Genomic DNA, 144,179 nt, shown 5'->3' on the forward strand with positions numbered 1-144,179 from the left:
TTTCATCATTTTGGCTGGACCTATGTGTTTCTAGGTCTAGAGCCAGACTGAGATGAAATGTTTTAAAAGACAGCAGGATGTACTCTTCACCTGAATACGCAATGGTTAATCCGCATCAATTTACTGCACATTTTAGGCAAAGGCGCAACGGAATCTGCAACGTAGATTATGTGCAGCATTGATGCGGACAGTGTCGGCATAAATATGCCACGTCTGGCCATGCCCTAAGGGCTTATTCACACGACAGAGCCTGTACGACAGTGCATTGAGGATGTGCAGCTCCTTAGTCTACTCCTCAAGTGCCATATGTAAAGAACTATACTCCCCTAGAAGTAATATGATGGAGCATGTCTACGAATGATATCAGAGTTATACAGAGGTACAGCAGCGGGCTACGAAAACAGAACTGTAATACGCACGTGAGCATGAACCCTAACACAAATTTTGTTTTACATTTACAACTTCTGTTCTTCTGGGAAGGCTTTCCACAAGATTTTGGACTGTGTCTGTGGGAATGTGTGCCCATTTAGCTAAAAGAGCATTTGTGAGGTCAGGCACTGATGTTGGAGGAGAGGGCCGGGCTCTCAAACGGCTTTATAATTCATCCAAAGACATTGGAAGAGGTTGAGGTCAGGACTCTGTGCGGGTCAGTCAAGTTTTTCCACACCAAACTCACCCAACCATGTCTTTATGGACCTCGCTTTGTGCACTGGGGCACAGTCATGCTGGAACAAGAAAGGGTTGAACCCAAAACTATTTCCACAAAGTTGGTATCATACAATTGTCTTAAACATCTTTACATTCTGTAGCATTAACATTACCCTTCACTGGATATAAGGGGGTTATCCCAAATCTTGCAAGACCGCCCCAGATCATTATCTCTTCTCTACCAAATTGTACAGTAGGTACTACACATTCCGGCAGGTAACGTTCTCCTGGGATCCCCCTACTCCAGATTCCTTCATCACTCCAGAGAACACGTTTCACTAGTCCAGAGTCCAGTGGTGACGTTCTTTACACCACTCCAACCAAAACTTGGCATTACATGTAGTGAACCTTATAGGTGGATCCCCATAGCTCCATTTAGGGCGGCCGCCCAAAGTCCGAGGCTCCCGTGGGGTCCATGGCCGCCCAAAGAATAAAACCCCATTGACGTTTTGTCATGTTTGTGCTGCGAATCGTGGCAAAAACCGCAATAAAACTACTTTGTGTAGGCCCTGAACCTGATCTAGTATATCAGAAATGTCACAATCTGACTTGTGGCAAAAGTGGCATCCTATGCTAGTGCCACGTTTGTCTATGAAGATTTTATGGTTGTGTACTTGATTTTATGCACCTGTTTGAAATGGGTGTGGCTGAAACACCTGAACTCCATATTTCGGAGAGGTGTCCATATACTTTTGGCCTGATAGTGGATATCTATATATAATCATTTATTTTTTTACATTTCTTAACTTATCTGAGTTTTACTATATGCAGTGAAGAAATATCCTCTTACTACTTTGAAGTCATAAACAAGCTGCTGTTGATGGATCTGACTATGTATTATTAGTCTCTATTTGGGGATGTTCACACATGGCAGATTTGTTGTAGACATTTCTGTAACTGTTCCATACATCTGAATGGGGTTTGCAGAAATTCAGTTGTATGGAACAGATTTTCAGGCTCAGAATTGTTTTTTAACAAGTCTGCCACTAGTGAATATACAATTTTTGTACTTTGAATACTTATTGGTGTTGTTGTGTGAAAGACTCTGGTTCTGATTGAGTTATTAACATCTTCTTATCATGTAGTCCTCCTTATTACCGCATTAATAGGTAATGCAAATATTAGGGATTCATGTGTTGATCAGACAGTTTGGATGTTTATGTGCTAATTCGCTGTGCTGTGAAGTACAGGGGGGGCTGGGCCCCTGGGCAATAATGGTCTGGGATCTCTTACCAACCGCCATGAGGTATAATGCACTTGAGCTGGATTTGCACAATGGCTTGTTGTTGGTTTTTTGCAGACCCTGCGCTTAAAACTTAAAGCATCTGACTAAGGGGCATCAGATCCCTTCTACCCATGGGCCATAATGCCCAAGTGGTGAGTTTGCCCAAGATGGAGTGTGTTAAGATATACTAAAATAATTAGTGTAAAATCAAGTCATAACAAGATCTGTTAACAGCAGCTAGCCTGCTTGGTGACAGTTTCCAGAAATCAAAAAGAATTGAAACCAGCAGACACTTTGATGCTAATTTATACATTTGCTGACTCAAAATTGTAAAATGTGTGGAGCTTTTGTATATGAAATATTATTGAATTACATTATTACATCATTTCCTTCATACATTTATATCAGATTTGTATACAATTGGACTTCAACGTGAAGAGTTTTTAGTGAAATGTTACAGTCCTAATAGAAATTAAAAATGTGAAAAGTTATATAACCATTACACAAAGTAGTCATAAATTAAGACATAATGTTGGTGTCACAGCATAAATCCAGCTCCATTTGTAATTCCTCCCAGCTGCTTCTATGACTTACTGACCTCAATCGGATGGGATACAAAACGGCAGACCACTTCTGCTAAATGTTAACTCAGACATTATGTATTCAAGTTAGAACAAGTAAGACAGATCCACTCAGCGGATGGAACGGGAGTGAGACCCTCGATCACTCCTAGAGAAGCAGTCTCCTCGGAGAATCAGGCTTAGTGCAGTTGCTTCAAATTAGAAATCTTGGCAAGTGCTGCTTTAGAGGAGTGGAGTTTAGTGTAGCGGGGAGAACTGGATCGTCTACAACTTGCAGGCTAGTTCTTCACAAGAGAACAGATTTGCTGCTGAAGCGACACTTTGTGCTGGAACGTTTCATAGGAATTACAGAATTAAAACTCTTTACTTCGCAAATTTATGGGAAAGTTAGGCTGCAAGATTTTTTCTGGGATGGTGGAAGACAATATTCCAAGATAAGGTAAGAGAAACACATGCATATTGTGACAACTCTACCAGGATGTTTAGATGTAGCAGGGTCAAAATTGTCAATGTAGCAGGTAAAATTATTGCAGTAACTTAGAAAGTTAAGACAATGCAATTGATTCCGTTCTGAGAGTTAAATGGTAAATTCGACTCTGCTACATCTCTACGGTGCATTTGTCACCCAATATATTTTCGTAAAACCTTGCTGTTACCTTATTAACTGTGCATATGATGGACTCTCAGTATATTAGGTCATTATATTTGTGATTGTTAAAATATGTTCTGTAAATTCCAGACCTCCTTTGTTTTTGTTAGCAGCGTCATTACTTTTGTCCTCTTATTGGTTACTATGAGAAACTGCTCCATTTTCCCTTACATCCGTTTTAATAAACCTCCCCAGTGCACTGAATCTATAATTGAAATCTGACGTACAATTTTAGCAGTGTCCAGGTGTCACTTCTATAGTCGGAAAGCATCCTTCTTTTCCGCAACTGGCGTGTTTTTTTTTCTTATTCTGGATCAACAAATTATTCAGGAAGTTTTTGCTTATATATCCTCAGCAGGATGGTATTTTGTACCAATTTAGGAGTGACCATACAGTAATGTGTAGAAATGATTGGATTGGATTGAATTTATGGTTAAGGTTAAACTCTGGTTGAGGTGCCACAATGTACAGATCTGATAGGTTGTTGCTGGGTTGTTTCTACTGTATCAAGAAATTGCATTGTCCTAAGCATCTTGTCATCTGTAAAAATACTCCCACGAGATCCAATTGAGGGTCTATTTATTTTAAGGCTGGCACAAGTATGTCCTGATTTGTAGGTAGCAGGCTAGGAATGTCCATAGGATCTACATATTAGAAGACTCCAGGTTACAAAGATTTTGGGTGGTAGCTGATAGACCCTAACCATAACAAGTAATTATTGGACCACATAATAAAACCTGGGATGGGACTCCATTTTGCAATGACCACCATCAATAAATCAGTTTGGGAAATGGAAAGATTATGGTTATTATAGTCCCTTGTGTCCTTTCCCTCCCTTCCTTGGCATTTCAGTGATTAGACAGGGGCAAATTGGCAACTTGGTCAATGCCCAATGCCCAAAGGCACATGTCCAACATGTTACAGTTTTGTAGGTCCTGTAAAAAATTAAAGAGATAAATGTTGCTCGAATGCATTACATTAACGCTACTTAAGTGTATCAAGCCCACTGAGGAGATTGTTTAGGGGTTCACAACTATTTTTGGCCCAGGAGCCAGACCATTGTTTGACCCTGCATGATCAATTCTTTCACTCCATCCCCAATGATCAGTACCCCTCACCTCTGAGGCTCCTTAAAGTGGATCAGTCAGATATTAATTTTGCCATGTTTTATGGCAGCATAAAGAAGTGACGGACACGCTGATTTCAGCGTGCTGTCACTTATTAGTTAAAGGGGTTTTCCAGGGCCACAAAATTTTTAGAGTAATAATGTATCTACAAATCGTAGAAAGTTTGTAATATATAGTCTGTGTTAAATACGTAAGCTTATCTTTCACTAGCTATGCCCGGCCAGAAGTTCTGCTTTGCTTGCTATTGTTTTTTTTCCCCGACACAGGCTCGTGCATGAGCAGCAGTATCGACACAGTCCTGTGTCAATACCTCTGTTCGTAACGTTACGCTAGAGTAATGTGCTCCACTAATTATTCCTCCCCCTTTGTGTCTGTTCTCTGTCCTCCTTCCCCTCGTACGCCCAACTGATGTCTCTGCGTGCGATCACTAAAATCAGTGTAATCGCTGTTCAGTATAATGTTAATTTGCATAAGTAAATAAAAGGACCGAACACGGAGTCTGAAGCCCCATGCACATGACAATAAAAAATCTCAGTTTTTGCGGACTGTAATACGGTCCGCAATTACGGACCCGCCCGGTTTTATTGTTCGCCGACACCTTTCCGTATCGCTATGGATAGGTGTCCGTGCAATAGAACCATGCCGAGAGTTATGAAGCATGACCTACTTTTAATTTCTTACGGGCCGTGCTCCCATACTTTGCCGTGTGCATGAGGCCTGAGATGGAGAGCTATAGACAGCGCTGCTGGGAGGGTAGAAAGACGTAACATTGGGCGTAGATATGTAAATGAGGTAGGTGGGAGAGAGAGGTCAAGTGATACAGAGAAGATGACGTCGGTAAGAATTTTTTTTCGTTTCACTGTCGCGCGCATCGGGATGAAAGACCGCCCAGATACAGGAAGAAGAAAAGGAGTGCAGGTAGGGAACGGTTTATAAGAGTAGATGCGAAGAAAAGAGTGAAATTGAAAAAAAAAGAATAGGATAATTCAGTGTAAGAAAAGAATGCATTTAAGTTAGAAACTAAAAAAAAACAAAAGTAGTCGGAAAACCCCTTTATTGTCAAGGGGTTTTCCCACAATCATAAATGATCACCTCTCTACAAGATATGTCATAATTTTTTGATCGCTGGGGTCCCCTCTGCTGGAAACTCCACCCATTGTGTTAACCGCAGTGAGGAGGATATTGAATGAAGCGGTAGTCGTGCATGTGCGCTGCCACTCAATTCAAAAGTCTATGAGTATGAAGGAAGCAGCCGAGTGCTGAAACTCAGCTGTTCCGTCATTCCCATAGACTTTGAATGAAGTGGCAGTGCACATACTCGACCACCACATCATTCAATATCCCCATTCTCATGATTAGTGGGGGTCCCAGTGATCAGAAAATTATCACCTATCCTGTGGATAAGTGATAATTTACGATTGTGGGGAAAACCCTTTAAAGGTTATGTAAACCTTTGAAAGAGAATTTTTATTTTTTTTGTTAATAGAATGTTCATTCAGTGTGTTTGGTGCCACTTTATAATTCATTTTTATTAAAAACTTTTATTACTTTTTGAGATACAGCTGCTCTGTATTCTGTATACAGAGCAGCTGTATTGTTCACTGAATCCTGTACCCGTCAGATCCGCGGGACTGACGGGTTCAGTCAAAGCGGGTCCTCCGTGTCTCTGACACGCAGGATCCACCTGTTATCCATCACATCTAAGTTCATAACACGCAGGACCCACTGACACTGAACCCATCAGTCCCGCGGGAGTGACGGATTCAGATCTTAGTGAACGATACAGCTGCTCTTTATACAGAATACAAAGCAGCTGTATCTCAAAAAGTAATAATAATTTTTAATAAAAAGTAGTTTGAAAGTTGCACAAAACACACTGATTGTCCCTTTTTATTAAAAAAAAATCCCTTTCAAAGGTTTACCTAGCCTATAAGTACTGACGGGTTCAGTGTCAGCGGGTCCTGCATGTCTCAGACTCGCAGGACCCACCAGTAATCTATCACATCTAAGTTATGAATCCATCAGGTCAGCGGCACTGATGAGCTCAATGTCAGCGGGTCGTGCGTGTCTATGACATGTCTATCACATCTAAGTTACGTGCTTAGGGCCTGTTCACATCAGCATTGGCTTTCCGTTGAGGGGTTCCTTCTGAGGATTCCGTCGGGAGAACCCCTCAACGGAAAGGCAAACGGAAACCTTAGGCTTCCGTTTGCATCACCATTGATATTAATGCTCTATTGATTCCGTCAAAAAAATGGAAACCAGATGGAATTAGTAATGTTTTCGTCACCATTAATATCAAAGGTGATGAAAACAGAAGCTAAGGTTTCCGTTTGCCATTCCGTTGAGGGATGCTCCCGACAGAAACCTCAGACGGAACCTCTCAATGGAAAGCCAACGCTGATGTGAACAGGTCCTTAGATTTGTTAGGTAACAGCTCGATCCTGCATGTCAGAGACGCACAGGACTTGCTGACACTGAACCCGTCAGTGCCGCTGACCTGACGGATTCAGGTCTCAGCGCAAGATACAGCTGCTCCGTATACAGAATACAAAGCAGCTGTATCTCAAAAAGTTAAAATAACTTTTAATAAAAAGTATTTAGAAAGTTGCACAAAACGCACTGATAGACATTTTTATTAAAAAAAAAAACTATTTCAAAAGGTTTAGGCTATGTTCACACAGGGTATTTTGCCGAGTTTTTTGACGCGGAAACCGCGTCGCAAAACTCGGCAGAAACGGCCCGAGAACGCCTCCCATTGATTTCAATGGGAGGCGTCGGCGTCTTTTTCCCGCGAGCAGTAAAACTGCCTCGCGGGAAAAAGAAGCGACATGCCCTATCTTCGGGCGCTTCCGCCTCCGACCTCCCATTGACTTCAATGGGAGGCAGAAGAAAGCGTATATCTCGCTGTTTTATGCCCGCGGCGCTCAATGGCCGCGGGCGAAAAACGGCGCGATAATTGCCACGAAAATCGGCGTGCAGGGAGAGGAATATCTGCCTCAAAGTTCCAAACGGAATTTTGAGGCAGATATTCCTCCCCCAAAATACTCCGTGTGAACATAGCCTTACATAGCCTTTATCAGCTAAGGAAAAAACTTTCGTAGCTGCTGGTTTTACTTGAAATCTCTATTTTTGTACTACTGGTAGCATGTTGTATTAATGGTCTTTAGCAAATGCTCTTATCTCATACAGAATCAGAGTTTACAAACTTTACAGTAGAAAAAAATAGACTGCGGCAAATAACTTGTTTCATTTATATTACACAACACATATAGCATGCACATACAGAACGCACAATCTAATAACATATACATGCCATATAGGAGGATAGTTAAGCATAGGTAACATTGTCTTAGCTTTTCCCTGTGAATTCGCCCGTTTTTAGATAAAGTACATTTGCTGTGGATTTCAAGGAGGATTACTCATTGTTATCATATTTTCAATCCTTTATGTTTCCAACAAATTAATGGGAAATGATTTTTTTTGTGGAAGTTCAAGGTTTCCATGTAACATGAGGAATAAACACAGTACAACATCAATGGCAGATTATCTTTTAAAGGGAAAGTCCAGTAAAAACAAGTTTCTTATTTATAGTATTCATGAGAGAATATTTCATACTACCTAATGAATTACCATTGCTGAGCCGCATGCAAAGTTTACGTCGTGGTTTCGTAGAGATGATGGATCCTCTTTGATCTATTTTATGAGAGATCTCAATGGATCACAATGACCTAGACTAAAAGTATTGGGACACCTACACATGACTCAAATAAGTCGAGTCGCTTCTCCCCTTATGTAAATCTACCCTCCCAAAGCAGACACTGAAACAGAGTTGGATTTTAATGGCCACAGCAGCCGTTTATTATTTAAATAACAATAACTTTAAATACCATAATTTTTGAATCCCCAAAAAAGGGGATACATCATAACAACAAATAACCCACTGCGACCCTATCAGGGTCATAACATTATAAACCAACCAGAATGACAGGGGCAAGTCCTTGAAGCCACCGATACTTAATTTTGGCCATCTGCCCACAAATACCTTACCCCCAGCCGTAACCCGGCCCAGGAGCACCAAATTACCTTTTTGCAGATGACCACCATATATATATAAATATATATAACCCAGCTTTCAAAAGGGGTAACACCCTAAGAAGCCGACAAATTGGGGGTGCATCCCGTGATGCATTCCCCCCCACCACTTTTTACGACCTACTTCAAGGACTCCCCCCTGCAGCTGCAATGACAAAATTTAACCTCCCCCAAAGACAAATGTCAATAAGCAAATAAACTTTGACGAGAAGAACCACCATCCGCAGCAACCTTTTGCCGCGGTCAACCGATCCACATCAGGGCGGGCGGGCGGGAACATGTTCCTGCTTCTGTGTCCTGGCGAAGAGAGGGAGAGCACAAACAGGAAACAGGTACATCCCCTTCAATCCCCACCCCTTCTCACTCAAGCCCTCCTGCTGTCCCCCCCCCCCTTTCCTCTCATAGGCCAGCCAACTCTGTGTCCCTCCCATCTATTTTAGTCATGGAGGCCTTCCCTTATTCCTTTTTTTCTTCTTTCAGTACGGCCTCTTCTTGACTCAAATAAGTCGAGTCGCTTCTCCCCTTATGTAAATCTACCCTCCCAAAGCAGACACTGAAACAGAGTTGGATTTTAATGGCCACAGCAGCCGTTTATTATTTAAATAACAATAACTTTAAATACCATAATTTTTGAATCCCCAAAAAAAGGGGATACATCATAACAACAAATAACCCACTGCGACCCTATCAGGGTCATAACATTATAAACCAACCAGAATGACAGGGGCAAGTCCTTGAAGCCACCGATACTTAATTTTGGCCATCTGCCCACAAATACCTTACCCCCAGCCGTAACCCGGCCCAGGAGCACCAAATTACCTTTTTGCAGATGACCACCATATATATATAAATATATATAACCCAGCTTTCAAAAGGGGTAACACCCTAAGAAGCCGACAAATTGGGGGTGCATCCCGTGATGCATTCCCCCCCACCACTTTTTACGACCTACTTCAAGGACTCCCCCCCGCCAAAGCGAAACAGGCCTTGACCACCTCACGCCTGCGAGCTCCTCCACACTCCCACCGCTCGCTCAATTCCATCGGTCAAAGCCAGACTCCACATATCCATCCCCACCTCATTGAGGTGCACACCGTCCTCTCTCCAGTAGCTGCCTGTCCCAGCCTCCAGATCCCAGTGGCGCACCGCAACCCCACCATTACGCGTCACGAAGCTCGATATGGCCCTATTAGCCTTAATGCGAGCCTTGTTAATTTTTCCCACAGAACGGGCCATCCGCCAGTTCTTCCTAGGGACCATCTCAGACCACACCGTCACCAATTTAGGATAAGTTGCCCATAAGCAGTGCAAATCATGCTTGACGTCCCGTACCAACTCCCGGAAAGGGCGTATACCCAAATCGTTGCCTCCCACATGCAACACCAGTACCTCCGGCGCCCTGTCAAGCAGTACAAAATTGTGAAACTCGGGCAATACCCTGTTCCATGTCATTCCCCGTATACCCATCCACCTCACAACCGCCGCGTCCCGCGGAATCCTGAGCTGTCGACCGTCCGGCCGTACATCCGCGCGAAGGGCACCCCAGTACACAAAAGAATGTCCCATAATCCACACCATGCATGAGTCACGGCCTGCAAAACAAATGAAGAACATACACGCACCACCTCTTGCTGCCGCTTACCATTAATACTCAGGCGGAAACGCACGCACCCGGAACATGCTATACATCAATATATCACAACATGTTCAAGCGCACATAAGAACGGAAACGCGCCGACTCCCAACGCCCTATCCGCTGCACGCCTGCATCATCTAAACCCCATCTCACCGCCTCCGTCGCTGCCCCTATACGGAAAGAATGAGACGAGTATTGCTCTGCCTGCACCCCGCTAGCCACCAGACACTTTCTGAAAACCGAAATAAACTGATACCGCGACAGAAACGAGCCATCCTCGTGCCGCAGCAACGGCCCGTCTGAGAGATCTAAACCCGCCAAGTACTCCTTGACACACAACACTGGACAAACCGGATTCTTTGGGACCGCCAGCAAAACCACTCGACGTCCTGCCCCTCCTTGGTCCGTTTTGGACCTTCGCAACACTATCTCCACCCTGTCTTCATACAAATCGACATTATCCTGCAACAAGCCCCCCGCTCTCACCGAACTGGGGGAAACCAATTCCCCTACCCGAAAAGCTCCAAAAAAGGCTAACGCAAAAGCCAACCGGAAAAGCTTGCTCTCATACTCTGAACGACACACCTGCCGCACCACCACCTCCAGGGAACACAACAATTGAAATGACACGGGACGCCTCTTATCCCTCACGACTACACCCCGTCTCAGCCCTTTCAATGCCTGGCCCACCAAAAACCGCTTCGTGATATCTGCCAACCCCCGTAACTTACAACCGAAAGCAATGGCCGCCACGAAGCGATTAACCTTAGCGACCGTGCAACCCCGGGCGAACGCATCCCCCAACCAAAACAGCAAGGCCACCATCCTATCATCATCCGAGCACACATCTCCCAAAGATCTCACCCACTCCTCCCATTGCCTCCATCCAGCCGCATACGACGACCACGTCGCACTGGCCAGTGAACGTTTAATCAATGCACCTGCCGCCTGGATACCAGCTCCCACAGATGACTGGGACAGTCCACCCCTGTTAACTCCGCGTCCGGGACCAGCTGCCGGAAACGATCCCACTGCGAGCGAGAAAGCACGTCAGCAATACAATTCTCTACCCCGGGAACATGCACCGCCACCACCCATGCATTTAAACTCAAACAGGAAAGCACCAACTGACGCAACAAGCGAACCACTGGAGGGGACGACGCCGAAGTATTATTTATAGCCATCACCACCCCCAAATTGTCGCAATGAAAACGCACTTTTTTGTCCCGGAACCTGACTCCCCAAATGGTGACCGCCACCACGATGGGAAACAGTTCGAGTAGGGCCAAGTTACGCGTCAGTCCCGCCTCCACCCATGCAACCGGCCATTTTCCCACGCACCATTGACCTTTAAAGAACGCCCCGAACCCCACCGCCCCAGACGCGTCAGTGAACAATTCCAAATCGAAGCTATCTAACGCCCGGGACATCCAAAGAGAGCGCCCATTATACTGTGCCAGAAAATGGAGCCAGACCTGTAAATCTTCCCTGTGCTCTGCAGCCAGACGAATGAAATGATGGGGTTCCCGAACCCCCGCCGTCGCCGCTGCCAACCGCCGACAAAAAACCCTGCCCATCGGCATGATGCGGCAGGCAAAATTCAACTTCCCCAATAAGGACTGCAATTCACGTAGCGTAATTTTCCTAATCCGACACGCTCGCTCCACTACCAACCGCAAATCCCCCAACTTATCCTCCGGCAATCTGCACTCCATTGCTACGGAGTCGATAGTAATTCCCAAAAAACAAATGGTCGTCACCGGACCCTGAGTTTTTTCCACAGCCAAGGGTACACCGAGCTCCCTTGACACCCAATTGACCGTCTCCAACAAATTTGCGCAAACCCCCGAACACGACGGGCCAACGCACAAGAAATCGTCGAGATAGTGAATAACTGATTCCACCCCCGTGACCTCCCTGACTACCCATTCCAAAAAAGAACTAAACACCTCAAAGTACGCGCACGACAACGAACAACCCATGGGAAGGCATCGATCAATGTAATAATCCCCTTCCCAATAACATCCCAACAACCTCTGGCTGTCCGGATGAACCGGCAACAAACGAAACGCCGCTTGAATATCAGTTTTTGCCATCAGAGCCCCTCTTCCGTAACCACGTACCAACGCTACCGCCGCATCAAACGACGTGTAGACCACAGAACAGAGATCCTGGTCAATGCCATCGTTAACCGACGCCCCCTTCGGGAAGGACAAATGCTGAATAAGCCGGAATTTGTTACCTTCTCGTTTTGGAACCACCCCTAACGGTGACACCACCAAACCTGGAACTGGGATCGTGCTAAAGGGGCCCGCCATTCTGCCCAGATCAATCTCCTTCCGGATTTTTTCTGAGACTACCCCCGCATGCTGATATGCCGACTTAAGGTTGCGCTGCGTGAAAGGGACCTCATGCACAGGGGGCGGAATAACGAAACCGTAACCAAAACCTAAACTAATCAACCGCGCCCCCTCCTTATTGGGGTACCTACTTAGAAAGGGGGCCATCTTTATGAGTTTCACCGGAGTCTCCCCCATAACCAGACGCACCGCTGGCTCCCCCTTGTCGTTTACCCTTCTTAAAACATTTAGACGCTCCATGTGACTGCCCGCTGCAATGTGAACACGCATGCTTGAATTTACACGTCGCTCCAAATTTGCACTGCCCCTCATTGAACTGCCAACACGTCCCAAATTTTGAACCTGAGGCCTGACTACCCCCGCCGGAAGTTCCTGCTGCATTCCCGCTCCCGGGAAAGGACTGCCCCTGCTTATAAAGTGCCGTCACTTTCAACCATAAGGCTATGTCCTTATGGTCCCACCGTATATTCGGCCGCACCGCTTTCCTCTGCCGAAACTGCTCATCGTAACGAAGCCAGGCCTGGCCCCCATAAACCCGATGCGCCTCCCCCACCGCATCCAAATAACAAAACAAGCCGGAACAATTATCTGGCGCCTTTTCCCCAATAACGCTCGCCAAAATTGCAAAAGCCTGCATCCAATTGACGAACGTTTTTGGAATCAACCTGTACCGTCTCTTTTCTTCCTCATCCTTTTTTGTTTCATCCCGCTTCACCTTATCTAAATTAAACTTCTCCAGCGGAAGCAAGGAAAAAATCTCCACATACTCGTCCTTCCAAATCCTTTCCTTTACCTCCTGCTTTAAATGCGCCCCTAACGGGCCCTCATAACAAACATAAACCTCCCCGCGCGCACGATCATCAAGACGCACCCTATCAACCTCCTTTGGCGAGTCTGTTTGAACCGCCGCCGCCACTGCCACCGCTGCCCCGGCATTCAACCCCCCACCGTTTTGACGAACCGGAGCGCTTCCAACACTGCCCCCCCACACCGCGGCCGGCGCCACACCTGACGATTCTTGGGAAGGGGAACCACCTAGCCGCCCCACTAACACTTTTAAACATCCTACTAACTCCGCCAAACTATCCCCCGCACCCGCCTGTAGCGACGGGACCCCCGACTCCGCCGCGACGCCCACCGCCTCGACACCCTCTACACCGATACCCGACATCAATAAAGCTGGAAATGGTAACGTAGGTGTCAACTCACCAGGCTGCCCAGGGGCTGTGAACCCGTCAGCCGGACCCCCATGTCCACGTGGAGAGGCCCGCCGCTCACCGTCCTCCAATGCTCCGGACTCCCTCTGGCGCTGTCCGCATTGGCAATGTGTGCACGGGGAATTCCGATTTTCGTCTGAGTAAAGGGGGGGTGACATCGCATCATCCAATTGGCCGAGGTCCAGTTCATGCCTCATCCGTCCCGCTGAACCAGCTCCAAGCTGTTCCGTCCCTGGCACTCCAACCACCGACCTCATCCTGCGACCTCTGGTCGTTTCCACCTCGACGACACCATGAGCCGACCCTCTGGCTGGCACATCACCATGCAGGGTCGCCGTTGCCCTTCCGCCACGTGCTGAAGAAGGAGAGGATGTGACCGGAAGTGAAGGCCGCGTCCTCCTCGCCGCTGCCGCCGGGCGCTGCCGCGTTTTGGGATTCCTCCCAGGACCAGACGAAAGAGCAGCGGCCGGCCGCCCTGGTGTCTGGCCTGCAGGGTCCACTGATGGGCTCCTCTTGCGCCGCCGCGCCCGCGGGATGTCTTCAGGACTCAGCCTTGCGGGCGGGCGCGAGCGCCTCGTGCTGCGCGTCACGCCGGGAGTGCCAGCCCTGGCCTGAGTCATGGGGGAAACGGGCTCTCCTCTTCTCCTGCCCGACCCCCTGGTACGCCGGTCCTGTACCTCGGCCTGCTCCAGCAGCCCCGCGACCACCGGCATGACAGAGCGCTCCCCGCTTGCTCCAGCCGACTCTGCTCGCTCCTGGACCGGAGCGCCCGATTGTCCCTGCAGCAGCGTCGCTACTCGTGCTCCGAGCCATCCAGGACCCTGAGAGGCTGCCGCGGCCCGCAACAGCTCCATAGCCTCCTCATCAGACGCAGCAGGGGTAACAAACATGTTCCTGCTTCTGTGTCCTGGCGAAGAGAGGGAGAGCACAAACAGGAAACAGGTACATCCCCTTCAATCCCCACCCCTTCTCACTCAAGCCCTCCTGCTGTCCCCCCCCCCTTTCCTCTCATAGGCCAGCCAACTCTGTGTCCCTCCCATCTATTTTAGTCATGGAGGCCTTCCCTTATTCCTTTTTTTCTTCTTTCAGTACGGCCTCTTCTTTACACCTACATCAGCTTTTATGACATCCCATTCTAAATTCATAAACATTAATATGGAGTGTGTCCCTCCTTTGCAGCTGCAACAGCTTCCACTCTTCTGGGAAGACTTTCTACAAGATTTTGGAATGTGTCTGTGGGAATTTTTGCCCATTTATCCAGAAGAGCATTTATGAGGTCAGACACTGATGTTGGACGAGAGGGCCTGGCTCACAATCTCCGATCCAGTTCATCCCAAAGGTGTTGGATGGGGTTGATGTCTGGGCTCTATGCACACCAGTCAAGTTCTTCCACACCAAACTCCCCCAACCATGTCTTTATGGACCTTGCTTTGTGCACTGGGGCACCGTCATGCTGGAACAGAAAAGGGTCTTCAGCAAACTTTTCCCAAAAAGTTGGAAGCATACAACGGTCCATAATGTCTTGGTATGCTGAAGCATTAAGTTTTCTCTTCACTAGAACTAAGGAGCCTAGACCGACCCCTGAAAAACAACCCCATCGCATTATCCTTCCTCCAGTAAACTTTGCAGTTGGCACATTGCAGTCAGGCAGGTAACGTTCTCCTGGCATTTACCAAACCCAGACTCATCCATCAGACTCCCAGATAGAGAAGCGTGATTCATCACTCCACATAACACGTTTCCCCTGCTCCAGAGTCCAGTGGCGGCGGCTTTACACCACTCCATCCTACGCTTGGCATTGTACTTGGTGATGTAAGGCTGGCATGTAGCTGCTCGGCCATGGAAGCCCATTATATGAAGCTCCTGGAGCACAGTTTTTGTGCGGATGTTAATGTCAGAGGAGGTTTGGAGCTCTGCAGTTATTGAGTCAGCAGAGTGTTGGCGACCTTTATACACTATGCGCCTCAGCACTCGGCAACCCCGCTCTGTAACTTTAAATGGTCTCCACTTCATGGCTGAGTTTCTGCAGTTCCAAAACGCTTCCACTTTACAATAATATCACTCACAGTTGATGGTGGAATATCTAGGAGGGAAATTTCAGGAAATAACTTGTTACAACAGTGGTTTCCTATTACAGGACCACGCTGGAATTCAGTGGGCTCTTTAGAACAACCCATTCTTTCACAAATGTTTACTGCATGGCGAGGTGCTGGATTTTATACACCTGTGGCAATGGAACTGAATGAAACACCTGAATTCAATGATTAAAAGGTGTGTCCCAATACTTTTGTCCACATAGTGTATCATTGGTGTCTGTTTTTTTCTTCACCGGGAAGAATTTTGCAGCAGTTTATATAATCTGTCAGAGGCAATGGAAATTTAATGAATGCAAGAATGGAACCAAGCCGAACATTGAGCAGCTGGGTGACAACGCCCGTATTCCACATCTGAAGAAATCCAGCTGGTGTATAATCGATACATGCCACCAGCATATCCAGCCCATGACTGCATTTTGCATAGTGAATATGCCAGCAACTTATCAGTACTGGAACATGGATTTATTTGGACTGAGCTGCAGAACCAAACACAGCCCATGGGCAGGAATAGCGCTGTTGCAGCAAAACATCAAATAATTTTTGCTTAATCTGATAGAACCCTTTAAAGTCTATGGGAGATACAGGAAAAGCTTACTGAGCTTACGCAGGTATACCCACCATTTATGGGATCAGTGAGCGTCCCAGCTGGATATATCACAAAAGTGACTTGCCCAAAAAACCCTGTAAATATTTTGAAGCATCCATCATTTGACAGTTCTGTTTCGTTTTGTTGAACCTTGTCAGCACAGGTAGGGTGGCACTTGAGAGACCGTTACTGTATCGCCTTCATTTAGACCCCATGCACACGCCCGTGCCCGTAATCACAGCCCGCAATTGCGGGCACAACCGGCCCCCGACGGCCGTCCGCATTTTTCATGCCGTGCTCCCATACAAAGTATGGGAGCACGGCCCGTAAAATGCAAAGGAACGGACATGTTCCATAGTTTTCCGAACATTTCTACGGCACGGTCACCCATCCATAGCACTACGGAAAGGTGTCCGCAGCCAATAGAACTGAATGGGTCCGTAATTACCGTGAGTTTTTATGGTCGTGTGCATGGGCCATAATCAGTAACTTTTTTTAACTTTTTTGCTGTAAAGATTGATGTCATTTTTAATTGTTTCCAAGTATTGCCTGAAGGGAAGAAATAAAAAGTTTCAGGCTAAATGTTGGTTGATCTCTTCAACACTGTTTTAATTCCCTTCGCTCTGATATTATGTGCCACTTACTGATGTGAACGAGCACTAAGGGATCACTGTTAGGGTCATTCTTACACATATTAATGTCACACTTGCCGACACCAATACTCAAGCACGAATTGACAGCCACAGTGATACATGCACTAAAGGGATTTTCTCATAACCAATATTTATCACCTATCCACAGGATAGGTGATAAATAACTGATCGTGGGGGTCCGACCACTGGTTCCCCCCCCCCCCAATCCCGAGAACGGGCTTACCTGGCCATCTCTGTGCGCCCCCTATGAATGAATCGGTACTGCGCATGCTTGGCCACAGTTCCATCAATTTTCTATGGGGCTGCCGGAGAGCACTTTCTCCGGTGGCCTCATAGAAAGTGAATGGAGTGATAACTTTATGTATAGAGCTGTTATTGGTCACTGTATGCTGGTAATTATTTAGGCATTTTGTGGCACTGCTACTTAGGAACTGTACTGTATAATATTTTTGCAGTGTATGGTGGTATTGACACTGTATAGCATTATTATTATAGAAATATTATATGACCAATGACCAATGTTATTAGGACACCAAATTGTAAGGTACTTATAATTTTGCATTGTATGGTATGGTAATTTGCACACTGTGTGACAGTATATTATATGGGGGAGGGTGCCAATAGAAGGTACTGAGGATCATCCAACGTAAGGCCAGCCGTGATAGTCATACAAAAAAGAATGTATAGAATGAGCAGCTTTATGGCATAATTAGAGCATTTCCCTCAGTGTCGAGTTCATAACATACAAAAACATTGGAGTACCAATTTCTTTCATCCATAAAAAAAAAATTACAGTCAATAAAAAAACAAAAATAAAAAAATCTACCCATGATGACCATGTGGCACTGCAGACTTTTTACTGAAATTACCCTCAGACGGTAATAATATTCTTTTATCACATTGTATATACACAATACAGGATATTATCATCATTTTCAGTTAGTATAACTAACATGGCAGCCTACCCTTTTCATGGGCATTACAGTCCTTTGAACGCAAGTTCACCTAACCCACAACAAATGGGCCCAGTAAACTATATATAGGTAGCAAGTTGTCCTTGCAGCACTGGGGTCCTGGCTTCAATTCTGACCAAGGACTGAGAACTGATTTCAATGTTGACAATCTCTGCACAACACAATGAAATATGTTGGCACTATGTAAGAAATGTGAAAAAAAAAAAAAATAATAATAATAATAATAATAACATACTTTGATATCGATGACTATAGATCCCCAGCACATGTCAGACGCTCCCAAGACAACTGCTGGCCTGCAGAACTTGATACACACTAAAAATAATTACAGCTGAAATATTAAAAATATGCTGATGTTCCTCGATGAGTACACAAGGAAGAAAATCTTATTACACAATAAATTATTCAGTATGCCGGCCCAATACAAATAAATGGCGTCATTATAACACTTTACTAAGTCAACAACATTATACTGTTCATACTATAGCAGGGAGAGAAGTGCCTGGAACGTAACCCAAGAAAATAAAACTCTAGCCTCTGATAGTCAGCAGAAGTAGTTATAATCCCATATGCAGATCGGTGACCATGGAGGTCCGAGGCACAATTCAATTCACACTGGAGCTCATTGCAGCCATCCAAAGCAAGAAGCATGCTTTTTATATGTTCTTCCAATGCTCTCCTACTTTTCTCATGCATTTGGGTTCCCACCCTACACAAAATCCAAAAACATAAAAATATATTATCTCTACAGCAATGAGGTACAGTAAGTCAGTGGAGAAGTCAACATTTTAAAGAGGACGTTCACGACAGGAATGCAGCTATATAAATAAAAACTATTGCTTCCATAGCTGAAATTTGCTCTCTGAGATTAGATTCAGAGGTCTTAATATAGGGAAAACTTTTCACAGGAACTTCCATTTTATTAATACTGTATTATTCAGTATCTTGTGGCAAAAATCTCTTAATAAATGTGTTGCATCTTTCAATCGGGCTGTGCGCCACATTTGTGGCGCTACGACAGTGGCTGTGCCCCATACCCCCGCCAATCGCTCCCCCCAAGAAAAGTTACATACTTACCTTCTCTCCTCCGGCTCCTCCATCCTACTAGGGCCATTCCGACAAGGAGTCAGGTGGGGGATAGTCTGGTTGGGTGATGGCAGCGTTTGCCCCTACCTTGCTACGCCCCATAGAGTGAAATCTATGCCAGCTAGGAGCTGATGTAGCTCTCCACTATAATTTATGCCAGTTTTCTGGTCTAAATTATATAAATATCTCGGGCTACAGGGATCACACCCATTTTCCCCAAGGCCACGCCCCCTTTCCACAAAAGCGCCAAGGGTGGCTCAAAAAGGCCAAAAGACAACTGGCATAGAACGGTTGATAAATTACCCACATAGAGTTTTAGTAAATTATACAATTCTGGATACCAACAGCCACCAATTGGGGGAGCCTAGGAGCAGACAACATACTATTTTATTAAATTCAATATATTAACAGTATATAGCAAGCTCCTAGGCTCTGTCTAGTTTAGACTGTAGGCAGCGGGAACTTTAAGAGCATTTAACTCTACTGTACTATATTAAAGTGTACCTATACTTTCATAAAACTCTTGACATGTCATAGTGACATAGGGACATGTCAGAAGTTTTGATCGGTGGGGGTCCGATCACTGAGGTCGCTAAAACGCAGAGGCAGAAGCGCTCAGGGGAGTGCTGACCCGCTTCATTTCTGATTGGCTGTGCTCAGCTTTCCTCGGAAAGCCAAGCGAGCGGTGTATGGGTTCAATAGAAAGTCATGAGTCCATACACCGCTAACTCGGCTTTCTGAGGAAAGATGAGCTGAGCCAATCAGAAACGAAGCGACTTAGCACTCACCTTAGCGCTTCTGATGCTTCGTTTGTCACTATGACATGTCAAAAGTTTTATGAAAGTACACGTACGCTTAATAAAAAAGCAGAGCTCTGTCTCCAAAAAGATGTCTTATGAAATTAATCAGGACAGAGTTGTAGACCTATGTAGGTTTAAAAAAAAAATATGGTGCTCAAGGGTGGACATTCCCTTTATGTTAGAGGATCAATCAATAAAAACTACAAGTTGTACCAAAAGTGCATCAGTGCTGTGGTGATGGGACATGTCAAGGCCAAAGATCTCCCTGTGTGAAGGCCAAATAGGATAATTTGAATGTAAAGGCAATATGGTATAGTATTATCCTTACGTACCTTTTCTCTTATACGAGCACGCGAGCTACGCTGTTTCCGTAACTACTATTCAGTTCTATGGGAGTTACGGAAACAGTGTAGCTCAGCGAGTTACGATGTTTCAGTAACTTGACATGTAACCAAGTGGCCGGGAGAGCACAAAAAGCTAGAACGGTGGTTTAGGGAGCCCCATTCTAGAGAGAGGTGCGGGTCCCAGAGGTGTGACCTGCATCTATCTGACATTTATGACATATCCTGTGGATATGTCATAAATGTCCTTAATGGGAAAACCCCTATAAATGCCGCGGTCGCTATTGACCGTGGCATTTAACTAGTTAAAGGGGTTTGCCATAAAACATTGTATCCCCTATCCACAGGATAGGGGATACATGTGTGATCCCTTTGGGTCCGACCGTTGGAACCCCAGCGATAAGGAGAAAGTCCCCCGAAGTGCTCCATGAGAAGCTTGGATTTGCGGGTTCTGTGTCTGGCTTATTTGTTCGGCAGCTCCATAGAAATTAATGGAGAGCCGCTCGCGCATGCGCAGAAGAATCCCATTCATCTCTATGGAGTTGCCGGACACAGAACCCGGAAGCCAAGCTTCTCATGTAGCGCTCTTGGTAACTTTCGGTCCCCGTTCTCCTTATCGCTGGGGGTCCCAGAGGTCGGACCCCCCAGCGATCACACATGTATTTTATGGCACAACCCTTTAAACGACAAGGAACAGTGCAATCGCTGTTCCTGGCAGTTAGAGCAGCGTGCAAACTGTAAAACACAGCTTAGCCAGCATATGTATGAAAAAAGATGAACATTACTATGGAATTTGTAATTTATTTGTAATATTAGGAAAATTTATTTTTTAAGAATATGCCCTCCCTTGAAAAAATGTTAAGCCCCTAACACATCATTTCACAATCACACCTTTTAATTTAGAAGTAGATTCAAGTTTTTTGCACAGATTCATAAAGTATAGGGTAGCATCAAAAGCATAGTTATAGTTGGCACTGCCCTAGGCACTACGTGTAAATACACATTAAGGTATTGTATAATCATTATCCTTATGTTCGGTTAACCAACACATTATCCTATTACTTTTACGCGACAAATAATATGGTTGGTAAAACAAAGAACCAAAAAGTTGGTAAAGTAAAAACCTTAACATACTTCCATTTTTGTGTAACATTACGTTACGGCAATAAAACAAAGTTATAAATGCGAACTAAAAAAAAAATATTGTTGTCCCAGGTAATTTTAGCTATAATTTTTGAACCGTGAAGGTATGTTCACACGGCTTATTTTGGGCCGTTTTTCAGGCTGAAAAATCGGAAGCAGAACTCCTCCAAACATCCTCCCATTGATTTCAATAGGAAAAACGGCGTTCTGCTCCGACGGGCTGTTTTTTTACGTAAATAAACGCCTGTGAAAAAGAACTGCATGTCGTTGAGCCATTTTTGGAGCCGTTTTCCATTGACTCTATAGAAAAACAACTCCAAAAACCACTGTAAAAAATGGCGCAAAAAATGTGTGTTGCTAAAAAACGGTTGAAAATCAGGAGCTGTTTTCCCTTGAAAACAGCTCCGTATTTTTCAGACGTTTTTGATTTTGTATGTGCACATACCCTTAACCCCTTAATCACCGGGCCAGTTTGGACCTTAATGACCAAGCCAGATTTGTCAAATCTGGTATGTCTGACTTTATCAGAGAATAACTCTGTGAAAGTTTTGAATATACAAGTAATTCTGACATTGTTTTTTCGTCACATGTTGTACTTTATTTTAGTGGTAAAAGTAGACCCATACAATTTGCCGAAATTAATAAAAAAATAGAAAAATGGAAGAAATTTTGTAAAAATTACCATTTTCCCCTATCTTTAACTGCAATATACCACATATGTACACACATACTATACATTTTTTTAATTAAATATATATTTCCATCTCTTTACTCTAATTTAGAGGACTTACAAATTGAATAATAATTTTATAAATTTTGAAGTACATTTTGTTTTCCTGCACCAAGCCAGGCTTTCAGAGGCTCATAGGTCTCAGAGTGATGGAAACCCCCACAAATGACCCCATTTGGAAAACTAGACCCCTTAAGGTATTTATCTAGGGGTATAGTAAGTATTTTGACCACACAGTTTTTTGCTAAATTGAATGCATAACAGGTGAAAAAAAACATTTCACTTTTTTCATAAAAGTATCAGTTTGAAGACCGATTTCTTTGTAAAGCGAACATGAGACTGAAGAAACACACCACAAAATCTATCACCCTGTTTCTCCTGTTTTCAAAAATACCCACATTGTGGCCCCTAATGCGTTGCCTGGACACACGGCAGGGCCCAAAAGGAAGGGAGCACCCGGAGGCTTTCAGGACTCATATTTTGCTTGAAAATGTTTTAGGCCCCACTGTACATTTGGAGAGGCTTTGAGCTGCCAGAACGATAGAAACTCCCCATAAATGACCCCATTTAGAAAACTAGACCCCCCATAATGTAGTTATTTAGGGGTATAGTAAGTATTTTGACCCCACAGTTTTTTGCTAAATTTAATTAATAACAGGTGAAAAAAAATTAATTTCACTTTTTTCATAAAAGTATCAGTTTGAAGACCGATTTCTTTGTAAAGCGAACATGAAAATGAAGAAACACACCACAAAATCTATCACCCTCTTTCTCCTGTTTTCAAAAATACCCATATTGTGGCCCTAATGCGTTGTTTGGACACACGGCAGGGCCCCAAAGGAAGGGAGCACCCAGAGGCTTTCAGGACTCATATTTTGCTTGAAAAAGTTTTAGGCCCCACTGTACATTTGGAGAAGCTTTGAGCTGCCAGAACGATAGAAACTCCCCATAAATGACCCCATTTCGAAAACTAGACCCCTTAAGGTATTTATCTAGGGGTATAGTTAGCATTTTTCGCTAAATATAATGGAATTAGTCTGTAAAAATTAAAATGTACCTTTTTTCTGAAACAACATAGACATTTTTAATATTTACAAGGAATAACGAAGAAAATGCACCCCAATATTTGTAAAGCAATGTCTCCCGATTACGACAATACCCCATATGTGGTAATAAACTGCTGTTTGGACCCACAGTAGGGCTCAGAAGGGAAGGTTCGCCATTTGGATTTCTGATTTTGCTGGAATGGTTTTCGGTGCCATTATTTTAATGTATTGCAGTATATTGTTATTCTTACAGGCTTCTGTAACAGAGCGATCGCTGTACCTGTCCGTTAGTCCCGGGTGTCAGCTGTAATACACAGCTGACACCCGCAGCGTATGGAGCGGGCTCAGCACGTGAGCCGGCTCCATACATCAACCGCCGCACCATGACGGGCAATTAAGTCATAGTGCGCAAAGGGGTTAGTGCACAGCGGATGGTTCAAAGTGAAAATTGCAATTTTCCATTTTAGTGCATAATATGTTGTGCCCAGTTTGTGCCACAGAAGACAAATACCTCCTAAAACGTTAAGCGGGTATTTCGATGCCATATGTGTGGGCGCAAACTGCTGCTTGGGCACGCGGCAGGGCTCAGAAGGGAGGGAGCGCCATTTTGCTTTTGGAGCGCAGATTTTGCTTGGTAGTAGTTTTGTTTGGGGTATTGCTGGTATATCAGTTTATAATGAGAGGGCATATGTAAGCTGGGCAGAGTACATCAGGGCATAATAAGAGGGTATAATAATGCGGTAAATAAATAATAATTCATAGATGTGTGGCCGGTGTCGCACTGATAAATGGCGCCCGATCTTATCCGCTTTTGGAACACTCTGCACATTTTGCATCGCCATATTCTGAAAGCCAGAACTTTTTTATTTTTTCACCACCGGAGAGGTGTGAGGGCTTATTTGTTGCGGGACAATCTGTAGTTTTCATTGGTACCATTTTGGGGTACATGCGATTTTTTTAATCACTTTTTATTACATTTTTTTGCAATCCTGACCAAGAAACAGGAATTCTGACACCGTTTATTAGGTTTTCTTTTTGCGGCGTTCATCATACGCTATAAATTAAATTTTTACTTTATTCTGCGGGTTGGTACGATTACGGCGCTACCATATGTATATAGGTTTTTTTTCCTTTTTTTTAGCACTTGCACAATAAAATCACTTTTGCACGCACAAAAAACACAGCATTTTGCACGCGCAAAAGGCACTTGACAGCTCCGTGTGTCAGCCCCGTATGATGCGCGATTGTGTGCTTTTCGCGCAGCCGGCATCATTATGACACTCCGTTTGGATGTTTGTGAACAGAAAAGCACGTGGTACTTTTCTGTTTTCATCCTTTTCACAGCTGTTGGGCGAATCACGCTTGTCCCACGGAAGTGCTTCCGTGTGGTGCACGTAATTTTCACGCACCCATTGACTTCAATGGGTGCGTGATGCGCAAAATACGCCCAAAGAACGGACATGTCGTGACTTTTCCACAGTGGACTCACGCTGCGAAAAAATCACGCAACTGTCTGCACTGCCCCATAGACTAATATAGGTCCGTGCGACGCGCGTGAAAATCACGCGCGTTGCACGGACGTATATCCCGTTCGTCTCAATAAGCCCTATCTGTCATTGTGACGTGACAGTCACACTGACAGGAAGCCTCGGAGGACCGGCCGAAGACTGTTCCTCCGAGGCTTCCGTATATGGCAACCCGGAAGCTATTGTCTAGCCTCCGATTGCCATAACAAGCATCGGCAGCCCTCACAATCCTTTCGTGGGGGCTGCCGATGTGCTTCAAGCCACTTAAATGCGGCGACGGCAATCTGTCGCTGCTCTTAAGGGGTTAATTGCCGAAGGCAGCGGCGATGGTCCGCTGTCCGGCGAGACTGATGTGTCAGCTGTCTAGGACAGCTGTCAGCGCGGGCTTGTCACTCTGTGTTTACACAGAGTGACAGTTTGAAATACTGACGAAAATGAACGTCATGGTGCGCGATCTAGCAGCCGACCATGACGTTCATTTTCGTCATCGGTCGTTAAAGGGTTAAACGTAAAAACTTTCCTTGTTGACACCTTATATTTTAGTGTTGACATTGACTCAATAATATTTAAAACAAATATAAAAACCTATCAAACAAGCAAAGTCATAGAGTCTATATAACCGAAAGAGGGATATAGTAGTGATCCCCCACCAATTGTAGATAATTTATATATCAGACCTACATAGTATTATAAGGGGGGCGGATCAGAAAACACTAAATATTTTGCCTGCATCAAAAGTAGATATCTAGACCAAAAAAGAACAAGGATGCAATGACGCATGAGAGTTTATCAAGATATAAAAAATATATTTTATTGTTGAACATATTAAAATAGAACATATAAAAAGGTCCACAAACACACTAACAGAAAGACGGACATCACATAAACTCCTGCTAGAGAGTGGTACATATCAAGTATAAAGGGGTCAGACAATTGGGTGTAGCATGTATAAGCAGACTAAATTGTAAAACAAAGCCCAAAGTGCAAAGTAATATCGAATACATGTACAGCATAAGGGCTCATTTACACGAGCGTGTTATACGTCCGGACCTATGTACGGACCTATGTTAGTCTATGGGGCCGTGCAGACAGTCCGTGATTTTTGCGCAACGTGAGACCGTTGTGTAAAACTCACGACATGTCCTATATTTGTGCGTTGTTTCTTACATCACGCACCCATTGAAGTCAATGGGTGCGTGAAAATCACCCATGCCACACGGAAGCACTTCCGTGGGACGAGCGTGATTCGTGCAACAGCTGTCAAACTATGAATGTAAACAGAAAAGCACCACGTGCTTTTCTGTTTACAAACATCCAAACGGAGTGTCATAATGATGATAATAATCACGCAGCAGCGCATCATATGGGGCTGACACACGGAGCTATTAAGTCCCTTTTGCGCACGCAAAACGCCGTGTTTTTTGCGTGCGCAAAACGCACACGCTCGTGTAAACCCGGCCTAAGTCTGTATAACAAAATAGGGAATAGAATATCACCATACTGACCCATAAGCTACTAGGAGAAATGTGATGGACGTTTCGGCGCACTTGCCTTCGTCTAAAAACGGCCGTAAAAAACGCAGCAAGAAACGCAGGTTGCTAAAAAAAACGGCTGAAAATCAGGAGCTGTTTTCCCTGGAAAACAGCTCCGTATTTTCAGACGTTTTTGATTTTGTGTGTGCACATACCCTTAAACGTAAAAACTTTCCTTGTCGACACCATGTTATATCTTAGTGTTGACATTGATTCAATAATATTTAAAATAAATATAAAAACAAGCAAAGTCATAAAATGTGATTATTAACATTTACTAATCACAAAGGAGCACAAGAGACATGAACCAATAATTAAACTCAGAATTTCTCTGCTTGAAAGTGTTGTCCGGACACGGGGCGGTTTTTCATACTGATGACCTATCCATAGGATAGTACATCAGTATATGGTCGGGCAGGGGGCCACACCTGGACCCCGCACCGATCAGCTGTTCCGGCTGCCTTTGGGCACCGGATGTGCGTGCCGGACGTAGATGGCTCCGGTCACAGTATAGCGGCCGTGCTGCAGTACTGCAGCTCTGCTGAGGTGGATAGGTCATCAGTATGAAATACCGCCCCATTCCTGGATAACCCCTTTAAGCAAGCCATATATATGAAATTAGCGAGATTGGCCAACAATCTCATGTGTATAAAGGCTTGTAAACTGCCCCCTGACAACAGATGTTGGGTGAGAGAAAGATTGGGCATATTGGATTTAAAAGATAAATACATTTAAAATACACAATTCTCGTGGGACTTAAAGAGAACCTTTCTCCTCCCCATATATGTGCAGCTGAGTGCAGCATGTAATGGGGAGGGCTGCACAAACCCTGGGGCACTTTACATTTTTTTTCTACCTCCCTCCGTTATTTAGATATCGGTGCCGTTATATTTGGGACTCTGCATATTATCTACAACACATTACATGTCTCCTGGGTTTATATATTTTATACACTATGTAGAGCACTGAATGTGCTTTCATGGTTGCAGTTACTCCAAGTCTTACTCATGATACTTCAAAAACATATATATGCTTATTTATTATCCGACTATTGACAACTGTCTGGCCTCATCTGCTCCTCACTGTGGTAATCATCTTTGATTTTAATGTGTGTGTTTTTTATATTTTGTACCAATAAAATTATATATTTTATCAGTAGAAGTATTGTTTTGACTCTATTTTTAGGTTTTTATTCTGATTATGTTATGAGTCACCGCTGACGTTACCCGTAGTCATGGGCGTTTTCTAATATATGCCCTCCCCCCATATAATATATTATATATGACCTACTGATATCGATTTAGTTTTCTTTATAGAGGGGTATTTAGGTTTTCTTCCATATTGGTTAAGTATACTGTTATATTTGGCCCGATATTTAAATAACCCCCTGAACAGTCAACGGAGTGTGTACTGTCAAGGGAGCGTGTTACTATAGCTGTGACACTGTCCAATCAGATATGGATAGTGTTACATCAAAAGCGAGGAGAGAGAGAGTGTGCGCGACACGCGCACGCTCTCTCACTCTTCAGCTTTGAAGATCAGTCTTCTGCCGAATTGGCAAGGGGGCGTGTCACTGCTACGGACAGTGTAAAGAGCTGTGGAGAGGAGAGCGCGCATGCGCGCTCTCATCTCTTCAGCTCTTGTGAGAGATCAGTCTTGTACTTTGTCTGCCGAACTGGCAAGGGGGCGTGTCACTGCTATGGACAGTGTTAAAAGAGCTGGGGAGCGCTTACACTGTCCGTAGCAGAGACATGCCCCCTTGCCAGTTCGGCAGAAGACTGATCTTCAAAGCTGAAGAGTGCGAGAGGGTGCACGTGTCGTGCACACTCTCTCTCTCCTCGCTTTTGATGTAACACTATCCATATCTGATTGGACAGTGTCTCAGCCATAGTAACACGCCCCCTTGACAGTACACGCCCCGTTGACTGTTCAGGGGGTTATTTAAATATCGAGCGCCAAATATAAAGGCCCCGATATCTAAATAACGGAGGGAAGTAGAAAAAAGTAAAGTGCCCTAGAGTTTGTGCAGCCCTCCCCATTACATGCTGCACTCAGCTGCACATGTATGGGGAGGTGAAAGGTTCTCTTTAAGTCCTTGCCAACACCAAGTGCATGAATCTAGCTAGAGGAATCAGTACTGGGTACACATGAGGGGTCAATGTAAATACCATGAATACTGTTGATATAAAGTGTCATATTATTCTTAGTTTATGATTGTTATACATTTTTTTGTCAGGCATTCATGATATTTTGAACATGTAAGAAGTTGGATATACCTGCTCTGGTATTGTGTATCACTCTGACATGAAGGTACGGTATCTGCTCTACCAACAGGAAAATAAATCCTGTGTATGGTGGTTTGTTCCTTGGACCCACCAGTGGAAATTATTCTAAGAGCCCAATCCCCATCAATACAATACATGTGCGCGTCTACTTTTCTTTGCATCGTAATCTTTGTTGTTTTCATCGTACACACAGGATATATCAAGAAGGTCTAATAGGTTATTTGTGAACCAACCCATAAGAAATAGACCCTATTGGCAAGTGATTGGCTCTAAAATCAACTCTAAATGGGATTATCTTCTGCTGAACCTTTAAGACCCATTATTGTGTCATAGTCTGGGCCAACCGGAGGATCCTTTGATACTCTGATGGGCCTGTTTGACCTTGAGATCACTAGACCCTGTGATAGTATATAATGCCATTTAATTATTTCCAGAAGTGTGTCGCTCGGCTTTAAAATCTACCTTTAATATGTTATATTTTCTGTTACGGTATTTTAATGGTACTATTATTTATTATGCTGGCTTTCTATGTACAACATGTTTCATCACGGAAATAATTTATAAAATCTGCTAATAATATAGGCCATAGACTTTATTATGGTCTTAATTAACATTAAAAAAGACTAACAAAAATATTATTATATGGCTAATTTCCCTTATGTGGGGACATGCTATATCAATTTTAAAGCAATTATTTATTCCAGATGTCGTTATTCCTCTGAAGCGCACAGTCCATCTAATCTTTATTTCTTTCTGAAAAGTCAATAGTCCTTCCAAAGTAAAATTCAAACCAAATTTCTTTCCTTGGGAGAACTGCAGCACATGTTGTTCTGATTTAGCAGGTAGGTAATCCTAGATTGGGACATGTGCTCAGCATGTGAACGTGTTCACACAAACTTTTGTTTTTAGAGAAAATACTTACACTTCTTATACATACACAGCTATTAACTTCCAGAACTGTTATGGTATCTTAAGGATTTGTTTCTGGATTTTTTTTTTTTTTCCCATATTACAAATAAGTCTCTATAGACACCCTATAAAGATGTACAATTACCAAGGTCAATCTACAAACTTGGCAATGTAACATTCTTATAAGACAAAGTACATTCAATGGACAATGGCACATCAACTGTATACAAAGCTGTGGAGGATGTCATGGCAACATCAATAATGGAATTTAAATAGGATCGGTCAAAAATAATTTATATATATATAGCAATCAAAAAAATTAGCAGCAACTCCAAGAATCAAGAGAAAAAAGATGGGTACTTTATTGCCTGTGCAATGTTTCAGCTCTGTCCACTAGAGCCTTTCTCAAGCAAATGACAGCGTAGTTTCACAGAATATAAAATGGTATCAATCAAGGGTGATTTAAAAAAAAACAATTGTCAAAATAATGGATGTGTGTATGTGAAGTTCAATATACAGTATAAGATATAGGTACATATAAGTCAGGGTAACCTAAGTAATCCATCAAAAGTCGTATAAATACATACAGAACAGTATAAAAGTAATAAATATATTAACAAGGTAGTGATCACAAGTGTGGTAGTGTATTAAAATCAATACATCACCTCTCTGTATTCCACATGTGTAGAGCCGAAAGCGGCGTCCGTGCAACGCAATTGTGCATGTCCGCAAGTGAAGTCTAATCAGGGGTAACAGGACATAGGCGGCGCATGAGCCGTACGGAGAAGGGAGGCCGTAGCGGCCATGATGGAAATTGGAATTATACATTGGAGTTAAGCGCATGCGCAAACAGTACCTCTCGGTCATCCCGATATAGAGATTAAATAATGTGAAAAGAGCAAAGGACTTAAAAAAACTTTATAAATAACAAACAGAAACCATATGCACTGATATGTCCATTTTGTTGTCACAGAGGTAATCGTAAAGAACGCAACCAGAGTGTGTCTGTACACTCCCCTAAAAGATGGCCACTTCTGTAGGACTCAATAGTGGATAACCTCATACATAGTGCACGTGGGAGAGGGGAAAGGGCATAATGGCCATCATATAGGCCGACACACTCATCAGCCATAGGGACATCCACATCACTTGATCACCATTCCCAATCCTGGTGCCATATGAAAGAAAAGAATATCATATTTCATATGCCATCAGAACCACTGTTCTAGGTTGTCCACAGCCAGAGATATGCCTATTTGAAGTGATTCCCCTTCCCTCCAGTCTCCCTCTCTCACACTGTGTGAAGCAGCTTCATGCTGATAGGACTGCGTCAGAGGCTGTGAGGAAGCTCAAGTTGACACCCACTTGTCTAGTATAGCCTCATTTGCATATTTAGAAAAAAGCTCATAACTTTTAAAATAATAATCGTTTTGGGACACAATTTTCACTATCATTATCAGTGTGACAACGCCTATTAGATTAGGTAGGATATTGGGCATTACTAAACTAGTGACAGATCCTCTTTAAAGTCAAAATAAAGCAAGTGCTTATATCTGAACAAGGTGCTGATGAGGATCAGTAAACAAGGATGTGTGAAATCATTCACACCTTTATAATCTGAAAATAGATTACAAAACAAGAATCGGCAATTATAACTAGAAAACTAAATCTGGCCAGAGATGCATGTACTTTTCTTAAAACAGATATTTTTGATACCCAACCATTGGGGGTTTTGTTTAAACGGCGCTATAATGAATGATTGGCGCTCATTTAAAGGCCCTTTTTTACGGGCCGATGCATACTGCATGGTGACGAACGGTCATCAATGCAATTGCTTGGTCTGCATACATTGTGTATATTGTCGACAGAATATACCCTGTTTACATAGAGAGATGTGCTGCCGACAGCGATCATTTTTATGCCCGCATTTAAGATGCGATCAATCGACAAACGAGCATTTGCTCGTTTGCTGGCTGATCGATTACACGGGCCAATGATTGGGAGCAAATGTTTTTATAAACACTTGTTCAGCCATCAAAAATATCTGTTTTAAGAACACGAGGGCGTCCGTAACGGCTGAAATTACGGGGATGTTTAAGCCTGAAAACATCCCCGTAATTTCAGCCGTAACGGCATGTGCAGGCGCTTGAACGCCGCGTCCATTACGGATGTAATTGGCGCTGCTATTCATTGGAGTCAATGAATAACGGCTCCAATTACGGCCAAAGAAGTGACAGGTCACTTCTTTGACGCGGGCGTCTATTTACGCGCCGTCATTTGACAGCGGCGCATAAATTACGCCTCGTGTAAACAGACAAACGTCTGCCCATTGCTTTCAATGGGCAGATGTTTGTCAGCGCTATTGAGGTGCTATTTTCGGACGTAATTCGGGGCAAAAACGCCCGAATTCCGTCCGTAATTAGTGCGTGTGAACATACCCTAAGAGCATCTCTGGCCAGCTTAGTTGTATAGTTATAATTATTTCCGATTCATTTTTCCAATATATTTTCGCATTATTTTTATGGGGGCATTAGATGCTCTGAGCAACTTATTGTCACCTTGTAGTTGAAGCTAAATGGGTTATCTGGTTAAGAAAATCCATTTTCAAATGCCTCATACTTAGACAATTGTATGGGGAGGTTCTCTATTCAGGACCCTCATCTGTTAGCTAGGGAGGGGTTGACTAAAAAGAGATCCTTTCTCTCTGGATGACCCAGCTTTATAAAGACATCCCACTGATTTCAATTGGCATCATGTAATGCTTCATTTCCCCTGTGGTGGCGCTGCAGGTTAATTGAACACTCAATGCTGGGTTCTCCTTCAGATTACAGCTGTCCACAGGGAGGGGTGGGGGGGGGGGGGGTTCCCTAGCAGTGTGATAGTCTGAAACATGCTTATTTTCAAGGCCATTTCTAACTTTAAAGAAATTGTTCAAAACGGACAACCCCTTTTATCTGACATTCCAAAAAGTTGTGTTGTCAGACAGGCCCCATTGTGGTGATGACTTTATGCAAACAGGAGTCCTTCTCACACTTTCGTTTAGACATGACTGGCTTCCCAATGTGAATAATGCTATGAAGGAATCCTTCACAGCCAATGATAAATTATATATTATTTATTATACAAGGTGGGCCATTTATATGGATTCACCTAAATAAAATGGGAATGGTTGTTGATATTAACTTCCTGTTTGTGGCACATTAGTATATGGGAGGGGGGAAACTTTTCAAGCTGGATGTTGACCATGGCGGCCATGTTGAAGTCGGCCATTTTGTATCCAACTTTAGTTTTTTCAATGGGAAGAGGGTCATGTGACACATCAAACTTATCGAGAATTTCACAAGAAAAACAATGGTGTGCTTGGTTTTAACGTTACTTTATTCTTTCATGAGTTATTTACAAGTTTCTGACCACTTATAAAATGTGTTCAAAGTGCTGCCCATTGTGTTGGATTGTCAATGCAACCCTCTTCTCCCACTCTTCACACACTGATAGCAACACCGCAGAAGAAATGCTAGCACAGGCTTCCAGTATCCGTAGTTTCAGTTGCTGCACATCTCGTATCTTCACAGCATAGACAATTGCCTTCAGATGACCCCAAAGATAAAAGTCTAAGGGGGTCAGATCGGGAGGCATTTCTTCTGCAGTGTTGCTATCAGTGTGTGAAGAGTGGGAGAAGAGGGTTGCATTGACAATCCAACACAATGGGCAGCACTTTGAACACATTTTATAATTGGTCAGAAACTTGTAAATAACTCATGAAAGAATAAAGTAACGTTAAATCCAAGCACACCATTGTTTTTCTTGTCAAATTCTCGATAGGTTTGATGTGTCACATGACCCTCTTTCCATTGAAAAACTAAAGTTGGATACAAAATGGCCGACTTCAAAATGGCCGCCATGGTCAACAACCAGCTTGAAAAGTTTCCCCCCTCCCATATACTAATGTTCCACAAACAGGAAGTTAATATCACCAACCATTCCCATTTTATTTAGGTGTATCCATATAAATGGCCCACCCTGTATATTAATAAGATGGCAAATCATCCCAAAATCATAGCATGTAAACCCAGTTACAGGTCTGATGTCTATATCCTGCAAAGACCTAATGACAGGTAGTCTGCGGTGCATAGAGAGAATCGTACTCTACTTCTTATCATGATAATCTCGTACTTCTTCCATAGATATTTGTTGAGGTTATTCATAGGCCTTTTACGTAATCTACTATTTTTGGTTTGCTCGTAGACCTTTTAATACACTCAAACTGCCTAAAAGGACTCAGGAATGAGGTCTGTGAAATTATACAAATGATGTTAGAGAAAGACTGAATGTTGAGATGAAGCCAACAATTTCTAAACTTTGAAATGACAAGAGCGGGGATCGGGCTCAAGAAGTACGTCAAAGTCCTTACAAGGCTTAACAGCTTCACATATCAGCAAAAATATTTTATTTTCCATTATACTAATGCATGGACATTTTTCAAAAATAGCCCAAGAAGGCAAAACATCTAATTTACTGCTCACCTAAAAGCCAAGAAAATGGAAACTTGATAAATGACAGTTTTCCAGTAGCAAATCCATGACAGGTTTAATCAGAACCAACATCATAGACATAAATTAATACCCTGGCTGCTTTATAAATTCAGAAGATTCATGATGATGATTCAGTGAGGATGTTCTTGGATGGAATCTATTATCTCTTCGTTTGCATGTAACCTCCTAACTCAATTAGATTTACCCTCAATGGTCTAGATCAGGGGTCTCAAGCACGCGGCCCGCGGGCCGCATGCAGCCCCTGGGGCTGTCATCTGCGGCCCGCGGGACACAGAGCCGCTAGTATCGGCTCTGCTCCGAGACTCTGGAATTCCCTGACATCGCTGTCCACATATGAACAGCGATGTCTGGGGCTTCCCCAGAGCCGGAGTCCCGAGCAGAGCGCTGGTATCGGCTCTGCTCCGGGACTCTGTGGAATTCCCTGACATTGCTGTCCACATATGAACAGCGATGTCTGGGGCTTCCCCAGAGCCGGAGTCCCGAGCAGAGCGCTGGTGTCGGCTCTGCTCCGGGACTCTGTGGAATTCCCTGACATCGCTGCCCATATATGGACAGTGTGTCAGGGTCTTGCCCAGAGCGGAGCAGAGCGCAGGTGTCGGCTCTGCTCCTGGACTCTGTGGAATTCCCTGACATCGCTGTCCACATATGAACAGCGATGTCTGGGGCTTCCCCAGAGCCGGAGTCCCGAGCAGAGCGCTGGTGTCGGCTCTGCTCCGGGACTCTGTGGAATTCCCTGACATCGCTGCCCATATATGGACAGTGTGTCAGGGTCTTGCCCAGAGCGGAGCAGAGCGCAGGTGTCGGCTCTGCTCCGGGACTCTGTGGAATTCCCTGACATCGCTGTCCACATATGAACAGCGATGTCTGGGGCTTCCCCAGAGCCGGAGTCCCGGGCAGAGCGCTAGTACAGGCTCTGCTCCGGGACTCTGTGGAATTCCCTGACATCGCTGCCCATATGTGGACAGTGTGTCAGGGTCTTCCCCATAGCAGAGTCTCGGGCAGAGCGCTAGTATAGGCTCTGCCCCAGGACGCTGCAGAATTCTCTGACATATCTGCCTATATATGGACAGTGTGTCAGGGTCTTCCCCAGAGCGGAGTCCCGGGCAGAGCGCTATTATTGGCTCTGCTCCGGGACTCTGGGGAAGCCTCTGACATCGCTGTCCATACATCGACAATGATGTCAGGGGCTTCCCCAGAACAGGAGTCCCAGTGATGTCAGGAGCACAGCTGGAGTCCCAGGAAGAGCCTACTAGCGCTCTGCCTGGGACTCCAGCTCTGGGCAAGCCCCTGACATCACTGGGGCAGCCTCTACAGAGGGCACTGTGGCAGCCTCTACAGAGGGCACTGTGGCAGCCTCTACAGAGGGCACTGTGGCAGCCTCTACAGAGGGCACTGTGGCAGCCTCTACAGAGGGCACTGTGGCCTTATCTACAGAGGGCACTGTGGCCATATCTACAGAGGGCACTGTGGCCTTATCTACAGAGGGCACTGGGGCCTTATCTACAGAGGGCACTGTGGCCTTATCTACAGAGGGCACTGTGGCCTTATCTACCTTATCTACAGAGGGCACTGTGGCCTTATCTACAGAGGGCACTGTGGCCTTATCTACAGAGGGCACTGTGGCCTTATCTACAGAGGGCACTGTGGCCTTATCTAGGGGTGTGTTGCATTATCCACAGAGGGCACTGCGGCAGCATCCACAGAGGGCACTGCGGCAGCATCCACAGAGGGCACTGCGGCAGCATCCACAGAGGGCACTGCGGCACTATCTAAAAAGGGGCTGCCCAATCTTGACATGTGTGCTAACTGAGCCGCCGGACTGCATTTAGCGACACTTAAACTGGAAAGCTGGATTGTTGAAATAAGCACGTAGAGAAATATCTCAAATTTTAAACCTAGCGCTATTATTATAATAATGTAGTATTATTATTATAGTAATGTAGTGTTATAGTAGTTCAAATAACTAATTGATTAACAATAATTTTGTATTGTATCAAATTTGAAAGTAATGCGGCCCGTCAACTTCCAATTTTTTCTATATGCGGCCCACTTACCCGGCCGAGTTTGAGACCCCTGGTCTAGATGGAAGGAGAAGGAACTATGTAAATGTTAAAGGTTGCGTCGAGTCCTTAAAGGGGTTTTCCCATCAGAGACATTTATGACATATCCACAGGATATGTCATAAATGTCAGATAGATGCGGGTCCTACCTCTGTGATCCGCACCTATCTCTAGAACGGGGCCCCCTAATCCCCGTTCTACTGCTCTGTGTTGTGGTTGAAGTGTGCGATTTCCAAGCATGAAGTACAGAAACAGCATAGCTGAGCTATGCTGTTTCTGTAACTCCCATAGTAGTGAATGGCAGTTATGGAAGCAGCGTAGCATGCAAGCTACGCTGTTCCATAACCAACATTCAATTCAATGGGACTTACATATCCTGTGGATATGTCATAAATGTCTCTGATAGGAAATAAGGACTCTACGCAACATATCCACCTCTATTTTTCTCTGCTAATTAAAACCAGATACTGAAACATATTATCATTTTCTAATCAGTTTTTTTTAACTTTTTAATAGTATTTATTTTCTTTTTATGTATTTTCTAGACAAGATTATGTGGAGAGCTATCTTGCCTGGGCTGCAGGCTATCAGCTTTGAACAGCAGTTTATAGATTTGCTTTACAGCAGCCACATAGACATAATAAACCTTGTTAAATGACTCTTACAGTGCTGTGAGAATGCTGTGACATGTGCTGAGAGGGGGAGGAAAGAGGAGGAGCTGAACTGTCTGATCCTGTGTTATATCCCTCCACCAAACAGTACTATTGTTCCACTTATAAAGAGATTTTCGATTCACAGGAGATTGTTAACATTTCAACAAATATTATTCTGGTGACTTTTCAGAATAAGCTGAAGAATAACACTATTCCTGGCCATTATATGACTTGTATGTGGCATTATTTAACAGTTTTCCCTACTGCAGGCTCTATTTCTAATTCTCAGTTGTCTATGTGCTAGTTGGCGGAGCCTAACAGCTATCATGCCTCCTATACACAGCACACATAGAAAAGGAGAATCCTGCTCTCCTATCTCTATCTATCACATGTATATATTGAAGCTGCAGCAGCTTGGAGGACATTATACAGCAGTAATGAGCAGTGTAGCTGAGAATCCAGCACTGGGGGGTGGGGCATAGATATCTTGCCATCCTGTCTGTGTGTTTCTCACTCTGTTCCTGCTCACCCTTCCCTGCTCAATAGACTTACATGTAGTGTGTGTTTCTGAGTCACTCTCTCTCTCTTTCTCTGCTCCCTCCTTCTGCCCCCCCCCTCCCCACTCCATAAACCTGCATGGGCAGGCAGTGAAGTGACCCCCCCCCCCCCACCTTATGCATTCTGTCTATAACCAGGGTCAGTCAATGCTTGACAACAAGGGGTGGACAGCAGATTACAGGAAGTGAGACAGAAGTAAAATCACACAGGATTTACATGGATAAAGCAACTGAATTTTAACAGTAAGTAAATTAGTAAGTTGTTTTATATCAGGTTAACATACATTGTTTGAAAAGTTAGTGTCCGTTCAAGGATCATAGAGCAAACTAAATGAACTTTTGTCTTTTATGTCTACTATGTTAGGCTTTATTCCCACTACTTTAAGGGTCCCCTTGCTTAATGTCAGCTAGAATAATATGCTCTCCTGTGCTATCCTTTCCTTTAAAAAAAATAAATGGGACATATTTGAGGTTAGTGAGATTCGTCAGGATCCATTACACAATTGTCATGTCTCTATTATTAACCAAAGTCATAACATGAACAGAGCCTTACTATTTTATGGAACTGTAGTGTTCTTCATTGGGATGGCTGACAGGATCTCCAGAAAAATGTCTGCACCTATGACCACTACTTTATCTCCAGTTCTTCAAAAACAGTTATATAAATATGTGATTTTTAGCAGCTCCTTTTAGAAGCCTCACTTTTAATTAACTTCCAACTTCCCAACAGTGGGACCATAAGGGCATGCCCAGACGTGGCGGAATTCTTCCGCAACTGTCCGCATCAATGCCGCACAGAATCTGCGATGCAGATTCTGTTGCGGATCTGCCCAAAATGGGCAATAAATTGATGCGGACTAGCCGCTGCGTATTGAGGTGAAAATACTTCCCTTCTCTCTATCAGTGCAGGATAGAGAGAAGGGACAGCCCTTTCCCTAGTGAAAGTAAACAAATTTCATACTTACCGGCTGTTGTCTTGGTGACGCGTCCCTCTTTCGGCATCCAGCCCGACCTCCCTGGATGACGCGGCAGTCCATGTGACCGCTGCAGCCTGTGATTGGCTGCAGCCGTCACTTAGACTGAAACGTCATCCTGGGAAACCGGACTGGAGGAAGAAGCAGGGAGTTCTCGGTAAGTATGAACTTCTATTTTTTTTACAGGTTGCTGTATATTGTGATCGGAAGTCGCTGTCCAGGGGGCTCAAACAGTTACTGCCGATCGCTTAACTCTTTCAGCACCCTGGACAGTGACTATTTACTGACGTCACCTAGCAACGCTCCCGTAATTACCGGTGCACACACGTAGTCACCCGTAATTATGGGTGCACACACGTAGTCACCCGTAATTATGGGTGCACACACGTAGTCACCCGTAATTACGGGAGCCCCATTGACTTCCTCAGTCTGGCTGTAGACCTAGAAATACATAGGTCCAGCCAGAATAAAGAAATGTCATGTTAAAAAACCAATACGCTCCACAGCACACATAACATCTAAATTACATCTGCGGACTTCATTGCGGAACTGAAAATCTCCATTGAAGTCAATGGAGAAATTCCACAATGAGTCCGCAAACAGTCCGCCACACGTCCGCAACAACCATTGTATGCTGCGGACACCAAATTCCGCACCGCAGCCTATGCTCCGCAGCGGAATTGTCCGCAACGTGCAAACGAACCCTTCTAAAAAGCTGTGGAAGGCAATGGAGAAACGGGTCCGTTGCGGATTTCCGCTGCGGAGTGTCCGCAGCAGAATTCCAGAGCAATTCCGCCACGTCTGGCCATGCCCTAACAACCTTGGGGTTACACGTACATCTTATCGGACACATATAAGAAACCAGGAATAGAAGGGATCTTTTTGGATGTAGATCTGTAAAACGAAGAACATCTGACAGTGATGTTTTAGGGCATAGGGAAACGTATAGTAATTTATACCAGGTACTGGATAGTTTTCTCAAGTACAAATGACATAACTACAGCTGTGCCCGAGCAAGCACTAAGCTCTGATGTAATGTCTACTAGTGATTACAGTGTAAATCATTTCCACTGTGTTAAAATGGAAACACTTGGATGAAATTGTCAAAATACTTGTCTTTTATCCAGGTTTTATATAACTCTTATATAGTACTGATAGGCTAACACGCTTCCCATGAAGATGGCCATAGCACATGTGTGTTTGTCTATGGTAATGCAGTGAATGATGGAGATATTATTATCAATAATAATCACGTTTACAACAAAAACACATAAGGTCATACTTAAAATGTTTGACCAGTTGTGGGCTTATCCGGTTCAGTACCAGGTTAATTTCCCCGATGTATGACCCGGGACCGTTGAGATTTTAGTACATACGGGTTTAACAGCTACAACATTTTTTCTTGTTCCGTTATCCAAATAATGTTTATACATAGGGCTTTATTTTTATATCATTTTATATGAGTATTTGTTTCTCTTTTCATGTTATTAGGGGGAAAATACCAAGTAAAGTGCGAGTTTTTAAAATTTTTATTTTAACCCCTTCAGGACCCAGCCTGTTTTGGCCTTCAGGACACAGCCGATTTTTTTAAATCTGACATGTGTTAATTTATGTGGTAATAACATCGGAATGCTTTTACCTATCCAAGCGATTCTGAGATTGTTTTCTCGTGACATGTTGTACTTTATGTTAGTGAAAAAATTTGGTCGATAATTTTGGTATTTATTTCTGAAAAACACCAAAATGTAGAAAAAATTAGCATTTTTCTAAATTGAAACATATCTGCTTGTAAAACAGATAGTTATACCACGCAAAATAGTTACTATTTCACATTTCCCGTATGTCTACTTTATGTTTGCATCGTTTTTTGAACGTCCTTTTATTTTTCTAGGACGTTACAAGGCTTAGAACTTTAGCAGCAATTTCTCATATTTTAAAGAAAACTTCAAAAGGCTATTATTACAGGGGGCAGTTCAGTTCTGAAGTGGCTTTGAGGGCCTTACATATTAGAAAGTCCCCATAAATCACCCATTATGAAACCTGCACCCCTCAAGGTATTCGAATCAACATTCACAAAGTGTTTTAACCCTTTAGGCGTTTCACAGGAATTAAATCAAAGTAGAGGTCAAATTTACAAATTATATTTTTTTGGGCGAAATTCATTACTAATAAAAAAAATTTGCAACACAGATGGTTTTACCCGAGAAACGCAACTCAATATTTTATTGCCCAGATTCTGCAGTTTTTAGAAATATCCCAAATGTGGCCCTAGTGCGCTAATGGACTGAAACACAGGCCTCAGAAGCAAAGGAGCACCCAGTGGATTTTGGACCTCCTTTTTTTTTTAGAATATATTTTAGGTACCTTGTTAGGTTTGAAGAGGTCTTGTGGTGCCAAAACAGTGGAAACACCCCAAAAGTTACCCCATTTTGGAAACTATACCTCTCAAGGAATTTATCTTGGGGTAAAGTTTGCATTTTGACCACACAGGTTTCTCGCTAAATATATTGGAATTAGTCTTTAAAAATTAAAGTCTACTTTTTTTCTGAAAAAACACAGACATTTTTAATATTTAGAAGGAATAATGAAGAAAATACACCCCAACATTTGTAAAGCAATGTCTCCCGATTACGGCAATATCCCATATGTGGTAATAAACTGCTGATTGGACCCACAGCAGGGCTCAGAAGGGAAGGAGAGCCATTTGGATTTTGGAGCACGGATTTTACTGGATTGGTTTTCCGTGCCATGTCGCGTTTGCAACACCCTGGAGGGACCAAAACAGTGGAAACCCCCCAAGTTACCCCATTTTGGAAACTACACCCCTCAAGGAATTTTTCTAGGTGTATAGTGAGCATTTAGACACCACGAGTCTTTTGCAGAATTTATTAGAATTAGGCCGCAAAAATGAATATCACAATATTTTTTCACTAAAATGTGAAATTTTCTCATTTTCACAAGGGATAAAGGAGAAAAAAAACAACCAATTTTTGTAAAGCAATTTCTCCCGAGTACGGAAATACCCCACATGGGGGTCATACATTTTTTTTTTCATTAGAAATCAATTAACCCTTTCAGGACTGAGCCATTTTTTTGCTTTCTTATTTTCATTTTTCACTCCCCGCCTTCCAAGAGCCATAACTTTTTTTCTTTTTACTTCAATACAGCGGTGTAAGGGCTTATTTCTTGCGGGACGAATTGTACTTTATATTGACACCATTTAAAGTGCAATAAAATGTACTGGAAAAATGAAAACATTATTATTTGCGGGCTGATATAGGAAAAAAATCTAATCCGATTTTTTGGGGTTTTCATTTTTACAGCTTTCGCCGTGCGGTAAAAACTGAAACTTTACTTTATTCTGCGGCTCAATACAATTACGGTGATACCAAATTTATATAGTTTTTTTTATATTTTATTACTTTTACAAAGAAAAATCTAATTGTTAAAATAAAAATTGTTTTGTGTCACCACATTCTGAGAGCCGTAACTTTTTTATTTTTCAGTTGATTGAGCGGTGGGAGGTCTTTTTTTTTTGCGGGAGGAGCTGTAGTTTTTATTGGTACCATTTTTTGGTACATAAAAAGTGATCAAAAAGTTGTATTCCAATTTTTTTGAGAGCTAAGGTGACAAAAAAACCTGAGATTTTGGCGGTTTAAATGGTTTACGTTTTTTACAGTATTCACTGTGCGAGTTAAATAATGGTGTATTGTAATAGTTCGGCCTTTTACGGACGTAGCAATACCAATTTTGTTTCTTTTTTACATTACTTTAGAAGAAAAATGGGAAAGGGTTTTTTTTTTTAACTTTAAACTTTTTTCTTTCTCACTACTAATAACTTTAATTCTTCTAAACATTTTATTAGTTCCCTTAGTCCTGGGTGTCAGCTGTTACACACAGCTGACACCCGCAGCTGATGGAGCGGGCTCAGCACGTGAGCCCGCTCCATACATCAACCCCCACACCATGACGTGCTATTAAGTCATAGTACGCAAAGGGGTTAATGCACAGCGGACGGTGTGAATATTGAAATTTTCCACTGGTATGCCATTTTAGTGCACAATATGTTGTGCCCAGTTTGTGCCACTGAAGACAAATACCTCATAAAACCTCATATGTGGGCACAGACTGCTGTTTTGGCACGCTGCAGGGCTCGAGAGGGAGGGAGCGCCATTTTGCTTTTGGAGCACAGATTTTGCTTGGTAGTAGTTCTGTTTGGGGTTTTGCTGGTATTTCATTTTATAATTTGGGGGGCATAGGTAAGCTGTACGGAGAACATCTGGGCATAATAAGAGGGTATGATAATGCGGTAAATAAATAATAATTCATAGATGTGTGGCCGGTGTCGCACTGATAAATGTCGCCCGATCTTATCCGATTTTGGACACTCTGCACATTTTGCATCGCCATATACTGAGAGCCAGAACTTTGTTATTTTTTCACCACCGGAGCTGAGTGAGGGACAATCTGTAGTTTTCATTGGTACCATTTTGGGGTACATACTGATTTTTTTGATCACTTTCTATTTTATTTTTTTGCAAGCCGAGTGACCAAAAACAAGCAATTCTGACTGTTTTTTCGTTTATTTTTTTGCGGCGTTCACCGTGTGCTATAAATGACAGTTTTACTTTATTCTGTGGGTTAGTACAATTACGGCGATACCATATGTATATAGTTTTTTATGTTTTGCAGCGTTTGCGCAATAAAATCACTTTTTTTTATAAAATAATTTATTTTCTGTGTCGCCATATTCTGAGAGCCATAACTTTTTTATTTTTTAGTCAAAAAAGCTGTGTAAGGGCTTGTTTTTTGCGGGACGGGTTGTAGATTTTATTGGTACTATTTTCGGGTAAATGCGGCTTTTCGATCACTTTTTATTCTCTATTTTGGGAGGGGTGGTGACCAAAAAATAGCGATTTTGGTGTAGTTTTTTATTGATTTTTTTTTGGGGTGTTCATCGTGCGGGAAAAATAACATTATAGTTTCATAGTTGGGGTCGTTACGAACACGGTGATACCAAATATGTGTACTTTTTTTAACATGTTTTTTTTCCTATAATGAAAGTCTTTTTATAGGAAAAAAAGCATTTTTTGTTTATATAACTTTTAACTTTTATTTTAACTTTTTTTACTTGTCCCACAAGGGGACATTTAGACTTGCAGCTTTGATCGCTGCTAGAGTACATTACACTACCTACTTAGTGTAATCTATTCTAGCTGTCATTGTGACGTGACAGTCACACTGACAGGAAGCCCCGGAGACCGGCCGGAGGCTGCTCCTCCGAGGCTTCCGTACATGGCAACCCGGAGGTCATTGTCTGGCCTCCGATTGCCACGATAAGCATCGGCAGCCCCCACAATCACTTCTTGTGTGCTTCAAACCCCTTAAATGCGGCGATCGCAATCGGTCGCCGCATTTATGGGGTTAATTGCCCAAATCAGCGGCGAAGGTCCGCTGACCGGCAAGACTGTAGTGTCAGCTGTCGGGGACAGCTGACCTCTCGGCTCCCGGACTCTGTCCGTTAGGACAGTGTGCGCCGGGAACGGCTACGCAACTGTACGTCCTGGTGCGAGAAGCAAGCCCTCTGCAGGACGTACAGTTGCGGCGCAGTGCGTGAAGAGGTTAATAGCATAAAGTTCCGCTAAAATACATTGCAAAAATGGGTTTTTCATTTCCGTTACAGTCATTTTGATATAGGGACGATCTCTTCCTAGATCCTTGTCTAGCTTCAGCAACTTCCCATAGTGCAACACTCAAGATTTTGCAAATGGAAATCATTCACCCCTTAACCCCTGCAAGACTAAGCCATTTTTTAATTTTTAATTTTCGTTTTTCACTCCCCGCCTTCCAAGAGCCATAACTTTTTTTTATTTTTCTGTCAATGGATTAGTGTCAGGGCTTATTTTTTGCAGGAGGAGTTGTAGTTTCTATTGACACTGTTTAAACTGAATACAAATTCTTTGTGGGGTGGAGTTGGAAAAAACTGTGATTCCTTCATTGTTTTTTAGGTTTCGTTTTTACGACTTTCACCGTGCGGTAAAAAGTAAATTTAACTTTATTCTGCAGGTCAATACGATTACAGTGATACCAACTTTATATAGGTTTTTTATATTTTGCTACTTTTACAAAGAAAAAAACATTTGTTAAAAAAAATTGTTTTGTTTCACCACATTCTTTTTTAGTGAGCTAAGGTGACCAAAAAACTGTGGATTTTGCAAGTTTTACTTTTTTTTTACAGCGTTCATTGTGCAACTTAAATAATGTTATATCGTAATAATTCAGCTTTTAGGGACGTGGCGATACCAATTTTTTTATTTTGTTTATTTTTGACATTACTTTAGAGGAAAAAAAATTTTTTTTTACTTTTAATATTTCTATTTTCAGTACTATATACTTTATTAAACTTTTTTTACAAATTTTATTAGTCCCCCTATTAGTCCACCTAAGGAACTTGAATACTAATATTTTGCAGTATATTGTAATTTTTACAGGTTTCTGTTAAGCCCCGCCAGAGGAGGGGCTTAACAGAGGCAGAGAGTAGTCAGACCTAGGGGCCCTCATTAGGCCCCCTTGGCTGCCATGACAACCATCGGCACACCGTGATCGTGTGGTGGGGGGGGTATGGGCTATCGCCCCCCTCTTTCTAACACCTTAGAAGCTGGGGTTGGGATTGACCGCGGCATCTGAGGGGTTAAACGGCCAGGAACAGCGCGATCACTGTTCCTGCCCATTGGTCCTGGGTGTTACCCAGTTGATACCCACAACGTATGGAGCAGGCGCAGCGCGTGAGTCCGCTCCTTACATCACCCCCCGCGCACCGGGGTGTGCTATTACGTCATGGTGCGCGAAGGGGTTAATAACCAGCTAAATTTTTGGGGTTTTGCCTCTCTGTTTATCAGCAGCCACAACTTTTTTATATTTTCATTGACGTGGCTTTATGAAGCTCTGTTTTGTGGGAAGAAATTGCATTTTTTTTCCTGCGCAGTTTTTGTGGTACAAATAAATTACTGTGTAATTTATGTAAATTATTTTTATAGCGTGAATATTTTAAAAAAATATATATTTTTGGCATTGTTTAATTTATATTGTTCACGTTTCGCATGAAATAACCTGTTAAATTAATTCTTCAGGTTATTACGCTTGTAAAGATACTTAATATATATAGGTTTTTTTTTATTTTATGTAATGTATGGGCAATAAAATATATTTAATACTAAATAATGACTTTTTTTCTTGATGTTATATTTTTTTAACAACTTTATTTTATACTTATAATGTATTAGCACACTATACTAATACATTACACTGTGTCCCTACGACACAGGCTGCTGTTAGGGCAACACATAGTGTGTCCTGACAGCAGTCTTACTTAACAGGCAGCCCTGGGGTCCTTTCTAGGTCCCCAGGGCTAACTACAGAGGGTTCTCCAGTCTCTGATTGCATCACTGCGTTTCCAAGAGGTGAGTCCCGTTTGATCATGCCACGGTCACGGACCACGGCGATCAAATGGTTAAAAGTCCAGTCCGATCCCAGTTGTATTCAGTAGGCTGCACTAAGTACAAAGACTGTTAGTTCCAGCACCAGGTTAGAGCAAAAAGCGCTCTACAGCAATGTCATTTGATACTCGGGACCTGCACCGCCCCCGCCGTCAAAAGAGAGTGCGCAGTTGGGAATGGGTTAACTCTTGTGATCGTTAAGAAGAATCTCCGAGTAAAAGATACATCAGAAACCAAAGAGTAAACTATCATAAATATATCTTGTGGCTTAAGATCTTAAAGGTTTTATTGTTATAGTTGTACAGCTTTTGAGGATACTATAATGTTTTTGGCATGTAATACATTTTCTATTGTTATGGCTCATGGCTGTTTTCCAGAACACACAATCCAGCAGTTTGATCTTTTACATGTAAGAATTTAGATCTCAAAGTTAGACATTGCAGGAATTCATTTGAGAATAACATGGGATTGTCAATTTGTACAGTATAGAGATTTGCTTCTTTACTTAAAGGGAATGTGTCGCTAGAATTTTTTTAAATTTTTTTTTTAGTTAAACAATTATTATTTAAGTGATTACACATTGTTTTAATTTTTTAATTTTTTTCACAAGTCAGGAAATATTATAAATTAGATTCTAATTTATAACATTTCTATGTGCTGGCCACTAGAGGGAGCAGTTCCCAAAATTGCAGCATGGTCAATGTGGTAAAGCAACCTCATTGATTTATGCCGCAAATTTGGGGTGGACACACTCTCTCTAGTGTCCTCACACAATCCCCCCTCCCTTCTCCTGGCTAGTGCCAGGAGAAGGAGGGGTTTGAATCTTCAAACTTCCTACACTGTGTGCCACCATTTTCTGAGCGACTGCACAGTGTGTGAGGATTAGATACAGTGCTCAGCAGACAGTATAACACGAACATACACGAACATGATACACACATCACATACACGAACATAAATTACCTTCTCCCGTCGCCGCCGCCTCCGCTCCTATTCCTCGCGCCTTCGCTTCCTTGAACATATGGCCAGAAGCCGCGGCCGGAAATCGTCATCTTACTGTCTGGCAGCGGCTTCCGGTCCACATGAAAATGGCGCCGGATTTCGCTCTGCGAACAAGCTTAGTTTTGGTCTGTGTGGGAGCGTCACATGCGCCGGTCCCACACAGACGGCGTACGCTTTAGAGAATGGAACGGCTCACGTTCGCATTCTCTATGGGGTTGTATGTGCCGTATTCCATCTCTGTATGTGTCGTTAATCGACACATACAGAGATGAAAAAAAAAATGGCAGCCCCCATAGAGAAGTAAAAGTAAGAACAAAGTAAAAAGTGGAACATAAGAACACAAATAAATAAAATGTATGTTAATATCATATTAAAAGCAATATGATAAAAAAAAAAATTATGACACCTTCCCTTTAATAAAAACAATCATTCAAATAAGGGCGGATTTACACGAACGTGATATACGTCCGTGCAAAGCGTGTGATTTTCACGCGCCTCGCACGGACCTATATTAGTCTATGGGGCAGTGCAGACTATCAGTGATTTTTGCGCTGCGTAAAACTCACGACAGGTCCTATATTTCTGCGTTGTTCGCGCATCACGCACCCATTGAAGTCAATGGGTGCGTGAAAATCACGCGCACCACACGGAAGCACTTCCGTGGGATGTGCGTGATTCGCACAACAGCAGTCAAAAGTATGTTTGCAAACAGAAAAGCACCACGTGATTTTCTGTTTACAAAGATCCAAACGGAGTGTCATAATGATGGTCGCTGCGCAAAAATCACGCAGCCGCACATCCTATGTGATGACACACGGAGCTGTTAACTGCCTTTTGCGCACGCACACACGCTCGTGTAAAGTCCCCCTAAGACTGTAAGTAACAATTGTATAATCTGATTTATTTTCTTTACCAATTCTGTAATTTATAAAAGTAAAAAACAGCATCATCCAGGAATCCACTAAAATATAAAACCTGTATTGTCCTATTGTGACAGACAGCACATTGATTTCAATGACAACGGCAGGGAAATGTAACACTTGCTGCTGGGTTCACCCACCTTGTGTTCGGGAGACCTTTCTAATAAGAAGGGATTGACCAAAGCGAAAAACGCTTTTGAAGGGGGTGTCTCATGCTTTTAGGTTTAGTTTAATTATATAGATGTAAGTCTGTAGAAGAGAAATAATGTATTTATTCTGTATTTTTAATGGTGTAGCTACTATTTTTTATTTTTAAAAACTACCCTGGGGCAGCAATATGAGAGACACACACTTCTTGTCCGGATTGTCTGTATAGACAGTATAACAGCGTGTCTGTACTTTATGGCAGCTGTAATGAATTGACCAAGAGACCATGGAGTTACAGGGGAGATGCATACAGAGCATTATCTATATGTATCCTTATCTAGGCATTCAACAGTACAATAGAGCTGTAATTAAATACCCTGCCGTCTAATGATTTTGTGATGACTACACACATTCAACCCTAGTCTATACAGCAAAGCTGACAAGAAATCACAAAGTTTCAGCCTATTGTGACAACTCTAGTGGCCAATGTGAAAACTGCAGTTCTTATTGGTATATTGTGTGAATTTTTAGGAGGATTAAAACTGTATTAGGCAGTAGGCAATTATCACTTACTATAGGAATAATATTTCTGTATAAATATTCTCTATGTCTACTTGGGCACAAGTGATCATTTAGTCAAACTTCAGGCATGTATAAGAAGCAATTCTGCTGCCAACAAAGGGCTTATCCTAAATTTAGCTGTGGTAGAATAGTATTAACAGCCAGGAAAAATAAATCCACACCAATAGAAATACATTCTAAAATGTGTCCATCAATGTTCTGTAGAGCAATGTCAAACAAAAGAGCTTTAGCCTAGGGATCCCACATTATAAAAAGAAAGCCAGAACTATAAACCCATACCAAATTTAATACATTTTTCCAATAAGGTCCATCAATGTTATGAATTTTTACAGAATTTTATAATACATACTGTAGTAAAATTTTACATTAATGAGTGACCACTAAAGGGGTAGAATATAATAGATGTTTATCTCATAGGGGAAAATTCCATGATCGCCACCCTTCTGGCATTTCCCTATTAGCTATAGTGATTGGCTGTCTAATTTGTCATTAGCTGGGATTGATGTTATGAGTCTTTGGGCATTCTATAAATCTGTAACAAGACTGACGAAAGTACCAGTCCAGAAATTCCGCTGCCACTGCCAGACTTAGTGCTAGTTGCCAAACTCAGAAAGATGTGGCAAACTAGCCCTGCTACCCCCCTCAAAGTACTAGGGCTCTGCCTAAAGCAGATAAACCACCCTGAGAGGTGTTTAGGAATATGTTGCTTTCACCAGGCAGGGAATCTACCAGCTGCTGGCAGGTGGAGCGGACAGGTAGAAATGTAAAAATAGCAAATGTCAGTAACAGAGCAGTAGTGTCAGAGCCAAAACGATAACCATGTCAAAAAACCAAGAGCGTCAAACCAGTACCACATCAGCAGATAGGAGAACAGTTAAACAGTCTAAGATCATACACAGTAGCAGTAGGGGAGAATGCAAAAAAGGGTAATAGGAAAAAGAAAAAACCAACCTGAGTTTACAAACCAGAACACAGAGCACATTAGCAGAGGGTACCAGGAAGATAATTCAATAACTGGCAAGGATACCAGTGAAAAGCAGGATGAAATAGAAGACAGAACTAATAGATAGGTTCTCAGCTAATCATGAGCAAGAACAGCTGAGTGACAGACAGCTCCCAGACTTAAAGGGGTTGTCCACTACTGGACAACTGATGACCTATCCACCAGATAGATCATCAGTACATGATCTGTGGGGGTCCGACACCCTGACCCTGCACAGTCAAGCCGCTCTGGCTGCCTCCGAGCACCGGACGTACATGCCGGAAGCAGTTGGCTCCGGCCACTGAATAGCAGCCGAGCTGCAGTACTGCAGCTCTGCTCCTATTCAAGTAAATAGGAGGGGAACTGCAGTTCGGCCGCTATGCTATGTTCGGAGCAAATGCTTCTGGCTCCGTACATCGCTAAATGGGCCATAACATCTCTTGCCCGGATGCAGCCGGAGCGGCTTAATGGTGCGGGGTCCAGGTGTCGGACCCGCACCGATGATATACCGATGAACTATCCAGTTGATAGGTCATCAGTTGTTGAGTACTGGACAACCCCTTTAATACTTCTCCTACCCTTCCGTCTAGCTTCAGAAGAAGGGAGTGTAACAAAATCCATTCTGTTTTGTGGGCATAAGGTAGAGTAGCCACAATTGGAATATTCTTGAAAGTCATATTATCCATTTTGCTGTTGATATGGTTTAATATTAGATGACGAGAAGCAGCCATAGACCATCACACACCAACCTCCATGTTTCAACATCACTATTAGCTGGAGCAGAATATGACAGACAGAAGCAGCTGGCAGTCGGGAGTGCCAGTCATGGACTGGCAATGTAGAGGTGAGTTTGGCAGATGCATTATCTAACAGTCTGGAGAGGCACTCGTGAAGGATATCAGATGAGAAGTAGAGACAGCTGGAGAAGAGTACGGCAGATAACAGCGGTAGTGAGGCATATGAGCTTAAGCATAGAGAATGCTGGAACTGCAGAGTGCCAACCATTGCTGTCTACCTTTGCAGAGTGCCAACCACATCTGGAACAGAATAGGGTAGAGAGCAGTGGTTGGCACTCTGCAGTGGCACTCACAGATAGCTGGAGCTGAGGTCAGTGAGAAGAGCCAGGTCAAGGTCAAGCTTGGTCAGTAACAGGGAATCCACCAGAGAATTCAAGAAATGCCCGGAACACAACAGAATGGGTCTTGAAGAACCAAAGGAAGCTAGAAAGAATTTGGTGTGTCTTCTAGGTTCCTGATGATGACCTCCCTTAACCTCTCTGAAGTCTTCATCCACATCTGAGCCTCGGCTTTCCCCCTCATCTCAGATGGTGCCAAATTGCAGAGTGGTAAGCATTTTGAAAGTTAGATGGACAAAATATAATCAGCTCACCCCATACTTCAGGTTTTCATAATGTATGTTCAGGGTCTATATGGATGAATGGAGCTACTGTATTGTGGAACCAGATGAATAACTGGAGAGTATGGAAATCCAGTTCTACTATTGCAGTAAAATTATGAATCTTTATTAAGCTCTTAGACACAGTATTTGTGGACATACGGTATTAATATGTGGTAAACTTTGATAAACTTTTATACATTATTTTTTTTGGTGGGATGGAAAAAACAGCAATCACGCCATTGTTTTTGGGTAATTACTTTGCGCTATTTACCTGGTGGTATAACTAACATGGTAACTTCATTCTATGGGTTAGTACAATTACAGCGATCTCAAATATATATATCGGGTTTTTTTATGTTTCAGTACTTTTACACAATAAAAGACTGTTTTATGGAAAAAAAAAGTGATTTTTAAGTCACTCTTATTTTTCAGAACATACAATATGATGTAACTAGAAACCACAGGACACTACAAAAAAGCAAAATGGAGCTCGAAGTCCAAAAAAATGTCCAAACAAAATTAAAAGAGGTCCTCCGCTCACATTCCGGTAATACACCGCAAAACTATCCAGCTAAGGGACTGTTCTCCCTTCAACTCCAGCTTGTAGTAAACGTGTAAGTGATCTTACTCTAGAAGTGCAGAAAAATGTTCTTCAGGCCAAACCTCCTTCCAGTGTTTGCTCCGTTCAGATCAAAAGACAACCAATTCTCCCCGAATGCTTCTGCTCCGCAATGTAGTCTCTCAAAACAGAACTTTTTCATAACAATGCAAGCAGCACACCCCACATGAAGTCCCTAAGGTGAATTGTTTTGTGGTGTATTAGTGGAATGTGAGCAGAGGACCTCTTTTTGCTTTTGACTCTTATTTTTTAGTCAATGTAGCCGATGTCGTTTTTATTGGCGCAATTTTGGGGTACAAATAATTTACTAATTAATTTTTATAAATATTTGTGCTGTTGAATGTAAAAAAAAAAACTGCAAATCAACCATCGTTTATCAGTTTGTATTTTACACCATGTGGTAAAAATGGTTAACTTTTTTCTACCGGTCATTATGAAAGGTGATACCCAATATCTTTTTTTGTGCTTTTTTTTTGTTATGGCTTACTACGGTATTTTTAAACAATAAAATATTTTGTTCTGAAATAAAAATGGTTTATATTTTTGGGGGGACGGAGTCTTTTTTTATTATTAAACGTGATTTTAAATTTTTTATTAGTCCCAATAGGGGACTTGAAGCTGTAATTTCTTGATCCCTTACATAATGCTTTCAAATACTTAGCATTCCCAAAGCATTTTTGCCTGCGAGCGTTACACTAACAGGCAATCTACTAGGCCATGCCTCTGGCAGATACATATTAAAGACCTGGGGGCCTTTTTTAGGCCCCCGGCTGCCATGGTAACCCATCAGCACCCCACGATAGAGTTGATCACGTCGATGGGCTGACAGTGAGCCTCCTCCCTCTGTCATGCCCCATTTATGCTGCGGTTACTATTGACTTCGGAGTATAAGGGGATAAATAGCCAGGATCAGAGGTTTCTCTAAACCTGGCCATTACAGTGGGAGCATAGCTGTCAATCACGGCCAGGCTCCCACAGTGATCGAACGAGCACAGCTTCTGTGCCTGCATGATTACCAGGATGTACTATTAAGTTCTAATGCGGTTAGGTGACCACAATTAGGACATAATAGTACTTAGTTTTGCGGGAAAATGTTAAGGTAGTGATCAGGGGCGTAACTAGGAAAGACTGGGCCCCATAGCAAACTTTTGACTGGGGCCCCCCCTCCCCTGGGTGTCACACAACCCCCCCCCCCCCCCTTGTAGATAGTGCCTTTTTTACAGCCCCCCCTGTAGATAACGCCATACAGTCCCCCCTGTAGATAAAGCCATACAGCCCCCCCCTGTAGACTGTATCGCGTTATCTACAGGGGGGGCTGTGTGGCGTTATCTACAGGGGGACTGTATGGCGTTATCTACAGGGGGACTGTATGGCGTTCTCTACAGGGGGGACTGTATGGCGTTATCTACAGAGGGGGACTGTATGGCGTTATCTACAGGGGGGACTGTGCGGCGTTATCTACAGGGGGACTGTGTGGCGTTATCTACAGGGGGGACTGTGTGGCGTTATCTACAGGGGGACTGTGTGGCGTTATCTACAGGGGGCTGTATGGTGTTATCTACAGGGGGGACTGTATGGCGTTATCTACAGAGGGGGACTGTATGGCGTTCTCTACAGGGGGGACTGTATGGCGTTATCTACAGGGGGGACTGTGTGGCATTATCTACAGGGGGGACTGTGTGGCGTTATCTACAGGGGGACTGTGTGGCGTTATCTACAGGGGGGACTGTGTGGCGTTATCTACAGGGGGACTGTGTGGCGTTATCTACAGGGGGCTGTATGGTGTTATCTACAGGGGGGACTGTATGGCGTTATCTACAGAGGGGGACTGTATGGCGTTATCTACAGGGGGGACTGTGTGGCGTTATCTACAGGGGGGACTGTGTGGCGTTATCTACAGGGGGGACTGTGTGGCGTTATCTACAGGGGGGACTGTGTGGCGTTATCTACAGGGGGGACTGTGTGGCGTTATCTACAGGGGGGACTGTGTGGCGTTATCTACAGGGGGGACTGTGTGGCATTATCTACAGGGGAGGCTGTATGGCGTTATCTACAGGGGGGACTGTATGGCGTTATCTACAGAGGGGGACTGTATGGCGTTATCTACAGGGGGGACTGTGTGGTGTTATCTACAGGGGGACTGTGTGGCGTTATCTACAGGGGGGACTGTGTGGCGTTATCTACAGGGGGGACTGTGTGGCGTTATCTACAGGGGGGACTGTGTGGCGTTATCTACAGGGGGGACTGTGTGGCGTTATCTACAGGGGGGACTGTGTGGCGTTATCTACAGGGGGGACTGTGTGGCATTATCTACAGGGGAGGCTGTATGGCGTTATCTACAGGGGGGACTGTATGGCGTTATCTACAGAGGGGGACTGTATGGCGTTATCTACAGGGGGGACTGTGTGGCGTTATCTACAGGGGGACTGTGTGGCGTTATCTACAGGGGGGACTGTGTGGCGTTATCTACAGGGGGGACTGTGTGGCGTTATCTACAGGGGGGACTGTGTTACGTTATCTACAGGGGGGGCTGTGTGGCGTTATCTGCAGGGGGACTGTATGGCGTTATCTACAGGGGGACTGTATGGCGTTCTCTACAGAGGGGGCTGTATGGCGCTAACGCCATACAGCCCCCACTGTAGAGAACGCCATACAGCCCCCCCTGTAGAGAACGCCATACAGCCTCCCCCTGTAGGGAACGCCATACAGCCCCCCCTGTAGGGAACGCCATACAGCCCCCCCCTGTAGGGAATGCCATACAGCCCCCCCCTGTAGGGAACGCCATACAGCACCCCCCTGTAGGGAACGCCATACAGCCCCCCCCCTGTAGGGAACACCATACAGCGCCCCCCTGCAGGGAAAGCCCTACAGCGCCCCCCCTGCAGGGAACGCCATACAGCGCCCCCCCCTGCAGGGAAAGCCATACAGCGCCCCCCCCCCTGCAGGGAAAGCCATACAGCGCCCCCCCTGCAGGGAACGCCATACAGTGCCCCCCCCTGCAGGGAACGCCATACAGCCCCCCCTGCAGGGAACGCCATACAGCGCCCCCCCCCTGCAGGGAACGCCATACAGCGCCCCCCCCGCCCCCCAAAAAAAAAATGCGACCTATAGTGTGTCCTACAAATAACATGCATCCCCTATCCACAGGATAGGGGATACATGTGTGATCGCTGGCATTGATAGGGAGAACGGGGGACTGAAAGTCCCCTGAAGTTCTCCATGACTAACCTCTGACTTCCGGCGACCGGCGCTCCATTAATTTCTACGGAGCTGCCGACACAGACCCCGGAAGTCCGAGGTTTGTGATGGAGAACTTCAGGGGACTTTCAGTGCCCCGTTCTCCCTATCGCTGCCAGCGATCCCACATGTATCCCCTGTCCTGTGGATAGGGGATACATGTCTTTTGTTTAATGGCAGTGCGGGGAGATACCTCCCTGCTCTGCCGTAGTGTTCAGTTGCGTCCCACTGTAGCAGCCATAGCGGCTGCTAGCGGAGCCTGCGGCCATGGTGGGGGCCCGTGCCGGCGGGCGACACGGGCCCCCTCATGCCGCGGGCCCCGTAGCAGTCGCTACGGCTGCTACGGCGGTAGTTACGCCACTGGTAGTGATAGTATACTTAGAATCTATTCACACCGCAGTCATTTCACGTTTTTTGCATTTGTGAATTTCCTGTTTAATACATTTTTGCAAAGTCAGTTTTTTGTTCAATTATATCACATTTATCTTTGGCCCTTACAATGTTGAACAAATATCTACCACGGATCAGAAAGTTTGATTCCCATTGTTGAGATCTGTACGTATGGAGGGGTTGCGATTGTCAATGAAAATGTAGAAACTGTTTAATGTTTAAAGTCCACGCTCGGCTTTATTGCAGTCCAATAAATAACCAAGTGCTTGTCCAGCAAACAAGACTTGCAGCATATAAATAACACAAACACCTGTCCCATTTGGGCACTAACTAAACAGCAGGTTTCCTCACCTATTATAACCCTTGGATCAGGCTTTCCAGACAATCCTTGTGTCGATTCCCAGGCTCTGACACCCTCTGCACTAACTCCAGAGTTTTTATGGTTCAGTATTGAGCCCACTAGCTTCACCTGAGCAAACTGGGTGTAGCGTCCATGGCCGCGGGCCGTCGGGTTTACTCACCTCCTGACGCCCGCAGCCATGGATCTGTGAGCGCTGGTCCCCATCTCCTTCCTAGGAGACACCAGCGCTCACTTCCGCTCCGTTTGGCTGTGTCCCGTAGGGTGTGCGCGCACGCTCGTGCCCGGCCTTAAAGGGCCAGCGCGCGCAAATAGGAGGAAGTCATCATCATCAACTGCCACGATTTCCTGGTCTATAAGAAGGCCCCTGGCCTTCTAATCCTTGCCTGAGCAATGTTAGTTTTCCCAGTCTGTCTTGCAAATGGTCCTTTAGTCTTTCCCGCTCCTGTTGTTACCCGTGCCTTGTTCCCCGTTCCTGTTTCCCGTGCTGTGCCTTAGTATCAAGTCGTGCCACGTCGGGTGTCTTCTGCCACGTCCCGAGGAATCAACCACATCCTGTGTCATCTGCCACGTCCTGTGTCATCTGCCACGTCCAGAGGAATCTGACACGTCCTGTGTCATCTGCCACGTCCAGAGGAATCTGCCACGTCCTGTGTCATCTGCCATGTCCGGAGGAATCCGCCACGTCTTGCGCAACTTGCGGCTCCTGTGTCATCCGCGTTTGGCGCTGTCTGCTGCAACATCTCCATCTGTGCCAGAGCTGCGGCCACCGTCTGGACTATCCAGGTACCCTTGTGCGGGACATTGTATCTCTGGGGTTTCCTGTGGTTTGGCCAGCTGCCTCCCCGCTACGGCGGTATGGCCTAGTGGGTCCACTAACCCGCTTCGTGACAGTACGCTCAGGCCATGGACCCCGCTGGTCAACTTGAGACTTTGACGACACAAGCCATGCTGACCGAGATGGAGGATCTCCAGTCACGACAAGACCAGCTTCTCCTGTCGGTGAACGCCATAGCCCATCGGTTGCTCGCTCCAACCACAGTCGGCACCACACCCGTTCCCGCGGTTCCTCCTGCTACACTTCCTGCCTGTACCGGTACCAACCCCCTGTGTTTCTTGCCGCTACCTCGACGCTATGACGGAGATCTGAGGTCCTGCAGGGGATTTTTGAATCAGTGCCTGATCCATTTCAGACTACATGCCAGGTCCTTCTGTTCGGATGACGTCAGGATCGCCTTCATCATCTCTCTCCTTACTGGCAAAGCCCTGGTATGGGCTAATCCTCTGTGGGAACATCAGGGACCAGAGACCCGGGACTTGCAGTGCTTCCTACAGACCTTCCGCTCGATCTTTGAGGAACCTGGGAGAGTTTCTTCGGCTGCTGCATCCTTGCTAACCCTACACCAGGGAGACCTCTCCGTGGGCGAGTATGCCATTCAGTTCCGTATCCTGGCTGCTGAACTGACCTGGAACAATGAGGCTTTGGTGGCTACATTCTGGCAGGGACTGTCTTCAGGGATCAAGGACGAGCTGGCTACTCGCGATCTGCCATCTACCCTGGACGATCTTATCCTACTCGCCTCCCGGGTTGACATGAGGATCCGGGAACGTTCCCAAGAGGGAAAGGGAACTTCCTAGTCTGGATTCTGCCATCCTGCAATCCCCCTCAGTCGTCCCACCAGAGGATCCGATGCGGGGTAATTATGTAAAATTGTCTACCCAGGAGAGACAACGCAGACACACTTCTGGACTTTGTTTGTATTGCGGCCGTGGAGGCCATATTGTGCGTCTGTGTCCCCAGAGGCCGGAGAGACCCCATTGCCTAGGATTGGTTGGAGAGACAACCCTAGGTGGAACGGAATCTAACAGAGCATTCGGTTCCAAATTGACTATTCATGTGACCCTGGCATCCGGTGAGAGGACGCATCAAGTTTCTGCCTATCTTGACTCTTGCTCTGCTGCTAACTTCATCCAGAAAGAGCTAGTGGATCATCTTCAGTTGCCCACAGTTCCCCATGAGACGTCTTTGGCTGTTGCCTCTGTTAATGGACTGCCTCTGCCGGATCCCATCATTTCTAAAACCAAGCCGTTGAAGCTCAAGGTTGGAGTCCTGCATTCTGAATTAAGTCCGTCCTTGTTTTGCCCAAGGCCATCAATCCTGTTCTGCTGGGCCTGCCTTGGCTTCGACTACATGCCCCAGTCCTGGACTGGAATTCTGGAGAGGTTCTCCAATGGGGCCCCAAGTGCCATGGTCGTTGTCTGTTGCAGATCCATCCTGTCAAGCCTCCTCTGCCTCAGTTGTTGGCGGGACTGCCTCCCCATTTTGCTCAGTATGCAGATGTTTTCAGCAAAAGGGAGGCTGAGACGCTGCCTCCACATCGGACCTATGACTGCCCCATTGAACTGGTTCCTAATGCCTCTCTCCCCCGTGGACGGGTATATCCTCTCTCCTTGCCCGAGTCTCTATCCATGTCGGCCTATATCAAGGAGAATCTGGAGAGGGGTTTTATACGAAAGTCTTCCTCCCCGGCCGGGGCTGGATTCTTCTTCGTTAAAAAGAAGGACGGATCCCTTCTTCCCTGCATTGACTACCGGGGCCTCAACCTTATCACAGTCAAGAACAAATACCTGTTGCCACTCATTTCTGAGCTGTTTGATCGCATACGAGGGGCCAAAATTTTTTCTAAGCTAGACCTGCAGTGGGCTTACAATCTAGTCCGGATTCGCCGGGGTGATGAATGGAAGACGGCATATAACACCCGGGACGGGCACTATGAATACCTAGTGATGCATTTTGGACTGTGTAATGCTCCCGCAGTGTTTCAGGAGTTCGTTAACGATATCTTCCGGGATCTACTCTATGTCTGTGTTGTTGTTTATCTCGATGATATTTTGATTTTTTTTCCCCAGATCCGACGACTCATCGGAGGCATGTCCGTCAGGTTTTACTACTATTGAGGGAGAATCATTTATACGCCAAGTTGGAGAAGTGCGTCTTTGAGAAGAGTTCTCTGCCCTTCCTGGGCTACATCATCTCGGATCAAGGCCTCAAGATGGATTCTGAGAAAGTGAAGGCTGTCCTGGAGTGGCCACGTCCTCAAGGCTTAAGGGCCATACAGCGGTTCCTGGGATTCGCCAATTTCTACCGGCAGTTTATTCCTAACTTCTCTTCTCTGACGGCTCCCATCTCGACCCTTACCAAGAAGGGTGTGAACGCCAAAGTGTGGACTCCAGAGGCAGAGTACGCGCATTTATTAGCCTCAAGAGAGCCTTCACTTCAGCCTCGATTCTCCATCACCCTGACGTATCTCGGCAGTTCTCACTGGAAGTGGACGCTTCCTCTGTTGGTGCAAGTGCACTTCTGTTACAGAGGAGCTCCAAAGGAAAGGCAGTAGTATGTGGCTACTACTCTAGACTGTTTTCATCTGCTGAGTGCAATTACTCCATTGGAGATCGGGAGCTGCTGGCCAACAAATTGGCTCTGGAGGAGTGGAGACATCTTCTGGAGGCCGCTTCTCACCCCATCCTGATCTTCACCGACCACAAGAACCTTACTTACCTTCAGTCTGCACAATGACTGAATCCCCGTCAAGCCAGGTGGTCGCTGTTCTTCACCCGTTTTCAGTTTGTGCTCCACTACCGTCCCGCGGACAAGAATGTGAGTGCCGATGCCCTGTCCAGATCGTTTGAGATGGAAGACACGGTGGAGTCCCTTCAGACAATCATAGACCCATCCTGCATTGTCGCTGCTAATCCTCTGCAGGTTAGAGACATCCCTCCTGGGAGGACTTTTGTTCGGTTGGCAGACAGGAGAAGAATTCTCCACTCGGGACATAGTTCTAAACATGCTGGGCACGCTAGTGTCCGTAAAACCCGAGACCTGATTGCTCGTCACTTTTGGTGTCCCACGCTACCTAAAGATGTTCTGGACTTTGTCACTTCTTGCACGGTGTGTGCCTCTAACAAAGTGACTCACTCCAACCCTGCCGGCCTGCTTCAACCTCTGCCTGTACCCAATGCACCCTGGCAGCACATTGCGATGGACTTCGTCACAGACCTTCCCCTCTCAGCAGGATGTAACACTGTCTGGGTGGTGGTGGACCGGTTCTCTAAGATGGCTCATTTTATCCCGCTGACTGGCCTACCTTCTGCTCCCCGACTGGCGAGTCTCTTCATTCAGCACATCTTTCGCTTGGATGGCTTGCCTCTACACATCGTGTTAGATCGGGGTGTTCAATTTACCTCTAAGTTCTGGAGAGCCCTCTGTAAACTCCTGGATGTGAGTTTGGACTTTTCCTCAGCCTATCACCCCCAGTCCAATGGGCAAGTTGAGAGGATCAATCAGATCATGGAAAATTATCTCCGCCACTTCATCTCTTCACAGCACGATAACTGGGTACAGCTTCTTCCATGGGCCGAGTTTTCAAACAACAACCACACAAGTGAGTCCACCACTTCCACTCCGTTTCACATCGTGTACAGTCAACATCCCAGAGTCCCTCTTCCTGTGTCGACTTAAAGAGGCTCTGTCACCAGATTTTGCAACCCCTATCTGCTATTGCAGCAGATAGGCGCTGCAATGTAGAATACAGTAACATTTTTATTTTTTAAAAACGAGCATTTTTGGCCAAGTTATGACCATTTTCGTATTTATGCAAATGAGGCTTGCAAAAGTACAACTGGGCATGTTGAAAAGTAAAAGTACAACTGGGCGTGTATTATGTGCGTACATCGGGGCGTGTTTACTACTTTTACTAGCTGGGCGCTCTGATGAGAAGTATCATCCACTTCTCTTCAGAACGCCCAGCTTCTGGCAGTGCAGATCTGTGACGTCACTCACAGGTCCTGCATCGTGTCGGCACCAGAGGCTACAGTTGATTCTGCAGCAGCATCAGCATTTGCAGGTAAGTAGCTACATCGACTTACCTGCAAACGCCGATGCTGCTGCAGAATCATCTGTAGCCTCTGGTGCCGGTGTCCTCGCTCGTCTGACACGATGCAGGACCTGTGAGTGACGTCACAGCGTGATCTCTCGAGAACACGGCTGTGTCTGCACTGCCAGAAGCTGGGCGTTGTGAAGAGAAGTGGATGATACTTCTATACACAACGCCCAGCTAGTAAAAGTAGTAAACACGCCCCGTTGTACGCACACAATACACGCCCAGTTGTACTTTTACTTTTCAACACGCCCAGTTGTACTTTTGCAAGCCTCATTTGCATAAATACGAAAATGGTCATAACTTGGCCAAAAATGCTCGTTTTTTAAAAATAAAAACGTTACTGTAATCTACATTGCAGCGCCTATCTGCTGCAATAGCAGATAGGGCTTGCAAAATCTGGTGACAGAGCCTCTTTAATCTCAGGTACCCGCTGCTGACTCTGCGTATGGGGACTTCCTGCAAATCTGGCAACAGACCCGGTCCTCTATTTTGCTGGCGGTAGATCGCATGAAGCGATAGGCAGATACTAGGAGAAGAGAACCTCCTCAGTATCTTCCGGGGACTAAAGTCTGGCTGTCCTCTCTGAACATTCGCTTGAGGGTGCCTTCATACAAGTTTGCTCCCAGGTTCCTTGGTCCTTTCGAGATCCTGCAACAAATCAACCCTGTCTCCTACAAGCTGCGGCTGCCTCCTACCCTCAGAATCCCTAACTCCTTCCATGTGTCCCTCCTGAAACCAGTGGTACTGAACCGCTACAGCAAGACTTCTAGTTCCACAGTTGCTCCCAGCGGTCCTTCTGATGTATTCGAGGTAAAGGAGATCCTGGACTGCAAAAGGGTAGGAGGAAGGACTTTCTATTTGGTGGACTGGAGAGGGTTTGGTCCTGAGGAGAGGTCCTGGGAGCCAGAAGAGAACCTCAGCGCTCCTGCTCTTATTAAAAAGTTCCTCTATCACTCTGGCCCCAAAAAGAGGGGGCGTAAGAGGGGGGGATACTGTAGCTTCCATGGCCGCGGGCCGTCGGGTTTACTTACCTCCCGACACCCGCAGCGTTAAAACTACCAGACAGGTTCCTGTTATGTATACAATGAATTGAAAACATCTGTCCTGCAATTTTGTTATTATAAATATATCCTATATAATTACAGCTCCAGAACCAAGCTCCTACATATATACGGCACGAGAGCCAAGCTCAATACATATATAAAGCACCAGAACATAAATACAATACCAGAACAAACTTCAGTACATAAATACAGCACCAGAACAAAGCTCAGTACATAAATACAGCACCAGAACCAAGCTCAGTACATAAATACAGCACCAGAACAAAGCTCAGTACATAAATACAGCGCCACAACAAAGCTCAGTACATAAATACAACACCAGAACTGAGCTCAGTACATATATACAGCCCCAGAACCAAGCTCAGTACATATATACAGCCCCAGAACAATACAGCTCAATTTAGTGCAACCCCTGCCATATAGGTTTGTACGGTGTAAAACTAGAGCTCCCAGCATGGCCCGAACAATGTTAAGGATATGCTAGGAGATGCTGTTTCACCCAAAAAAAAAATCATATCATAATCATACCACCCATAATCTCACTGCAGATCATACAATGACTACATTACTGATTAGAGGCAGAATAAACATTTACATTAAGTGACTCACCGGTGATGTCTCAGATTCTAGTTTTATTTCTCTTTTCTTCTCCATCCGGTCCAGACCTCTATGATGACTTCTCCCGGCCCCGGCTCATTTCTGCAGTTTTCCACTCAGATGTCTTCAGCTTCTCACTTTTAAAACATTTCTGCACCTATAAACGAAGATAAAATACTCAACACCCCTAAATATAATAGCGCCATACACTGCACCTCTAATTATAATAGCGCGATACACTGTATCCCTGATTATAATAGTAACATACACTGTGTTCCACAGACATACACACACACTGTGCCCCTTGAAGATAGTGCCCCCATAGCCCCACTGTAGATAGTCACCCCCAAAGAGCAACTGTAGATAGTGCCCTACATAGATGCCCCTGTAGATAGTGCCCCACATACAGCCCCCTGTAGAAATTGCCCACACATGGACTCCAGAGCTGCAAGGCAATAATGCTAACCATTGAGCCCCCCAACTGCCCTACATATAGCTCACCCTATAGATAGTGCTCCACATATAGTCCACATCTGTAGATAGTGCCTCACATATAGCTCCCCTTGTATATAGTGTCCCACATATAGCCCACCCCTGTAGACAGTGCCCTACATATAGCCTTCCTGTAGATAGTGCCACACAGGTAATCCACCCCTGTATATAGTGTCCCACATATAGCCCACCCCTGTAGATAGTGCCCTACAAATAGCTCTCCCTATAGATAGTGCTCAATATATAGAGCACCCCTATATATAGTGTCCCACATATAGCCCACCCCTGTATATAGTGCCTTACATATAGCTCCCCCTGTATAGAAGATCCAAACATAGGAGCAGCACTGCGTCAATAGCCAGAAACGGTTGGTGCTAGCTTCAAAATATCAAGGAGTGACGGGCTCCTCATGCATATATCCAAGAAAAAGAGACTGGAAGCAGCACTCAGCAAAAAATGTGAATTTATTCACCCAACACAGCAACGTTTCACTACCTCCATGGAAGCATTTTCAAGCCCCCCTGTATATAGTGCTCCACATCCCCACATATAGACCCACCCTGTAGATAGAGCCCCCCTATAGATAAGATAATGCCACTCACAGTTTTATTAGAAAAAAACAAAAACTTTACATACTGACATGATCCCATTCCCGTGCTGTCCGGTGGCAATGCAGACCTGCTTTCTTCTGAACAGGTCTGCTAGGGCTGAACGACGCATGCGGCGCAATGACATCATCGTGCCGTTAGCTTTGTTGAAAGGCGCGGATTTTGCCCTGCCAATCAGCGTTATTGTAAGGCGCTGAATGGTCGGGAACGGAATGTGCCTGGCCATTCAGCGCTAATGCATGTATTTGTATCTGCGTGCTATAGATGCAGGTATAGTTAGTGCAAGAGGGGGTGGCGGCGGCTGGTTTCAGAGAGGCAGCAGCAGCCTATAATATTATTTGAATCTATGTCCAGAAGACGCAGATACAGGTAAATGTGGCTGTCGCTAGCACCGGGGGTGAGGGGGCCCGTGCTTCCCGGCCTATAAATGTTAGAGGCCGGGCGGCGCGGGCCTCATAGTGGCGCCACCAGGTATGGGGGGGTCGTGTCGGCAGGCGGCACGGGCTCTCTCATGCCGCGGGCCCCATAGCAGCCGTTACGGCTGCTACAGCAGTAGTGAAGCCACTGATTGCTGTGTATTATTGCCTGTAAGTGTAAAACTGACAGGCATCTGTTAGGCCATGCTTCTGGCATGGCCTAGCAGGCATTCACTAAAGGCAGACCTGGGGGCCTCTGTTAGGCCCCAGGCTGCCATAAAAACCATCGGTAGGGTGAGAGAGAGAGCCCCCTCCCTTTAAAACCACTGAGATGCGGCGGTCGCTATTGACCGCCACATTTGAGGTGTTAAAGAGTTAAACAGGCGGGATTGATACTGATTTCTATCCCGCCTGCTATGGTAGGTCTTCTGCAAGCTCCCAGCTACCTCTGGTAGCTGGGAGCAGGGAGCTTTTTCTGCTCCTGGTGGCATTGATTTATTCTGATTCAGTGCTGTAAAAAGGCCAATGCATCAGAATAAAGACAGTTAGTGACCGCAATAAAAACGGCAATGGGTGGTCATCAACGGGTTAACTAACATCCTCTAGACTGTATAACAGACGTTAGTTCCAATATACAACAAAATAGCTTGTGTAATATTTACACCAAACCTCCTTATCATTAATGTGTTTACTTCTGGTTCACTTCCAAATTCCTTAGGAACTAGGACTTCATAATCTCATAACTAATCCCATTGACTCCTAACCTTTCTAGGAATTTCAACCAACATCCTACTAATGTTTACACTATTCATTTCATCAACCATTGAAAGTAAGCGTGATCCTCAATGTGACTTATATTCCACCCAATCCATAATACACTTTGGAAATGTAGGAAAAAATTTACTTCTTGGGGGCTTTTTCCCATAGAAATGGATTTGCGAATAATTTGCTTATAATATTAAATTCTATTTTTCATATTAAATGTAGACCAATCCTTAAACAGCGTTTAACAATTAACACCATTTAAGGCCAATTTCACACAAAAGATTTTCACACGGATTTCAGCACGAAAACCACACATATTCCACACTAAAATCTGCAAAGAAGCCGCCCATAAACAGCATGCCATTTGTTTTATGGGAATCCACCCTGTTGTCACTTCTTGACTCGTTTTCCGTGCGTAGATAGCCACAGAAGGATTAGCCCAATTGAATGGGGCTAATCTGTGTGCAGATCCATGGCAGATAAAACTTCAAATCTGCAGGAGAAATCCGATGGTCAGCCAGAGGGTCAGATTCTCTTGCAAATGCACGTCGGAATTTTCCACTTGAAAACCCCCTTGTGAACACATCTTAAAGGGTTTGTGTAGTTTATAATTCTTATTTAATAGAAGGGGGTCTGCCGTTCAGGACCCTTATCTATTAGCAAGGGCAAAAAGCAATGACATAGAGACCACCCCCCTAGAGGACCTGGCACAATCCCACTGATTTCTCTAAGAAATGTGTAATGCCTTATTTCCCCTGCATTGGTGCTGCAGGACAATGGAATACTTGGTGCCAGGTTTTCCCATTTGATCGCTGGGGTCCCAGTAGCCGGACAACCTGTAATCAGCTTATTGTCAGGGCATCCTTTTAACAAAAAAGTGATCATACCTATTTTGATATAATATACATAAAAGTTGAATATTATTGACTATATTGCTTTACATTCAAGTTTGTTATTATTAATTAATATTAATTTTATTGAGCAGTACATATGTACAGATATTATTACATAATATTAAATACTACTAATAACATTATTTTTTAGCATTACAGAAATTCTATTAAAATTTAGAGTGCACCTCCGAATATATAGAAAAATGAATATAGTGCAGGAGTGTGCACAATAATGGTTTTTAGAAATAACTTTCATTGTCGATTCTGTTTCTAAATAACAGCATGCTACAATCTGCACATAACTGTACATCAAGAGACAAAGCCTTCTAGGCTCCCGTATCTAGTATGGCAGACAGTGCAGTATAATGTAATGTGATTCTACAGTGCAGTCCATGCTGCGATATAGGAGCAAAATCAGCAATGCAAGTGAATCAGAAAAACAATTATTGTGCACACTCATGCAGTATAATCGTATTTCTATATAATTGGAGGTACACTTTAACTTTACATATCTTACTAATATAGACAGACAGACAGATAGATAGATAGATAGATAGATAGATAGATAGATAGATAGATAGATAGATAGATAGATAGATAGATAGATAGATAGATAGATAGATAGATAGATAGATGGATGGATGGATGGATGGATGGATGGATAGATAGATAGATTAGATAGATAGATAGATAGATAGATAGCTACGGATGTAAATACAAGAACTCGGCACTCAGGTATTTGGTGACATAATTCGTCATCTTTATTATGAAATCCACTTGTATGAAAGTTTTCGGCCAAATTGGACCTTCATCGGATTCTATACAAAACAGAACAGAAGAAAAATATAATAGTATAATATCATATTTATGTCACATCATAATTTTATGAAGACAAAGAACAGCGTTATTCAAAAAGAATATAGAAATAAGGACTAAGAGAAATAGGGCAAAAACATCACCATCGAATATCCGGAACATTCCTTTTCAAGTTGGAGATCACATATAGTATACAAATAGTTTAAGAGTTATAAACTTCATAAAATTTACATAACTGTGACGTACACTATTTCAAGTGTAATAGCCAAAACAAAAATTATTTTTACAACTTGCTTAGTTACATAGTGTTTAAACAAAACTAGTCCACATGTCCTGGCATCTGTATAAGACAATGATATCAGTAAAAGTTTATCAAGGAGGGTATCCCGTGATACATAATGCAAAGGAGAGGAAAAATCATCTTACTGGATTGCTCGAGAACGTGACGGAAAAAAGCAGGCTCTAAGACCCGGTAAATCGCTCTCAAACGCAACATCCGTTGCTGTAGTAAATGGCGCCACGTCAGAATGTATGCAGCGTGTATTTAAAGGATACTTCGCCTCATGTGATCCAATGACGTTGCTGACACGCAGCGTCATTATATGGGCCGATCATGTGACCATCCAGTATGAGGCATGGATATGTGATTACGGCACCTCTATCTAGTGAATCACATGATGTAAACATAATGCAAATACGTGAGTGACAATATTACGCTGTATAAGGTAATTTTAGATATTAAAACGTTCCCAACAAGATGAAGGGGGCATCCTCCAAGATTTACAGGAGATTTACAAGCTTGAGAAAGGTCCTGGACACAAGGACTGAAATGTTGCACGTGACCTAATGAAGTCCAAACTTTTTCTCACTTATTTTTTGAAGTGCAGCCTATTTTCTTATTTTTTATTAGATAGATAGATAGATAGATAGATAGATAGATAGATAGATAGATAGATAGATAGATAGATAGATAGATAGATATTAACCTGACACAGTGCAGTCAGTGGCAGGCATCTTTTAACCCCTTAACGACATCCGACGTTAACGCAATACAACTTATAGGTACGTTGTGTTTATGGTGAAGAAGCTCAGCCCGCACCATCGCCAGCGGGTGTCAGCTGTATTTTACAGCTGACACTTTGCTGCAAGGCCAAGACCAGAGCTAGCCTCCAATCCGGCCGATTAACCCCTTAGATGCAGCGCTCATAAGCGAGCACTGCATCTATGGGTTTACTAGCAGATCGGCAACCCGATTGCTGCTTTGGCAGACCAGAGGCCTAACAATGTATGTTACAGCTGACACCCGGCTGTAATGGCAGGGAATGGACCTAGCTCCGATCTCTAACATTAATCCCTAGATACCGCGATCAAAAGCGATTGCGGCATCTCAGTGGTTTGTAGCCGATCAAAAGCGATTTGATCGTGGAGGTGTCGATCGTTGCTATGGCAACCGAAGGCCTAACAATGGCCTCCTGGTCTGCCACGTATGGAAGACCAGGAGGCGGGGCCTAATAGGCTTGCTGTCAGTGAATAACAGACAGTTCTAATGCATTGCACTACGTGGGTTAGAGTAAAGATCAGAAGTGCAGGCCTTCAAGTCCCCTGTTGGGACAAAAAAGTTTATAAAAATGTTGAGTGAAAGTGTAAAAATAAGGGTATGTGCACACAACCTCTTTTCAGATGTAATGGAGGCGTTTTACTCCTCGAATTACGCCTGAAAAGACGGCTCCAGTACATCTGCAAACATGTGCCCATTGCTTGCAATGGGTCTTACGATGTTCTGTGCATACGAGCTGTAATTTTATGCGTCGCTGTCAAAAGATGACGCGTAAAAATATGCCTGCGTCAAAGAAGTGCAGGACATTTCTTGGGATGTAATTGGAGCCGTTTTTCATTGACTCCGTTGAAAAGCAGCTCCAATTACGTCTGTAATGGACGCCGCGAAAAAAGCGTGCACTTGTAAAAACGTCTGAAATTCAGGAGCTGTTTTCTCTTGAAAACAGCTTCGTAATTTCAGACGTATTTGGCGTTGTCGTGTGCACATACCCTAAAAGTCTTTTATATTAGGAAAAAAACTGAAACCGTTAAAAAAAGTACACATATTTTGTATAACCGCGTCTGTAACAACCCAATCTATAAAACTATAATGTTATTTTTCTCAGACGGTGAACAAAGTAGAAAAACAATTCCAGAATCACTATTTTTGTTACACCACCCCACACAAAACAAAATAAAAAGTGATTAAAAAGTTGCATGTACCCCAAAATAGTACCAATACAAAAAAAGTGATTTTATTATGCAAACGCTGCAAAACATAAAACAACTATATACATTTGATTTTGCCGTAATGGTACCGACCCGCAGAATACAGTAAAATGTCATTTATAGTTTTTTGGTCACCTTGCTTGCCAAAAAATGGAATAAAAAGTGATCAAAAATCACATGCACCCCAAAATTATACCAATGAAAACGACTCATTGCCCAGCAACAAATAAGCCCTCACACAGCTCTGGGGGAGAAAAAAATAAAAAAAGTTCTGGCTCTCAGAATATAGCGATGCAAAATGTGCAGAGTGTTCCAAACGCGGATAAGATTGGCCACCATTTATCAGTGCAACATTATTATTTATTTACAGCATTATTATACCCTCTTTATACCCAGATGTTCTCTGCACACCTTACATATACCCTGATGTTCTCCGCAGAGATTACATATACCCTGGTGTACGCCGCACAGCTTACATATGCCCCCACATTATAAACTGAAATACCAGAAAAACCTCAAATAGAACTACTACCAAACAAAATCTGCACTCCGAAAGCCAAATGGCGCTTCCTCCCTTCTGAACCCTGCAGCGTGTCCAAACAGCAGTTTACATCCACATATTTGGCATCGCCATACCCGGGAGAACTTGCTTAACATTTTATGAGGTATTTGTCTTATGTGGCACAAACTGGGCACAACATATTGTGCACTAAAATGACATATCAGTGGAAAATTAAAATTTTCACTTTTCACCATCCGCTGCGCATTAATTTCTAATGAAAAAACACGTGGGGTCAAAATGTTCACAACACTTCTTAAATGCCCTAAGGGGTGTAGGTTTCAAAATATGGTTCACTTCTTGGGGGTTTGTTTTACTATTTGACCTCAGAGTCTTGCAATTGTGGGCCAATGCTGTGAAAATCAACAAAATAAGCCTCAAATGCGCATGGTTCTCTTCACTTCTGAGTCCTGTCATATGTCCAGGCAAATTATAAATGCCTTGAGGGGTGTAGTTTCTAAAATAGGGTCACTTCTTGGGGTCTTCCACTGTACTCTAGTATCTCAGGGTTTTGTAAATGCGACTGGGCGCCCAAAAATCAAATCAGCAAAATCTGCATGCCAAATAGCGCTCCTGCCGTTCTGAGCCCTGCCGTGTGTCCAAACAGCAGTTTATGACCACATATGGGGTATTGCCATAATCAGGAGAATTGCTTTTCAAATGTTAGGGTGCTTTTTTTCTTTTATTCCTTGTAAATATTGAAAATTTCCACGTTTTATCAGAAAAATTTAAATTTTCAATTTCACAGCATAATTCTACTTAATTCAGCAAAATACCTGTGGGGTGAAAATGCTGACTATACCCCTTGATAAATTCCTTCAGGGGTGTAGTTTCCCAAATCGGGTCACTTTTGGGGGGGTTTCCACTGATTTGGTCCCAAAGGGATTTCCAATTGTGACATGGCGCCCAAAAACCAAACCAGAAAAATCTGCATGCCAAGTAGCGCTCCTTCCTTTCTGAGCCCTGCCGTGTGTCCAAACAGCAGTTTATGACCATGTATTGGGTATTGCCATACTTAGGAGAGATTGCTTTACAAATGTTGGGCGGGTTTTTCTTTTTTATTCCTTGTGAAAATGAAAAAATTCAACATTTTAGTGGAAAATTAGTTATTTTCACGGCCTAATTCCACTAAATTCAGCAAAAGACCTGTGGGGTCTAAATGCTCACTATACCCCTCGATAAATTCCTTGAGAACTGTAGTTTCCCAAATGGGGTTCACTTTTGGGGGCTTTCCACTGTTTTGGTCCCTCAAGGGCTTTGCAAATGCGACATGGCACCCGACAACTATTCCAGCAAAACTTGAGCTCCAAAAGCCAAATGACGCTCCTTCCGTTCAGAGCCCTGCCGTCTAACCAAATAGCAGTTTATTACCACATATGGGGTATTACAGTAATCGGGAGAAATTGCATTTCAAATGTTTTTTGGCTGGTTTTTCTACTTTATTGTAAAGGATCTGCCAGGTACTACGTCTGGGTATACTCCCGGGATTAATCAGTCGACACCTGAGGCCAGACCTCTTAGACTGACACCGGCTCCCACCAACCAGGGTGGCAGGCTCAGGAGTGGGAGAGCCTATCGCGGCCTGGTCAGTCGGAGTTAGCTCCGCCCCCTGTCCATTTATACCTGCCGTGTTCTCTTCCTCAGTGCTTGTTATTCTTCTTGGATTCCTGGCCCCACTGCTGCCTTGCTCCAGCCTGCTTCTGCCGTGCTTCTGCCTTGCTTCAGCTCCGTTTATCCTGCTTCGCTTTGCCCCTGGCTTGCTTCCTGCTCCGTGCTCTCGTTGGTATACTCCACTTCATCCTGATCCTGACTGACTCATTCACCGCACCGTTTCCTCGCGGCGTTCCGTGGGCTACTGCCCCTTCCCTTGCGTGTTCCCTGTTTGTACTCCCTTGCACTTAGACAGCGTAGGGACCGCCGCCAAGTTGTACCCCGTCGCCTAGGGCGGGTCGTTGCAAGTAGGCAGGGACAGTGTGGTGGGTAGATTAGGGCTCACTTGTTCCCTTCACCTCCTTCCTGCCATTACATTTATTCCTTGTTTTATCAGAAAAATTAAATTTTCAATTTCACAGCATAATTCCACTAAATTTAGCAAAAAAACCTGTGGGTCAAAATGCTCACTATACCCCTCCATAAATTCCTTCAGGGGTATTGTTTCCCAAATTGGGTCACTTTTGGGGGTTTCCACTGATTTGGTCCTGCAGGGGCTTTGCAAATGTGACAAACCATTCCTGCAAAATTTGAGCTCCGAAAGCCAAATAGTGCTCCTACCTTTGTAAGGTCTGCCATGTGTCCAAACAGGAGTTTATCACCACATATGGGGTATTGCCGTGCTCAGAAGAGTTTGCTTTACAAATATTGAGCTAAATACATTTTATTAGAAGAAACTTTGATTTTCATTTTCACTGCCCAGAGGCGTAGCTAGGTTCTCCTGCACCCGGGGCAAAGATTCAGATTGGCGCCCCCCCCCCCCCCATTTATTTCCCGACATCTCCTTCCCTCTCGCCATGTTTTTTTTCCCTACCAATCAATGAGGTGTCATTTTTTTTCACAATTTTTTAAATGTAACTCGAGTATAAAAGCATTTCTACATTTTACAAGCGATGTAGTTCTATAATGTAATTAACATAAAAATAAATTAAAATAAAATAAATGAAAGAGGCCACACACAGCCCCCTGTAGATAGCGCCACACAGCCCCCCTTGTAGATAGTGCCACACACAGCCCGCTGCCCCTTTGTAAATAGCGCCACACTCCCCCCCCTTGTAAATAGTGCCACATTCCCCCCCTTTTAAATAGCGCCACACTCCACCCCTTGTACTTGCCACACTGTGAACAGACCAGTGAGCGGTAGCCTACCGCCACCACTCTCCGCTCTGCCTGGTGTGACTTACCGGAGAAGCCGAGGTGGTCATTCGGCACAGGCAGCGACGGAGTTCCTTCTGACTAGGGTTGGTGACAGCCAGTGCCGGCCTTAGCTTGGATGGCACCCTGTGCGGGACTCTCTATTGCCGCCCCCTACACAAACCAAAAATTAACCACATATATGGACACGCTGGAACATATATACTGTACATACATAAAGATAGATATTTAGACATACAGGCAAATATACATACACACATTATGGAATATATACATACAGGTAAATATATAGACGTACAGACACATATACGCACACACCGGCAGATAAATACACAGACCGGAACATATACAAATACATAAAAGGCACAAATATACAAGCACAAAGACACATTCACAAACAGACCCATATATACCCACACAGGCACATATGTACACAGTACAGATAATGTATTCGATTTGACATGCAGTCCTATGTAACAACACAGATAACACACAGTGATAACTCTCTGAGTACAGATAATGTAGTAGTGTTACCTGCAGTCCTATGTAACACCACAGATAACACACAGTCATAACTCTCTGATTACAGATAATGTAGTATTATTACCTGCAGTCCTATGTAACACCACAGATAACAGTGATAACTCTCTGAGTACAGATAATGTAGCAGATGTTACCTGCAGTCCTATGTAACACCACAGATAACACAGTGATAACTCTCTGATTACAGATAATGTAGTAGTGTTGCCTGCAGTCCTATGTAACACCACAGATAACACAGTGATAACTCTCTGAGAACAGATAATGTAAGAGACAAACACATGCAGAGACACAGACAGACAGAGACACACACACACACACACACACACTGTAACAAATACAGATACAAACACAGAGACACCCACTGTATTCACACTACACACACATACACACACATGCACTCACCATGTCTCCTTGCTGACAGCATCACAGGTCAGGACGGGCTGTGGGTGGAGCTTCCTCTCTGCTTCTCGGCTGTGTAACAGCAGAGCTGGAAGGCTGCAGCACGGGAGTGGACCTGTCCCCTGACCTGAGTCTCATCTGACCTCATGTCACTGATGTGAGGTCAGGTGACAAGTCAGGTGACTGGACTGGTCCACTCCCTGGCCGTCACAGACCCCAGTCAGAACGCCGTAATTTCCTGGCTCTTCCTAAAGCTGCTGCAGGTGTCCGACATATGGGGTGCCTGTCAGCAGCGATCAGCTGCTCTTTGGCGCCCCCCCTTCCCTATACTCCAGGTTGCGCCCGGGGCACATGCCCCGCCTCCCCCCCCCCCCAGCTACGCCTCTGTACTGCCTAATTCCACTAAATTCATCAAAAACCTGTGGGATCAAAATCCTCACTATACTCCTCGATAAATTCTTTCAGGGGTATTGTTTCCCAAATGGGGTCACTTTTGGGGGGTTGCCACTGTTTTGGTGCTGCAGGGGCATTGCAAATGTGACATGGTGCCGCAAACCTTTCCAGGAAAATTTTCAGCTCCAAAAGCCTAATGGTGCTCTTTCCTTTTGTAAGCCATGCCAAGTGTCCAAACAGCAGTTTATTACCACATATGGGGTATTGCCGTGCTCAGAAGAGTTAGCTGTACAAATATTGGGGTACTTTTTCTCCTTTCTTTATTGTGAAAATGGAAAAATCTGAGCTAAATAAATTTAATTAGAAAAAACATAGATTTTCATTTTCACAGTCTAATTCCACTAAATTCAGCAATAAACCTGTGGGGTTAAACTGCTCACTATACCCCTTGATAAATTCCTTGCAGGCTGTAGTTTCCCAAATGTGGTAACTTTTGTGGCGTTTCCACTGTTTTTGCACCACAAGACCTCTTCAAACCTGACATGGTGCCTAAAATATATTCTAATAAAAAGGAGGCCCCAAAATTTTCTGAGGCCTGCGCTTTAGTACATTACCACACTAAGGCCACAAGTGGGATGTTTCTAAAAACTGCAGAATCTGGGCAATAAATATTGAGTTGCATTTTCTGGTAAAACCTTCTGTGTTACAAAAAAATGGATTAAAACAGATTTTCTGCAAAAAGAAATTAAATTTGTAAATTTCACCTCCACTTTGCTTTAATTCCTGTGAAACGTCTAAAGTGTTTAGAAACTTTGTAAATGCTGTTTTGAATACTGAGGGTTGCAGTTTTTAAAATGGGATGATTTATAGGGGGTTTCTAATATATAGGGCCCTCAAAGCCACTCAACTGGTCCATTTTCTTGAAAATGTAAGAAATTGCTGCTAAATTTATAAGCCTTGTAACATCCTAGACTAAAAGTTGTACCACTAACTTAAAGTACAAAGTGTCACGAGAAAACAATAAAAGGATTCCAAAGTTATTACCACATAAAGTGACACGTCAGATTTGAAGAAAAAAAAATGGCCTGGTCCATTAGGCGAAAACAGGCTGTGTCTTTAAGGGCTTAAAGAGGCTCTGTCACCAGATTTTGCAACCCCTATCTGCTATTGCAGCAGATAGGCGCTGCAATGTAGATTACAGTAACGTTTTTATTTTTAAAAAACGAGCATTTTTGGCCAAGTTATGACCATTTTTGTAGTTATGAAAATGAGGCTTGCAAAAGTCCAAGTGGGTGTGTTTAAAAGTAAAAGTCCAAGTGGGCGTGTATTATGTGCGTACATCGGGGCGTTTTTACTTCTTTTACTAGCTGGGCGTTCTGACGAGAAGTATCATCCACTTCTCTTCATAATGTGGTGACAGAGTCCCTTTAAGGACATTGCTTATCAGCCTTAGACACTTCTAGTGATATCTCAAGTGACACAAAGAGAGACATTCTTAATACTAAACATCTGCATCTAAAATAATCCACTCTCTGCAGCTGTGAGTACATCTTGGGTCCAATGTAAGTAAACAGATTTTCCTCATAAGAAGAATCAGGCGGGATAATAGAATATACACAATAATTAATCAGATTCAGATGTGCTGGTGCTGTAACATGCCGGACACAAATTCTCCACAGATAGGAGAAACTAAATCTGACAGCATACAGCACAAATGCTCAATTCAATGCTCTTATATTGCTTTGGGTGGCTGGATCAGATTGCGTTATTGCGACACTAATGTTGGGGGAGAGGGCCTGGCTCACAATCTCTATTCCAGTTCATTCCAAATTGGGTTGAGGTCTGGGCTCTGTGCGGACCAGTCAAGTTCTTCCACTCGAAACTCACCCAACCATGTCTTTATGGACCTTGCTTTTTGCACTGGGGCACAGTCATTCTAGAATAGAATAAGGCCGTACCCTAAACTGTTCCCACATAGTTTGAAGTATATAAATGTTCAAAATGTCTTGTTAGTGTATGTTCACACGCTTACTAAAAAACGTCTGAAAATACGGAGCTGTTTTCAAGGGAAAACAGCTCCTGATTTTCAGCCGTCTTTTTAGCAACTCTCGTTTTTCGCAGCGTTTTTTAAGGCCGTTTTGGAGCTGTTTTTCTATAGAGTCAATGAAAAACGGCTCCAAAATTTGTCTCAAGAAGTAACATGCACTTCTTCGTGGGCTTTTTTTTTACGCGAGCGTTTTGAAAAGCGGCTGTGTAAAAAATGCCCCGTCGGAACAGAACGCCGTATTTCCCATTGAAATCAATGGGCAGATGTTTGGAGGCGTTCTGCTCCCGATTTTTTGGCCGAAAATAGCCCGTGTGAACATACCCTTATGCTGGAGCGTTATTTCCCTTCACTGGAACTAAGAGGCATAGGCCAACCCCTAAAAAACAACCCCATAGCATTATCCCTTCTCCACCAAACATTACAGTTGGCACAACGTAGTCAGGCAGGAAACGTTCTCCTGGCATTCACCAAACTCAGAGTCGTCCATCAGATTCCCAAATAGAGAAGCGTGATTCATCACTCCACAGAAAACATTTCCACTGCTCCAGAGTCCAGTTGCGGCATGCTTTACACCACTCCATCTGAGGCTTGGCATTGTGCTTGGTGATGTAAGGCTGCCATGCAGCTGCTCGGCCACGAAAACCTATGCCATGAAGCTCCTGGGGAACAGTTTTTGTGTTGATGTTAATGCCAGAGGAGGTTTGGAGCTCTGCAGTTCTTGCGTCAGCAGAGCGTTGACGACTTTTATGTGCCTCAGCACTCGGTGAACCCGCTCTGTAACTTTACGTGGTCTCCACTTTGTGGCTGAGTTGCTGTGGTTCCTAAACACTTCCACCTTGCAATAATATAACTCAGAGTTGATCATGGAATATATAGGAGGGAAAAGTTTAAACAACTAACTAACTAACTAACTAACTAACTAACTAACTAACTAACTAACTAACATGGTGGCATCCTATTACAGTACTACACTGGAATTCAGTGAACACTTTGTAATGACCCATTCTATCACAAATGTTTGTAAAGGCGACTGCATAGCCACAATGGTAGCGTCTTATTACACGACCATGCGGGAATTCAGTAGCACTTTAGAACGACCCATTCTTTCACAAGTTTTCGTAGAGGCAGACGGCATGGCGAGGTGCTGGATTTTATACACCTGCGTTAATAGGACTGAATGAAACACCTGAATTCAATGATTAAGACGATTAAGGTGTGTCCTAATACGTTTCTCTTTATACTGTATGTGCCTATTTGGTATTTCATTTTTCATTATGTTAGACACTTTCTAGACCCCCCCTTTCTTCATTTATAATGGCACACATATTGATGTCTGCCACACAATTTCCCTTATCACTTCTGATATACAAGTATTATATACAGTGACTCTTTAAAAATGACTTAGTCCCTTTGAATAGGTTGTCCAATAACAGTTTGGTAAACTATGACAATATTGGCAAGTCCCAACTTTCTTTTAACATCTGGACTTAAATTTATCTCCTTTGTCGGACAGCAGCTGTCTCACATATATGACAATCGATCAGTCGCGCATGGGGAAGTTGTAAAATCTTGGCAATTGCAACTGTCTATAGACATAGAGTATCCGACACAAAAATAAAGACTGTAGAAAGATAATGCAATTAAAGTTTCATTGCACATTTTTTTGTATCAATTTATAGGTCATGTCTCTTATTGTGATATTTGGGGAGATTTTCTTAACTGGTCTTTGAGATAGTTCGTTGATCGGCACTCGTTTGCGCCGATCACATGGAGCAATGATTGGATATGTATAGGGACAAGTGGTCGTTAGTATGATCGCTCGTCCCTATACATTTTCACCATGTCGGCAGTACGTCTCACTGATTACACAGGAAGATGTGCTGCCGACAACGATGATTTTTAATTCTGCATAAAAGAGCAGATCAGCCAATGAATAAGCCTTTGCCTGTTCATCGGCTGATTGTTGCCCAGGGGCGTAGCTAAAGGCTCATGGGCCCCGATGCAAAAGTTCTTATTGCGCCCCCCCCCCCGCAAACTCCTCATGGCCGACGGTCCGCAGCTTTCAGCTGCATCGCTGGGTCTCCTAAGTGACCCAACAATGCAGCACTAGCAGCCGGGGCGTCAGTAAGGCTGGGTTCACACACCCTATTTACGGACGTAATTCGGGCGTTTTAGCATTGAATTACGTCCGAAAATGCGGCTCAAAAGCGTTGGCAAACATCTGCCCATTCATTTGAATGGGTTTTACGATATTCTGTGCTGACGGTCATTTTTTTTACGCGCCACTGTCAAAAGGCGGCGCGTAAAAATGATGCCCGCGTCAAAGAAGTGCCTGTCACTTCTTCAGACGTAAATGGAGCCGTTTTCCATAGAAAAACAGCTCCAATTACGTCCGTAATGGACGCAGCGAAAAACGCCTGCACATGCCATTACGTCTGAAATTCCGGAGCTGTTTTCTCCTGAAAACAGCACCGTAATTTCAGCCGTAACGGACGCTGCCGTGTGAACATACCCTCAGGGCTTAAAATGTCAGGGGAAATAGCCCCAATACATACAGTGAAGGAAATAAGTATTTGATCCCTTGCTGATTTTGTAAGTTTGTCCACTATCAAAGTCATGAACAGTCTAGAATTTTTAGGCTAGGTTAATTTTACCAGTGAGAGATAGATTATATAAAAAAAATTAAAAAAAAATCGCATAGTCAAAATTATATATATTTATTTGCATTGTGCACAGAGAAATAAGTATTTGATCCCCTACCAACCATTAAGAGTTCAGCCTCCTCCAGACCAGTTACACGCTCCAAATCAACTTGGTGCCTGCATTAAAGACAGCTGTCTTAAATGGTCACCTGTATAAAAGACTCCTGTCCACAGACTCAATTAATCAGTCTGACTCTAACCTCTACAACATGGGCAAGACCAAAGAGCTTTCTAAGGATGTCAGGGACAAGATCATAGACCTGCACAAGGCTGGAATGGGCTACAAAACCATAAGGGTATGTTCACACGGCCTATTTACGGACGTAATTCGGGCGTTTTTGCCCCGAATTACGTCTGAAAATAGCGCCTCAATAGCGCTGACAAACATCTGCCCATTGAAAGCAATGGGCAGACGTTTGTCTGTTCACACGAGGCGTATATTTACACGCCGCTGTCAAATGACGGCGCGTAAATAGACGCCCGCGTAGAAGAAGTGACCTGTCACTTCTTTGGCCGTATTTGGAGCCGCTATTCATTGACTCCAATGAATAGCAGCGCTAATTACGGCCGTAATTAACGCGGCGTTCAAGCGCCTGCACATGCCGGTACGGCTGAATTTACGGGGATGTTTTCAGGCTGAAACATCCCCGTAATTTCAGCCGTTACGGACCCCCGCCGTGTGAACATACCCTAAGTAAGACGCTGGGTGAGAAGGAGACAACTGTTGGTGCAATAGTAAGAAAATGGAAGACATACAAAATGACTGTCAATCGACATCGATCTGGGGCTCCATGCAAAATCTCACCTCGTGGGGTATCCTTGATCCTGAGGAAGGTGAGAGCTCAGCCGAAAACTACACGGGGGGAACTTGTTAATGATCTCAAGGTAGCTGGGACCACATTCACCAAGAAAACCATTGGTAACACATTACGCCGTAATGGATTAAAATCCTGCAGTGCCCGCAAGGTCCCCCTGCTCAAGAAGGCACATGTACAGGCCCGTCTGAAGTTTGCAAATGAACATCTGGATGATTCTGAGAGTGATTGGGAGGAGGTGCTGTGGTCAGATGAGACTAAAATTGAGCTCTTTGGCATTAACTCAACTCGCCGTGTTTGGAGGAAGAGAAATGCTGCCTATGACCCAAAGAACACCGTCCCCACTGTCAAGCATGGAGGTGGAAACATTATGTTTTGGGGGTGTTTCTCTGCTAAGGGCACAGGAATACTTCACCGCATCAATGGGAGAATGGATGGAGCCATGTACCGTCAAATCCTGAGTGACAACCTCCTTCCCTCCACCAGGACATTAAAAATGGCTCATGGCTGGGTCTTCCAGCACGACAATGACCCGAAACATACAGCCAAGGCAACAAAGGAGTGGCTCAAAAAGAAGCACATTAAGGTCATGGAGTGGCCTAGCCAGTCTCCAGACCTTAATCCCATTGAAAACTTATGGAGGGAGCTGAAAATCCGAGTTGCCAAGCGACAGCCTCGAAATCTTAATGATTTACAGATGATCTACAAAGAGGAGTGGGCCAGAATTCCATCTAACATGTGTGCAAACCTCATCATCAACTACAAAAAACGTCTGACTGCTGTGCATGCCAACAAGGGTTTTGCCACCAAGTATTAAGTCTTGTTTGCCAAAGGGATCAAATACTTATTTCTCTGTGCACAATGCAAATAAATATATATAATTTTGACAATGTGATTTTCTGTTTTTTTTATTTTTATATAATCTATCTCTCACTGGTAAAATTAACCAAGTCTAAAAATTCTAGACTGTTCATGTCTTTGACAGTGGGCAAACGTACAAAATCAGCAAGGGATCAAATACTTATTTCCTTCACTGTATGTGTCCCCCCAAAAAAAAATGTGTGTATAGGAGACAGCATAGCATATCTATAGCACTACGACCCTGTAAACTATGGATAGGATTAGATACATTGGCTCAGCAGACAGTATCACACATGATAGGATTAGATACAGTGGTTGAGCAGACAGTATCACACATGATAGGATTAGATACAGTGGCTGAGCAGACAGTATCACACATGATAGAATTATATGCAGTGGCCCAGCAGACAGTATCACACATGATAGGATTAGATACAGTGGCTCAGCAGACAGTGGCTCATGGGCCCCGATGCAAAAGTTCTTATTGGCCCCCCCCCCCCCCGCAAACTCCTCATGGCCGACGGTCCGCAGCTTTCAGCTGCATCGCTGGGTCTCCTAAGTGACCCAACAATGCAGCACTAGCAGCCGGGGCGTCACTAAGGCTGGGTTCACACACCCTATTTACGGACGTAATTCGGGCGTTTTAGCATTGAATTACGTCCGAAAATGCGGCTCAAAAACGTTGGCAAACATCTGCCCATTCATTTGAATGGGTTTTACGATGTTCTGTGCCGACGGTCATTTTTTTTACGCGCCGCTGTCAAAGGGCGGTGTGTAAAAAAGACGCCCGCGTCAAAGAAGTGCCTGTCACTTCTTCAGACGTAAATGGAGCCGTTTTCCATGGAAAAACAGCTCCAATTACGTCCGTAATGGACGCAGCGAAAAACGCCTGCACATGCCATTACGTCTGAAATTCCGGAGCTGTTTTCTCCTGAAAACAGCACCGTCATTTCAGCCGTAACGGACGCTGCCGTGTGAACATACCCTCAGGGCTTAAAATGTCAGGGGAAATAGCCCCAATACATATGTGTCCGCCCAAAAAAAAATGTGTGTATAGGAGACAGCATAGCATATCTATAGCACTACGACCCTGTAAACTATGGATAGGATTAGATACATTGGCTCAGCAGACAGTATCACACATGATAGGATTAGATACAGTGGCTGAGCAGACAGTATCACACATGATAGGATTAGATACAGTGGCTGAGCAGACAGTATCACACATGATAGGATTAGATGCAGTGGCCCAGCAGACAGTATCACACATGATAGGATTAGATACAGTGGCTCAGCAGACAGTATCACACCTGATAGGATTAGATACAGTGGCTCAGAAGGCAGTATCACACATGATAGGATTAGATACAGTGGCTCAGCAGACAGTATCACACATGATAGGATTAGATACAGTGGCTGAACAGACAGTATCACACATGATCGGATTAGATACAGTGGCTCGGAAGGCAGTATCACACATGATAGGATTAGATACAGCGGCTCAGCAGACAGTATCACACATGATAGGATTAGAGATAGGGCCCAGCAGACAGTATCACACATGATTGGATTAGATATAGGGCCCAGCAGACAGTATCACACATGATAGGATTAGATACAGTGGCTCAGCAGACAGTATCACACATGATTGGATTAGATATAGGGCCCAGCAGACAGTATCACACATGATAGGATTAGATACAGTGGCTCAGCAGACAGTATCACACATGATAGGATTAGATATAGGGCCCAGCAGACAGTATCACACATGATACGATTAGATACAGGGCCCAGCAGACAGTATCACATATGATTGGATTAGATACAGGGCTCAGCTCGCTGACATTGCGGCTCCAGCGCTGGACCCAGGAAAGGTAAGAATAATAATTTTGCTTCTTTATGTGTTACTGATTATTTTTGTGTGTTTGTGTTTTTTTTGCAGGTTCGGTTGTTGGACTTCGGATTCGAGGACTTCAATGACGGCGTTTTTTTTATTCTCAATAAAATGGTTAATGAGGGTTGTGTTTTTTTATTTCAATAAAATATTTTTTCTATGTGCTTGTATCTTTTTAAACTTTATTATCACCGCCTTAGTAATGGCCGCTGGCTGATTGACAACCTCCATTACTAAGGCATGGCTTAATATTAGCAGGTGCAGAGGCCAACACTAACCCCCATTATTACCCTGGTACCCACCGCCACCTGGGGTGCTGGGAAGAGCCGGGTACGAACCAGTACCCGTCCATCTGTAGTGACGGGCAGGCACCGGGGTGGCCGCAGGCTGTTAGTATTAGGCTGGGGAAGGCCAAAAACAGTGGCCCCTACCACCCTGGTAATGCTGCCTGCTGCTGCTGTGTTGTATCTGGCTGGTTATGATAATTGGGGGGGGGGGACCCGACATCGTTCTTTCCAATTATTATTATTTTTTTTAAATGACGTGGTGTCCCCCCATTTTTCATAACCAGCCAGATACAATAAAGCAGCAGCAGCCTAGCATTACCAGGGTGGGAAGGGCCACTGTATCTGGCCTTTCCCCTCCTGATAATACCAGCCTGCGTCCACCCCAGTGGCCGACCATCACTACAGATGGTCAGGTACTGGATCGTACCCGGCTCTTCCCAGCACCCCTGGTGGCGGTGGGTGCCGGGGTAATAATGGGGGTTAGTGTTAGCCTCTGCACCGGCTAACACTAAGCCCCGCCTTAGCAATGGATGCTGTCAATCAGCCGGCGGCCATAACTAAGGCGGTAGTAATATAGTTTAAAAAAAAAACACAAAGACATAGAAAAAATATTTTATTGAAATTAAAAAAAACGACACAACCCTCATTAACCATTTTATTGATAATAAAAAAAAAGCCGTCATCGAAGTAGTCCTGGAATCCGCCGTAGTCCAACGACTGAACCTGTAAGAAAACACACAAGAAAAACGATTAGTAACACATGTGTTAGGCTTAGATACAGGGCCCATGTGTGATACTGTCTGTGGGACCCTGTATCTAAGCCTACCACAACGTAGGCTTAGATACAGGGTCCAGCAGACAGTAATCTTATACTGTATAAGATTACTGTGTGCTGGGGCCCTGTATCTAAACCTACAGTGTGGTAGGCTTATATACAGGGCCCATCAGACAGGATCACACATGGGCCATGTATCTAAGCCTACCATGTGATTGGCTTAGATACAGGGCCCAGCAGACAGCATCACACAATCTGTGATCCTGTCTCATGGGCCCCCTAAGCCTGCTACATCGTAGGCTTAGGGGTTGTGCAGTCCCTAAACATTGATGGCCTATCCACAGGATAGGCCATCAATAGCTGATGTGACTCCCGAGACCCGCAAATCAGCTGTTTTGAAGGGGCTGCAGCACTCGTACGAGAGCTGCTTCCCCTTCATTTCACTACTCGCTCACACTGTGAATCGCCGACACCGATTCACAGTGTGACCGGAATGAAGGGAAGCAGCTCTCGTACGAGTGCTGCGGCCCCTTCAAAACAGCTGAGTGGCGGGTCCTGGGATTCGGACCCCGCCAGTCAGGGCTAATCTTACCTTCCTCTTCAGCCGCGGCGGTAGTTCTGTTGTCTCGATGCCGTGCGCGGCGCATAGCGCTGTGACGTCATGCGCTGCGCACAGCGCTTGACATCAGGACCTCCGCTACGATCCGGAACCAGGAAGGTAAGTAAAGTCTGTTACTATAGTAACAGGGGCCCGCGGCCCGAGTTACTATAGTAACTTTTTATTGATGTGGTGCGGGGGACTGTGGGCCCCCCTGGCTTCGGGGCCCAGTCGCAATTGCAACCGCTGCGACCCCTATAGCTACGCCAGTGTTGTTGCCCTTATTACCCACGGCAATGATATGGACACTCATTTGCCCGATCATTGGCCTGTGTAATAGGCCTTAAGGCCATATCCATAGAAAGCCAATTCACCTATCAGTATGTTTTTGAAGTGTTGGTGGAAACGTAAGAACCTTGGGTGAAAAAAACGACAAAAAGAACTTACAAACTCGATGCAGATGTGGCCTGGGTCAGATTCGAACCTTGGGGCCCTATTTACAGGGAATGCTACTATCTACAGAGGGCTCCATGGGGAGCACTATCTACAGAGGGCTCTATGGGGAACACTATCTACAGAGGGCTCTATGGGGAGCACTATCTACAGAGGGCTCTATGGGGAGCACTATCTACAGAGGGCTCTATGGGGAACACTATCTACAGAGGGCTCTATGGGGAGCACTATCTACAGAGGGCTCTATGGGGAGCACTATCTACAGAGGGCTCTATGGGGAGCACTATCTACAGAGGGCTCTATGGGGAGCACTATCGACAGAGGGCTCTATGAGGGGCATTATCTACAGGGGGCTCTATGAAGGGCAATATCTACTAGGGGCACTGTGTGTGTGTGTGTGTGTGTGTGTGTGTGTGTGTGTGTGTGTGTGTGTGTGTGTGTGTGTGTGTGTGTGTGTGTGTGGTTGACACAAGTTTATTCATGAGCACAGTGTATGCTACTATTATATTCAGGAGCAAAGTGTATAGTACTATTATATTCAGGAGCACACTGTATGTCACTATTATATTCAGGAGCGCAGTGTATAGTACTATTATATTCAGGAGCACACTGTATGTCACTATTATATTCAGGAACGCAGTGTATAGCACTATTAAATTCAGGAGCACAGCGTATGATACTATTATATTCAGGAGCGCAATGTATAGTACTATTATATTCAGGAGTACAGTGTATAGTACTATTATATTCAGGAGTACAGAGTAAAGTACTATTATATTCAGGAGCACACTGTATGTCACTATTATATTCAGGAGCGCAGTGTATAGTACTATTATATTCAGGAGCACACTGTATGTCACTATTATATTCAGGAACGCAGTGTATAGCACTATTAAATTCAGGAGCACAGCGTATGATACTATTATATTCAGGAGCGCAATGTATAGTACTATTATATTCAGGAGTACAGTGTATAGTACTATTATATTCAGGAGTACAGAGTAAAGTACTATTATATTCAGGAGCACACTGTATGTCACTATTATATTCAGGAGCGCAGTGTATAGTACTATTATATTCAGGAGCACACTGTATGTCACTATTATATTCAGGAACGCAGTGTATAGCACTATTAAATTCAGGAGCACAGCGTATGATACTATTATATTCAGGAGCGCAATGTATAGTACTATTATATTCAGGAGTACAGTGTATAGTACTATTATATTCAGGAGTACAGAGTAAAGTACTATTATATTCAGGAGCACACTGTATGTCACTATTATATTCAGGAGCGCAGTGTATAGTACTATTATATTCAGGAGCACAGCGTATGATGCTATTATATTCAGGAGCGCAATGTATAGTACTATTATATTCAGGAGTACAGTGTATAGTACTATTATATTCAGGAGTACAGAGTAAAGTACTATTATATTCAGGAGCACAGTGTATAGTACCATTATATATAGGAGCGCAATATATAGTACTATTATATTCAGGGCACAGTGTATAGTACTATTATATACAGTGGAATATAGTGTGGGACAATGAGAATTTTATCTTCGTTTATAGGTGCAGAAACATTGGAAAAGTGAGCTTCCAAAGACATCTGAGCGGCAAACTCTGCAGAAATTGGTCGTGGCCGGGAGAAGTCATCATGGAGGTCTGGACCAGATGGAAAAGAAAAGAGAAACTAAACAACTGCAATCTGAGAAGTCAAAACCGGTGAGTCACTAAATGTAAATGTTTATTCTCCTTGGGACTGATCAGCACTGCTGTCACTGCATGAACTGCAGCGAAATGATGGGTGTATCATTCTTTTTTTGTGAAACAGCAACTCCATGCAGATCCTTACTATCATTCTGACTATACTGGGAGCTGTAGTTTTAGGCCATACAAACTTATATGGCAGGGGTTAAACTGAATTTGCAAATTATATCTGCACTGAGCTGTATTTGTGCTTGTGCTGTATATATGTACTGAGCTTTGTTCTGGTGCTGTATTTATGTACTGAGCTTGGTTCTGTTGCTGTATATATGTACTGAGCTTTGTTCTGGAGTTATATACATCATAAACAACCAAGCTCAATACATATATACAGCACCAAAGAGAAGCTCACTAGATATATACAACTCCAGAACCAAGCTCAGCATATAACTACAGCAGCAGAACCAAGTTCTGTACATATATATACAGCATCAGAACCAATCTCAGTACATAAATACAGCATCAGAACCAAGCTCAGTAAATATATACAGCATCAGAACCAAGCTCAGTAAATATATACAGCATCAGAACCAAGCTCAGTACATAAATACAGCACCAGAACAAAGCTCAGCACATATACACAGCACCAGAACAAAGCTCAGTACATATATACAGCACTAGAACCAAGCTCAGTACATATGTCTTTGTCCGCAAAATCCTTTGTCTACAATCTTAAAATCCAAAGAATTCTTAAAGATAAAATAAAAATATTGCAAATGTTAAATTTTATCCAAATTCCACACTCACAGCCCCACCTAGGCCTGCAGATTAACACCATTGAACTACAGTAATCCAGGTGCTGGCAGCAAAGGGACGTCAGATGCAAGAATTCTTCTACCAGTGATCCACATGTTAGACAAGTATTATATCTCATTCACCCTGGAGTCCAGGGATGTTAGGGACTGGTCTAGGATCTCACAGCCTCAGCAGCCACGATTGTATAGGGCTTTCTTTTATGTAAATAGCTCTGTTACGGCACTTTTTTTTTTACTTACATGTTTATTGTTTTTCTTGTGTAAACTTTGTACAGATAACATGTATTGTGATATATTTAGTTTATTGCATTAAAAATTATTGAATCCATAATGCTTAACACCTCTTGCACATGGGCCGTGAAAGCAGGTAAAGATGCAGAGGCGTAGCTAGGTTCTCTAGCACCCAGGGCAAAGATTCAGTTTGGCGCCCCCCCCAACCTCTTTCCCGACATCTCCTTCCCCCTCGCCATGTTTGTTTTCTCTAACAGTCAATGACGTGTCATTTCTTTTCCACAATTTTTTTTATGTAACTCGAGCATAAAAACATTTGTACATTTTACAAGCAATATAGTTCTATACACAGCACCAGAACCAAGCTCATTACATATATACAGCACCAGAACAAAGCTCATTACATCTATACAGCACCAGAACAAAGCTCATTACATATATACAGCACCAGAACCCAGCTCATTACATATGTACAGCAGCAGAACAAAGCTCAGTACATAAATACAGCTCCAGAACCAAGCTCAGTACATAAATACAGTCCCAGAACCAAGCTCAGTACATATATATAGTACCAGAACCAAGCTCAGTACATATATACAACACCAGCACAAATACAGCTCAATTTAGTGCAACCCCTGCAATATAGGTTTGTACTAAATTGTTTCCAACTCCCAGCATGGCTTGATCAATGGTAAGGATATGCTGGGAGTTGCTGTTTCCCAAAAATATCATATCATAATTATACCTCTCATTATCTCGCTGCAGATTATACAGCGACTACAGTACTGATTAGAGGCAGAATAAACATTTACATTAAGTGACTCCCCCATGACGTCTCAGATTCTAGTTCTTTTTCTCCATCCGGTCCAGACCTCTATGATAACTTCTCCCGGTCACAGCCCATTTCTGCAGTTTGCCGCTCACATGTCTTCAGCTTCTCACTTTTCAAACATTTCTACAACTATAAACAAAGATAAAGTTCTCATTATACCACACACTAGGCCCCTAAATATAATAGCGCCATACACTGCACCTCTAATTATAATAGCACCATACACTGTGTCACACACACACATTGTGCCCCCTGTAGATAGTGCCTGCCATAGAGCCCCCTGTAGATAGTGCCCCCCATAGAGCCCCCAGTAAATAGTGCCCCCCATATATCCCACCCCTGTATATAGTGTCCCACATATAGCTCCCCTATAGTGCTCCACAGATAGCCCACCCCTGTATATACCCCCCTGTAGATATAGCCCACCCCTGTATATAGTGCTCTACATATAGCCCACACCTGTATATAGTGCTCCACAGATAGCCCACCCCTGTATATAGCCCCCTGTAGATATAGCCCATCCCTGTACTGTATATAGTGCTCCACATATAGCCCACCACTGTATATAGTGCTCCACATATAGCCCACCCCAGTATACAGCTCCCTGTAGATAGAGCCCCCATAGATAAAGCCCCCCTCCCCGGTAGATAAAGACCCCTGTAGATAAAGCCACCCCCGCAGATAAAGCCACCCCCCCCCCCGTAGATAATGCCACACACTTTTTTTATTAGGATAAAAACACTAACTATACAAACTCACCTTAATCCCCTTCCCGTGCCGTCTGGAGACCTGCTCTCTTCTGCGCAGGTCTCCTGGGGTTGAACAACACAAACAGCTCGATGACGTGATCGCCCCGCTTGTGTCTATGAAAGGCACTAATTGGCAGGGCAGAATGACTTTCCCTGTCAATCAGCGCCTTTTAACGACGCAAGCAGCGCAAAGTATCGTGCCGCTTCACTCGTAGAAAGGCGCTGAATGGCCGGGCATGGAACGTACTTGGCCATTCATTGCTTCTAATTGTAACTGTGTCCTATAGACGCAGGTACAATTATAGTGCCGGAGGGGGTGGCGGCACCACCAACCCCTCAGAGATGCAGCAGGCCACCGACATGGACGGTGCGGTCCTGGCGCCCCCCTCTAAGTTGCGCCCGGGGCACATGCCCTACCTGCCCCCCCCAGTAACGCCCCTGACAGATGAACGGACTCCTGGCATCATAGACATTTTATGATGCTAGGAGTCCCTACCTCCCTGCGGAACTGCTGATCCGTACTGTATCATTTTGTTCAGTATGGAACAGCAGTTCCGTGGAGAGGCAGGGACTCCTGGCATCATAAAATGTCTATGATGCCAGGAGTCGCATTCACCTGTACCGCGACTGGGCCGGGAAATGCGGCTGACACACAGACTGTTTTTCACGGCCCAAACTTGGTCGTTTGCAAGAAGTGTAAGAGAATCAAAATGACTATACTAGAAGTAGAAGGCAAGCTATCTAAAGGGGTTGTATGAGATCAGAAAACAGAAGCAACAACGCCCCTCTTGTCCATGTGCTGTTTGTGGTATTGCAGCTTAGCCCCATTCACTTGAATTATATGCACTTAAATAGAGTTGAGCTGCAAACTCAGACATCACTCATGGACAAGAGTTGCACTGTTGCCTCTTCTTTTAACCTCAGACAACCCCTTTAAATTAGTGAAACTACCTTAAAGGCTATGTACACCTTTGAAAGCAGCACTGGTGGGTTCAGTAACAGCGGGTCCTTCATGTCTCTGACACACATGATCCATCTGTTATCGATCATGATATCGGTTATGAACTTAGATGTGAGCGATAACAGCTCGATCCTGCGTGTCAGAGACATGCAGGATCCGCTGTCACTGTACCCGTCAGTGGCGCTGACTTGACGGATTTAGGTTTCAGCGCATGATACAGCTGCTGGGTATCCAGGGTACAAAGCAGCTGTATCTCAAAAAGTAAAAATTATTTTTAATTAAAAGTAATTACAAAGTTGAATCAAACACAATGAAATACTGTTTTATTTTAAAATATATATATAATTTCCAAAGGTGCACATAGCAACCACAAGGTCTTTACTGGCTTAAAAAGTGTGCTTTCTCTGCATTGGTCCCTGTTGCTGGGGTAGCTAGACTCTATCAGAACAATCCAGGTTTTAGACTGTGAAGCCGATGCAATGAAGTATTAGGTATTCTGAAGTAGAGGCATGTTCTTGTATACTTGTGTGTAGGTGGGTGACTTGGTGTCAAAGACTGCCCTCCACTGCAATATGTTTTTATTTTTCTTGTCTTTACAAGTATAATGTTTATTTTTTTTGTAAACTATTCAAAAATAGATAAGAGATTTTGGCAAATAAGCCGCTCTGAAGTAACAGGAATATTTCCTGTTGTGGAGTGTGTTCTTCATACTGTGGATATGGTTCTCCAGAATTATTGGCTGTTGACAAGGCTCTTTCTGGCTTCAAGTCTTCCAATTTTGGTTTCATTTGCGCTTTACAGATTTCAAATTATTTTGTATTAACTTTGGCAGACGATACGTAACATGAACAGACAGAGTCTAGCATGTTCCAATACTTAGATATCCATTGTTGTTGTATTCTCCTTTAAAGAGGTTGTCGGGTTTAGAAAACCAATTTTCAAATACTATATTAGGGAATAATAGGTTAATAGAGTAGAGTTCCTCATTCAAGACAGCTACAATAGTTTCTCTGGAGGACTTGTCATATTCATGCATTACAGAAATAGCTCATTCATTTCAATGGGTATAGTGTAATGCTTTATTCCTCCTGAGGTGGCACTGTAGGGAAATTGAACACATTTCCAGGTACCTTGAAGATGCACTTGGGTTCCCTGGAGAAGGACCGCCTTATACAGATCCCTTAAAGGGATTGTCTAAAGAAGACAAGTACTTTAATTCCTTATGCACACATATACACTGAATAGCGGCTTTATTAGAGAAACCTGTCCTTTCCCTATAAAAGCAGACATGTGACACCGGAGTGCAGCATGAAATCAAGTGAGCAAGTTTTCCGGGGTTCAGTTGCGGTCTGAATCTACATTAGAATGGAAAGATCGAGCGATTTTAGAGACTTCGTACAAGCCAAGGTCATCAGTTTAAGACTAGCTGTGGCCAGTATTTAAAAGAAACTGTCAACCTTGTGGGGTTTCTCCAGTGGAGAACGTTTTCTTGGCACACCCTGGGTCCTCTGTTACCTATGGATGGACATTTGAACAGTACGACTTACCTAAGCATTGTGGCTGACCAAGTTTGTCCGTTAATGGCCGCTGTTTACTCTATGGCAGAAGGACAGTTTAAAGGCAACTGTGAGAAGCTATCCTCTCCACATGGGCCAATACTCCTGCGGTACAATTTCAACACCTAGTGAAATCTATGCCACGACGAATTTCTATGGGCTCTGAAGGCCAAGGGAGGTCTAACATGCTATTGGAGGAGTGTCTCTAATGAAGTGGCCTCTCAGTGTATATAGAAAATAGTTTTCTTTTTGTTTAGATTTTTATTGATTTAGCAATCAGTGATCCCCAAAACACATTTACATTCTAATGAGTAGTAAGGAAGCTTTTATGTAATGCTTGTGGTAGCAGTGGCGCACCTTCCATAAATACAGACTACGTGATTGCTATGTGGCCTGTGGTGACAGGCAAACTTAGTACTGAACTGCTTCTCCTACTTCCCAACATTTAATCATAGGGGGCATTTTTAAGACTGGCGTTTCATCGGCACGGTCCAAATTAAGCCAAATTTGTAAAGAGGTACAAGGCTGTCCAAACGCCAGAAATGTAAATCTACCCCTGCTATGGGCAAATTAATAAATATATTTACACCAGATTTTTGCATTAACTCATAGAAAAATACACTTTATGGAAAGTACTGGGACACAGCCCTTAATTATTGAATTCAGGTGTTTCATTCAGTCCCATTGCCACAGGTGTATAAAATCCAGCACCTCGCCATGCAGTCGCCTTTACAAACAGTTGTGAAAGAATGGTTCATTCTAAGGAGATCACTGAATTCCAGCGTGGTCCTGTAATAGGATGCCATCGTTGTAACAAGTCAGTTTGTGTAATATCCCTTCTAGATATTATAGTGAAATTATTACAAAGTGGAACTTTGCCATTAAAAGACCACGTAAAGTTACAGAGCAGGTCGCCGAGTACTGAGGTGCATAGTGCATAAAAGTCGCCAACGCTCTGCTGACTCAATAACTGCAGTGTGCCTAAACTCCTCTGGCATTAACAACCGCACAAACACTGTGCCCTAGGAGATTCATGACATGGGTTTCCATGGCCGAGCAGCTGCATGCCAGCCTTACATCACCAAGCACAATGCAAAGCGTCAGATGGAGTGGTGTAAAGCCGGCACCACTGGACTCTGTAGAAGACATGGTTGGGTGAGTTTGATGGGGAAGAACTTGACTGGCCGCTTAGAGCCCTGACCTCAACCACATAAAACACCTTTGGGATGAACTAGAATGGAGATTGTGAGCCAGGCCCCCTTCTCCAACATCAGTGTCTGACCTCACAAATATTCTTCTGGATGACTGGGCAAAAATTCCCACGAACAATCCAAAATCTTGTAGAAAGTCTTCCCAGAAGAGTGGAAGTTATTTTTGCTGCAAAGGTGGACCGACTCCATATTAATGCCTGTGGATTTAGAATGGGACGTCTTAAAAGCTCCTGTAGGTATAATGAGTAGGTGACCCAATACTTGTTTCCATATAGTGTAAGTTGCTTGAGCCAAACACCTTCTGACACATATGGATGTCTCAGGAAAAGTAGACTGTGCTAGAGAGTCGCATTAATTGAAACCCATTTATAAATTACATTTGATAAAATCGTAGTCTTGCCATGACAATGAGACCTCAATGTTACCATGTTATAACTGCTGCAAAAAGTCCAAACCACTCAGATTTTTGGAAACGGTCGAAAGGCTGCCCACAAGTTTATTTCCTATAGGGAAACATTGAGGTTGAATTACAGTCTCAATATTCCTGTGATTTAACCGTGTTTCACGTGCAACTAAATGTTTGTGCATAGTCCCAGCCTAACGTTACGGCACTATGGCATCACAGCATTGCTTGCCAGTGAGATTATCACAATTGCACCAGGACTTCAGTGTTTCTCTATGAGGGACCATAGGAAACATATTCCATAGTTCTGCTAATTGTAAAAATAACCGTGAATTGTTCATTTCCTTTTTTTTTTAGAGATAAATATCCGACATACTATTCTAAAATAAATCAAACATTCTTCTTAGCTTTATTCTAATATACACGTCCTGATATTATTACAATATATTTCCATGTGTTATTGTATGATAAATCTTAAGGCTACAAAGCAACCCGCTGATACATATATGTGATACTACAAATATTCATGGAATTTTCAATCATTTATTATAAATGATAATAATACATTAGAAAGAATTAAGTATACGGTACATTCAGAAGCCGTGCTTAGCTGTGTCTGCCAGAACATCAGGTTCTTCCCGATTCACAAAATGATCTATTTTACAAAGAGAAATCATTTATTTCTTGTCCTTGGAAACTTGTGGGAAGTAATTCATGGCAGACAGATAATTGGCTTCTGACTATTTCCACTTTTCCAGGACAAATATCTCATCAGAGTATTGATATCAATACGACTTGAATTAATGGCATTGTGGAATAATATCAGTTTACTGCTTTTCCTAGCCAAAAGAAATCATAAATTATGGAGAACAAATGACCCAAAATGCAATGATTTCTTTGGAGCGTCTTGGGGATCTTAACCAATGGAGCATAGTTAAAGGATAATTCCCGTTATAGAAAGATATGGCATATCGCTAAGATACTGTATGCCATTACTTTCTGACCGGTGTTATTCAGCTGCCTGAACGCCTGCCAATCCTGAGAATGAAGGGACTTCATTGTTTTTCCCTGCACAGCGGGTGGCTGGGAGAACCACTGTGCAGGGAAAAAATGAACACTAAAGTAACATTGCGGACCCTTCATTCTTTGTATCAGTGGGGTTCCCAGAAGACATAAGTTAGATAAAAAGCAGTTTCAATAACCTTTTAAGTTCAAGGGTCAAACAGGCCAGGGACATTTGTTCTCCACCTTATATGTATCATTCCAGGACAATGCATTGCAGTCTCAAGTTGTGCATTTTTGTAAAAACCAAACACACAACTGATGTGCAAAGTAGCTCCAAAGAACTCTCCACCATTGCGTCACAATCATTTCACGTTCACTATTAAAGAGGCTCTGTCACCAGATTTTGCAACCCCTATCTGCTATTGCAGCAGATAGGCGCTGCAATGTAGAGTACAGTAACGTTTCTATTTTTAAAAAACGAGCATTTTTGGCCAAGTTATGACAATTTTTGTAGTTATGCAAATGAGGCTTGCAAAAGTCCAAGTGGGTGTGTTTAAAAGTAAAAGTCCAAGTGGGCGTGTATTATGTGCGTACATCGGGGCGTTTTTAATACTTTTACTAGCTGGGCGTTCTGATGAGAAGTATCATCAACTTCTCTTCAGAACGCCCAGCTTCTGGCAGTGCAGATCTGTGACGTCACTCACAGGTCCTGCATCGTGTCGGCCACATCGGCACCAGAGGCTACAGTTGATTCTGCAGCAGCATCAGCGTTTGCAGGTAAGTAGCTACATCGACTTACCTGCTAACGCCGATGCTGCTGCAGAATCAACTGAAGCCTCTGGTGCCGATGTGTCCTCGCTTGTCTGACACGATGCAGGACCTGTGAGTGACGTCACAGCGTGATCTGGCAGAAGCTGGTTGTTCTGAAGAGAAGTTGATGATACTTCTCATCAGAACGCCCAGCTAGTAAAAGTATTAAAAACGCCCCGATGTACGCACATAATACACGCCCACTTGGACTTTTACTTTTAAACACACCCACTTGGACTTTTGCAAGCCTCATTTGCATAACTACAAAAATGGTCATAACTTGGCCAAAAATGCTCGTTTTTTAAAAATAAAAACGTTACTGTAACCTACATTGCAGCGCCGATCTGCTGCAATAGCAGATAGGGGTTGCAAAATCTGGTGACAGAGCCTCTTTAAATGCATTGTACACTTTGTTGTTATCATTGCATACATAGGGCATAATAGATAATTTGGTAATGATCCCATATGAAATAGACCCTAGTGGCAAGGAGTTGGCTGCAAAGTTACCTCCAATTGGGGTTGTCTCCTGCTGGACATTTGTAGCCCATTGTTGTATTAGAGATCCTTTGGTACTCTAGTCCAGTCTGACCCTACACCTGTGACAATACTCATAATACCAATGTTACTTCTGGATACTGCTTCCTTCCACAACAGAATTTCTAACAATCTTCTAAATCTTTATGGTAAGCCTCTGCAAATTCAAGTAGCAATGAAATACAACAGAAGTGAGCATGTGCTATGTAAAAGTACAGAACATGCAAAATATATGAAATACATACCCAATGTCACAGCCATCCTCATTGTAAAATGGATAGGTACAATGGCTCAAGCATGGCCACCACAGCTTGACCACGGCGGTGGACGTAACAAGGAACGCCAGATAGAAAACAATGAAGGGGACCCTGGGTCAATCAAGAGATGAAGCTGGCAAAACAATACATTTTTAAAAAATCAATCTCTTTACAGAAATGTATAATTTTACATTAGCTATAATACTAGATTGCATTGCTGAAATGGGAGTACCCGTTAGAGAGGATACAATGCTAATGGACGTCTCTACATATGATTAATAAATATCCAGATGTTTGTGTTTTGCTCTGAAGAGACCACAAGCACTGCCTATTAATTGTACAAATATCCTGTCCATGCCTAGCTCATATCTCAAAGGCAACAGACTATCAATGAGCTCACTCATATAATTACTCCCATGCATCCAAGCATTTGTTATGATTTTATACTTGGAAAATTTTCATTAATTTTGTCAAATTACAGAACGACTATGTTCATACTCCAGAGATGCTTTGTAATGCAAGTTGTTGATTTCTTACATTATTAAAGACAAAATATATTATATTTCTACAATCTTCATAGTCTAGAACAGTGGTTCCCAAGCTTTCTGAGACCCACTTTTGGTCGAGACTTTTGTTTGGGACCCCCCACTACCGCACTTAGCCCCATTCGTGGTTAGATGTACTTAACTTCATTCTAAAAGTAAGACCCTGCAACATTAAAAATAGTGACAATTGTGCGGGCGGGGGATGAGGCAGGCTCAAATTATCAAGGTATCCTGCTGCTGTGCGTAACTGAGGCCCGACTATGGCTGCTGATGGTGGGTCATGTGACCCGACCCATCCATTAGTGGCCAACAGAGGCGTAGCTATGGGTTTAGAACAGGGGGTGAAACACATCTGAGTGGGCCCCAACTGAGTGGGCCTCCTACACAGTATAATGACCACTTAGTGGCCCCCACACAGTATAATGCCCCTATAGCTGCCCCACACATTATAATATCCCTATAGTGCATACCCACACAGTATAATGCCCCCATAGCTGCCCCTACACAGTATAATGCCCTTATAGCTGCCCCCCACAGTATAATGCCCATAAAGCTGTCCCACACAGTATAGTGCCCCCATCCCTGCCCCTACACAGTATAATAACACCTTAGTGCCCCTACACAGTATAATGCCCCTATAGCTGCACCAACACAGTATAATGGCTGTAAAGCTGCTCCCACACACGATAATGCCCCTATAGCTGCCCCACACACAGTTTAATGCCCTATAGCTGCCCCTGCACAGTATAATGACCCCTTAGTACCCCCACGCAGTATATTGACCCCATAGCTGCCCCCACAGGATAATGCCCCTATAGCTACCCCCACACAGTATAATGCCCCTACAACTGCCCCCACACAGTTTAATATCCCTATAACTGCCATTTCAGAGTATAATACCCCACAGCTGCTCCCACGTAGTATAATGTACCCATAGCTGCTACCTCACTGTATAATGCCCCACAGCTGCCCCCACTGTGTATAATGCCCCTACAGCTGCCTCCACAAAACCCCAATTGTGCCTAATAAAAATAATAAAATACATACTCACCTCTCCCCGTTCCCACAATGGGAGGATGAGATCCTTCGGCTTCTCGCGTCTGTGCAGGGTGTGGCTCAACGCAGACAGGAGCGATGATGTCATTACATCGCACCTGTCTGCTCCGTGCCGCTTACGGCTCAGCGCTCACGGCAAAGTGAAACCTGGAGCAAGGAGCCGTCAGCTCCATGCTCCAGCATTGATTTAAACTGTATCATCATCCTAAGGACGCAGATATAGTTAAAACCGGGACATCAGTCAGTGGCTCGTGACACCCCAGATGTCTTCACATGACCACACAATTTGGGAAACCATGGTCTAGTACAATGCTTCTAACTGTGAGGTGTTCCCCAGTTGTTATTGAGGGGCAGCTGGGGAGGCTGTTTTGACTTAGGTGTTTATGTATAAGCTGCACAGTCCTTTCTCTGGCTGCACCAATCTCTGGTTTAGCAATATTACTGACATTTGTACTTATTTTGATGTTATACTGGGTTCAGGAGACAAATGAAAGATAACTTTAGGTAATTTTTAAAAATTTTACGGCCAACGGTGATGCCCAGGAATCATCATGTTCTGACTGGTTCGGTACCAGTAGAAAAAAATTGAAACCATCGAAAAGAAGAAAATAACTTTTATTTCTTTTACCTTTTTGATGTTTTTTATGTATTATTACTTGCATATGAATCAGGTGCGGGTACGCAAAAATCATAGGGTCACATAACAAAACAAAGAGTAAGTGAACCCCCCCCCCCCCCTCCTGTGAGAACTTTGCCTTATGCCTTTATTAAAATGAATCTGTGTAGGAGTGCTTTGTTTTTTAACTTGATAAATTAAACTTACTTTGACGAGTACGGGGCTAATTGCATATGGATCTATATAGCTAGTATTGTTCTCAATGGAAGATGTGTAAATCTGAGTAGTGAGTTCTCTGGCCGCTGCTACGACAACCAATATGGCTGCACTTCATGTTGTCACAACTGAATAGAAAAATGCCAATATCTCTGTAAGAATTTCTAACATCTGCTGGCTCTAAATCTTTATGGTAAACCTCTGTAAATTCAGGTAACAATGAGATACTACAGAAGTGAGCATGTGCTATGTAAAAGTACAGTACATGTAAAATTACCAAATTTTGTACGTTGCTCGAAATTCTGGTTTATTTTACTATTACGTTAATATTTCACTGTGATTGTGCAAAAAGTGTATAATTTAATCATCAAGATAGTAAGGTTATGAGGATCTCATAGGCAGTGTTCACATTTGTCCACCGCTTGGATCCATTTATATTGTCTTAGGAAACCGAAAGACAGTTGTAAATGGACATCGAAAAAGATCACATTGGCTTACATGGGATTCACTTTTGCTCAAAAATATAAGAAACAGATCTTCCAAATGACATCCATTCTTCAATCCATCAACCTATCTGGTATTCTAATACTGAAGTCAACTGGATGACGGATGCAATAGCAAACAACTACCAAAGTCACAAACCATATATATTTCTTCCAAGAGTTGTCCCATTGAAAAGGTGAAAACGGATAGAAAAAAACCAGCCATTTTCTCATTCACTACAATTGTAAAAAAAACAAAGACTAGTCTGTGCTGCCTTTAGAGGTTAAGGAAAATAAAATTTCAAGTAAAGAATAGATTTTATCTTTTTCCATCGATTGAAGTGAATGGGACAATTGGTGGAAGAAATGATACGACAGATGGCAACTTTTGTAATTGGTCAGATTTGTTTTTTGTCATTTGTCATGTGTTCACAGCACAAAGGCTGAGAAATAAGTGTCAATATACCCTAAGCCAAGTCAAAACACCTGTATAATAGGAGAATTCTCCTAGCTACCACAGTGTTACCCAATCTGGGTTCTGTGAAACCTGGTCAAGGGTTGACAGCAAGGACCAAGAGTTGACCCTACGTAAACTAATTTCAGCTTATTCGAAGAGGTTTGATGTGGAGGAAGAAGTAGGGGTTCCCCGGAAGGACAAACATTTTTCAAATAATTGGGAATTATTAAACTAACATGACCAAGACAAAGACCGGGTCAATATGTAGGTTTCTAATTGGGTAATCAATGGGGGAAAAGAAAATATTCCTGAATTTATAAATCTCAATTCATATATATAATTGAACATTTCATATGTTCTATCAAAGACAGAAGCTCTTTTAATAACATCATGGACTCCTAATACCCCATCCACTTATATGACTAAGTATAACATAAAAACAGCAATGGAAACAGCCCCAGGTTTAGCAATCAGCTCATTTATCCAGTGTGATCATGACAACATTCAGGAACATCTCCCCGCAGCTTGAGTTCTACATTAAATCTTGGCAGCTCTTTAAAGAAGGCTTACTTCCTATTTTTACGGCATTCAGTTTATTTGTTTTGTTGACTGTTTAGGTTCATTCAGATTTTGATTCATTTGTATATCAAAACTTCTGTTCGAAAAGACACATGAAACTAAAAGAATATGGGCCAATGTTATTGGTTGGCTTCCATTTAGTGAACAGATCTTCTAATGGAAATAGTACTTGCTTTGAATGATTTTCTGATGTAAGTTCAATGAATGCAGAGATCAATAGCTATGACTCATTGATCGTCAACTTGTACAACATCCACATGCTCTTCTATCTCCGATTACTTGTAACACAGATGGTAAATTACGTTTCTGGAATACGCCCAAATATCCCATGGAGACATTGCATAATCTCATTGTGTGGGAAATATATTCATAGCAAAATTCTGCTGAAAGGCCATTCAGTATGATCTGTTAGCAGTCAGCCATAACTCTTAAAAGTATAAACAGGTGTGTTCCAGGGGCGTATGCAGGGGGGGATCACATGGTTAAAACCACACCTTTTCAACTAGATCTGGGTCCTTGGGACAAGGATACAGTTAAATATTATGGGTGAGCAGGGAGTCGTCGGCTCTCCGCCTTGTCATACACTTTCGTAGACCTGAGGATCCAGGCAGAAGGCTAAAATATGGCATAAACTCCCCCTGTCCATGGCAGGTAGAGTTGCGCTAGTTAAATCTGTTCTCCATCCACAATTGTTGTATATAATGGTAAATAGTCCAGCTTGGATTATTAGGGAAATCTTTAGCATGATAAATACCATTTATAGGGAGATTGTTTGGAGACAAACCTAGCCAAGGATCAAACTGGACTATTTAAAAAAGGAAAGAAGAAATGAGGGGACGGCTATTCCACACTCAAGGTTGTATTTTCTAGCCAGTCAACGCATGGGGATCAGGCATGGGGGTTAAATCAATTGCCTGAAACGTTACATAAGGATACAACACAGTCAGAACAGGGACCATTTAATGGTTATGCTGGTGGGAAATATAATTGTGAAGCACTTTCCTATCCTAGAGGGTTTTGTTTACAAGCTCTGGGAGGAGATAAAAAAGCTGTTAAAAGTTAAGGGAAATACCAAATATACCCCCATCTGGCATAATAACAGGTTGTGTGAGATAAAAACAATTGTAACTGGGTTTGAAAACTAAGAGAGCGAAGAGATTGGAACAGCTTTATGAGGGATCCTCGACAAAACTTAACAACACTATCTGCTAGGAATTTGGGTTAAAGAAAGAATTGTATCTTCAATATTGGCAATTGTATGCTGGGCTGAAAGGGTTAGGATAAAAAATTAAATGTTTATGGTTTTGACAGGTTGAGTTTTATTTTATCGAACAATAATGTAAAGGGAGGTATTGGGAAGATCTCATCATTTTTGAGTGGCTACTCTGATCTCGCCACTTTGGATCATTTTAAGTCCAGATGGGAAGAGGACGTGGGTGCGATAACCGAAAAAGAGTGGGAAGAATTTATATGGAGAATGTTTGATATGTCTATGTTCTCCTCACAATGTACTTCACAATTGTATCTGGTCTATAGATCCTATTATACACGTCATAGGCTGAATAAGATGGGTTATAGAGGGAAGGATATCCATATGAGAAGTAGTGGTTTCTTTTGTAAACTCCTAATAAAAAAAATAAGATCTCGAGGGCTTAGCGTATAATAATCTACAGGACATCTTAAGCTTTTTCCACTGTAGCCTTTACCAGCAAGAACATGGTGATGTCTGGGCTTATCCATGCTAAATACATTTTGCTGAATGTATTGTGCCAGGCATAATTTCAGTATTTATCTGACAATATTCAGGACATCTAGTCATTTAATATTGGTGATGTTGTTCCAAAAAAAAAAAAAAAGTATGGGAAAGAACTAGATTAGGCCTATCATTTTTGTTGTCTGGTACAGAATAGTTAAGATGGTATTTGCTGGCAAGACACTTGTTATACTATATTTGAAAGCAGTTTTACTGCAAAACACTGAGGCTGGGTTCACACACACTATTTACGGACGTAATTCTGGCGTTTTAGCCCCGAATTACGTTCGAAAATGCGGCTCAAAAGCGTCGGCAAACATCTGCCCATTCATTTGAATGGGTCTTACGATGTTCTGTGCCGACGGTCATTTTTGTTACGCGTCGCTGTCAAAAGGCGGCGCGTAAAAAAGACGCCCGCGTCAAATAAGTGCCTGTCACTTTTTCAGACGTAAATGGAGCCGTTATCCATGGACTCCATGGAAAAACAGCTCCAATTACGTCCGTAATGGACGCAGCGAAAGACGCCTGCACATGCCATTACTGCTGAAATTACAGTGCTGTATTCTCCTGAAAACAGCACCGTAATTTCAGCCGTAACGGACGCTGCCGTGTGAACATATCCTTATTGTATGTCAATCAAAGTCTGGCACTAAGGGCCTCCAATAATCTGAAGAACTAAATATCCCACCATTAAATATCATATTCATTGTATAGATAATTTAAAAAAAATGTGTTAAAAAAAACGATCCAGTGAAGAGTTATAAAGTTTACTTACATTGTATGGCTCTACCTGATGTTTAATGTGTATAGCAATGTGCACATCGACCTAATGAGCTATGAGCAGGTGTATAGAATGCTCAGTCACTCTCCCGACAGCCAGTTCTCTGCATAGCGATTTTTTCTGCCTTTGATAGCTTTCTGCCCTGCTTGTCAGGGAAGGAGCCAAGCCTCTGCAGTAACATGGCAGTATAGTTAAGGAGACTCCTTCTGCAGGGAAAGTAAGAAAGAACTATATAATCAGCTGCCATAGAGGAAGGAGACTTATTCTTCTCAGTGTCCCTTCCCCAGTAGCACAGATTAGCAGCAGCACGAAAGTGGACACATAAAAGCAACAAATGATGAAACAAACATATATTTTTTCATGGTAGAAACACTCCATATTACTTTAAAACAGCAAAAGGAGAATTTCAGGACTTTTATTATGGGTTTCATATCACTTATTATCAGAGAAAATGCATAGGTCGTTATATTGCATTGAATGGGACAAGCACTTGGAGGTGTCTAGAACTGCCATTTAGTTCAGTGGAGAGTGCCTTGAAATGTGTTGTCACATCTTCAACCTAACCAACACAAAAAATGCTATTTCACTCCACCCCTAGTTGTACTATACCACTGACCTTACCACCTCACCCCCAAGATTAGTGGTGAACCCATGATGAACCTCCAGAGATCTCAACTCCACAACATGAAGTTCTTTAATTTGTCATTTCATTTTCTAACATTAGGCCATCCTTTAACTTTTAAGTTTGATCATATCAAATCTGGAAATGCATTTTCACATCAAATACCATAGCAGTAGCATAGACGTGGTTGTTAATGTAAATGCAATAGAAACAAGACAATAATGGTGCTATGCAGTAAGCGAACAAGCAGTAAAGACTATAGCTTTGTAAAAGCATCATAAATAGCAGATCAGATATTTATTGGCTATAGATCAAGATTTCGTGTTGTTCCAGGACATAGGATCTAGTCCTCTGTACCATACTAGTATATTTCAGACGTCAGATATGATGTATAGGAATATAAATGAAGCATGTCTAATTGCTTTTCTATATTCTCCACTGCAGTTAAAGCACCATACATCTTCATGAAATTGTCGCATACTAAGGATTCCTGTCACTAATCATTTGCTGATAATCTGTGATGGGGATAAATCTGCCAGAGTGAGATTTGCTCATTCCAGTGCCTCTGCATTATGGCATAATGGACTTTGACAACCAGATTTCTAGAATTTTATTGTAATAACATATCCAGCAACCCGAGGCATAAAATTAAGTTCCTAGTTCCTGATCCAAAATTTTTGAAAGCTCTCCCAAACTAAACATGTTATTTAAAGTACTACTATCCTCTTCTGTCATCCCACTGGGATTATAAATATAATGAAGTCACAGCAAAGAGATAGTAAACAAAGTGATGCCATCACACATGGGTAATGACCAAAGTGAAGTAACAGCACAAAATAGGAATAATAAACACAGTGATGTCTCAGTACATGGATAATAAACACAGTGATGTAACAGTACATGGATAATAAACACAGTGATGTCACAGTACATAGATAATAAACACAGTGATGTCACAGTACTGGGATAATAAACACAGTGAAGTCACAGTACAGGGATAATAAACACAGTCATGTCACAGTACAGGGATAATAAACACAGTCATGTCACAGTACAGGGATAATAAACACAGTGATGTCACAGTACAGGGATAATAAAGACAGTGATGTCACAGTATATGGATAATAAATACAGTGATGTCACAGTACATAGATAATAAACACAGTCATGTCCCAGTACATGGATAATAACCACACAGTCATGTCCCAGTACATGGATAATAAACACAGTGTAGTCACAGTACATGGATAATAAACACAATGATGTCACAGTACAGGGATAATAAACACAGTGATGTCACAGTATATGGATAATAAATACAGTGATGTCACAGTACATAGATAATAAACACAGTCATGTCCCAGTACATGGATAATAAACACAGTCATGTCCCAGTACATGGATAATAAACACAGTGAAGTCACAGTACATGGATAATAAACACAGTGAAGTCACAGTACATGGATAATAAACACAGTGATGTCTCAGCATATGGGCAAGGACCAAAGTAAAGTAATAGCACAGAAATAATAGTCACAATGATGTCACAGTACAGAGATAATACACACAGTGATGTCACAAAACAGGAATAACAAACACAGTAATGTCACAGAACATGGACAATAAACAACGTTAAGTCATAGGAAAGGGTTATTTCACTCAGTGATGTCACAGTATTGGAATGATGCAAACAGTGTTGTCATAGAACAGGGATGATGAGCACAGTGATGTGACAGTAATCATCATCACAGTTTTTAGAAATACAGTTTGAAATGCGCTACGTTGGAAAATCAAATGAATTCCCAACATCCACAACCATGCACTAAAAACACATTTGACTCTTTTTCTTTTAATACCCCCTTCTACATTATTCCTCAGAACCCGGCTCATGCAGCTTTATGTGTCTTCGCCAATTTTGTACAAAAGATGGCTGGACCATTAAACAAGTCAAGCACTTTTTCCTCAAAAGCTGCCCATACACTAACAAAAGCTGCCAGCTGCTATTGCTCATGACTTCCCAATAAAGATGCATGCCGGCTCTCCCCAAGTACGCGTGTTTTTTCAATAGGGAGGGAGGTATAAGTCACTGTCAGACGCCGCTCCTGTGGGAACAAAGTCCCAAGCATATTGAAATCCAATGTGCCTGGTCCTTCTTTTGCTCAACATCTGCCGTCGAGTGAAAGCCGGGACACACCCATACACAGTAGTTTACCCATCCCGTAGAAATCAGTGAGTTTGGCCAACTTAATCTAATGTGTATGGCCCTTAAAATGTAAGCACTTGCTGGCAGGGCACTTCTTTCCACTTCTTTGAATTATTAATTACTTGTCACTTCAGACTTGTAATGTAGGATTTTGTTTGCACATGTATACTCTGAATTGCAAAGTGCTGCATGAGTATGTTGGCGCTTTATAAATAAAGATTGTTATTATTATTATTAGGGATAATGCACAAACTGATAACACAAAACAGGTATAAAAACCACATTGATATCACAGAACAGGGCTTATTTCACATAACAGGAACAATATAGATAGTGATGTCAAAGCTTATGGATAAGGACCAAAGCGATGTCACAGCATATGAATAATAGCCAAAGTATCTCAATACAAAAATAATGTACACAGTGGATGTTCCCTTTACAGAGGTAATGAACACAATGATGTCACAGTACAGAAATTACAGTGGAATTAAACACAGTAGAAAGCTGAAAGACAATGCACACAGTGATGTCACAGTAAAGGAATGATAAACTGTGATGTCACAGTAAAGGGATGATAAACTGTGATGTCACAGTAAAGGGATGATAAAATGTGATGTCACAGCACAGAGAATAGACAATTGTATTCCCTTATGTGGAAGAGTAGCTGTAAGTCAGATGCAACCTCTGCACTCCCTATAGTTGCACTTCTGTCAGCAACAATTTATACTGTTACAATAATTTCTGTATTGGGTATCTGTAGTGGAACAAAAAGAGAAGTGGCAGTCCACTAAGGTGGTGGGTTAGATAATCATCTAGGTTAAATGAATCTCTCATAAATGTGCTCACTTTTAACAGTTGTACTTCTCTAGACATAACTTCAGTGTATGCAGAAAAACAATAGCCGTCTGCTCCAGCCCGTTTACTCTGAGGTACAATGAAGCTCATCAGCAGATATGCGGCAGTGAAAAAAATATGTTAAAACAGGAACAGGTAGGGCTACAGGCCGTGGTGGTAGAATTAAATCTCCTATAAGTTGACTACGGTTTTCAGGACCGGACCAGTACCTTCGTCAAGTCATCTATATTGGGCTTCATCTTTATTTTACAGATAGTAAGCGGGTGGAGTGGGGATACCTATGGGCTGTTATGAAGAAAGAAGGTTTTGGAGATTCTTTTATCAACCTAGTCAAATTATTATACACTGGGCCTATGGCGAATATTAATATTAATGTTAAGAATTCAGAGTTTTTTTGTTTAACCAGGGGTACTAGGCAAGGTTGTCCTCTCTTCCCCCTGCTATTTGCATTAACTATTGAACCGTTGGCTAGTTTGATAAGAAATTACAGTAACATTATAATATTTGGAGCTAGGGGGAGAGAGGACAAAATTGTTCTTTATGCAGACGATGTTTTATTATTTTTAGCTGATCCTGAGGAGAAGCTAGAATATTTAATTGCTAAGATTCAGGAGTTTGGATACTTCTCGGGTCTTAAAATAAATTGGGAGAAATCAACACTTCTCCCCCTTGACAACTTGGAAGTAAAGATAAATAGAGACATAAGAGTAGTTTATCCGGGTGACAATTTTAAGTATTTGGGTATAAAAATCTCAAATGAGATTAAACAATTTGCAGCATTGAATCTTTACACATTGATAAGCGCGGTGGAAAGAAAAATCAAAATGTGGAGTGAACTCCCCATATCCAGAGCAGATAGAATCATTTTGATAAAATCAGTTTTGGTTCCGAAGCTTTTATGTGTTTTCGTGGTAGCTCCCATTTGGATCCAAGATTAACAGTTTAAAAGAATTATAACGTTGCTAAGCAGTTTAGTTTGGGGAAGGAAGAGAGTTCGCATGAAACGAGAATATCTATGCCTCCCAAGAATAAAAGCAAAAGAAAATAACGCAAGCACTCAAATATGCAAATATATTTAAAAATATCTCATCGATAGAAGGTTTCCAAAGATTTAAATTTTTTTCTTTTTTCAAAATAGATATATGTATTTGTCAAGATATGTGTAATCTTGATGCAAACAAAATTGGCTTGCGATGTATTAAGACGTTTCGGCGTGTCCCAGGTCTTTGTCATAATCGCACTGTACTGTGCTGGGTTATTTGAATATTTGAGTACTTGGTGTAATGACGGGGTAGGGAGACAATCAGATGAGCCCTAATCTACCCGCCACTCAGTCCCTGCCTACTTGCACGGCCCGTCCTAGGCGACGGCGTACAACTGGGCAATGGTCCCTACGCTCAATATGTGCACAACAGACAACAGACAAGGGTACATAGAAGCTAAGGGAAATGGGGCTGTTGCCCACGGCAACACCGTGAGCAACAAGAGTAGTGAACAAGCCGAGTCAAACGCAGAGCAGGAGAGTAGTCAGTAAAGCCAGGGTCAATATGAAGCAGAGATCAATAGTACAAGCAGCAGCAGCAGAGCCAGGAAACAGGAAAGAATCACAGGCAAAGCAGGAGCAGGAAATTAAGGTATAAATAGACAGAGGGCAGGAGCTAGCTCCGTCTGGCCAGGCTGTGATAGGCTCTCCCACTTCTCAGCCTCCCAGCCCGAGTGGTAGATGATCGAGTCACTCTATCAGACTTAGGAGCAGGTGCAGACTGGTTAACCACTGGCGTCGACACAGAAGCTGTGTCTGGCAGATCCTTTACAGTACCCCCCCCCTTTTATGAGGGGCCACTGGACCCTTTCTAGGTGGACCTGGCTTATTTGGGAACCGAAGATGGAACCTCCTGAGCAATACCCCAGCGTGAACATCCTGGGCGGGTACCCAAGTCCTCTCCTCAGGCCCGTATCCTCTCCAATGGACCAGGTACTGGAGGGAGCCTTGGACCATCCTGCTGTCCACAATCTTGGCCACCTCGAATTCTACCCCTTCAGGGGTGAGAACAGGGACCGGAGGTTTCCTCGAGGTAGCCAAGGACGGGGAGCAGCGTTTCAGGAGGGAGGCATGAAACACGTCGTGTATTCGAAAAGATGGGGGTAACTCCAGTCGGAAGGAGACAGGGTTAAGGACTTCAATGACCTTGTACGGCCCTATATACCGGGGAGCAAATTTTTTGGACGGGACTTTAAGGCGCAAATTTTTTGAAGACAGCCACACCAGATCCCCGACCACAAACAAGGGGTTAGCAGAACGTCTTCTATCTGCCTGAGTCTTTTGTATGCTCTGGGACGCCTCTAGGTTCTTCTGAACCTGGGCCCAGACTGTGCACAGTTCCCGATGAACGACTACTACCTCGGGATTGTTGGAACCACCAGGTGAAATGGAGGAGAACCGTGGATTAAACCCAAAATTACAGAAAAAGGGGGAGACGCCTGACGAGTTACTAACCCGGTTATTAAGGGAAAATTCGGTGAGGGAAATGAAGGAGACCCAATCATGTTGACAGTCAGAGATAAAACACCTTAAATATTGTTCTAGAGACTGACTAGACCTCTCAGTTTGGCCATTAGTTTCAGGATGTAAGACCGAGGAGAAGGACAGATCAATCTCCAACTTTTTACAGAAAGCTCTCCAAAACAATTAAACAAATTGTACCCCTCTGTCAGAAATTATATTGACAGGAACCCCATGGAGATGCAGGATTTGTTTGACAAACAAGGTAGCTAACGTCTTAGCATTGGGTAGTTTCTTGAGGGGCACAAAGTGGCACATCTTACTGAAGCGGTCTACTACAACCCACACCACCGACTTGCCTTGAGATGGAGGCAGATCGGTGATAAAATCCATGGAGATATGGGTCCAAAGTCTCTGGGGAATGGGCAAAGAACATAGTAAGCCCGCTGGTCGGGACCTGGGAGTCTTGGACCTAGCACAAATTTCACAAGCGGCGATGTAGGCCTTAACATCTTTAGGCAAGCCAGGCCATCAATAGTTTCTGGCAATGAGGTGCTTGGTACCCAGGATGCCTAGATGACCAGATAGTGCAGAGTCATGATTTTCCCTGAGTACCCTTAGCTGGAATTGCAGGGGAACAAACAGCTTGTTCTCAGGAAGGTTCCCGGCAGCTGAACCTTGATCATCCGCAATTTCGGAGACTAAGTCAGAATCAACAGAGGAAATGATTATACCTGGGGGCAAAACACAAGCAGGATCTTCCTCCGAAGGAGGGCTGGCCATGAAACTACGCGACAGTGCATCAGCTTTAATATTTTTAGACCCAGTCCTATAGGTGACCAAAAAGTTGAATCTAGTAAAAAACAATGCCCATCGAGTTTGTCTCGGGTTTAGCCTCCGGGCAGATTCTAGGAAAACCAGATTCTTGTGGTCGGTAAGGACCGTTACCTGGTGCCTAGCCCCCTCCAAGAAGTGGCGCCACTCTTCAAATGCCCATTTAATGGCTAAGAGTTTGCGGTTGCCAATGTCATAGTTACTCTCAGTGGGCGAGAACTTCCTGGAGAAGTAGGCACAGGGACTGAGATGGGTGAGGGACCTGGTACCCTGGGACAAGACAGCACCCACTCTCACCTTGGAGGCGTCAACCTCCACGATGAATGGCTCCATTTGGTTAGGCTGAATCAGCACAGGGGCCGAGATAAAGCACTTCTTAAGGACCTCAAAAGCCTGGACCGCCTCTGGAGGCCAGTGGAGGAGATCAGCACCTTTGCGAGTAAGATCCGTAAGAGGCTTAGCAATGACCGAGAAGTTAGCAATAAATCTCCTGTAATAATTAGCAAACCCCAGGAAGCACTGTAACGCCTTCAGGGAGGCAGGTTGGACCCATTCAGCCACAGCCTGAACCTTGGCAGGGTCCATGCGGAATTCATGAGGAGTGAGGATTTGACCCAAAAATGGTATCTCCTGCACCCCAAACACACATTTTTCGGTTTTAGCAAACAGTTTGTTTTCCCGAAGGGCCTGGAGCACCTTCCTGACATGCTCAATGTGGGAGAACCAGTCCTTGGAAAACACAAGTATGTCATCAAGGTACACTACAAGAAATACCCCCAGGTAGTCTCTTAAAATCTCATTTATGAAATTCTGGAAGACCGCGGGAGCATTACACAACCCAAAGGGCATGACGAGGTATTCGAAATGACCTTCGGGCGTGTTAAACGCAGTCTTCCACTCATCCCCCTCTCTGATGCGGATAAGGTTATAAGCCCCCCGTAGATCAAACTTAGAGAACCATTGGGCCCCCTGAACCTGATTGAAGAGATGAGGAATCAAAGGAAGGGGATACTGGTTCCTTACAGTGACCTTATTCAAGTTTCGGTAATCGATGCACGGCCTAAGACCACCATCCTTCCCTACGAAGCAGAAGACAGCACCAACCGGAGAAGTAGAGGGGCGAATGTAACCCTTGGCCAGGCATTCCTGGATATACTCTCTCATGGCTTCACGTTCGGGACAAGAGAGATTAAATATCCTACCCTTAGGGAGCTTAGCTCCTGGTACCAAATCGATTGCGCAATTGTATTCTCTATGAGGAGGTAACACTTCGGAGGCCTTATTAGAAAAAAACATCAGCAAAATCCTGAATAAACTCAGGTAGAGTGTTCACCTCCTCAGGGAGAGAAATAAAATTAACAGAAAAACATGACATCATGCATTCATTACCCCATTTGGTAAGATCCCCAGTATTCCCGTTAAACGTGGGATTATGCATCTGCAACCAGGCAAGGTCGATAATCCCTGCATCAACAGTACAGAGCACTGCTCCAAATGCATGGAGCCAACAAGGAGTTCAAAAACAGGGGTATGCTGCGTAAAATAACCATTATCAAGTGGAGTGGAGTCGATACCCACTACCGGGACAGGTTTAGGCAAATCAATCAATGGCATAGCTAGAGACATAGCAAATTCCACAGACATAATATTAGCAGAAGACCCTGAATCCACGAAGGCACTGCCGGTAGCAGACCTACCCTCAAAAGAAACCTGAAAGGGAAGCAAGATCTTATTAGGTTTCATATTTACGGGAAATACCTGTGCGCCCAAGTGACCTCCCCGATGCTCACTTAGGTGTGGAAGTTCTTCCGGCTGCTTATTCTTACGCCTAGGACAGTTGTTCACTTGATGCTTGTCATCCCCACAGTAGAAGCAGAGACCATTCTTCCTGCCGAGCTCTCTACGTTGTTGGGGAGACACCGAGGCACCGAGTTGCATTGGTTCATCCGAGTTTTCCGTGGAAGAACGAAGCAATGGAACCTCGGGAGCCTTCATGGGGGAGCCAGAGGAGAAAGCACAAAAACGTTCAAGTCGTCGTTCCCTGAGACGTTGGTCAAGACGTACCGCTAAATCCATAACCTGATCTAGAGAGTCAGAAGAGGGATAGCTAACTAACAGGTCTTTCAGGGCGTTCGACAGACCCAATCTAAACTGGCACCTCAAGGCAGGGTCATTCCACCGAGAAGCTACACACCACTTCCTAAAGTCAGAACAGTACTCCTCAACGGGTCTCTTACCCTGACGTAAGGTCACCAGCTGACTCTCGGCAAAGGCAGTCTTGTCAGTCTCGTCATACATATATGAGCCCAAGAGCAGAAAAAAAAATATCAACAGGGGAAAGTTCAGGGGCGTCAGGAGCCAAGGAGAAGGCCCATTCTTGGGGCCCATCCTGGAGCCGGGACATAATTATACTCACTCGCTGGCTCTCAGAACCTGAGGAGTGGGGCCTTAGACGGAAATAGAGCCTACAACTCTCCCGAAAGGAGAAAAAAAGTCTTCCGGTCCCCTGAGAACCGGTCAGGCAACTTGAGGTGGGGTTCAAGAGGTGAGGTGGGGGGGCACTACCAGGGTAGCAACATGCTGGTTGTCCCTCTGAGCCAGGGCTTGGACCTGTAGGGAGAGGCCCTGCATTTGCTGAGCCAGGGTCTCAAGGGGGTCCATAGTAGTGTCAGGGACCAGGGTAGAAAAGGTATATGGGCCTGTGATTATGTAATGACTGGGTAGGGAGACAGTCAGGTGAGCCCTACTCTACCCGCCACTCAGTCCCTGCCTACTTGCACGGCCCATCCTAGGCGACGGCGTACAACTGGGCGACGGTCCCTACGCTCAATATGTGGACGACAGACAAACAGACAAGGGTACACAGAAGCTAAGGGAAATGGGGCACTTGCCCACGGCAATACCGTGAGCAACAAGAGTAGTGAACAAGCCGAGTCAAACCAGGAGTGTACGAGGTACTAAACACAGAGCAGGAGAGTAGTCAGTAAAGCCAGGGTCAATATGAAGCAGAGGTCAATAGTACAAGCAGCAGCAGCAGAGCCAGGAAACAGGAAAGAATCACAGGCAAAGGAGGAGCAGGAAATAAAGGTATAAATAGACAGAGGGCGGGAGCTAGCTCCGTCTGGCCAGGCTGTGATAGGCTCTCCCACTTCTCCGCCTCCCAGCCCGAGTGGTAGATGATCGAGTCACTCTATCAGACTTAGGAGCAGGTGCAGACTGGTTAACCACTGGCGTCGACACAGAAGCTGTGTCTGGCAGATCCTTTACAGTACCCCCCCCCCTTTTATGAGGGGCCACTGGACCCTTTCTAGGTGGACCTGGCTTATTTGGGAACCGAAGATGGAACCTCCTGAGCAATACCCCAGCGTGAACATCCTGGGCGGGTACCCAAGTCCTCTCCTCAGGCCCGTATCCTCTCCAATGGACCAGGTACTGGAGGGAGCCTTGGACCATCCTGCTGTCCACAATCTTGGCCACCTCGAATTCTACCCCTTCAGGGGTGAGAACAGGGACCGGAGGTTTCCTCGAGGTAGCCAAGGACGGGGAGCAGCGTTTCAGGAGGGAGGCATGAAACACGTCATGTATTCGAAAAGATGGGGGTAACTCCAGTCGGAAGGAGACAGGGTTAAGGACTTCAATGACCTTGTACGGCCCTATATACCGGGGAGCAAATTTTTTGGACGGGACTTTAAGGCGCAAATTTTTTGAAGACAGCCACACCAGATCCCCGACCACAAACAAGGGGTTAGCAGAACGTCTTCTATCTGCCTGAGTCTTTTGTATGCTCTGGGACGCCTCTAGGTTCTTCTGAACCTGGGCCCAGACTGTGCACAGTTCCCGATGAACGACATCTACCTCGGGATTGTTGGAACCACCAGGTGAAATGGAGGAGAACCGTGGATTAAACCCAAAATTACAGAAAAAGGGGGAGACGCCTGACGAGTTACTAACCCGGTTATTAAGGGAAAATTCGGTGAGGGAAATGAAGGAGACCCAATCATGTTGACAGTCAGAGATAAAACACCTTAAATATTGTTCTAGAGACTGACTAGACCTCTCAGTTTGGCCATTAGTTTCAGGATGTAAGACCGAGGAGAAGGACAGATCAATCTCCAACTTTTTACAGAAAGCTCTCCAAAACAATTAAACAAATTGTACCCCTCTGTCAGAAATTATATTGACAGGAACCCCATGGAGATGCAGGATGTGTTTGACAAACAAGGTAGCTAACGTCTTAGCATTGGGTAGTTTCTTGAGGGGCACAAAGTGGCACATCTTACTGAAGCGGTCTACTACAACCCACACCACCGACTTGCCTTGAGATGGAGGCAGATCGGTGATAAAATCCATGGAGATATGGGTCCAAAGTCTCTGGGGAATGGGCAAAGAACATAGTAAGCCCGCTGGTTGGGACCTGGGAGTCTTGGACCTAGCACAAATTTCACAAGCGGCGATGTAGGCCTTAACATCTTTAGGCAAGCCAGGCCACCAATAGTTTCTGGCAATGAGGTGCTTGGTACCCAGGATGCCTAGATGACCAGATAGTGCAGAGTCATGATTTTCCCTGAGTACCCTTAGCTGGAATTGCAGGGGAACAAACAGCTTGTTCTCAGGAAGGTTCTCGGCAGCTGAACCTTGATCATCCGCAATTTTGGAGACTAAGTCAGAATCAACAGAGGAAATGATTATACCTGGGGGCAAAACACAAGCAGGATCTTCCTCCGAAGGAGGGCTGGCCATGAAACTACGCGACAGTGCATCAGCTTTAATATTTTTAGACCCAGTCCTATAGGTGACCAAAAAGTTGAAACTAGGAGTGTATGAGGTACTAAACACAGAGCAGGAGAGTAGTCAGTAAAGCCAGGGTCAATATGAAGCAGAGGTCAATAGTACAAGCAGCAGCAGCAGAGCCAGGAAACAGGAAAGAATCACAGGCAAAGGAGGAGCAGGAAATGAAGGTATAAATAGACAGAGGGCGGGAGCTAGCTCCGTCTGGCCAGGCTGTGATAGGCTCTCCCACTTCTCAGCCTCCCAGCCCGAGTGGTAGATGATCGCTCTATCAGACTTAGGAGCAGGTGCAGACTGATTAACCACGGGCGTCGACACAGAAGCTGTGTCTGGCAGATCCTTTACATTTGGTTTTTTTTCTTTTGCTTATATGGTGGGTTAATCTGACCCAAACCCTCACAGCACCTATACATTCTGACAAGCAGTGCAATCCATCTGTTTATTGTATCCCAAGAATAAAGGGTGGACTCGCACTTCCTAATGTTAGAGCGTACTACTTAGCAGCGCAACTCGAGTATATAAAGGAATGGAGGAATTACTTTTTTTCAGTTGTTAACTAAAAAAGCTAAGGTGTATTACGCACACATATATGAGGTTTTGGAATCGGGACAATTAAATTCTGGTAATTTTAAGCAAATTCCATCAGCTGTACATCTACATAAATGTTGGACACTATTGGGGCAGGAGTTGGATCGTAGGGGGTCGTTGGATTTTGCACCGTTATGGCATATCATGAACCTCAATGAATTTAAAGATATTCAAGAGTTACCTCCCTTGAAGCTAAAAGGAATAAGGATGATATTGGATGTTGCGGAGGGGGGTACAATTAAGCCATGGGAAAGATTGGTGGAGGAATTTGGTTTATCAGAAAAAGAGAGATTTTCATATGTCCAATTGGAACATGCAATTACACATACTAAAAAAAAAGTATGTAATTTATAAATTGTTACGAGAACAGGAGATTAAAAAAAAAAAACCCCTGTCAAGTATACACTACCGTTCAAAAGTTTAGGGTCACAGTTTTTTTCAATGAATATAACATTAAATTAATCAGAAGCACACTCTATACATTGTTAATGTGCTAAATGACTATTCTAGCTGCAAATGTCTGGTTTTTAATGCAATATCTACATAGGTGTATAGAGGCCCATTTCCAGCAACCATCACTCCAGTGTTCTAATGGTACATTGTGTTTGCTAACTGTGTTAGAAGGCTAATGGATGATTAGAAAACACTTGAAAACCCTTGTGCAATTATGTTAGCACCGCTGTAAACAGTTTTGCTGTTTAGAGGAGCTATAAAACTGACCTTCCTTTGAGCTAGTTGAGAATCTGGAGCATTACATTTGTGGGTTCGATTAAACTCTCCAAATGGCTAGAAAAAGAGAGCTTTCATGTGAAACTCGACAGTCTATTCTTGTTCTTAGAAATGAAGGCTATTCCATGCGAGAAATTGCCAAGAAACTGAAGATTTCCTACAACGGTGTGTACTACTCCCTTCAGAGGACAGCACGCACAGGCTCTAACCAGAGTAGAAAGAGAAGTGGGAGGCCCCGCTGCACAACTGAGCAACAAGACAAGTACATTAGAGTCTCTCGTTTGAGAAATAGACGCCTCACAGGTCCTCAACTGGCAGCTTCATTAAATAGTACCGGCAAAACGCCAGACATTAGACAGAGGAAGATTGGAAAAAAGTGTTATGGACAGACGAATCGAAGTTTGAGGTGTTTGGATCACACAGAAGAACATTTGTGAGACGCAGAACAACTGAAAAGATGCTGCAAGAGTGCCTGACGCCTTCTGTCAAGCATGGTGGAGGTAATTTGATGGTCTGGGGTTGCTTTGGTGCTGGTAAAGTGGGAGATTTGTACAAGGTAAAAGGGATTTTGAATAAGGAAGGCTATCACTCCATTTTGCAACGCCATGCCATACCTTGTGGACAGTGCTTGATTGGAGCCGATTTCATCCTACAACAGGACAATGACCCAAAGCACACCTCCAAATTATGCAAGAACTATTTAGGGATGAAGCAGGCAGCTGGTATTCTATCTGTAATGGAGTGACCAGCGCAGTCACCAGATCTCAACCCCATAGAGCTGTTGTGGGAGCAGCTTGACCGTATGGTACGCAAGAAGTGCCCATCAAGCCAATCCAACTTGTGGGAGGGCCTTCTGGAAGCATGGGGTGAAATTTCTCCCAATTACCTCAGCAAATTAACAGCTAGAATGCCAAAGGTCTGCAATGCTGTAATTGCTGCAATTGGAGCATTCTTTGACGAATGCAAAGTTTGAAGGAGAAAATTATTATTTCAAATAAAAATCATTATTTCTAACCTTGTCAATGTCTTGACTATATTTTCTAGTCATTTTGCAACTCATTTGATAAATATAAGTGTGAGTTTTCATGGAAAACACAAAATTGTCTGGGTGACCCCAAACTTTTGAACGGTAGTGTATATAAACATTTAATAGAAAGGTAGACAGAACAGTTAAAACCTAGAAGTGCTCCTAACTGGGAGAAAGAGTTGAACGCAATTGGGGAGATTCAATGGGAAACTGTTTATAAAAACATTAAGAAAATGTCAATTAACCTTAACCACCTGTTGATTCAATTTCACCTACTTCATAGACTCTATTACACTCCTCACTCCCTGGGTAAAATGTATAATAGTAAGAAAGATATTTGTCCCAGATGTGGCGAAGAAGGGGCGGATTATATTCATATTGTTTGGAAATGTGTGGTAATTGTCAGGTTCTGGGATGCAATTTTCTGTGAAATCTCTGAATGTCTCGAATTTTACCACAGTTGGTGATATTAGGAGATGACTCGGAAGTAAATATGTCAAGGAGGGAAAAAAAACTGTTTAAGAAAACTCCTGTTTGTTGCTAAACTGCAAATTGTAAGAAAGTGGCTCTCAAATAGTCCCTTAGAAGTTAAAACTTGGAAAAACAAGGTTGAATCTATAATGAAATATGAGACGTTATATTATTACAGTATGGGGAATCAGAATAATAATACATTGTGGGAAAATGGGATTAAAGGAGTTGAAACTAGGCTGGTTTTTATTGCTTGTTGATTATGTACACAACTGAAAATTGTGATAAACAAAATAAAAAAAATAAAAAAAGATAGTAAGCAAAGAATCACGTAAATTCCGCCATCACTGGTGACATTACATCATGTGGTCATTTATGGGTATTTAAGGTGATAATAAGGTAATGCCGCTGATGGGACACCCAGCGATCATCTGTAATGTGTGGGAGAAACCTGCAGCCAGTGTTCATTTTCCCTGCAGTGCCACCACAGGTGAAATAAAGCATTACACATTCTCAGTGGAATCAATGGGCTGTCCATATAAAGCAAGTATGTGTCAAGTCCCTGAGAGCCAGAGATGCTGTTTGTAGCCCCTTAGAAAATAGGTTTCCTAAACTATACAACCCCTATAGAAATTGGTGTGAGGTTTTTTTCTATGCAGTCAAGAGATCCAGTTTAAATTCTTTTAATTAATGTTTAACTATCATGTAGCTTTTTTTATTACTTATTTATATAATGCTAAAATATACAACAGTGGTGCACAAAAGATGTAACGAACTTGTCATCATGCGGCTCACAATCTCTTGTCCTTGTCTCAGACATGAATATGCTAAGGCCAACTTCATAGGAATCTATATTGATTTCTGCATTTTATAATGGATGAATAAAGACAGTCTATTTGATAAGAGTACATGAAATAAGCTGAATGTGTGGCCATTTTAAAGGCATTGTTATGTCACTATATAAGAATATTTATTTAAAAAAGTTACATATAGAAAAATGCCACTATAAATGTTATTTTCTGATTTTGCAGGGTTGATGATGATTATTTTGCTATATGTTACAAGTTTTGCACTCTGTGTCAGTGGGCAGCCAGCAAGCAATAAGCGTAAAGGAGAACAGCAGAATATACGGTACGTCTGCAGCATTCCAGGATTGCCGGGGCCTCCAGGATCCCCTGGGTCAAATGGATTAGTTGGGCCACATGGACGAATTGGCCTTCCTGGAAGAGATGGGAGAGATGGCAGAAAAGGTGAACAGGGGGAGAAGGGCACTGCAGGTAATGAACTTAACTTCATCCATCTTCTCATTGTTAGTATTATTGTTATTATTATTATTATTATTATTATTATTATTATTATTATTATTATTATTATTATTATCATTACTACTACTACTACTATTATGTGACACAGGACTACTATATATATATATATATATATATACACTGTTATATAGGACTGCTATTCACCAACCTCCATATCTACTGTAGTAACCGCTATAGTTTAGGTTTTAAGTGTATGGGGCTGAGCTGCAATACCCAGCACATCCTATGGATAAGAGTGGCGCTGTTTACCTTTAACATATTTTTATTAATATAAACCTTTAAAAAACATAAGCTATCACCATGTTCCTTCCATGGAGTACCACAGCCTACTGCTTTTTACCAATTTGTGAGCTGATGGTGAAAACATACCCGACCTAAATATACACAAGGGATTACTTATTTCACTTTATACAGAAGCAAATACATCATTAGGCTTCATGCACACGACCGTGCCCGTAATTACGACCCATAATTTTGGGCATGGCCGGCCGCGGACAGAAGCCGTTTTTACGAGCCAGGCTCCTATTATGAAGTATAGGAGCAAGGTCCATAAAATGAAAAAATAGGACATGTCCTATTTTTTTCGGCAGGTTTCTAAGGCATTGACACCCTCCCGTAGACATACGGGAAGGTGTCCGTCGGCCATAGAAATGAATGGGCCCGTAATTACAGCCGATTTTACGGTCATGTGCAAGGGGCCTTAGTGGGTCCTTGTCATGTCTTATACTGGGAACAGCTTGTATCTTTTGTTACATGGGTACATCATTTATCATCCCAATTCTCTCAGAACTACAACAAAGATGAAAATATTTTCTACGTTTCTATGTTTAGTTTTTTTGCTTTCAATTTTAAACACGGAGATTCTTTTGACTATGAAGGACAACATTGGGCTGAGATACAAGCTACTGTGTGGTTTCCATTATGCAGGCTTAGATACTAAGCTTCACAGTGTGTATTTTGGTGAGATCAAGGACATCTTTGACCAATTCGATGAAATGTGTGCTATGATTTTTATGTAGAAAGAATGAAAACATATTGATGTAACATTATATGAAACAGATTGTAAAACTATTTGAAAAATGAATTTCCAGCAGCTATTATGGTCTTGGATATTGTATAACACTATCAACTGGAATGGTGAACCCTGTCTTGAATATATTTAAAAATCTACAGCTTGTTTGATTTACTTACTCTTTCACCTGGACTTGAGGCCTCAGCTGTTAAAGAATTGCATGGTTCTTGTGAGACATTTTAAAGGGTATATGACAATGTATTTATTTTCTATTTTCAACAAATTTAAGCTATCCAAAGATTTATTTACACAAACAACCCCAAAACAAACACCCAAAATATATCAAATATCTAGTCTCATCTGGAAGACAAATGGCCGTTTGTGGTAATAAGCATGTCAACTTTTTATGTCAGTTTTCTTTTAAGTTCTTAATGACCATACAAAGATACTTATCCGCCGATCGCTATCTTCCCGATAAACATGCATGCTTGAATCAGCTTAGCGTGCACATTTGTTGGCATAGGAAGAGCGTGAAGAGCCTTTCTTTCCAGGAGGAACAACGGATCGAGCATGTTGGATTTCACATTAGATGGTCAGGAGATCCCACAGAATCAGAAATAGAGAAGTCCAACACCAATGGAGGTTAATAAAATATGGCACAAGATATCAAGCAGAAGTGCGTTTACGCATCGTGCCCTTAGTCATAGCATAGTTGGGTTAAACAAATATAATATATTTAAATGTACAAAGAGCCAATAGGAAAATACATTGAGAAACACATGATGTAGGGCAATTAAACAGCAGGAAGTTAAAGGGGTTTTTCCCATAAACCTAAATGCCTTTCATATAGTTCCTTAAAGAGAAAAAACAAAAAAACAATAAAAATAAAAAATACTTTGTAATTTACTTGTTTAAAAAATGTTCAGCCGTTGTTACAAGTTTACCTGTACCCCATATCTACTTGTGAGGTTACATCTGTGTTAAAAGGGCTACAGATCTATGTCCTTTGGTACTCTTATAATATATACTCTTAGGCCTCATGCACACGGCCATGCCCGTAATCACAGCCCACGATTGCGGGCACGGCCGACGACCGCGTTTTCGTGCTGTGCTCCCATACAAACTAAAAGTAGGACATGCTCCATAATTGCACGGACACCTATCCGTAGCGGTACGGAAAGGTGTCCGCGGCCAATAGAACCGGTCCGCAATTACGGAGATTTTTTACGGTTGTGTGCATGGGGCCTTATAAAACATACTCCTTTGCACAAGAGTTCTGAAGATAGAGCAGCATAGAAAGGTCTATATATATATATATATATATATATATATATATATATATATATATATATATATTTCTCAGTATATGTATGTGTAGTTAATTAACAGTATCAACTTTTCGTTTAAAGGTTTACGGGGAAAAACAGGTCCACTTGGACCGATTGGCGAAAAAGGAGATCAAGGAGAAACTGGCAAAAAAGGACCATTTGGATCATCCGGGGACAAGGGGGAAATTGGACCTGATGGACCATTTGGACCTAAAGGTGATAAGGGGACAAGAGGAGATCCAGGAGAACCAGGAGTGTGCAAGTGTGGTGAGATAATTCTCAAATCTGCTTTCTCAGTCGGGATCACCACCAGTTACCCTCAGGAAAGACTTCCAATTCTATTTAACAAAATTCTCTTTAACGAAGCAGAACACTACAACCCATCCACTGGGAAGTTTATTTGTGCAATTCCCGGAATATATTATTTCTCCTATGACATCACTGTTGCAAACAAGCACCTGGCCATCAGCCTGGTACATAATGGAGAATATAAAATAAAGACATTTGATGCCAACACAGGAAATCATGATGTTGCCTCAGGCTCCACACTACTCTACCTAAAGCCAGAAGATGAAGTCTGGCTGGAGATATTCTATACAGATCAAAATGGCCTGTTTTCAGATCCCAGTTGGGCAGACAGTTTGTTTTCTGGATTTCTTTTATATGCAGATACTGATTATCTGAATGCCTTGTCTGATGATGATTTTTGATACATGGCTCCAGTTCTCATGGAGACGGTTGCTTATATTTCTTATCGACATATCAGGGCTTGTTAAAGTTTTTTTTAGGTTATACAACAGTCTACAGTGGTTTACGAGAACACTGGGACAATCTTTGTGCTATTGAAGGGTATCTTAAATAGCTTTTTCCACCGCTATATTATTACGAAATTAAATAAGCCTGAAATAAACTATTTTCTGTAAAATACAGGAAATTCAGTATCAATCATTAGACAAAAAGAACGTAAACTACCAACCTGGGCATTTAGAGACTTATGCTGGAGTTTCTTATTTAGAACCCCTCTGTAGACCATTTTTGTGTGTTTTATGCTTCCAAATAAAAACAATGTATTATTAATAGTGAACCTCAAATATTTTATGTAAAAGCATTAAAAAGTCTATATTAATTATACAAAATATAACTTTGTACCAAATCACCTCAATCTAAACGGCACATCTCTTCACCCCCATTTGGCAAGTCTAGACAGTTGACGGTGGGCATATATAGGCTGGGGCCAAATGTATAGGTGGTCACATGGCTCTCTATTGAAGTGTATGGGAGTTACGGAATTGGCCAAGCACAACTGTTTCCATAATTGCCACAGAATTACATGGAGAATAACACACACGATGTCCACCTTGGTTTTCTGAATAGTGGTCACTTGGTCCCCATTCTCACAAAATGTTCTCGTCCCAGGGATGGGACTTTGACTTATCAGGCATACCTACATACCTTTTTTTGTCTGTTAAGACACTTGTTTTTTATCCTCACTTGAAAATTTGAACTTTAATTTTACCGTAATATGGCAAGACCCAGGGCCAGCCACAAAGGCATAACCTAAAGCTTCTGGGCCCTAATGCAAAATCTATAACAGGACCCCCACTTACCATATTATTTATAATGCTAGTGTATTCTTATGCGGCTGAGGGGCTACATCCCTGGCCGGCCTTAGGTTGATTGATGCCCTGTGTGGTGCTTTCTATTGATGCGACCCCCAATATGGTTTACCATTTCATGTGTTTGCTGGAGTTCCTCTTTAATACTGGAAACAATCAGCAAGCTTGTTATAAGGCACACCCATGAGAGCTTATTTAAGCTCCTATAGTGCATTGAGACAATTATTTTTTTCTTATATATTTTCCATATTTATTTTTTCCATATTACTCTACAGTGCCTGGTGTAAATACTTTACTTTTGCCCTCCCTGTAATCTGGCCCTGGATTATTAATGTAACTTTATATTCGAAAGTGGAATAACACTTTACAGGCTATGTGCACTTTTGTATTCCTGCAAAGCATCTAAAATTGTAAAAAAAAAAAGACAGTAACTTTGCTCACAGTCTCAGTTAAAAAAAAAAAAGAATGACCTGTTTTATGCTTATAGCTATGTGTATCCATTTTAACAGACTACAAACAAATCTTATGTACACCTATAATTCAAAGAAATACCAAAAATCGCAAACCCGCAGGGTACAACCTAGGAAATGCTAAATCTACACGAAAACCCCCAAATGAAAAAGTTCTAACAATACACAAATAATGAATGATCTCTTAATAAATATATAGTTTGACACAATTACCATAAAAAAAGTTAAAAACACCTATCAAAAAGCACAGCAGAAGGAGACCAGTGCCCTGAAAAATATCTACATGCCAAAATGCATTAGTGTCATACTATGATATAAATGAACACAGAGGAACCAAAATTATTAGAATAGTCTAATCCTACAGTAATGTGTGATACTACTCCTTCTGACCCCTTTTCTACTGTCCGTAGAATACCAAGAAGAGGGGAGGGAGTAAAACTACACAGGGTTTGTTTTTAGTCTGTAACCATGGAGACACATAAATTATTTAATGTGATTTACATTTATTAATTACATTTCTTATCATTTTATTATTTATTTAACATGCACTGGAGTAGTAGAAATGGTTGAACAACTCTCACTTGTTTTGTAGCTATTTGCTATTTTAGAATTTTAAAAGCTTTTTATAAAAATGAAGATTTTTATAAAGCTCAGAGTAGATAAGTGTAATTCTGCTAAATAGAAAGAACATTGGCAGGCGTTTATAGAATTTATTTTATATGCTAAATATGCCAAACATATTTTGGATAGTGTTCCCACGGGAGATTAAAGTAAGCAACGACTTCAAACTACTTGGATCTTGATTTGGAATGTATAATATGTAAACCCCACCAAAGGAAAATGAGTAATAGATTTATCAAATTAATCAACCGAATACTTAGTGTAGCCATTGTGCCTGATCTAGGTCCAAGTCAATTGTAAACAGAACATTTAGGTTTTAAATTTGGGGTCAACATTTAACCCCTTCCAGCCGCAGCCATTTTTCATTTTCATTTCTACCTCCCCACCTTCCAAAAGCGATAACTTTTTATGTTTCCCGCAAATAGCCATATGAGGGCTTGTAGTTGTAGTTTTTTCATGGCACCATTTATTGTACCATATAATGTACTGCGAAACTGGGAAAAAAATATTTGGGGGGAATGGGAAATAAACTGTGATTCCTCTATTGTTTTCTTGGTTTAGTTTTTATGGCATTCACCGATCGTCAAGAACGACATGTTAAAGTAATTCTGCGGTTCAATACGATTATGGTGATACCATCTTTATATTTTTTTTTAACGTTTTTCCACTTTTACAAAGAAAAAACGAATTAGTAAAAAAACTAATTTGTTTTGCGTCGCCATATTCTGAGAGCTATAACTTTTTTATTTTTACATTAATGGAGCGATGGGAGGGCTTGTTTTTTGCAGGGAAAGCTGTCGTTTTTATTTCTACCTTTTTTGGGTACATGAGTCTTTTTGATCACTTTTTATTAATTTTTTTGTGGGAGATAAGGTGACCCTAAAACAGTGATTCTAGCATTTTAAATGTTTCTGTTTGTGGCGTTCACCGTGCAGGTTAAATAATAACGGACATGGCAATATTAATTATGTTTTTACATTGCTTTTGGGGGTAAATGGGAAAAGGTAGGGTATTTGAACGTTTAATATTTTTTTGTATATAAACAAAAAAACTCTATATAACTGTTTTTTACTTTTTTTATTAGTCCCCCATGGGACTTGTACCAGCGAACGCTTGTATATTATACTGCAACACTAATATATTGCAGTATTTAGTGTTTTTTACCGGCTTCTATTAAGCCCTGTCTGGTAGAGCTTAATAGGAGCACAAGATCGCAGACTTTGGGCCTTCATTAGGTCTTGACCATGACAACCATTGGCACCCCACGACCACATCATAGGTGGGGGATGGGCCATCAGAGGAGGCCGTCCACACTTTCTAACAGCTTAGATGCCAAAGTTGCTATTGTCCGTGGCATCTGAGGGCTTAAACGAGCAGGATCGTAGTAATCTATGATTCCTCCCATTGCAGTGAAGTGTAACATACTAAAAGTGGGCACAACATACAGCCGACAAGCGCATCTTATGGAGCAGGCTAAGCCGTGGGCCTGCTCCATACTTTGCCTCTCAACTTCTGCTTCATATTTAAGGTTAAGGTGACTCTCCAGGCTCCCCCTAAGACAATTTTACATTAATAACCAGTACTGTGCAATACGTTTTAGACAGTTGTGGAAAAATGCTGTAAAGTAAGAATGCTTTCAAAAATAGAAGTGTTAATAGTTTTATTTTTTTATTAATTAACAAAATGCATAGTGAATGAACAGAAGAGAAATCTAAATCAAATCAATATTTGATGCGACCACCCTTTGCTTTCAAAACAGCATCAATTCTTCCAGGTGCATTTTCACATAGTTTTTGAAGGTACTCGGCAGGGAGAACTAATCACAGATCTTTTGTGGATGTAGGCTTCCGCAAATCCTTCTGGCTCTTCATGTAATCCCAGGCAGACTTGATGATGTTGAGATCAGGACTCTGTGGGGGCCATATCATCACTTCCAGGGCTCCTTCTTTACGCTGAATATAGTTCTTAATGACATTGGCTGTATGTTTGGGGTCGTTGTCCAGCTACAGAATAAATTTGGAGCCAAACAGACGCCTCCCTGGTAGTATTGCATGATGGATAAGTATCTTCCTGTATTTCTCAGGATTGAGGACACCATTAATCCTAATCAAATCCCTAACTCCATTTGCTGAAATGCAGACCCAAACTTGCAAGGTACCCCCACCATGCTTCACTGTTGCCTGCAGACACTCATTATTGTACCACTTTCCAGCCCTTCAGCAAACAAACTGCCTTCTGTTACAGTCAAATATTTACAATTTTGAGTTATCACTCCAGAGCACCTGCTGCCATATTTATGCACCCCAGTCCCTTTATTTTCTTGCATAGTTGAGTCGCTTAACCTTGTTTCCACATCAAAGATACGGCTTTTTTGCCGCAATTCTTCCTTGAAAACCACTTCTGGCCAGACTTCTCCGAACAGTAGATGGGTGTATCTGGGTCCCATTGGTTTCTGACAGTTCTGAGCTGATGGCAATGCTGGATATCTTCCGATTTTGAAGGGAAGTAAGCCTGATGTGTCTTTGATCTGCTGCACTAAGTTTCCTTGGCCAACTACTGCATCTACAGTCCTCAACATCGCCTGTTTCTTTGTACTTCTTCAAAAGAGCTTGAACAGCACACCTTAAAACCCCAGTCTGATTTGAAATCTTTGGCTGAGAGAATACTTGCTCTGATGCAGTATAACTAGCTTGTGTAGACTGTGCTCAATCTTGCCATGGTGGAACTGTGACATGAATCTGTCTTCCACAACCTCACCTTTGTAGCAGAGTTTGGCTGTTCCTTACCTAGTTTTAAGCCTCCTACACAGCTGTTTCTGTCACAGTTAATGACTGTGTTTCAACCTACATATGAAATTGATTATCATTATCACCTGTTTGGAATAAATTAATAAAACGTATATTTTTTAAAGCATATTTACTTTGCAGCATTTTTCCACAACTGCCTCAAACTTTTGCACAGTACTGTATGTGAAATTTTATCTTAGTAAGGGGGAGCTTTAGAGATCTAGAAGTTTAGTAGCCTGTACTTTATAATCAATCATAGAGTAATTACTGTAAAAGACATCCACTGTCCATGCACTGACTTCCTGGTGAGCTTGTGATGGGCTTGTGTTTGTACACATAACCCAATCTGAAGAGGCAGAGCTGCAGTAGGGGGGGGGGAGCATCAGCCTAAACAAATAAAGAGACAGGCGGTAGATTTCAGACTTTTTTTTAATCTCACAACTGAACATCCAATTTAACCTACAAAGGATTAAGATAAACTCTTGTGTAAAATTGCCAATAGAATTTCAATCTATTTCACATACATACTTATGTCTATAGGGGCTGCTATACAGTCCACCAATATTGTCTGTCATGGGAAATATGGACAGAACAGATGGAATATTATCTGTTTGATTGTATTGTAACCCCCAATGATAAGTGGGGTGATTGTCAATTACTTCATTCTTGAAACTTATTTAAGCCGTAATGTTCAGCAGTTCTATCAAATATTCAACTATATGAGCAAATTTAGTAATCGGAGCACTCACGGGTGTACTGGGAGTGAACTTAACCACCAGGTTTTAAAGGCCATGAGCCTCTTTCTAACCACTATAGCCATGATACTCTTATTAATAAAATGTATTTGAGAAACATTCACCACTTGAATTTTTGACCTACCATCACCACCAACACTGACCTAACTCTAGGATATCTCTTTACTGTAAAGTTTGGCAAGTGTCTGCTTGTTTTCTGAATGTTCAAGGTTTGTTTAACACCTGGCACAAAGTTTTTAGACTAATCAAAGCTCTTGAGCTACACGATCAATAAGTGATACTACCAGTTCCCTATTAGTGCCATGGGTGAAAATACCAGTACCAGGGTAGCAGGCAGATAAGTTGGCCCATATTAGGGTGCAGTTAGTAATCTGTAAATGAGAGAGGAGAGTGGAAACTTTAATTCAGATGAAAAGAAGGAATAGTCCCAATTTCAAGCTTTACTATGATCTTGTGACATTTTTGTTGGTGCGTATGTATGTAGGGGAGAGAGTCTCCAGTGGCGGATTAAGTAGACCATAGGCCTTGGGCTGTTATCCAAACTTGGGCCCCCCTTCTCCACCGCCGCCCTGTAACTATTGTTAACACTTCCTTTTTGTCCAGACATTAACAAATGGGTGTTACTACTCCCCTTGTCAAAAGGCTGTGTCCCCACATACTGACAGTCTCCAACCATCGCTGACAGTATCGCACCGTGTAGGGACACATTCTCCTGACAAGGGAAATAGTAACACTTATTTGTCTATCAGTCCTGGACTGCACAAAGACTTTGTGAAATACAAGGATTTCCTATAATAAACATGTCAGTAGAGATGACAGATTGTCTATAAACCTAGTGACTCACAGGTGACGACGTAGTTTTTTTCCTCTTTTCTTCTCCATCCAGTCCAGACTTCATGACGACTTTTCCCGGCCCTGACCCATTTCTGCAGAATTTGCCACTCAGATGTCTTTGGCTCCTCACTTTTCCAACATTTCCACACCTATAAACAAAGATAATATTATTATGGTGCCACACACTGTGCCCCTAAATATAATAGCACCAAACACTGCGCCCCTGAATAAAATAGTACAAACACTGTGCCCCTAAATATTATAGCACCATAGACTGCGCCCCTGAATATAATTGTGTCAAACACTGTAGATAGCACCAGACACAGCCCCACTGTAAATAGCGCTACACAGTCCTCCCCCTCTGTAAATAGCATCACATAGCCCTCCCCCTCTTGTATATAGTGCTACACAGCAATCCCCCTTAGATATAGTGATACACAGCGCTCCTGTAAAGGATCTGCCAGGCACAGCTTCTGTATCCACGCCCATAGGTAATCAGTCTGCACCTGCTTCTATGTCTGTGAGACTGACTCCATCTTCCACCACTCAGGATGGCAGGCTTAGGAGTGGGAGAGTCTATCACAGCCTGGCCAGACGGAGCTAGCTCCCGCCCTCTGTCTATTTATACCTGCCTTTCCTGTTCCTCCTTGCTTGTGATTCTTCTCTGTTGGTTTCCTGGCCCTGCTGCAGCTTCTGAACTATTTGACCCTGCTTCGTATTGACCCTGGCTTACTGACTACTCTTCTGCTCTGCGTTTGGTACCTCGTACACTCCTGGTTTGACTCGGCTTGTTCACTACTCTCCTGCTCTACGTTTGGCACCTCGTACTCTCCTGGTTTGACTCGGCTTGTTTACTACTCTTGTTGCTCACGGTGTTGCCGTGGGCAACTGCCCCGTTTCCCTTTGTTCTGTGTTTCCTTGTCTGTTGTCTGTCGTGCACTTATTGAGTGTAGGGACCGTCGCCCAGTTGTACCCCGTCGCCTAGGGCGGGTCATTGCAAGTAGGCAGGGACTGAGTGGCGGGTAGATTAGGGCTCACTTGTCTGTTTCCCTATCCCTGTCATTACATAATCACAAGCCTATATACCTACTCTACCCTGGTCCCTCACACTACTATAGACCCCCTTGAGACCCTGGTTCAGCAAATGCAGGGTCTCTCCCTACAGGTCCAGGCCCTGGCTCAGAGGGTCAACCAGCCTGATGCTACCATGGTAGTACCCCTCACCTCACCTCTTGAACCCCACCTCAAGTTGCCTGACCGGTTCTCAGGGGACCGGAAGACTTTTCTCTCCTTTCGGGAGAGTTTTAAGCTCTATTTTCGTTTAAAGCCCCACTCCTCAGGTTCTGAGAGCCAGCGGGTGGGTATAATTATGTCCCGGCTCCAGGTAGGGCCCCAAGAATGGGCCTTCTCCTTGGCTCCTGACGCCCCTGATCTTTTCTTTTCTGCTCTCGGACTCATTTATGACGAGACTGACAGGACTGCCTTTGCCGTGAGTCAGCTGGTGACCTTACGTGAGGGTAAGAGACCTGTTGAGGAGTATTGCTCTGACTTTAGGAAGTGGTGCGTAGCTTCTCGGTGGAATGACCCTGCCTTAAGGTGCCAGTTTAGGTTGGGTCTGTCGAACGCCCTGAAAGACCTGCTAGTTAGCTATCCCTCTTCTGACTCCCTAGACCAGGTTATGGCTTTAGCGGTACGACTTGACCGACGTCTCAGGGAACGACAACGTGAACGTTAATGTGTTTTCTCCTCTGACTCCCCCATGATGCCTCCCGAGGTTCCGTTGCTTCGTTCTTCCACGGAAGACTCGGAGGTACCTATGCAACTCGGGGCCTCCGTGTCCCCCCAACAACGTAGAGAGTTCCGCAGGAAGAATGGTCTCTGCTTCTATTGTGGGGATGACAAGCATCAAGTGAACACCTGTCCTAGGCGTAAGAATAAGCAGCCGGAAAACTTCCGCGCCTAAGTGATCATTGGGGAGGTCAATCGGGCGCATAGTTATTTCCCGTAAATATGAAACGTAATAAAATCTTGCTTCCCTTTCAGGTCTCTTTTGGTGGTAGGTCTGCTACCGGCAGTGCCTTCGTGGATTCAGGGTCGTCTGCTAATATCATGTCTGTGGAATTTGCTATGTCTCTAGCTATGCCTTTGATTGATTTGCCTAAACCTGTCCCGGTAGTGGGTATCGACTCCACTCCTCTTGCTAATGGTTATTTTACACAGCATACCCCTGTTTTTGAACTCCTTGTTGGCTCCATGCATTTGGAGCAGTGCTCTGTACTGTTGATGCAGGGATTATCGTCCGATTTGGTTTTAGGCCTTCCCTGGTTGCAGTTGCATAATCCCACGTTTGACTGGAATACTCGGGATCTTACCGAATGGGGTAATGAATGCTTGAAGTCATGTTTTTCTGTTAATTCTATTTCTCCCCCTGAGGAGGTGAACACGCTACCTGAGTTTGTTCAGGACTTCGCTGATGTTTTCTCTAAGGAGGCCTCCGAAGTGTTACCTCCTCATAGAGAATACGATTGCGCTATCGATTTGGTACCAGGAGCTAAGCTCCCTAAGGGTAGGATATTTAATCTCTCTTGTCCCGAACGTGAAGCCATGAGAGAGTATATCCAGGAATGTCTGGCCAAGGGTTACATTCGCCCCCCTACTTCTCCGGTAGGTGCTGGCTTCTTCTTCGTAGGGAAGAAGGATGGTGGTCTTAGGCCATGCATTGACTACCATAACTTGAATAAGGTCACTGTAAGGAACCAGTATCCCCTTCCTTTGATTCCTGATCTCTTTAATCAGGTTCAGGGGGCCCAATGGTTCTCTAAGTTTGATCTACGGGGGGCGTATAACCTTATCCGCATCAAAGAGGGGGATGAGTGGAAGACTGCATTTAACATGCCCGAATGACATTTCGAATACCTCGTCATGCCCTTTGGGGTGTGTAATGCTCCCGCGGTCTTCCAGAATTTCATTAATGAGATTTTAAGAGATTACCTGGGGGTATTTCTTGTAGTGTACCTTGATGACATACTTGTGTTTTCCAAGGACTGGTCCTCACACATTGAGCATGTCAGGAAGGTGCTCCAGGTCCTTCGGGAAAACAAACTGTTTGCGAAGACCGAAAAATATGTGTTTGGGGTGCAGGAGATACCATTTTTGGGTCAAATCCTCACTCCTCATGAATTCCGCATGGACCCCGCCAAGGTCCAGGCTGTGGCGGAATGGGTCCAACCTGCCTCCCTGAAGGCGTTACAGTGTTTCTTGGGGTTCGCTAATTATTACAGGAGATTTATTGCTAACTTCTCGGTCATCGCTAAGCCTCTTACGGACCTCACTCGCAAGGGTGCTGATCTCCTCTGCTGGCCTCCTGAGGCTGTCCAGGTTTTTGAGGTCCTTAAGAAGTGCTTTATCTCGGCTCCGGTGTTGGTTCAGCCCAACCAAATGGAGCCATTTATCGTGGAGGTTGACGCGTCCGAGGTGGGAGTGGGGGCTGTCTTGTCTCAGGGTACCAGGTCCCTCACCCATCTCCGTCCCTGTGCCTACTTTTCCAGGATGTTTTCGCCCACTGAGAGTAACTATGATATTGGCAACCGCGAACTCTTAGCCATTAAATGGGCAATTGAAGAGTGGCGCCACTTCCTGGAGGGGGCTAGGCACCAGGTAACGGTCCTTACCAACCACAAGAATCTGATTTTCCTAGAATCGGCCCGGAGGCTAAACCCGAGACAAGCTCGATGGGCGTTGTTTTTTACCAGATTCAATTTTTTGGTTACCTATAGGGCTGGGTCTAAAAATATTAAGGCTGATGCACTGTCACGTAGCTTCATGGCCAGCCCTCCTTCGGAGGAAGATGCTGCTTGTATTTTGCCTCCAGGTATAATCATTTCCTCTATTGAGTCTGATTTAGTCTCTGAAATTGCTGCTGATCAAGGTTCAGCTCCCGGGAACCTTCCTGAGAACAAGCTGTTTGTTCCCCTGCAATTCCGGCTAAGGGTACTTAGGGAAAATCATGACTCCACACTATCTAGTCATCCAGGCATCCTGGGTACCAAGCACCTCATTGGCAGAAACTATTGGTGGCCTGGGTTGCCTAAAGACGTTAAGGCCTACGTCGCCGCTTGTGAGGTTTGTGCTAGGTCCAAGACTCCCAGGTCCCGACCAGCGGGCTTACTACGTTCTTTGCCCATTCCCCAGAGATCTTGGACCCATATCTCCATGGATTTTATCACCGTTTTGCCTCCATCTCAAGGCAAGTCGGTGGTGTGGGTTGTAGTAGACCGCTTCAGTAAGATGTGCCACTTTGTGCCCCTCAAAAAACTACCCAATGCTAAAACATTAGCTACCTTGTTTGTCAAACACATCCTGCGTCTCCATGGGCTCCCTGTCAATATTGTTTCTGACAGAGGGGTACAATTTGTTTCTTTGTTTTGGAGAGCCTTCTATAAAAAGTTGGAGATTGATCTGTCCTTCTCCTCTGCCTTCCATCCTGAAACTAATGGCCAAACCGAGAGGACTAATCAGTCTCTAGAACAATATTTAAGGTGTTTTATCTCTGACTGTCAATATGATTGGGTCTCATTCATTCTCCTCGCCGAATTATCCCTTAATAACCGGGTCAGTAACTCGTCAGGGGTCTCCCCCTTTTTCTGTAATTTTGGGTTTAATCCACGGTTCTCCTCCTTTTCACCTGGTAGTTCCAACAATCCCGAGGTAGAGGTCGTTCATCGGGAACTGTGCACAGTCTGGGCCCAGGTTCAGAAGAACCTAGAGGCGTCCCAGAGCATACAAAAAACTCAGGCAGATAGAAGACGTTCTGCTAACCCCTTGTTTATGGTCGGGGATCTGGTGTGGCTATCGTCAAAGAACTTGCGCCTTAAAGTCCCGTCCAAGAAGTTTGCTCCCCGATTTATAGGGCCGTACAAGGTCATTGAAGTCCTCAATCCTGTCTCCTTCCGACTGGAGTTGCCCCCATCTATTCGAGTACACGACGCGTTTCATGCCTCCCTCCTTAAACGCTGCTCCCCGTCCTTGGCTCCCTTGAGGAAACCTTCTGTTTCCGTTCTCACCCCTGAGGGGGTAGAATTCGAGGTGGCCAAGATTGTGGACAGCAAGATGGTCCAAGGCTCCCTCCAGTACCTGGTCCATTGGAGAGGATACGGGCCTGAGGAGAGGACTTGGGTACCCGCCCGGGATGTTCACGCTGGGGTATTGGTCAGGAGGTTCCACCTTTGTTTCCCCAATAAACCAGGTCCATCTAGAAAGGGTCCGGTGGCCCCTCATAAAAGGGGGGGGGGTACTGTTAAGGATCTGCCAGGCACAGCTTCTGTATCCACGCCCATAGGTAATCAGTCTGCACCTGCTTCTATGTCTGTGAGACGGACTCCATCTTCCACCACTCAGGATGGCAGGCTTAGGAGTGGGAGAGTCTATCACAGCCTGGCCAGAAGGAGCTAGCTCCCGCCCTCTGTCTATTTATACCTGCCTTTCCTGTTACTCCTTGCTTGTGATTCTTCTCTGTTGGTTTCCTGGCCCTGCAGCAGCTTCTGAACTATTTGACCCTGCTTCGTATTGACCCTGGCTTACTGACTACTCTTCTGCTCTGCGTTTGGTACCTCGTACACTCCTGGTTTGACTCGGCTTGTTCACTACTCTCCTGCTCTACGTTTGGCACCTCGTACTCTCCTGTTTTAAATCGGCTCGTTTACTACTCTTGTTGCTCACGGTGTTGCCGTGGGCAACTGCCCCATTTCCCTTTGTTCTGTGTTTCCTTGTCTGTTGTCTGTCGTGCACTTATTGAGTGTAGGGACCGTCGCCCGGGTTGTACCCCATTGCCTAGGGTGGGTCGTTGCAAGTAGGCAGGGACTGAGTGGCGGGTAGATTAGGGCTCACTTGTCTGTTTCCCTATCCCTGTCATTACAGCTCCCTTCTATATAGTGCTATACAACAATCCACCCTTGTATATAGTGCTACACAGCGTCTCCCCCCTTGGACCTGCAGCTCTTGTAATTGCTCAGTATAATGTCCCCCATAGCTGCCCCCACAGTATATTGCCACCCATAGCTGCCCCCACAGTATAATGCCCTTCATAGCTGCCTCTACACAGTATAATTTTCCCCTTAGCTGACCCTACACAGTATAATGCCTCCATAGCTGCGACACAGTATAATGTCCCCATAGCTGCGACACAGTATAATGTCCCCATAGCTGCGACACAGTATAATGCCTCCATAGCTGCGACACAGTATATTGCCTCCATAGCTGTGACACAGTATATTGCCTCCATAGCTGTGACACAGTATAATGCCCCCATATCTGTGACACAGTATAATGCCTCCATAGCTGTGACACAGTATAATGCCCCCATAGCTGCTACACAGTATAATGCCTCCATAGCTGCGACACAGTATAATGCCTCCATAGCTGCGACACAGTATATTGCCTCCATAGCTGTGACACAGTATAATGCCTCCATAGCTGCTACACAGTATAATGTCCCCATAGCTGCGACACAGTATAATGCCCCCATAGCTGCTACACAGTATAATGTCCCCATAGCTGCGACACAGTATAATGCCTCTATAGCTGCACCATACAGTATAATGCCTCCATAGCTGCAACACAGTATAATGCCTCCATAGCTGTGACACAGTATAATGCCTCCATAGCTGCAACACAGTATAATGCCTCCATAGCTGCAACACAGTATAATTCCTCCTTAGCTGCAACACAGTATAATGCCTCCATAGCTGCAGCACAGTATAAGGGTATGTTCACACGGCCAAATTTCAGACGTATACGAGGCGTATTATGCCTCGTTTTACGTCTGAAAATACGGCTCCAATACGTCGGCAAACATCTGCCCATTCATTTGAATGGGTTTGCCGACGTACTGTGCAGACGACCTGTTATTTACGCGTCGTCGTTTGACAGCTGTCAAACGACGACGCGTAAAAATACAGCCTCGTCAAAAGAAGTGCAGGACACTTCTTTGGACGTTTTTGGAGCTGTTTTCTCATTGACTCCAATAAAAACAGCTCCAAAAACGGACGTAAAAAACGCAGCGAAAACGCCGCGAAAAATGCGAGTTGGTAAAAAAACGTCTGAAAAGCAGGGTCTGTTTTCCCTTGAAAACAGCTCTGGATTTTCAGACGTTTTTGTTGACTACGTGTGAACATACCCTAATGCCCCCATAGCTGCAACACAGTATAATGCCCCCATAGCTGTGACACAGTATAATGCCCCCTAGCTGTGACACAGTATAATGCCCCCATAGCTGCTACACAGTATAATGTCCCCATAGTTGCGACACAGTATAATGCCTCCATAGCTGCACCATACAGTATAATGCCTCCATAGCTGCAACACAGTATAATGCCTCCATAGATGTGACACAGTATAATGCCTCCATAGCTGCAACACAGTATAATGCCTCCATAGCTGCAACACAGTATAATGCCTCCATAGCTGCAGCACAGTATAATGCCCCCATAGCTGCAACACAGTATAATGCCCCCATAGCTGTGACACAGTATAATGCCCCATAGCTGTGACACAGTATAATGCCTCCATAGCTGCAACACAGTATAATGCCCCCATAGCTGCAACACAGTATAATGCCCCCATAGCTGTGACACAGTATAATGCCTCCATAGCTGTGACACAGTATAATGCCTCCATATGTACGTACCTAATAAATAAAAAAACATAATTACTTACTTATCCCGGTTCCGGGATGCTTCTCCTCCTCTGCACTGTGCTGTGAGTGACTCCGTGCAGACAGGCGCGATGACGTCACTACATCGCGCCTGCCTGCACCGAGCCGCTCACGGCAGAGTGAATGCTGGATCGAGGCTCCAGCATTCAACCCAACTGAATCTGCGTCCTGCGGACGCAGATTCAGTTGTAAGCGGGACAGCGCGGCAGCTGGCAGCGCTGCATAGTTTTGCGGTGTGTGCGGTTCGGGCGATGGGCCCCCTGGGTGCCTCGGGCCCCGGGCGGCCGCCCGAACCGCCCATATTATAATCCGCCATTGGGCGTCTCATATAAACAGTGTCGGGCATCGTCATCGCAGTAGCAGTCACATGATGTAGTCATGTGACTGCTTCACTCATAGCTCCCTTACACCTGTACATATACACGAAAGGGATTATACCCCCTGATCTGTACAACCACCTCTATGTGAATGCGTATGCGTGGGTGGGAGGCAAAATAAGCAAAGCAGGATTGTAACTGCTACTGCGATAAGGATGCTGGCATATGTGAAAGGAGGTGGAATAAAAAGGCAGTTATTGTTAGTAAGTGGCATTACTTGTTCGGTTAGGGCAAGTTAATTGACTTTATAGGAAAGTGATCAACTCTTTTAAGTATAAGCTCTGTTGGGACAGATGAGATTCTGCATATTGTGCTACATGATACTGTAAATCTGCAATATATAAATATTATTAAAGGTACATATATACAGATATGAACATACAAACATACATAATCTACATATGGACTTATTTGGTACTTCCATCCTTAAGTAAAAAATATATGTTTTAAACCATTATTTTTTATTATTGTGTCTTTGTTCCTTTAAGTTGTTTTTTTTTTTACCCAAGGATGGATACTTTTTAAATATGAATAAAATAAATTAATATAAATATTAAATGGAGGATAATACAATACTACAGAAGAATTTGGGGAAGCTGGGGGTTTGGGAAGAGAAATGTAAAATTAAGTTTAATGTGGATAAATGTAAGGTTATGCACTTGGGCTGAGGAAACAAATACTACAATTACGTGTTAAATGGTAAAACACTGAGTAAAAACTGCTACTTCAAAAGACGGAATATTGGTGAACAGTAAATTTAACTTTAGCAACCAGTGCCAGACAGCTACTGTCAAAGAAAATAAAATCATGGAATGTATCAAAAAAAATAAAAATCATAGATGCACATGACAAGAACATAGTTTTGCCTCTATACAAATCACTAGTCAGATCACACATGAAATATTGTTTCCAATTTTGGGGACTAGTGTATAAAAAGAACATAGCTGAACTAGAACGGGTGCAAAGAAGGGAGACCAAGGTAAATAAGCGAATGGGCGGATTGCAGTACCAAAAAATGTTATAAAAATTGAAGTTATTCAGTTTAGAGAAGAGACGCCTTGGGGCGATCTAATTGAAAAGTACAAATATATAATTGGACAGTACAGAGATCTTTCTAATGAGCTTTTTACACATAGGACTGTAACAAGGATAAGGGGGCATCCTCTATGTCTAGAGGAAAAAAGGTTTCACTTTTATCACAGACGGGAATTCTTTACTGTAAGAGCAGTAAAACTATGGAACTCTCTGCCATAGGAGGTTGTGATGGATGATTCTTTGAACAAGTTCAAGCATGGCCTTGTAAAGAGACGCTGACCAATCTGCGTCATACACTTCTCTTCATTCATGTCCAGCCTGGAGGCGATGTCCGGTCATTCTTCCGTCGCTTGTGTGAAGGAACTACGGGAGTAAGTAACAGCACAGTGTGATCTCGCGAGATCACACTGTGCTGTGGATTAAGCTGGACATGAATGAAGAGAAGTGTATGACGCTGATTAGTCAGCGTCATATACTTCTCTTTACAACGCCCACTTGGTCAAGAGTAAAAAAACGCCCACTTGGGCATTAAGAACAAATTTGAATAACACTTAAAATGCTCATAACTTTGTCAAAAATAAAAAATTTTTTTTAAAAACAAACAACACATTACTTATCTACATTAAAGTGCCTATTAGATTAGGTAGAAGATAGGGCAGTTATAAACTGGTGACAGAGCCCCTTTAAGTCACATCATCTACCAAAGTTACGGCTTCAGTTCCTAGGTCCAATCAGGTATTAGGCAATGCAAAAATTAAAGAGTAAAAACCAAGGAACTAGTGCTACCAAATTATAAAGAAGGTTAGATTTTAATAGATTAGAAAATGTCTAAAAATGATGCGTTTCGTGGGTTATTCCTTCTTTAGATTACCAGGACAATGGACAAACACAGAAGGATCACAGCAGCTTTATTTTTAAAGAAAAACAGGCACTATATTAAGAAAAAAATGTTGCTGTGTGTTCTAGGCCCTGTGTCATGTAGGGTTCGTGGACCCACTGGGCCGTACCGCCTTGGCGGTATGGCAGCTGGCCAACAGGGCGCAGGTCAGAGTCTATAGTTTATATAGGGTACCTGTGGCAGCTCAGACAGTAGCAAGGCAGGCTCGGCAGGAACTAGGCAGCAGGTAGACTTCAGGCGTGGAGAAGCAGGACAGGCGTGGCATACAGCACAACACGGCTACAGATAAGGACAGCACTAGATCAGGATACAGGTTACAGGATACAAGAACAGGGAACACTGGGAGCAGGAAACACTAGGGGACCATTTGCAAGACAGGCTTGGAATACAACAACAAAGCTCAGGCGTGGGAGGATAGGGCTGGGACCTTCTTATATCCCAGGGTGCTCTGGAGCAATTAGCTCAATCACCAACATGCGTGCGATCTGGCTTCTTAAGTCTGGACTGAGCTCGTGATCGCACCCTGATGGTCACAGTGGAGCAGGACGGCCGTATGTGCAGACATCTCTTGAGAGAAGGGCGTCGACTAGCTGTAAGGAGTTCGCGGTCAGCGACCACGGACATTACACCCTGGCTGGATATATAGAAATATTTTTAACTCAACAAAAGGCCAAAGCTAAGAAAGTGGGAATAAAAATGTCTTGGAAGAACAAAACTGAATCCTGCATTACATTGTCTTGTAAACCTTAAAGCCGTAGCATACAAGCTGTTTAGGAATGACATGTTTAACAGAATTCCTGAATTACAACACTCCAAAGTCGCCGGATCCATTTCTTTTTCACATCAAAGCTATGTAATAGAGTGCTAGGATCTCCCAGGATCCCAGAAGTGTTCACATCTACATCCAATGAGAAAAACATCTGCACATTGTGCTGTTGTGAATCACAAAAGGCAAGAAGATTTTGAAGACCATGACTGCATTTAATATGGATTCTATGTCTAATGCATGCAAATATTAAAGAAAGTTAAAGAATAATTATGTATAAAATGTATTTATTAAACATTTCACTTTAGACCAGGTGCTGGAACTATGTTATAACCAATTCTTATAAGATTTTCAGTATGCCCGACATATTATGGTTAAAGAGTACCTAATTTTTTAAAAAACATTTGACATGTGTAACGGCTGCCGCGCCGTTCCCCGCCTTCCCCACGGCCTCTGCTCCGGTTCCTGCGCCCTCCATTACCGCATGCTCATCCCAAGCTCCACTTACCTGATCCGGACGCTCTGCTGGCCCTGGGCGGCGTCAGGTAAGTGCATCCCTTACCTCCCTCCACGGCCGTCATCCTCGATGTGCGGCTGCAGTCACTAGAGGGAGAGCGCACTGACTCGTTCTGTCTTAAAGGGCCAGCGCGCGCCTTAATTCTAAAGACTTCCTATTTAAGGTTCCTGCTTCCGTTCACCCATGCTTGTTCAACCAAGTTCCCCGTGAGTTTCCCTGTGCCCTGGTTCTCTGTTTCCTTCCCTTCTGCCTTTGTCTGGATTTCCTGTTGCTGACCTCTGCCTGAACTTGACTATCCTTGCCTGCCGCCTGCCTTGACCTATTGCTATCCATACCCGTTATGACGTCTGCTGCCTGTCCTGACTTCTGCCTTTCCATCCGACCGCCTCTACCCGCTGTGCCAAGCGTTGCCTGGGTTCCAAGCACCATCTCCCAGATGACACCGAGGATCCACGAACAAACCGGTGAGAACCGTTATAACATGTCATAGGGACATGTTAGCACTTTTGATCGGCGGGGGTCCGAGCACTGAGACTCCCACCGATCACTAAAACGAAGCAGCAGAGGCGCTTGGGTGAGGAATGAGCCATTTTTGATCATCTTTCCTCGGAAAGCTGAACGAACGGTATTCAAACCCATAGACTTTCTATTGAGCCCGTACACTGCTCACTGGAATTTCTGAGAAAAGCGGATCAGAAACGGCACATCACTCACCCGAGCACTTCTGCCGCTTCTTTTTATAAACGTTTGTTCGTTCATCTGCTAGTCACTGCCCTGTTTACACAGGGCAATTATCGGCAAAGAGCGTTCTATGAACAGTCTACTGATAACACCCCCTACTTAAAGAGGATGTCCATTTTAAGGATCCCAAAGATAAGCTGATCACAGGATCTACCCCTGCTAGGTTCCCAAGCGATCAGCTGTAACCTGCAGGAAAACCTTGCAGCAAATGTTCAATTCCCCTGCAGTGCCACAACAGGGGAAATAAAGCATTACATGGTTGCCTTTAAAAATCAATGGACTGTCTGTGTAATGTAGGGGCGTTATGGATCCTCCTGAGAGAGAGAGAGAAACTTTTTGACACTCTAGCTAATTGATGGAGGTTACAAGTGTAAGACACCAACTCAGAATTTCATAATAGAGTATTTTATTAATGGGTTTTCTAAACCTGACAACCCCTTTAACTTCTAATATGCTGGCTGAATAAATATTATTTCTTACAGGTAGTAGTCATTCTAGTCAATACGGATAACTATATTCCATTGTATAATGGAGTAAGACCTTCTTTTTTGTCATATGATTATACTATGTAAAATGCTTTAATGCTAAGAAGATTATTGTACCACTACCATTTAGGACTGGTATTGTGCTGATTAATGAGTCTCATACTGAAAGTATCCCATATACACTGTATGTTCATAACATAAAGCCATAGTGAGGAGAACCTTCCCCTGTCAATCTGCGAAAGATCAAGTTGTGAAGTCTTGCACTGGCCTCGAAAACTTCTTAAGTGATTTGGGATCTTTTCCTTTTTCCTGTGTTATTATAAAATAGGGTGGTCTGGGGAAGCCAGTTACTTCTGAGTGGTCCCTCGACCCATGGCTGATGACTTAGATTGTCATGCTGCTTGACTTTGAAGACACGGATGGTATGTAAGAAGTCATGACATTTGCAAGTGAAATATGATAGACTCGGTTAATAACACAGAAATATCAGCAGTAACAGGCAAATATTCTATTTTTAAGTTATGGGAAATCCAAATTTATCCTGCCAAGATTTTTATGGGTCCCAGTATGAGATAATGTCAGATATGCTGATGAAAACTAAGAAAATAATATAGCAAGTCTATGAACTCATTTACAGATTCTAGAACATTTCATGAACTCTTATATGCCAATACATGTGAGATAATGACTGGCAGAACTGTTATACTATGCGGTAATAAGATAAAAGAGATAGAGAATAAAGATAAAAGCAGTAACAATACTGGAATCTAACAAATGTGACACTTTTATTATTTACCCTGGGCCTTAAAATGGTTTTAATTGCCGTCAGACTCACAAACTTTCTGAAATTTGCTTACGAATTGTGTAGTAAAATGTTAATAAAGGAGTGTAGTTCTTTCTTATCTTTGTAAATTTTCTATGCAGAAATATTGACATTAAGATATCAACATGTTTATTTATCAAGAACATTTTTATGTTTTATCAATAAAAAAAATATTTTGGTAGTTAAAAAGCCAGACCTAGTTGAGGCTATTTTAAAGGGAAACTATCAGCAAGGAGAAACAATATAAACTTACAGACCTAAATTCATAAAGTTTAAGGTCACAATGGCACCCACTAAATAACCAGACAGCAGTAGAAGAGCTTGCAACGTCTGCCCCGTCACCTGAGCTGAGAGCTATCACAGGGCACGTTTCCACACAGCACCGACTCTTTACTAACAGAAAGTCAAACATTCTTAAACAGTCAAAATGGCAGAGCTCCTTTTTGGTGCCTAATTGCCACTTTAGGTAACCATTTGATGGGCACCGCCACAGTTTTGATACAAAAGAAATCCTACAGATTTAAAGGACGAGTGTCGCGGAAATTTTTTTTTTTATATCAATTTGCTTTTAGTGTTTTATTTTTAAAAAAAATTTTTATTTGTGTGTTTGTTGTTTTACTTTTTTTTATTTTTTCACTTTTTCTTGTCTATGGGGCTGCCATTTTTTTTTCCATCTCTGTATGTGTCGATTAACGACACATACAGACATGGAATACGGCACATACAGCCACATAGTGAATGCCAACGGGGCCCGTTCCATCCACTATGCTGTACGCCGTCTGTGTGGGAACGGCGCATGCGCCGCTCCCACACAGTCCAAATTGAAGGCCTTCGGCCGAGCGACGTCCGGCGCCATTTTCTTGTGTACCGGAAGCCGCGGCCGGACAGTAAGATTACTACTTCTGGTCGCGGCTTCCGGACTTGTGCACTTGGAGCAGAGGGTGCAGACGGAGCGGACGGACCGGAGGGAGCGGCGGCGGCAGGAGCAGGTAAGTTAGGTCTGTGTATGTACGTGTTTTACTGTGTGTTTACTACTGTATGTAAACCTACTACACTCTGTGTTAGCTCAAAAAATGGCGACACACAGTGTAGGAGGTTTGACCGTTCAATCCCCTCCTTTCTCCTGGCACTAGCCAGGATAAGGGAGGGGGGATTCTGTGAGCTCACTAGAGCGAGTGAGTTTTCTCAAATTTTGCAGCATAAAGCAATGTGGTTGCTTTACCAAATGCCAATGCTGCAATTTTGGGAATTGCTCCATCTAGTGACCAGCACTGGGAAATGTTATAAATTATAATCTAATTTATAATATTTCCTGACTCGTGAAAAAATGAAAAAAAATTAGAACAATGTTTAATCACTTATACACTAACTGTTTAATTAAAAAAAAAATAATTCTAGCGTCACGTTACCTTTAAAGTCTGAAAAAAACAATCAAACATCTGAATGAGCTTTAAAAAATGGCAACACATTATAGCTCCACAAAGGTGCTCAAAGCAGCTGCTTAATACATGATAAGGCATGTTATTCAGCCGGGTGCAACAGCGAGCGCAAGCAAATCACAAATTACTTTAGACCTGGGTCAATGTCATTTTGAGGTTAGTTTTGTGGGGATGTTGTCAGCATCTATTTAGGAGTACAGCATAAAGGACTACTTAAAAAAAAAATCCTTAGTCCATCACAGCGACGTCTATACAAATGTGGCTGCGCCTGGTAACTTCAGCTCAACCTCCCTCAGCCTCATTTACTTGGTGGAATAGTCCGAGCTCCAGTACTGGTTAAAGCCACACTCATATAGACGTTGCTGTGCCAAGTCGTACAGTGAAGGGGCGGCAGTACTCCAGCGAGCAATGCTGCCCCTTTTTTTACTAAACAGGATAGGAACCCCACAGTTCCTTCATAGATGGAAGACCCCTTTAAACTCATAGGGCATGAACAGCTAAAGCCACTCTCCATATATCGCAAATGGGGTCCCCATCAAAAAAAACAATGGGTCCATTGCTGGTGTTGGTTTAAACTATACAGCACATAATCCTAGAACGGGGAAAGGGAGGGCACAATGCTTGCTGCTCTCCTTCACCCCCGACATTCTAGTTTCTTGTAGGAGAGATGGGTGACATAACCTATGGCCATTTCCCCACTGTCACGGTGCGCGGTGTGGACCCACTGGGCCATACCGCATAGCTGGATAGCAGCTGGCCAAATAGGTATAATGCAATGTCTATAGTTCAGAAAGGGTACCTGAGGCAATGTAGACAGCAGTGGTGGATTCAGGCTAGGATGAGGCTCCAACAGTAGACAGACACCTAGCGGGGTGCGACACAATAGATGCAGCGGAGGACAAAACACGACTCCAATTCTTGAAGGCACAGAGGCACGGTAGCACAAGATACAGGGTACAGGCAGCAGGAACGGGTAACACTGAGAACTGGAAAACACTAGGAGACCATTTGCAAGGACAAACTTAAGGTAACACAACAACGCTCAGGCAAGGTAAGAGAGGGCAGAAGCCCTTTTATAGTCCAGAAGCATTCTGGGCTAATTGCAGTTATTCTGCAAATGTGCGCGTACTGGCCCTTTAAGGCCCTGCAGGAGACAGTGTCCGGACCAGAAAGTGAGTGCCGGCGTCTCCCAGGAGGGAGATGCTGCAGGGAACTCACTCGTCCGTGGCCACAACTGTCAGAGGGTAAGTCCGCGGCCATAGACTTTACAGTATCGGCTCTCTTACGGGGCCAGAGCGGGAGAGAAATTTCTTCACGAGGGCAGGAGCATTGATTTTCCCCTCTGGCTCCCAAGACCTCTCCTCTGGACCAAATCCCCTCCAATCCACCAAATAAAACGTTCTTCCTCCTACTCTCTTGGTGTACAAGATCTCCCTCACCTCTTATGTCCTTGACGAGCCGCCAGGAGCCACTGCGGAACTAGGAGTCCTGGAGTAGCGGTTCAGGACCACAGGCTTCAGCAGGGAGACATGGAAGGAGTTTGGGATCTTGAGGGTGGGAGGCAGACGAAGCTTGTAAGAGACAGGATTTATCTGCAGCAGAATCTCGAAGGGTCCGAGGAACCTGCGAGCAAACTTTCAAGATGGCACCCTCAGCCGGATATACTTGGAAGACAGCCAGACCTTAGTACCTGGAAGAAACTGGGGAGGTTCTCGTCTTCTAGTGTCTGCCTTTCTCTTCATGCGGTCGACCGCCAGCAGAATAGAAGATCGGGTCTGCTGCCATATCTGCAGAAAGTCCCTGAAAATAGAGTCAGCTGCAGGCACCTGGGACATAGTGGAAACAGGAAGAAGTATTCGTGGATGTTGGCCATAGACAATGAAGAATGGGCTGGAGGTGGTGGACTCACTAGTATGGTTGTTATAAGAGAACTCAGCCGAAGGAATCAGCTGCACCCAGTCATCACGCTGCCTGGAGATAAAGTGACGCTGGTAGTTCTCCATAATCTGATTAACCGCCTCGACTTGACCATTGGACTGGGGATGGTACGTCGAGGAGAAGTCCAACTTTACACCGAGGAGACCGCAGAGTGCTCTCCAGAACTTTGAGGTGAACTGAACCCTCGATCCGAGACAATATGCAGAGGCAAGCCGTGCAGACGGAAGATGTGTTGGACGAAGAGGCTGGCCAGTCAGGAAGCAGAAGGCAGACCAGTCAGTGGAACAAAATGAAACATTTTGTAGAATCGATCCACCACCACCCAGACCACACTGCATCCAGAAGAGAGAGGCAGATCTGTGACAAAGTCCATTGCAATATGTCGCCAGGGGTCATTGGGCACAGGCAGTGGCTGGAGCAGACCAGCTGGTCTGGAGTGGGCAACTTTATTTGCTGCACACACCATGCAGGAGGAGACAAAATCCGTGACATGTTTGGGCAGTGTGGGCCACCAGAACTGACGGGCAATTAGGTCTTGGGTCTTACGGGCACCCACGTGACCTGCCAGCTTGGAGCTGTGTCCCCAGTGAAGGATTCTTCCTCTGTCTGTCAGACGTACAAAGGTCCTTCCCAGAGGAATGTCTCTATCTTGCAGAGGGTTAATTGTAAAAATAAAAATAAAAAAACATTTGTTGTGATCTGGACTTGGCAGCAGCAGCCTTATTACCACCACTACCCTTGTGTTCTTGGGCCAGGTGAGCGTTTTCCTAACCAAGTTTGCTCCCTTGCCCCACCCTGCTTTTACTTTGCACCATGTGGCGCCGTGTCTCTTTTTATTTCCTATTTTAGTTTGCAGAGGGTTGACAGAGATGATGCAGGAAGGGTCAATGACATTCTGAGGGGACTCCACAGTGTCTTCTGTCTTGAACGACCAAGACAAGGCATCGGCCCTCACATTCTTGTCGGCAGGGCGGTAGTGGAGCTCAAACTGGAACCGAGCGAAAAACAGCGACCACCTGGTCTGACGAGGGTTCAGCCGTTGTGCCATCTGGAGATAGGTGAGGTTCTTGTGGTCCGTGAAGACAAGGATTGGATGAGCTGCGCCCTCTTGTAGGTGTCTCCACTCCTGTAGAGCCAGCTTGATGGCCAGTAACTCCTGAGCCTCAATCGAGTAGTTGCGCTCTGCCGGAGAAAAAAGCTTAGACTAGTAGCCACATACCACAGTCTTGCCTTTGGAACCTCT

General features: G+C 43.5%; 1 protein-coding gene across 1 annotated transcript; it reads left to right on the forward strand.

The window, feature by feature from the left end:
• Positions 1-2,774: 2,774 nt before the first annotated feature.
• On the forward strand, positions 2,775-120,182 carry C1QTNF7 (C1q and TNF related 7). Its single transcript, XM_075849334.1, has 3 exons — positions 2,775-2,953; positions 116,491-116,736; positions 119,206-120,182. Exons 2-3 carry the CDS (start codon positions 116,496-116,498, stop codon positions 119,832-119,834), a joined length of 870 nt encoding a protein of 289 aa, XP_075705449.1. The 5' UTR covers positions 2,775-2,953; positions 116,491-116,495; the 3' UTR covers positions 119,835-120,182.
• Positions 120,183-144,179: the final 23,997 nt, after the last annotated feature.

Source organism: Rhinoderma darwinii, chromosome 1 (assembly GCF_050947455.1).
Source record: "Rhinoderma darwinii isolate aRhiDar2 chromosome 1, aRhiDar2.hap1, whole genome shotgun sequence".
In the NCBI taxonomy this organism is placed as follows: domain Eukaryota; kingdom Metazoa; phylum Chordata; class Amphibia; order Anura; family Rhinodermatidae; genus Rhinoderma; species Rhinoderma darwinii.

Coding starts and splice junctions, on each gene's coding strand:
- C1QTNF7 (XM_075849334.1), top strand. CDS start 116,496: ATGATGATTATTTTGCTATATGTTACAAGTTTTGCACTCTGTGTCAGT. Junction 116,737..119,205: donor GGGGGAGAAGGGCACTGCAG/GTAATGAACTTA, acceptor TTTCGTTTAAAG/GTTTACGGGGAAAAACAGGT.